Source organism: Salmo salar, chromosome 11 (assembly GCF_965601325.2).
Source record: "Salmo salar chromosome 11, fSalSal1, whole genome shotgun sequence".
Classification (NCBI taxonomy): domain Eukaryota; kingdom Metazoa; phylum Chordata; class Actinopteri; order Salmoniformes; family Salmonidae; genus Salmo; species Salmo salar.
The window spans coordinates 110,014,737-110,158,915 of NC_138301.1; the positions used below are offsets into that span (position 1 = coordinate 110,014,737).

Here is a 144,179-nt window from a genome sequence, read left to right on the forward strand (position 1 = left end):
TGCAAGCTGCCCCATATCTCCTTTAGCTTGGGGACAGTTGAGGTCCAGTCAGGCTTGCTCTCCCTACAGATTGACTCAGCCTTACTGTCTGTTCTCCTCCCGTTGGCTCCAGCTGCAGGCGGAGTGGACGTGGCTGGGAGGATCAGGCAGTACATCAGCAGCGTCTCTGTCACACACCAGTTGCCTATCGCTGAGGCCATGCTCACCTGCGAGTACAAGAGGTGGGTGGACTGTCCTGCGTATTTATATGGCCTTAATGTTAACCAGGAATAACATATTTTATTGGCCATTGTTTTCACCCTACCAGATATGACGAAGACTCTTACCAGAAGTTTGTTCCCTTCGTTGGGGTAAGTAAATCAGTACTGATGGGTTTTCATCGATACTGATGTTGTGAGACAGTCTATTTGGCAAATAATGCCTGTAGTCAGATTTTTTTTTTTAAGCAATGTAAAGCAACACATAATGGATATCCAAACTATTCCCAAGTCATCCCTGGAGTGTTAGGCTGATACTAACTAACTGGTCCCTGTGTGTGAGACAGGTGGTGAAAGTAGGGTTGATTGAACCGACTCTGGCGTATTCAGGTGGGTTCATATTTCTGGACTACCTATTTAAGTAAAAAGGCTTGAGGGCCAATATACCACGGCTAAGAGCTGTTCTTACACACAACACAATGCGTCGTCCCTGGATACAGTCCTTAGCCGTGGTATATTGGCCATATACCACAAACCCCCGAGGTGCCTTATTGCTATTATAAACTGGTTACCAATGTAAAAATACATGTTTTGTCATACCCGTGGTATACAGTCTGATATACCACAGCTGTCAGCCAATCAGCACTCAGGGCTCGAACCACCCAGTTTATAATGTCTGTTAATGTTTAACTTTCTCTCCCCAGACTGTCCCTGGGCAGTTTTAAGGACCGTGTTGATTTGGGCCTACAGGTGGAGACACTGAGGAGGCTGTTAGTGTTAGCTTGGCTGTTCCCTCCACCTCCCCACAATCTCATGGATCTCCCACAGGGATGACCAGAGAGGCTGTCACCCCACCCCCATCTCCCTCCCTGAGCAGCGGACTGGTGTAAGACAACCACAGCGTACAACAGTCAGACATGAACAGTTCATTACCATCCCTGCAGTAAAACCCACGTTTTTAGTACATTGTTGAACGAGTTGTTTCTTACACTCTTCCCCACTCTCTGCCTCTCGCTCTCTCTCAACCAGGAGCCCTAATATGTCCCATGGGGTGGACACCATTGGGCTGACGGTGGATTATTGGGTAGCAACATGCTCAGAGCGGAAGAAGGATGGGGAGCGGTGTGACAAGGGCTCCAAGAACACGCTGAAGAGTGCCTTCTGCTCCCTACAGGTCAGCAGGCTGCCAGGTGGGGGCTCCACTGAGAACCCGCCCCAGGCCAACACCATGGCCATGACCATGGTCACCAAGGAGAAGAACAAGAAAGGTGAGGAGAACGGCTGGACTAGGAGTAGGGAAATAGCAGTTTGTCCAGCACCTTATGTAGTGTAGAAAATGTAATAACTAACTACAATGTGAACCTTGCAATTGATACATGCTGTTAAATGTTTTGGTTTGACCCCCCCCCCCCCCCCCCCCCCCCACTGTGTGTTAATCGCTTCCATATCCACAGTCTCCACCATATTCCTGGGCAAGAAGCCCAAAGAGAGGGATGTAGACTGTAAAAGCCAGGTGGTTGAGGGCATCACCAGACTCATCTGTTCTACCAAGCAGCAGCAGACCAGCCTAAAAGGTACGCTGAACCCGTCTAGGGTCAGCTTCAACATGATTGGTTGTTTTTAGGTGCTTGTAGATGGGAGTCGTGGAACTATTGGTTATTTTTCAGTGTCTGTTGACGGTGTGGAGTGGACTGATGTCAAGTTCTTCCAGCTGGCTGCCCAGTGGCCCACCCATGTGAAGTACCTACCAGTGGGGCTGTTTGGCTACAACAAGACATCCAACTAGAGGCCAACCCAGACAAGACCTCTACCTGGAGGCCAACCCAGACAAGACCTCTACCTGGAGGCCAACCCAGACAAGACCTCTACCTGGAGGCCAACCCAGACAAGACCTCTACCTGGAGGCCAACCCAGACAAGACCTCTACCTGGAGGCCAACCCAGACAAGACCTCTACCTGGAGGCCAACCCAGACAAGACCTCTACCTGGAGGCCAACCCAGACAAGACCTCTACCTGGAGGCCAACCCAGACAAGACCTCTACCTGGAGGCCAACCCAGACAAGACCTCTACCTGGAGGCCAACCCAGACAAGACCTCTACCTGGAGGCCAACCCAGACAAGACCTCTACCTGGAGGCCAACCCAGACAAGACCTCTACCTGGAGGCCAACCCAGACAAGACCTCTACCTGGAGGCCAACCCAGACAAGACCTCTACCTGGAGGCCAGACACTTATTCTTCCTGGGCATCATATTATCAGCTGTCTAAACTGGAGGGCGCTGGACAGAAAGCCATTGACTAAGGAGAGTTGTTACATGACTACTGAGAGTTGTTACATGACTACTGAGAGTTGTTACATGACTACTGAGAGTTGTTACATGACTACTGAGAGTTGTTACATGACTAAGGAAAGTTGTTACATGACTACATGGATTGACGCCACTAAGAAGAAGCCATAATCTTTGTTATTTATTTGATGCTGGAGGGATGAGGAGTTTCTCTTCTTCCTCTTGCCATGATCCTAATAGTTGGACCTGTTTTCAGAAAGCCTTACTTTCTACATTGATTCATCATTTTTCTGTGAGATACTGATACTTTTGTGTGTTTGTGTGTGTGGCACAAGCGTGTGTGTGAGAACCCCAAACTCTTGTGAATTTGTGTGCATATAGGCATGGGTTGTCATAGAAGTAAACACTTAAAACACTACAGAAATCTAAAATATTTGCAGAATTGTCTACATCAAAGCTTGTGGTGGGCAAACACGTATTTTTTATAATGGTACATGTACTATAGTGTGAGCACTGCAGATGTCCTTTTGTTACTGATATGCTTGAAATGGAGCTTTGGTGTCGTCCATCATTTTGAGGTAATCTTTAAAAAAATAATTGTCCTTTTGACCAGAATAAATAAATGATCACGACTTATACACTTGTTTTCCTATTGTTTCTTGGACTAATGGATTATTGTTTAACGATGACTCATTGTTAGAGATGGAAGACTGTCTAGTCATTTAAAGCGTACAAGACGGAAACTTGCAAGAAGTTCAAGACAAGACAATAAATGAAATGCATCCTTGTATCTACTAGTCGAAAACGTGTCTGGTGACAAGTGGGTCTTACACTGTGGGTCGAGGACACGGATGGGGTCGGATGATGTCTTCAGAGCCAAACACTTCATGCTCTTGTTGAAGCCTTGCACCAGAGGCAATCCCATGACCTTTCCTTCCCACGTTATCTTCAGAAGACTAAGGGGGTGGGCTCGTTTTTTCATTTATTTTAAAAACAGGTAACCTGTTGTACCAAAGATTCAAACTACCACCAAGGATCAATGTCAAGTATCTGTTAAAGAGGAATGAGTACTGCAAAAGAGGTAGAGAAGTGTGTACGATGCATGGGTTGGGAAAATGGAAGCTATTGTATAGGTGGGAGATTATGGGCAAGCATAGCATGACCGCAACTAACAATAAGGACATCAACTCAGAACCAGGAGAACATGAGGACAGTTGAGATGCCTGTCTAGTATCCATCTGTACATTTCTCCAACTTCCTGCTCCTCACAACCAGAGCATATATTCCACATGCTACTTGGCATGCATATGACACTAACGTGATGGATTGAGCTTTTTCTCATTGTCGCTCTATATCCCATATGTCCTAATAAGGTAATGTTCTACTGGATGCTGAACCTCTCCTACAGCCTACTCTATTCTTCTCCACAGTTGGACTTGACCAGGAAGAACAATATCTAATGTAGAACTTCATCCTTTATTCTCCTCTAGCCTCAGTTCCCCCCCACGCTGTCTTGACCAGAACACACTAATACATTCATTTATCCTCCTCTAGCCTCAGTTCCCCCCACGCTGTCTTGACCAGAACACACTAATACATTCATTTATTCTCCTCTAGCCTCAGTTCCCCCCCACTGTCAAAATAATTTTCAATCTCAATTATGATAACTAACAATTTTTTTAAGCTTTGACCAATCCCCGAGGTTTGTAAGACCCTGGGTTTAATAATAATTAGGCAAAGACTGAGCTTCTGCAGAAGGTCCGTAAAGTTTATTCAGAGAACGTTCTAAAGTAAAAAAAATCTAAGATATGACATTTTATAACTCCTATTTCCCCCACCTCCTTACACACAAACAGTAGGTGGGCTGTGTCTTTCCCCACAGTCCGCAGGTCTATCCTCCCGAGATTACAGGGACCTTGACACGACTCCCTTTCCTGTCGTGAGTTCTAACCAGGTCAGGTCATGAATAGTTTAATTGCCCTCTGTATTTTCTTAGTCTCGACCAAACCTTATTGGACCTAAGTTTATCACTCTAATAATTACGTTTGAGTGGAATTCTTTAGTCATTACCTTAAACATATAAATTCCCTTATCAATCCACCCCATGACTAAATATTACACACTGATACTTCAACCGTCATATGGAATCATAAATGTTACACAAAAGCAAACAAAACCAATGCATGTATTTACATCAGATACTCATCAATGACTGTTCTAGGCCTATATCCAATTATAACTCTTCTTTTTAGGATTTTCATTATATGAACAGTCTGTCTAAACATTGAAGATAGTCTCATCCAAGATGGGCTCCTCGTGGTTGAAAGAAATGGAACCATCTACAAGGCCTGGAGGCATGAAGTTATCATCCCACTGGTCGGAGCTTGGAACCGGTCCATACCTCATCATTTGTTGCGTAATTGATGTCTCTAGAGTCCTGGTGGTTAAAACAGCATCCACACAACACCAGAACTCTCATACAGGTGAAAGCAGCTCATTACACGGTAATCATGACATTTTTCCATTTTCCAAACATACTATCGAACCACCCAGTCAGGGAGGTATCCACCCCAGAGTTCTCTGCTAACTCATGAGCTAATGTGGTTAAACCAGCCAGGGCCTTGGTCACTGATCCATATGGCGCTGTGTTATTAGGAATAAACGTACAACAATGAACCCCTATCATTCTACATACCCCGTCCTTTTCTGCCAATAACATATCGAGAGCCAGCCTATTTTGCCAGGTCATGAGGGAGGTGGCGGATAATTGGTCAGAGAACCCCTTTACTGCATCCCCGGTTTCATTCATGAATCTCTGTTGATTATAATAAATGTAATTAATCCAATCCACATTTTTTTTTATTGTCAACCACCAAAAGAACGTAGTGGTAAAGCCTTCACCTATTTGATTCATAGCTTTGTATTCATCTGGAACTTCCCTGCCAATAGCATCCATCTAGACAAAGCTACTCCCATCCTGGTCAAAACACCTCCTGTGCCTACTTTAGCCTCCTATAACTGGCCTCTGATGACTAACTCGAGCTGGTTGGACCAATAACACCGGCATGCAATTTCCTAACCCCCCTTTTGGGAGTGTATCGTATGCGTCCTTTGCTGGTACAAGCCTACCATACATCAGTTATAGGTGCTGTGAGGTTAAGAATTGAACGATTGCCTTACAGCCATTAAAATCACCTAAGTTCTCGGTGCCCTTCTTGTATCTATAACACTCAGGATTTGAGGTGGGTTGGCCAAGTACTCCAATCTGGCCAACCCAATCCCTGTAAAGTTATTTGCTTTCCGAGGGAATTGTTTCATGTTTACCTTAAATCCTACATCTTGACCTTCTTTGACTCCTATTCTGTAAGTCACTCATCCTTGATGGTCAGTATTTTATATTGTTTGTCTTTTACTTCTTATCAATCATAACGGCATCATATAATTAGTACCGGTGGATCTGGATGTATCAGAAAGATTACCAAGACTATGATGCAGCTCAGAGTCCCTAATATTCCCCAAAACCGCCAACCCTCTCTTGCCCTTAGTTGGTCTGCTAGGTACCACCCCATACTCACACTTCTAGGAGCACCCACAGTGAGGAAGGGTCGGGATAGGGAATCTTCGTTAACTTTTGAAGGTATAGGGGGCAGTATTTTCATTTTCGGATGAAAAGCGTGCCCAGAGTCAAATATTTGGATAGAAAACACTGAAGTTTCTAAAACTGTTTGAATGATGTCTGTGAGTATAACAGAACTCATATGGCAGGCAAAAACCTGAGAAAAAATCCAACCAGGAAGTGACTTGTAGTTTTTCTATCTAATCCCTGTTCAAACTACAGTGTCTGTGGGGTCATTTTGCACTTCCTAATGCTTCCATTGGCTGTCAACAGCCTTTAGAAACTTGTTTCATCCGTCTACTGTTACTGGGCAGAGAATAGGAGCTCAGTCAATCAGTGGACTGCCTGGGAGCAGTGAGTTGTTTACTGCGCGGGCACGCTTGGCGTGCCGCTCCTTTTTCTTCTGTAATGAATACGCTATTGTCCGGTTGGAATATTATCGACGTTTTATGTTAAAAAGACCCTAAGAATTGATTGTAAACATCATTTGACATGTTTCTACGAACGGTAATGGAACTATTTGACTTTTTGTCTCTGGTTTTACGCTCACGCGTTATGCCTTTGGATAGTGATCTGAACGTGCGAACAAAACGGAGGTATTTGGACATAAATATGGAGTATTTCGAACAAAAATAACATTTCTTGTGGGAGTCCTGGGAGTTCATTCCGACGAAGATCAGCAAAGGTAAGGGAAGATTTATAATACTAATTCTGAGTTTAGTTGACTGCAGAACTTGGCAGGTAACTGTATAGCTTGCTTTGATGGCTGAGCTCTGTACTCAGAATATTGAAAAATGTGCTTTCGCCGTAAAGCTATTTTAAAATCTGACACAGCGGTTGCATTAAACTTCCTGCTCAAATTCACCAAGCAACAATCATCAGAAACTTAACTTTTCCTTCCAAGACTTTAAAAATAACATGTAAATCGCCAAATTTATAAAATGCATCAGTCAACTCTTTTAGAATAAAAAATATTTTTCGGTGGGCACAACTCAATCGCAATTACCTATCCGCTTATTATTAGAATTCATTAGATTTAGGTAACTGTCTCTTCTTTGATTCAGTTATTTAAATCCGACTCCATATGTTATTTCAGCAGACCATTTAGGCAACAGACAACGTATTACATCGAAATCGCCTCGCTATTATTTTGAATGAATTAGTCTTTCAATTTAAACTAAACAAGCTATTAAAACGTTCAGTTTATATCTTAAACACTAACGACTGTATCTTTCCAGGCAAAACATACCAATAGTTGAATTACAATCAGAAACCCAGATTTTAGTCCATTGGTGCATAGGCCGGGATACGAACCCGATCCTCCCATGTGGCAGGCAAGAATTCTACCACTGAACCACCAAAGCTATTTAAATAATGAAGACTCCCCGCAAATAACCCTTTTTATAGTTGTCTGTAGTCGTAAAATCAGGCACGTACAACCGAGACAATTCCCAGAAATAGCCCAAGCGTTACTCCAGCGATGATTCTCATTACTCTCGCTCTCGTTGTCTCTGTCATTAATTCTAGTTTTTCTATATTTAAACGTCCATCAAATTCGTACTTCTTTCTCCATTTCGGGCCAAAATAAATGTTTATTTTATCCTTGCCCTCCATATATCTCTCATCTCCGGTTAATTCCGGAATCCCCTTAGAGGATTTACTACCCATGTTTATTCTATTATTATTGTTGTTATTATGCTTTTTCTCACAATCTATGTGTGTGTCTCTATAATCTGTTATTCTCCTTAATGTGTGTGTACTTTTATTTTCTATGATTATAAATACCTCCCGTTAATTTCTTCTAGGATCTTCAGAATAATTATTGGTATGACTTTTGATATATTATTTAGTTCTCACACGTATACAACAATAAGTTCCTACTTTTGTTTGTTTTTCCTTATTACTTTTGACTGATCAATATATCTATCTCACACCCAAATAATTATCTTAATTTAAAACTTTCTATGTGTGTGCTTTTTAAAATCTGATTCAATTATTTCTCACAATCTATGTGTCTCTCCGTCCTGTGTGTGTGCTTTTCCTTTCTTGAAACTTTATCTATAGAGGTGTCTTTCGATCGGACATTAGGTCTCACATGTATACAACTATAAGCTATTTCCCAGGGGTTGTAAGGTCCTAGTTAACCTCTCTGGGAAATGTGGGACGCTAGCGTCACCAACAGCCAGTGAAATAGCAGAGCGCCAAATTCAAAACAACAAAAATTTCATAATTCAAATTTCTCACACATACAAGTATTATACACCATTTTAAAGATAGACTTCTCGTTAATCCAACCACAGTGTCTGATTTCAAAAAGGCTTTACGGCGAAAGCATAGCATTAGATTATGTTAGGACAGCACCTAGACAAGAAAAACCACACAGCCATTTTCCAAGCAAGGAGAGGCGCCACAAAAACCAGAAATATAGCTAAAATGAATCACTAACCTTTGATGTCCTTCATCAGATGGCACTCATGACTTCATGTTACACAATACATGTATGTTTTGCTCGATAAAGTTCATATTTATATCCAAAAAAACCATTTTACATTGGCGTGTAATGTTCAGAAATATTTTGCCTCCAAAACTTCCGGTGAATGAGCACATCAATTTACAGAAATACTCATCATAAACTTTGATAAAAGATACAAGTGTTATGCAGAGAATTATAGATAAACTTCTCCTTAATGCAACCGCTGTGTCAGATTTCAAAAAAGCTTTACGGCGAAAGCACACTTTGCTGAGTACAGCGCACAATCTGAGTACAGCGCTCAGACACCAAAACAAGCCATAAAGATACCCGCAATGTTGTGGAGTCAACAAAAGTCAGAAATAGCATTATAAATATTCACTTACCTTTGATGATCTTCATCGGAATGCACTCCCAGGAATCCCAGTTCCACAATAAATGTTTGTTTTGTTCGATAAAGTTCATCTTTATGTCCAAATACCTCCATTTTGTTTGCGCGTTTAGTCCAGCATTCCAAATTCACTAAGCGCGCGAGTTTAGTCTAGACGAAAAGTCAAAATAGTTACATTACAGTTCGTAGATACATGTCAAACGATGTATAGAATCAATCTTTAGGATGTTTTTATCATAAATATTCGATAATATTCCAACCGGACAATTCCTTTGTCTTTAGAATTGAAAGGAAAGGCAGCTCGCTCTCACGGCTGCGCGCATGATTGAGCTCATGCCAATTTTCCAGACACCTGATACAATCAGCTCTTATTCTCTCCCCATTCACAGTAGAAGCCTTAGGAAGTGCAATATGACCCCACAGACACTGTATATTGGAGAGGCAATCACTTGAAAAACTACAAACCTCAGATTTCCCACTTCCTGGTTGGATTTTTTCTCAGGTTTTTGCCTGCCATATGAGTTCTGTTATACTCAGACATCATTCAAACAGTTTTAGAAACGTCAGAGTGTTTTCTATCCAAATCTACTAATTATATGCATATTCTAGCTTTTTGGCCTGAGTAGCAGGCATTTTACTTTGGTCACGCTTTTCATCCAAGCTACTCAATACTGCCCCCATTTCCCAAAGTAGTTAACAGCCCATTTTTCCGTTGTTCCTTGTGACTCGATTAATATCTCGTATCTCACACCGCTATATTAGGTTTCCCTTCTTCACTGGATAATCAGACCTAGATGTGCACCTCCGAAAGATCTGACTATCCCCATCCAAGCGTATTTAGACAGGCGACCTATATTAATATAATCATGTCTCTGACCTCCTCTCTTATAATTCTATTATTATTTTTCTGCCTACATCTTTTGACCCTATTATATGCTTTAGGTCTCACCATTAGCTATTTTAAATCAGCAGTGGCCACAGATGCCTAGGGTCATTTCGGACCCTACTTCATTGTTGAATTTACACCTAATTCCTATCTTCCATTTGCACAGAATACTTGGTTCCCTTTAAAACATTTTTCTCCACACAAAATTCTAAAGACAGGTCACCAGATATAAACTCCGTCGGATATTCCAGTGTCTAACACCCAGAGTACATTAAAATCCATTAATCATTTAATGCAATCATACAGATATTATCCCGTGAATAAAGAGCACTGACCTTATTTTTTGCAGCTGAGGTTTCAATGTTGGTTGGATCTCGTCACCGTTTCTGTCGTATACCAGTTTGCCACCGGCCTGTAAAGAACCCTCCAACTGGGGCCAGGTCTTTGATCTACGGATATTTAATCCGCCCTTGCACGGTTTCGGTGTCTCCATGGACCGACAGAAGCAGATATTGAGATCCGGCTCGAAGGACCAAGCTGTCACAAATTTTCAAACCCAATGATGATAACTAACAATTATTTAAGCTTTGACCAATCCCTGAGGTTTGTAAGACCCTGGGTTTAATAATAATTAGGCAAAGACTCAGCTTCTGCAAAAGGTCCGTAAAGTTTATTCAGAGAACGTTCAAAAGTCAAAAAATGCAAAGACATGACATTTTATAACTCCCATTTCCCCCACCTCCTTACACGCACATACAGACAGTAGGTGGGCTGTATCTTTCCCCACAGTCCGCATTCCTCGTCTATCACTACCAAACTGGCAGTTCTATCCTCCCGAGATTAGAGGGACCTTGACAGGACTCCCTTTCCTGTCGTAAGTTTCTTAGAGTTCTAACCAGGTCAGGTCATGAATAGTTTAATTGTCCTCTGCATTTTCTTAGTCACACACACACACACACATTTCTCTCCCTTACTAGTCTCGACCAAACCTTATTGGACTTAAGTTTCTCACTCTAATTATACATGTTACGTTTGTCTAATTATTCATAATACATGTTACATAATCTAATAATTACGTTTCAGAGTGGAATTCTTTAGTCATTACCTTAAACATATAAATTCCCTTATCACCCACTCTGTCTTGGCCAGAACACACTAATACATTAATTTATTCTCCTCTAGCCTCAGTTCCCCCCCACGCTGTCTTGGCCAGAACACACTAATACATTCATTTATCCTCCTCTAGCCTCAGTTCCCCCCCACGCTGTCTTGACCAGAACACACTAATACATTCATTTATCCTCCTCTAGCCTCAGTTCCCCCCCACGCTGTCTTGACCAGAACACACTAATACATTCATTTATCCTCCTCTAGCCTCAGTTCCCCCCACGCTGTCTTGACCAGAACACACTAATACATTCATTTATCCTCCTCTAGCCTCAGTTCCCCCCCACTCTGTCTTGGCCAGAACACACTAATATATTCTCCTCTAGCCTCAGTTCCCCCCCACGCTGTCTTGGCCAGAACACACTAATATATTCTCCTCTAGCCTCAGTTCCCCCCCACGCTGTCTTGACCAGAACACACTAATATATTCTCCTCTAGCCTCAGTTCCCCCCCACGCTGTCTTGGCCAGAACACACTAATATATTCTCCTCTAGCCTCAGTTCCCCCCCACGCTGTCTTGACCAGAACACACTAATACATTCATTTATTCTCCTCTAGCCTCAGTTCCCCCCACGCTGTCTTGGCCAGAACACACTAATACATTCATTTATCCTCCTCTAGCCTCAGTTCCCCCCCACGCTGTCTTGGCCAGAACACACTAATACATTCATTTATCCTCCTCTAGCCTCAGTTCCCCCCACGCTGTCTTGGCCAGAACACACTAATACATTCATTTATCCTCCTCTAGCCTCAGTTCCCCCCCACGCTGTCTTGGCCAGAACACACTAATACATTCATTTATCCTCCTCTAGCCTCAGTTCCCCCCCACGCTGTCTTGGCCAGAACACACTAATACATTCATTTATCCTCCTCTAGCCTCAGTTCCCCCCACGCTGTCTTGGCCAGAACACACTAATACATTCATTTATCCGCCTCTAGCCTCAGTTCCCCCCCACGCTGTCTTGGCCAGAACACACTAATACATTCCGGACGATACCCCCAAGATACTTTACATCTGCAAGTAGTGAAATTGGATGTAGTAACTTGACCCCAAAACCTGACATTGACAGCGATGATCACACAGCTCGGGAGACAAGAGAGTTGGGTGGAATTAGTGACATAAAATAGATGGCATCTGCCACATTCACAATCAGCAACATCTGACACCAAATCCTACTTTATTTTCTTTTTCCAAAACAAAAGTTGCCTGAGTGGGTATGAGAGGTAGGCTTTGCTCCTTGTGCCCTAGTCAATGAGAATAAAAAGCACTTTTTAAAAGTCCTGATACGAGTGCTTTAGTTGAACTACTCTCAGTGTAGTGGAACTAGTGACCTTGTTTGACCTTATTGGGTCAAACATTGCAAAAAAATAAACGTCCCTTTTTCAGGACCCTGTCTTTCAAAGATAATTCGTAAAAATCCAAATAACTTCACAGATCTTCATTGTAAAGGGTTTAAACAATTAATGAATATGCACCTGTGGAAAGGTCGTTAAGACACTAACAGCTTACAGACGTAGGCAATTAAGGTCACAGAAAACTTAGGACACTAAAGAGGTCTTTCTACTGACTCTGAAAAACACCAACAGAAAGATGCCCAGGGTTCCTGCTCATCTGCGTGTACATGCCTTAGGCATGCTGCAAGGAGGCATGAGGACTGCAGATGTGGCAAAGGCAATAAATTGCTATGTCCGTACTGTGAGACACCTAAGACAGTGCTACAGGGAGAAAGGACGGACAGCTGATCGTCCTCGCAGTGGCAGACCACGTGTAACAACACCTGCACAGGATCGGTACATCCGAACATCACACCTGTGGGACAGGTAGAGGATGGCAACAACAACTGCCTGAGTTCCATCAAGAACGCACAATCCCTCCATCAATGCTCAGACTGTCTGCAATAGGCTGAGAGAGGCTGGACTGAGGACTTGTAGGCCTGTTGTAAGGCAGGTCCTCACCAGACATCACCGGCAACAACGTCGCCTATGGGCACAAACCCACCGTTGCTGGATCAGACAGGACTGGCAAAAAGTGCTCTTCACTGACGAGTTGCGGTTTTGTCTCACCAGGGGTGATGGTTGTATTCGCGTTTATCATCAAAGGAATGAGCGTTACACCGAGGCCTGTACTCTGGAGCGGGATCGATTTGGAGGGTCCATCATGGTCTGGGGCGGTGTGTCAGAGCATCATCGGACTGAGCTTGTTGTCATTGCAGGCAATCTTAACGCTGTGCGTTACAGGGAAGACATCCTCCTCCCTCATGTGTTACCCTTCCTGCAGGCTCATCCTGATATGACCCTCCAGCATGACAATGCCAACAGCCATACTGCTCGTTCTGTGTGTGATTTCCTGCAAGACAGGAATGTCAGTGTTCTGCCATGGCCAGCGACGAGCCCGGATCTCAATCCCATTGAGCACGTCTGGGACCTGTTGGATCGGAGGGTGAGGGTTAGGGCCATTCCCCCCAGAAATGTCCGGGAACTTGTAGGTGCCCTGGTGGAAGAGTGGGGTAACATCTCACAGCAAGAACTGGCAAATCTGTTGCAGTCCATGAGGAGGAGATGCACTGCAGTACTTAATACAGCTGGTGGCCACACCAGACACTGACTGTTACTTTGATTTTGACCCCCCCTTTGTTCAGGGACACATTATTCAATTTCTGTTAGTCACATGTCTGTGGAACTTGTTCAGTTTATGTCTCAGTTGTTGAATCTTATGTTCATACAAATATTTACACATGTTAAGTTCGCTGAAAATAAACGCAGTTGACAGTGAGAGGACATTTCTTTTTTTGCTGAGTTTCAGAATCCTTACAATTGTGAGAGATCTTGGTTGACATGACCAGACACAGTCACTAATGATGTCCAGGGGATCAGAGAAAAACCTCCCAGTGAGTTGTGCTGGAGTTGGGTGGGGATTTTGGGGGAGACGTGTGTGTACTGTATGTAGGTATTGACAGGAGAGGGTCTGAGTTGTGTTTATAAGTCGCTCATGCCGTACAGGGCACTGGAGAAGGAGATGTAGTCCAGGGCGCCTGGGGGCGCGTCACTGCCAATGTACCTGGTCATGAGGCTGACACAGTCGTCGGCCTGCTCTGGGGGCAGCTCCCTGCGCAGTTCTTCCACAGTAATGTATGTCTGGGAGGGGAGGACACAGGTCAACAAAGGTCATCAGGGGATATCAAAGGCACAGACACCACAAAATAACCTAAACCAATGGCTCAAATGAGCTGTTACTTCATGTGACCGACGGAGTTTACAGAAGAATAAGTGCAATAATGGTTCCGCTAAACTCACCTTGTCGGAGGCCAGGATCTTGAAGGAGGCCATGACCTGGTCGGCGGTGTCTGTCTCGGCTGTCTCACGGGTCATGAAGTCGATGAAGGCCTGGAAGGTGACCACGCCTGTGTTGTTGGAATCCACCAGGGTCATGATGTGGGCAAACTCCACCTCACCCTGAGGGTCACACACAGACAGACATAGGCCGAGAGAGGAAGGAAGACAGGGTTATTTGAGTACAACAAATAATGACTCACACAGAAACCAACATATGTCCATTGCCCCAAATGACTGGGTCCTAAAGCAGTCCCACTCACCAGATCAAAGCCCATGGAGATGAGACAGGCTCGGAAGTCGTCTGGATCCATCATGCCATTTCTCTTCTACAAAGGAAAAACAAAGATCACTAAACCACATGGACTGGAAAGATGACTGACAGGTGAGCTCAAGCTCCGTCTTACCCTGTCAAAGTGGTTGAAGGAGGCTCTGAACTCGTTGAGCTGCTCCTGGCTGGTGCCGTTAGCGTCACAGGTCAGGATCTGGTTCTCCACCTCGTTGATGGTGCGGACGATGGTGGTCAGGAGCTGCTCCCAGCCCACACGCACATGCTGAGATGAGGAGAATACAGGATTAGAATCTGAAGACTTTACAGACAGAGAGAGACAGACCGAGAGAGAAACAGAGAGACCGAGAAAGAGAGGGGAACCCTGTGGCAGTACCTCCATGGTAAAGTTGGTGTGCTTGTTGTCGAAGAGGAGTCTTCCTGGCTGAGCTGGTGGTCTCCCTCCAGTTTGTCGATGTTACACTTGTAGTTGATGATGTTCTGCTCGTACTGCTTCAGGTTGCTCATCTGTTCCTCCAGGGAGCCGGCGATGTCCACCATCACATAGCTGATCTCCGACAGGAGGAGACAGGGGCTGTGTTAGTGGGACATGTACAGAGTACAATGACACTTCATCAATAATATCATGTTAATAGATGCCATTTAGCAGACACTTTTATCCAAAGCAACAGTCATGCATGCATACATTTTACGTATGAGTGGTCCCCGGAATCAAACCCACTATCCTTGCATTGCAAATGCCATGCTCAACCAACGAAGCTACAGAGGAACACCATTCATTCATTTAATTGTATTTATTTAGCCAGGATGATCCACTCATTAAGCATTGCCACTGTTTTCCAGGGAGCCCTGGGTTCCATAAAATCAATAAAAACATTTATGCACATCACATAAAAGTTGTGTTAATACCAGGATTCATTGACTGTCTTGAGAGGATATGCTTGAACAGTTATAAACAACTCTGGAATAATCTAATGAAGAGTGAGTTTGAGTGGGAGCTGTTGAGCGTTACTGTACCTCCATCTTGGTCTGAATCCAGGGTCCAATGATGTTGGCCTGGGCAGCAAACTGGCGCCTCAGCCTCTCGTTGGACTGCTGCCTGGCCACCTCCTCCTGCAGCATCAGGGCTCTGAGGGGCACCAAGTGTTTCACCTGCACACCACAGATAAAGGACGGGCAAAGCTGATCAAATCTCCACAAAGTTTAACAAAGGAGGTACAAAGTTGGACCTGGAGCTTGATGTATCCTAATGGTTCAGTGTTACAGACTGAATGATAACCAAAGCACTGTTGCATTGAGTTGTTCAATGTTCGTCCTTAGAATGAGAAGGGTCATCTCACTCCGTGAGTAGACAATATCTAAGAGATGGACATGTACTCACAGCATCCCACTTGTTGGTGATGTCCTGGGGGGAGAGGACGGTGTAGGGGTTGACTGACAGCTTGATACCGTAGGTCTGAGCGATCTTCACAATCTCACTCTGGATGCCCATGGTGGCCATGTGCTCCTTATCAGCCTCTGGTAGGGTGGCCTTGAACTGGTAATCAGACTCTGAGGAAGAGGAGGAGGAGAACAAGAGAGGAAGAATAGGATCAGCCAATAATAAATGAATGAAATGAGGATATGACAAACTAGCTACCCTCCTATCATGTCTCCTACCTGGATCTCCTCAATGCTGTGCACAATGAACATATCCTGTAAGTCCTCCATGGCTCCATCCATCCAGTTGTTGAAGGGAGCTGCTCTCTTGGCGAACTCCAGGTATAGCTGATCAATGGTTTCCCACAGCTTCTCCACACGCTGAAAAAACATGCATTTAATGTTATCAACTGGAAACTAAAGACTTGTATGGAAGCTGAATAAAAGGACATAACATCTGAAGCCTATTTGTGTAAGTAGGGTAAGTTATGTAGAGGTCAGGAAGTCATGGTGTTATGTGGAGGTTTGAAATAGGGTCATGTCTGTCTGTCTCCAGGGTACCTCAAGTGAGTCTCTCCTCTTTTGGTTGTCCCACTGGTCACAGATGCAGTGGGCGTTGATGGTGACAGTGTCATGATAGTCCAGCTCACTAGGACATGAAGAATATGAGATTGGAGGTAGCATTCCCTCAGAGAGTGATTTTAGACCATTAGAAAGAAGGGTGATTATTTTCTATTTCTCACTCTCTCTTTCATTCTATCTATCTTTATCATTCCATCAATCTCTCTTTCATTATCATTCCATCAGTCTTTCTTTCATTCTATCTATATCATTCCACCAGTCCTTCTTTCAGTCTCTGTCACTCTCCATCTAATTTCTTTCTCTGGCTCTCTCTTTCTTTCGCACTCTCTCCATCTCTCTCCTTACTTGAGCTCCTGGGCGATGGCAGCGATCTGTTCCACTGTGTCCTGGTGGGCGGCCAGGTCAGACTCAAACGCCTCGTGTTTCCTCATCAGACCCTGATCTCCATCAGAGAGGCCGACTCATAGTCCTTCATGGACAGCAGCTCCACCTTACCTGAAGACCACAGGGACACACACTGACATAAAGTAGAAATACCTTAGATCTATTATTACACAAACTAAGTTTAAAGGAGGGTTTTTACAACCTTCTTAACACAAACCCTCCACTTGATTTGAGATAATTGAGAGTCTCCGTCCTCATCTCCCACACCTGAGGTCCAGGACTCATGCAGGACTCATGCAGGACTCATGCAGGGAACACTTCAATTTAACCTTGCGCAATACCCTAGATGCAGTTGCACCCCTAAAAACTAAAAACATCTGTCATAAGAAACTAGCTCCCTGGTATACAGAAAATACACGAGCTCTGAAGCAAGCTTCCAGAAAATTGGAACGGAAATGGCGCCACACCAAACTGGAAGTCTTCCGACTAGCTTGGAAAGACAGTACCGTGCAGTATCGAAGAGCCCTCACTGCTGCTCGATCATCCTATTTTTCCAACTTGAGGAAAATAAGAACAATCCGAAATTTCTTTTTGATACTGTTGCAAAGCTAACTAAAAAGCAGCCTTCGCAAATGGAGGATGGCTTTCACTTCAGCAGTAATAATTTTATGAACTTCTTTGAGGAAAAGATCATGATCATTAGAAAGCAAATTACAGACTCCTCTTTAAATCTGGGTATTCCTCCAAAGCTCCATTGTCCTGAGTCTACACAACTCTGCCAGGACCTAGGATCAAGGGAGATACTAAAGTGTTTTAGTACTATATCTCTTGACGCAATGATGAAAATAATCATGGCCTCCAAACCCTCAAGCTGCATACTGGACCCTATTCCAACTAAACTACTGAAAGAGCTGCTTCCTGTGCTTGGCCCTCCTATGTTGAACATAATAAACGGCTCTCTATCCACCGGATGTGTACCAAGCTCACTAAAAGTGGCAGTAATAAAGCCTCTCTTGAAAAAGCCGAATCTTGATCCAGAAATTATAAAAAACTATCGGCCTATATCGAATCTTCCATTCCACTCAAAAATTTTAGAAAAAGCTGTTGCACAGCAACTCACTGCCTTCCTGAAGACAAACAATGTATACGAAACGCTTCAGTCTGGTTTTAGACCCCATCATAGCACTGAGACTGCACTTGTGAAGGTGGTAAATGACCTTTTAATGACGTCAGACCGAGGCTCTGCATCTGTCCTCGTGCTCCTAGATCTTAGTGCCGCTTTTGATACCATCGATCACCACATTCTTTTGGAGAGATTGGAAACCCAAATTGGTCTACATGGACAAGTTCTGGCCTGGTTTAGATCTTATCTGTCGGAAAGATATCAGTTTGTCTCTGTGAATGGTTTGTCCTCTGACAAATCAATTGTAAATTTCGGTGTTCCTCAAGGTTCTGTTTTAGGACCACTATTGTTTTCACTATATATTTTACCTCTTGGGGATGTTATTCGAAAACATAATGTTACATTTCACTGCTACGCGGACGACACACAGCTGTACATTTCAATGAAACATGGTGAAGCCCCAAAATTGCCCTCGCTAGAAGCCTGTGTTTCAGACATAAAGAAGTGGATGGCTGCAAACTTTCTACTTTTAAACTCGGACAAAACAGAGATGCTTGTTCTAGGTCCCAAGAAACAAAGAGATCTTCTGTTGAATCTGACAATTAATCTGGATGGTTGTACAGTCGTCTCAAATAAAACTGTGAAGGACCTCGGCGTTACTCTGGACCCTGATCTCTCTTTTGAAGAACATATCAAGACTGTTTCAAGGACAGCTTTTTTCCATCTACGTAACATTGCAAAAATCTGAAATTTTCTGTCCAAAAATGACGCAGAAAAATTAATCCATGCTTTTGTTACTTCTAGGCTGGACTACTGCAATGCTCTACTTTCCGGCTACCCGGATAAAGCACTAAATAAACTTCAGTTAGTGCTAAATACGGCTGCTAGAATCCTGACTAGAACCAAAAAATTTGATCATATTACTCCAGTGCTAGCCTCCCTACACTGGCTTCCTGTTAAGGCAAGGGCTGATTTCAAGGTTTTACTGCTAACCTACAAAGCATTACATGGGCTTGCTCCTACCTATCTTTCCGATTTGGTCCTGCCGTACATACCTACACGTACGCTACGGTCACAAGACGCAGGCCTCCTAATTGTCCCTAGAATTTCTAAGCAAACGGCTGGAGGTAGGGCTTTCTCCTATAGAGCTCCATTTTTATGGAATGGTCTGCCTACCAATGTGAGAGACGCAGACTCAGTCTCAACCTTTAAGTATTTACTGAAGACTTATCTCTTCAGTAGGTCCTATGATTAAGTATAGTCTGGCCCAGGAGTGTGAAGGTGAACGGAAAGGCTGGAGCAACGAACCGCCCTTGCTGTCTCTGCCTTGCCGGTTCCCCTCTTTCCACTGGGATTCTCTGCCTCTAACCCATTTACAGGGGCTGAGTCACTGGCCTACTGGTGTTCTTCCATGCCGTCCATGGGAGGGGTGCGTCACTTGAGTGGGTTGAGTCACTGATGTGGTCTTCCTGTCTGGGTTGGCGCCCCCCCCCTTGGGTTGTGCCATGGCGGAGATCGTTGTGGGCTATACTCGGCCTTGTCTTAGGACGGTAAGTTGGTGGTTGGAGACATCCCTCTAGTGGTGTGGGGGCTGTGCTTTGGCAAAGTGGGTGGGCTTATATCCTGCCTGTTTGGCCCTGTCCGGGGGTATCATCGGATGGGGCCACAGTGTCTTCTGATCCCTCCTGTCTCAGCCTCCAGTATTTATGCTGCAGTAGTTTATGTGTCGGGGGGCTAGGGTCAGTCTGTTACATCTGGAGTATTTCTCTTGTCTTATCCGGTGTCCTGTGTGTATTTAAATATGCTCTCTCTAATTCTCTCTTTCTCTCTTTCTGTCTTTCTCTCGGAGGACCTGAGCCCTAGGACCATGCCTCAGGACTACCTGGTATGATGACTCCTTGCTGTCCCCAGTCCACCTGGCCGTGCTGCTGCTCCAGTTTCAACTGTTCTGCCTGCGGCTATGGAACCCTGACCTGTTCACCGGACGTGCTTGTTGCACCCTCGACAACTACTATGATTATTATTATTTGACCATGCTGGTCATTTATGAACATTTTAACATTTTAACATCTTGACCATGTTCTGTTATAATATCCACCCTGCACAGCCAGAAGAGGACTGGCCACCCCTCATAGCCTGGTTCCTCTCTAGGTTTCTTCCTAGGTTTTTGGCCTTTCTAGGGAGTTTTTCCTAGGGAGTTTTTCCTAGCCACCGTGCTTCTTTCACATGCTTTGCTTGCTGTTTGGGGTTTTAGGCTGGGTTTCTGTACAGCACTTTGAGAATATCAGCTGATGTACGAAGGGCTATATAAAAATAAATTTGATTTGATTTGATTTGAAATTTGATTCTGCTTGAACTTCTCAGCAAGGTGGTCCAGTCTCTCCAGGCGTCTGATCTCAGTGAGCAGCCATTCCTCATAGCCCTTCTCTACCTGCTCCAGACCCTTCCAGGCATTGGCAATGTCCTGAGAAGAGACAGATATCCAAGAGAAACCAGGGACTCAGTCAATAGAGAACATAACAGACTTGACCAGATTATGGTAATGAGAGTGAAAGTCAGAATCACTGGGGTGGCTGTGGGGAACATACCGAGACCATCTTTTCCTCAGAAGGCATGAAGGCGGGCCTGTTGCTCAGCCTCAGCTTGGTCTGCAGGGTGTTGAAGTTGATCTCCAAGTCATTGGGAGGCTTGTGGACGCAACGGTAGTCACGGAAGTCCTCCAGCTTCTTCTGCATGGCGCGCATGGTCTGCTCCGCCACGCGGTTCTCCAGCCAGGGGATGGTGTGACGGATCCATTCCAGCAGCTAGGTGGAGGGGGAGTACAGATATGTTACGCACTGAAGCCATCGTAACACAGAGACATTATTTTGAATGGATCCAGAACAGGGCAAACTAAAGGGTGCCCACCTCACTGGCCAGCGTCTCATACTCCTCCATCAGCTTCTCGTTCTCTTGGTTCACAGCCAGCACCTTGCAGATCCTATTGGCAGCTGTCTCGGCCTAGGACACAAGAACATTGATCAGAGGGGAAAGGCTACGTAGAATGGTGGTCAGTGGGGAAGCCTCACCTGCTCTGCTCCAGCAAAGGCGTGATAGAAGCAGGACACATAGGTCATGATGGCTTTCTCATCGGGCTTTGGCGTGTTCACAATATCTAAAATGTAGAGAAAAAGTTAAAAAGATTGCCAAAGATATGCAGAGAAATATTTACTCTTATTTGGTTCAGACAATAAAACAACTTCATAGTTAAGAATACTATAACAATATGGAAGAAAATGAAACATTCTACAAGAACCAATATCACTCCCTAAAAACAATAACCTTATGGAACAATCCTTGGATAGCTGTTCAGAATTCATCGATAAATTGGTCCACATGGAAACCTGAAGGCATAGAACCCGTAAATGACTTGGTTACAGAAAATACATTCATTTCCAATAAATCATTAAAAAGTAATTTTGGACTGATCAATGTAGATAGTTTCAAATACATGCAACTTAAAACCTCTTACATCTAGATGTTCCGCTAGCGGAACACCGCTCCAATATCCAATGAAAGGGCGTGGCGCGAATTACAAACTCCTCAAAAATCCCCAAACTTCCATTTTTCAAACATATGACTATTTTACACCATTTTAAAGACAAGACTCTTCTTTACCACATTGTCCGATTTCAAAAAGGCTTTACAACTAAAGCAAAACATTAGATTATGTAATGGTTAAATAAAAAAAATACAAGTATAGACCATATATTGTGTTCCCTGTGGTTATAAAAAAAGAGCAGAAGCTCTGAATTATCATTTCAGACCACAGTCTTACCTACCTACAGGTAGGTAAGACTGTTCCTCATGGAAAAAGCCTCCACTTATATGTCAAAGATAATAAAACAAAAACACTACAGTAGATATTACAGTATACTACAGTCTGCAAAAACACTACATTATTTACTATAGTATATACTACCAGTTCTTTTAATACAGTATTTACACTATAGTAAACTGTAAATACTACAGTAAAGTCAGCAAAAACACTACAGTGAATACTATAGTATTTATACCACAATATACTACAGTATTTTTTATTATGTGGGTATCTTTAATTGTTGTAGTGCTGTAAGATAGGTTGTTCACCTTCTGCATCCAACATCTTGGGGATGTCCAGGTACTTCTCTTCCACCTCGAAGGCAATGTAGAGGTTTCCCATGGGGTCATCCTAGAGACATACAAGACATGTCTCAGTGAATAAGAGACTAGTACCTGTAGGAGCAGACAGGATACGCTCATAGCCATGCTGAACTGTAGAGGCAGCTTTCTTTATATTCACCACTAAATGAATACTGATTTAAAGATGTTGCTTCAGAATAACTGTTCACTTTACAATAGAACTAAGATACTGAATTAGATTAGTTATCATCATACTCCATCACATTGTAATCACAATTATTGCTATTTCTGAAATTCTATCCTGAAGAAGATGATGCTGGAACAGCTACTGTATGTTTTGTACAGGCCTAAGGTTCCATTCAATTCAAAACGAAACATCATTGTTTTTAAGAATAGAAAACTGAACCAACTCGAACAGGTGTGAGATTGTTATTTCAAACCAGTGTCTTAACGGAAATGGACTGTCAGTAATGTTAGCCACAGCACAGTTCAGTTCTCTATGCCAGTTCCTCCATCCTCACCACTGTTCATTTACAAAACAAAGAAGAATCATAAATACCATGAAATACATCACAGAATAGACATAGAGTGGCAGGTAGCTTAATGGTTAAGAGCGTTAGGCTATTAACCAAAAGGTTGTGGGTTGAATCCCTGAACCGACTACGTAAAAATATGACGATGTGCCCTTGAGCAAGGCACTTAACCCTAATTGCTCCTGTAAGTCGCTCTGGATAAGAGCATCTGCTAAATGACGTCACTATGGGCGAGACGCTGATGTGGGCTGTTTGAGTGATGTTTGTGTGGGCCAATGGAGAGACTGGCTGAGTGTAGATCAGGGAAATGAGGACCAATCATGCAGGGATGTGGTAGGGTGGGGCCAGAGACAGCACCTTGCGCAGTTTGGAGTAATCAATGAGGTCAGGTCTGTGTCTGTAGATGAAAGCACACAGTGCCAGGCCATCCTTCCAACTGAGACACAGACCCTGGAATAGGGGGAGAAGGATGGAGAGAATGATATACAAATCAATCAAAGATGAAAAGGAGGAACAAAAGAGATTGATATGGAAAAAGAGGTAAACAATGAGATGAGGAAAATATCCTGTAACAATTGAGCAGATTGAGATGATTCAGAATTAAAACCATGATTTAAAGCCATATCAGTGAGCCAGCGTGGTGACCAGAAGAGGGTAGTGGCTGCTCACCTGATGTGGAAGTTCTGCACATTGACATTCCTGTAGGGGTCTGTCTTTTTCTGGCACCAGAGCAACAGACCCTCCTTAGCAGAGGTCTCTGAACCCACACAATGATGTAAGGATGATCATTTGTTTAAAAGAAGCCCTTGGTAGCATAGAAATAACCCTAACCATTAGACATGCCTATTCAATTTGTTGCATAGTTGAATGAGGCCTTAACTGTACTGTTAGAGACTTTTGCTGTGTGTCTTTGAAGAGTTCTCACCCTCTACAGAGATGTCCTGGATGGCGAAACGCAGGATGATGGTCCAGATCATCCCCAGGGTCATCTTTACATTACCATCCACAATCTCTGCAAAGGTCAAGGGTCAGTTAGATAGGAGGATAGAGACAATAAGATGTGAAAATACATTTACAGGAAACTCCATACATCAAGTAGATGAATGCTATGAGAATATAAGCCGGAGAAGGGTTTGGAAGGGTATAGAAGGGTTTGGAAGTATTTGAACGTATTTGGAAGGGTATAGAAGGGTTTGGAAGGATTTAGAAGGGTATAGAAGGGTTTAGAAGGGTATAGAAGGATTTGGAAGGGTATAGAAAGATTTGGATGGGTATAGAAGGACTTGGAAGGATTTGGAAGGCTATAGAAGGGTTTGGAAGGGTTTAGGGTTTGGAAGGGTTTTGGGGTGCGAGGCCCACCCTCAGCACCAATGGACACCAGCTTGACTCCCTTGCTGCAGATGAAATCCAGTGCCTTGTTCACATTGGCGATCTTGTGGAAACGCATTTTACCTTTGTCTGGCTTGGGAAGCCTTTCACCTGCACATCCAAACAAACACGACATGGACCCATTAGTTAGCATTAGGGAATGGCAATAGTGAACTGTACTTAGAATTTGACCATGCAGAAAAGAGAAAAGGGTGTCCAACTACCTGAGATGACTTCAAGCAGCAACATGAGTTTGAGTCCATTCCTGAAGTCCTCCTCAATGTTCTCAATCTCTGTACCCGCTTTACGCAAGTGAGAGTTGCACCAGGCAGTGAAGGTCTGAGAGAGAAAGAGCGTATTACAATAATGCATAAAAATGATCCTAAAATGCGTGATGCGTCACTTATGAAACACCTTTAACACCTTGATCTAGCTCCATATGTTTTTCAGGGATTATGGGTCAATATATCTACGTTACCACTGATCCTGCTTTGGTTAATACAAATTCTAGAAAACAATCAACTTGAAAGCTGCAGTGCACAATGATCTCATGTCATCTGCCACATCCACTGTATAACAGCTTGTGGAAAAACACCTTTCAGTATCATCATGTATGCAGCATTAGGTTTTCAAGCTACAACTAACCGTCTGAATAGTTAGTTCAGTATCAAGACATAGGTAAATACCATACTCAAAAATGTACATTTACCCTATTTTCAAATACTGAGAAATAGCAGTAGCAATACAAAGCAGAGAGAGAGGAGAGTCTGAGGGAAGGACTGAACCTAGACAGACGAGAGTCTGAGGGAAGGACTGAACCTAGAGAGAGGAGAGTCTGAGGGAAGGACTGAACCTAGAGAGACGAGAGTCTGAGGGAAGGACTGAACCTAGAGAGAGGAGAGTCTGAGGGAAGGACTGAACCTAGAGAGAGGAGAGTCTGAGGGAAGGACTGAACCTAGAGAGAGGAGAGTCTGAGGGAAGGACTGAACCTAGAGAGACGAGAGTCTGAGGGAAGGACTGAACCTAGAGAGAGGAGAGTCTGAGGGAAGGACTGAACCTAGAGAGAGGAGAGTCTGAGGGAAGGACTGAACCTAGACAGACGAGAGTCTGAGGGAAGGACTGAACCTAGAGAGACGAGAGTCTGAGGGAAGGACTGAACCTAGAGAGAGGAGAGTCTGAGGGAAGGACTGAACCTAGAGAGACGAGAGTGAGGGAAGGAATGGACCTAGAGAGAGGAGAGTCTGAGGGAAGGAGAGATAGTGAAAGGGAAAGAGGGCAAAATGGAGAGAGAGAGAGAGAGAGATTGAAGAATGTTCAGGTCCAATGTCATTTAATGTAAGTAAGGCTAGAAGAGGAGACTCTTCCGCAGCAGGTGCCTAACCCTCAAATCAACCCCTACTGCCATAGATGCCCAAATTTAGACTGGGTGGGGGGGGGGGGGGGGGGGGGGCTAAGGAGGAGAAAGGAGGAGGTGGGGGTTGAAGGAGGCTATATCGGGTAGCCATAGGACACCAGGGGACAGCCGACAGCAGAGTATTCCTGCAGCAGACACTCTCAACCAACAGTGTGTGAAAAGGGAATGCTGGGAAAAGGAGAGGGGGCGTGTTTTTTTTTTTACCACTCTAGATGTTAGCTTTACAGTAATACCTTTACCCTGCCTACTGGTGATTTGGGATGGGATAATATCATACAATCAATCACCTTTTATCCTTCTTACTAAGAGAAAGGCAGTGACCACACAGTGAATTAATAAAAATGAAATAACTTCATGTGTTAAACTGAGACTTGAGAATGATAGATCAACTCATATGATCGATCATAATGATCGTCATAATGTTTTATTTACTTTGTAAATTGAATAACATAAAACTGGTGCTACAAAATGCCCAAGAACTCTGGAAAGAATGTTAATATGGAATGTATGTCTTGTGCATGACAGAGGTGAAAAGCATAACAGCAATAATTCTTCGAGAAATTAACAAGAAACAGATTTAGACCAAAGAGGCATTCATACTGGTACAGCAATGCCCTACCCCTACCTAACACCAACTTTATTGTTGAGAAAACTCAAGGCAAAAGCATAACAAATGGTGAACTACTATTTTTCTGAGTAACTCATTTCCAGATATCTCTTGCACTTAAAGCCACAATAACAAACAAGGCCTCGCCACAAAACTCATGTCTCAATGAACATTGTCTGAAGGTCAAACACTAACATTACATTAACTCACATAAGACAATGTTCCACGGCAGCACACAACACCATTCAGTAACTGAGCAACTCTTTCTCTAGATGAGAGTTACTGTATTAAACGATGATCATATAACTATCAGAACTAAGGTGTTAATACAACTTCCAGGCTAAAACATAATTTACAAAAAGGCTAAACTCCACCTGAAACTACGTCTGTTGCTGTCACTGAGGACTATATAGCTTCTCCAATGTATTAGCTCAAACCAGAGTGAACTATGAGACAAATACAGTGGCTATTATTATGGAGCCCTGTTGGCTTCAGGTTGTATAGCAGGTCTGAAGCTAAAGTTGTCCCATGTCATCCTTCCAAGTCTCATTTATCACTTGAACGTAAGGAAGCCTGGGAAACAGAGCTACATTTGGGGGTTAAGGTCAGTGAGAGACTGTGGCCCAGAGCCTGGCACTCCCAGTTGGCTGTAGGAGACAGTGGCCTGGGCCTGGGACTTCCAGGAGACTGTGGGCTGGGCATGGGACTTCCAGGGGACTGTAGGAGACTGTGGCCTGGGCCTTCCAGGGGACTATAGGACAGTGGCCTGGACCTGGGACTTCAAGGGGACTGTAGGAGACAGTGGGCTGGGCCTGGGACTTCCAGGGGACTGTAGGAGACAGTGGCCTGGACCCGGGACTTCCAGGGGACTGTAGGAGACAGTGGCCTGGACCTGGGACTTCAAGGGGACTGTAGGAGACTGTGGGCTGGGCATGGGACTTCAAGGGGACTGTGGGCTGTGCATGGGACTTCGATGGGACTGTAGGAGACTGTGGGCTGGGCATGGGACTTCAAGGGGACTGTGGGCTGGGCATGGGACTTCAAGGGGACTGTGGGCTGGGCATGGGACTTCCATGGGACTGTAGGAGACTGTGGGCTGGGCATGGGACTTCCAGGGGACCGTAGGAGACAGTGGCCTGGGACTTCCAGGGGACTGTAGGAGACTGTGGCCTGGGCCTTCCAGGGGACTGTAGGAGACTGCGGCATGGGACTTCCAGGGGACTGTAGGAGACTGTGGCATAGGAATTCCAGGGGACTGTAGGAGACTGTGGGCTGGGTCTGGCACTCCTTAGTAGTGCTTCCCTTCCTCCTCTTTCTACTAGTTTTCTTTCATTATTTGTTGTTTTTATGCATGAATACAATTGCTCACTGTTCGTTGTTGGCTTTTCCTGCCTAAGTTTGCCCACTTTGCCTGGGTCTGGGACTCCCAGAGAGTTGTGGGAGACTGTGGCCTGGGCTGGCACTCCCAGGAGGTTGTGGGAGACTTTGGCCCTGGGCTGGCACTCCTATGGGGGCTGTGCTGGCGCTGGGATTAGCACCCTCCACAGACACGCAGGACTGAGTCACTGGAACATCAGGCAGGAGCCCACCAGCTCTCTACTAACCATTGATGTTAGTTGGCAAGAATGTGGGGCCTGCTCCCTTAACATAGTGGTATGGAACACGCAAGCCCAAGGGCTCAGACAGAAGAAATAGACAGGCATCTGCACGTGGACGCACACACACAAGAAAATTGTGATTTATGCTTACATTTCAACCAAAACACTTTAACAATGTTTTATATCTTATAAAGAGCAACACAATATACTTTTGTGTCTGGCATTAAGCCAAAAAACACAGATGTCACCACATACATAAAATGCATAGCTCCCATCATGCAACAAATGTACTGCGACCATTTCCATGACTACCAGTTACCTTTGAGTTGGCAGCATAGACTTCTATAGCAAACAGTTGGTTGCCAGTCCCTTTCTGCTTGAATTGAATACCAAATACAATGCTCTTAGTTTTAGAGATGTTCAGGACCAGTTTATTACTAGCCACCCATTCCAAAACAGACTGCAACTTAGAGGTTTCAATGACTTCATTAGCTGTGGTTGATGATGCATATATGGTTGAATCATCAGCATACATGGACAGACATGCTTTGTTTAATGCCAGTGGCAGGTCATTGGTAAAAATAGAAAATAGTAGCAGGCCTAGAGAGCTGCCCTGCGGTACACCACACTTTACATGTTTGACATTAGAGAAGCTTTCATTAAAGCTTGTATTATTTCTTTGTACTCCCTGACGAAGGCCATGCAGCCAAAACGCGTCGGATTTTTTTAAAACCTTGTTTCTATTGAACATGCCATTCAAATAAAGGCATTTTAATTAATTATATCAAGGGTGTCTTGGTCCTCCTTTCTTTTTGATGACCAATTCACCCCTTTTACCAAAGAGCACCTTCTGTCTACCAAAATGTACTATTGTGTACCTCAGTAGCACTTCCCTTCCTCCTCTTTCTACTAGTTTTCTTTCATTATTTTTTTTTTTTTATGCATGAATACAATTGCTCACTGTTCGTTGTTGGCTTTTCCTGCCTAAGTTTGCCCACTTTGCCAATTAAGTAATCATTAAAATAATTGGCAACATCAAATGGTTTTGTGATGAAAAAGCCATCTGATTCAATGAAAGATGGAGTTAAATTTGTCTTTCTGCCCATCATTTAAACTACTCAAGTTTTTTTCCATCATTCTTTATATCATTGATCTTGGCTTCATAATACAGTTTCTTCTTCTTTTTGTCGAGGTGGAAGAGAAGTACCTGGACATCCCCAAGATGTTGGATGCAGAAGGTGAACAACCTATCTTACAGCACTACAACAATTAAAGATACCCACATAATAAAAAATACTGTAGTATATTGTGGTATAAATACTATAGTATTCACTGTAGTGTTTTTGCTGACTTTACTGTAGTATTTACAGTTTACTATAGTGTAAATACTGTATTAAAAGAACTGGTAGTATATACTATAGTAAATAATGTAGTGTTTTTGCAGACTGTAGTATACTGTAATATCTACTGTAGTGTTTTTGTTTTATTATCTTTGACATATAAGTGGAGGCTTTTTCCATGAGGAACAGTCTTACCTACCTGTAGGTAGGTAAGACTGTGGTCTGAAATGATAATTCAGAGCTTCTGCTCTTTTTTATAACCACAGGGAACACAATATATGGTCTATACTTGTATTTTTTTTATTTAACCATTACATAATCTAATGTTTTGCTTTAGTTGTAAAGCCTTTTTCGAATCGGACAATGTGGTAAAGAAGAGTCTTGTCTTTAAAATGGTGTAAAATAGTCATATGTTTGAAAAATGGAAGTTTGGGGATTTTTGAGGAGTTTGTAATTCGCGCCACGCCCTTTCATTGGATATTGGAGCGGTGTTCCGCTAGCTCACTTGAGTGGGTTGAGTCACTGACGTGGTCTTCCTGTCTGGGTTGGCGCCCCCCCCCTTGGGTTGTGCCGTGGCGGAGATCTTTGTGGGCTATACTCGGCCTTGTCTCGGGATGGTATGTTGGTGGTTGGAGATTTCCCTCCAGTGGTGTGGGGGCTGTGCATTGGCAAAGTGGGTGGGGTTATATCCTACCTGTTTGGCCCTGTCCGGGGATTTCATCGGATGGGGCCACAGTGTCTCCTGACCCTTCCTGTCTCAGCCTCCAGTATTTATGCTGCAGTAGTTTATGTGTCGGGGGGCTAGGGTCAGTCTGTCACATCTGGAGTATTTCTCTTGTCTTTTCCGGTGTCCTGTGTGAATTTAAATATGCTCTCTCTAATTCTCTCTTTTTCTCTTTCTTTCTTTCTCTCTCTCGGAGGACCTGAGCCCTAGGACCATGCCTCAGGACTACCTGGCTTGATGACTCCTTGCTGTCCCCAGTTCACCTGGCCGTGCTGCTGCTCCAGTTCCAACTGTTCTGCCTGCGGCTATGGAACCCTGACCTGTTCACCGGACGTGCTACCTGTCCCAGACCTGCTGTCCCAGACCTGCTGGAACCCTGACCTGTTCACCGGACGTGCTACCTGTCCCAGACCTGCTGTTTTCAACTCTCTAGAGACAGCAGGAGCGGTAGAGATACTCTCAAAGATTGGCTATGAAAAAGCCAACTGACACTTACTCTTGTGTTACTGACTTGTTGCACCCTCGACAACTACTATAATTAATATTATTTGACCATGCTGGTCATTTATGAACATTTGAACATCTTGGCCATGTTCTGTTATAATCTCCACCCGGCACAGCCAGAAGAGGACTGGCCACCCCTCATAGCCTGGTTCCTCTCTAGGTTTCTTCCTAGGTTTTGGCCTTTCTAGGGAGTTTTTCCTAGCCACCGTGCTTCTACACCTGCATTGCTTGCTGTTTGGGGTTTTAGGCTGGGTTTCTGTACAGCACTTTGAGATATCAGCTGATGTAAGAAGGGCTATATAAATACATTTGATTTGATTTGATATATCCTTGTATTGCTACTGCTGTATCATCAAATTAGTTATCTAAGTGAGTCTCAGAAATGGCTAATATATGAATGTTATCTGATAATAGCAAGTTACTGATTTCATGAACCTTATTTCTAAGGCTACATATATTCATATGGGCTATTTTCAGGCCTTTCCTGGGTAGCCTATTAGAGATAGACATAATACTGAAAAGAGCAAACAAAGCAAGAGAAAAAAATATACATTCAGCAGTCCATTAATCAATTGGTGTGTGTGTGTGTGTGTGTGTGTGTGTGTGCTGCGGGGTTGAAGCTACGAACCTTGTCCACCCTCCCTGCTTCTGGGAGGGAGGGTGGACAATGAGTCTGTCATAGCGGATGTAAGCAATGTCCCCATGTGCTCTGGCAGCTTTCATGGCTGGGATAAGTTCTTTCCTCTTCTGGCGCACAGCTTCAGGATAGTCCTCGTTGAGGAAGATATACGTTCCTCTCAAGTTCTTGGGTCTCTCCAGAACAGCTATCTTGTCCTTGAACCTCAGGAACTTGACCACTATTGGCCAGGGCCTATCACCTGGGCCGGTGGTGGGTTTTCCAGTCCTGTGGGCGCACTCCACCTCAATCTTCCTGTGGTCCATCTTCAATTTCTGAGAGATCATTTTCCTCTCTTTGTCCTCAGACTCCGTCCAGGTCTCATGTGGAGATTCTGAAATTTCGTCCACAACCATGTTGTTTGCCTTGATTATCCCTTGAGTCTGATTTATCCGTCATTGTTATCATGGATTCACACAAAGAACTGAAGCCCTCTCTCAATGACTTGCATATTGCTGTCATCTTGCCGTTCTCCTGTTTCAACTCATCGAGCTGACCCTGGTAGAATAGCACACTGTTCTTCAGGTCCTGGACCTCTCTGGACAGGTCATCCATTCTTTTAGTTGAATCCATCAGTATTTGTACAAAACACTTGAAGCTATTTTTTTGTTGTTGTAACAACTGCTTGTAGAACTATTTTTGTTCATTTAAAAGATCCTTCACGTGTGATAGAGAGACACCACTGCCCTCAACGGTACTCCCACTGGCTTTGGTCTTTGTCATGGTAGCTAGCAACGTAGGTTACGCTGTTACTCCTCGCAGTTCCAGACAGGGCAGATCACAGGGAACATTGAAAACAACAAACAGCAGGGATCTAGACAGCCACAAACCCAGGACAATCCACGGTCCCAGCCACAATGCCTAACCGAGTCGCAGACTGAGATCAAGCCTTCAAGAAAACCCTGCTAGTTTGATATGCAGCTAGCTAGCAGCTAGGCTTGCTGCAACGCCAAATAGCTCCTCAGACCCGTCCTTTGTTGGCAGGATCACTGGACAGAGACTAGCCGTCCCAGCAACTGACGCCAACTGCATCGCAGGATCCAAACTAAGCTAGCTACTAAGAACTTTTCAATACACTTTCAAAACAACAAACTTTTCAAAACAACAAAATCAATCTGTTCCACATTCAACAGGAAGTGACGGGTTACAACATGGCCAAGGAGCAGCTATGGATGTCCACACAGACCCAACTGCACAGCCCAGATCAGTTTTAATTATTGTTTAGGTTATTTTTACAATAAGAATGATTCTTCAGTGCCTCTCGAGTGGCACAGTGGTTTAAGGCACTGCATTGCAGTGCTAGTTGTGCCACTAGAGATCCTGGTTCAATTCCAGGCTCTGTTGCAGCCGTACGCATGGGGCAGCGCACAGTTGTCCGGGTTAGGGGAGGGTTTGGACGGCAGGGATGTTCTTGTTCCATCGTGCACTAGTGACTCCTGTGGTGGGCCGGGCACAATGCATATAACATTTGGAGTGTCTAGTTTGAGAAACAGACGCCACACAAGTCCTCAACTGGCAGCTTCATTAAACAGTACCTGCAAAACACCAGTCTCAACGTCAACAGTGAAGAGGCGACTCCGGGATGCTGGCCGTCTAGACAGAGTTCCTCTGTCCAGTGACTGTGTTCTTTTGCCCATCTTAATCTTTTATTTTTATTGGCCAGTCTGAGATATGGCTTTTTCTTTGCAACTCTGCCTAGAAGGTCAGCATTCCGGAGTCGCCTCTTCACTGTTGACATTGAGACTGGTGTTTTGCGGGTACTATTTAATGAAGATGCCAGTTGAGGACTTGTGAGGCATCCGCTTCTCAAACTAGACACTCTAATGTACTTGTTCTCTTGCTCAGTTGTGCACCGGGGCCTCCCACCCCTCTTTTTATTCTGGTTAGAGACAGTTTGCACTGTTCTGTGAAGGAAGTAGTACACAGCGTTGTAAAAGATCTTCAGTTTCTTGGCAATTTCTCTCATGGAATAGCTTTCATTTCTCAGAACAAGAATAGACTGACGAGTTTCAGAAGAAAGTTATTTGTTTCTGGCCATTTTGAGTCTGTAATCAAACCCACAAATGCTGATGCTCCAGATACTCAATTAGTCTAAAGAAGGCCAGTTTTATTGCTTCTTTAATCAGAACTACAGTTTTCAGCTGTGCTAACATAATTGCAAAAGGGTTTTCTAATGATCAATTAGCATTTTAAAATGATAAACTTGGATTGGCTAATTAAGTGATGGTTGCTGATAATGGGCCTCTGTACGCCTATGTAGATATTCCATAAAAAAAATATACCGTTTCCAGCTACAATAGTCATTTACAATATTAACAATGTCTACACTGTACTTCTGATCAATTTGATGTTATTTTAATGGACCAAAAATGTGCTTTTCTTTCAAAAACAAGGACATTTCTAGGTGACACCAAACTTTTGAACAGTAGTGTATGCTGAGCACTTGTTGGCTGCTTTTCCTTCACTCTTCGGTCCAACTCATCCAAAACTATCTCAATTGGGTTGTCGGGTGATTGTGGCCGGGTCATCTGATGCAGCACTCCATCACTCTTCTTGGTCAAAGAGCCCTTACATTGTCCTGTTAAAAAACAAATGATAGTCCCACTAAGCCCAAACCAGATGGGATGGCGTATCGCTGCAGAATGCTGTGGTAGCCATGCTGGTTAAGTGTGCCTTGAATTCTAAATAAATCAGACAGTGTCACCAGCAAATCACCCCCACACCATCACACCTCCTCCTCCATGCTTTACATTGGGAACCACACATGCAGAGATCATCCATCCACCAACTCTGCGTCTCACAAAGACACGGCGGTTGGAACCAAAAATCTAAAGTTTGGACTCATCAGACCAAAGGACAGATTTCCATCGGTCTAATGTCCATTGCTCATGTTTCTTGGCCCAAGCAAGTCTCTTCTTCTTATTGGTGTCCTTTAGTAGTGGTTTCTTTGCAGAAATTCGACCATGAAGGCCTGATTCACGCAGTCTCCTCTGAACAGTTGATGTTGAGATGTGTTTGTTACTTAAACTCTTTTTTGGGGGGCTGCAATCTGAGGTGCAGTTAACTCTAATGAACTTATCCTCTGCAGCAGAGGTAACTCTGGGACTTCCTTTCCTGTGGCGGTTCTAATGAGAGCCAGTTTCATCATAGCACTTGATGGTTTTTGCGACTGCACTTATTGAAATGTTCAGTATTGACTGACCTTCATGTCTTAAAGTAATGATGGACTGTTGTTTTTCTTTGCTTATTTGAGCTATTCTTGCCATAATATGGACTTGGATTTTTACCAAATAGGGCTATCTTCTGTATACCTTGTCACAAAACAACTGATTCGCTCAAACGCATTAAGAAGGAAAGAAGTTCCACTAATTAACTTTTAACAAGACACACCTGTTAATTGAAATGCATTCCAGGTGACTACCTCATGAAGCTGGTTGAGAGAATGGCAAGTGTGTGCAAAGCTGTCATCAAGACAAAGGGTGACTACTTTGAAGAATCTAAAATACATTTAGATTTGTTTAACAGTTTTTTGGTTACTACATGATTCCATGTGTTATTTCATAGTTTTGATTTCTTCACTATTATTGCACAATGTAGAAAATAGTAACAATAAAGAAAAACCCTGGAATGAGTAGGTTTCCAAACGTTTGACTGGTGCTGTATGTCTGCCAGCATTTGGGAGGGCTGCAGAAACCCCAATGACTATTTATAACTGCTAAAGGGCTAACATCATCAGCATAATTATTAGCCTTCTGGTGTCCAAAGTACAGTGAGTCTTCTAAGACTGTACAGACAGACTGAGGCTTCCATCCAGTGATGGATGACGCTTCATGGTGTCTACTGAAAGGTACACAAGGATTTATAAATGCTGCTGACAATGTCATCCATTTCGTATAGAATTTTTTGTTTATTATTATAATAATTTTCTTGCAATTCGTATGATATGTTACAAATTCCAATTCACACAATATGTTACAAATTGGTATGTGCTTCTTAAGATCCTGTTCAATCTCTTTACGTCACCTAGACACTTGCCCAACATAAAGTAAGGCCTTTGCCATGTACAGTCTGCTGTTGAAAGGCTGAACCTTACTGGAGAGGAGAAATTGACATAAATGTGGTCAATGACATTATTTGCAGGGATTAACTGCATCGGTCTCCATGACCTAAACAACCCTTACCCTCCAATCTCTCTCTCTTGAGATTCAGCTCCAATGCTCCACTTAGACGGATCCTGAATTTAGCTGATCAGAAATACCTGCATGACCTTGAGTCCTGACACCGATAACCCCCCACACCAGGCAGTTGATAGAAGCTGCCGTACAAGGACACATCTTCTGGAATAGCAACTGCCATTTGATCATACTGATGGCTTTCTCAGCCCCCTCCCTCCATCTACAGCCTGTAAAAGGCTCCCCAGCTTGCTCTCTCTCCCGACCTATTCAGCCGCCATAATTCCCTGATTTCCAAAACCTACGATTTGTACCTTAATTTAAGATTGCTAATCTTTCAGCGTGTAGGTGCAGATGGAAACCCCTTAAAAAACTGCTTGTATTAAAGTATTGAATGACTTCAGTCGCATAGTTTTAGTTAACATTAGGAGAAAATGGATGGATAGGAAAGGTCAAACAGGTGATGCAAAATACACCTGCTGTTTTTAATAAGTTAATACATAATGTTTACCATAGGAAGTTGTATTTGGAGTGTGTGGCTGTAATTCATTGCTAACCAGGCTTTAGTTCATTGCTAGTGGTGGTGCAACTGGTTCAGGACCGCCTGCATTTAGCCATACTGTATTAGGGTGTTAACGTTTTCAATGACTATGCAGTGGAGGCATGGATGGCCAATGGATAACTACGCAATAAGACATTGAGATGTTTTACAGGCTGGTATTTTAGCACAGCAATTAGTGGACTAGAATACACACACCACACTGGTTCATGTGCTGGAAAAGTATCAAAGCGATAGAAACATGACAAGAACATTTAAGCTGTTGTGGTTTCATCACTCACTTAGTCTGACAAACATCCATACAGCAAAATGTGTCCAGAGATGCTTAATTGGGAACAATACATAACAATCCACCAATCCCTCTGTGAAATTGAGCATGTCACCTGTGAGCCGGATGCATGTGGACTGGTGTAAAACTGGTTCCTTTCCTGGACAGCTGCATCCAACAATCTAACTAGCAACTAATGGAGGCCAACAGAGAGCTAACAGGTGGTAGACAAACACAGACAGTCCTGCAGCTGTCAGGATCCAGAGACCACAGGCAGGATCAGACAGTGCTCCATAAACATTGACTAGGCCTAATCCCTAGACTACACCACTGAGCCAGGGGAACACCCAACTACGTGTTACATCATCAAACATAAGTCTAAAATAGATAAACGTCTACAGAACATACATAGTGGAGTGGGCTCCAACAGGTAAAAAAATAATGCCCAGAATTATTTTTACAGGTAAATAGCACGCACATACCATTGCAAAAGGTTACCATACTCAACGCAATGAATTCTCAAAAGCCACAAAATAGGGGGCCCTAAGTGTTTACTAAGTGCAGTGTAACAGTCTCTGACGATCACAGTCTCTGACGATCATAGCTGATTTGGTTCTGGGTGCTGAGATTAATGCATTTCTATCCGAGCATCCTGACTATACAACTGGCAGCAACAACAAACAAGGATATTATAAGGCCCTCTGTGACAAGAATTTCCCTCGGCTTATGTGGAGTAAGTTAGTAAGCACATTTGTTCTTGAGCGTTTGGCAAACACCGTCGCTTAGTACTTGAAGAGGAACTTCTAGTCTTTCTGGTCAGATGCCTGCACTCCAAAATCAGGATTTCAGGCAGCTGTTCTAGAGTACTAAAGCCGTATTTGTTGTCATACCGACAAATGAAAAATAAATAAAAATAAAACTAAGAACGGTAAGAATCTAGAGGTTATTACCTCAGAAGATTTAGGTCCCTTATTGGATAAGACTAGTCTACCATGGTGTACTCTCATAAAACCCCAGAGAACAATGAAGAGGCAAAACACTTGCAGTAGCAATGGGATTGATGGGCTGTAGGAATATGATATAGGGGGTGTGGTGGGCGGGTTAAGCATGTATATTTCATTAGTCTATTTGGGGGTCTGAAATACAGTAAGCTCTCTTGCCACTCTACGTCTCCCTGTCTTGGTGTTGTCATCTGCTGCAGTTTCTGCAATATAGGAATTGAGCGACTTGCATTTGGCTCAACTACCCTCACACTGATGGGAAACCAATGTAGGCTAGCCTACCCCTGTCAATGACCACTATAAGACAAACAGTTGAAAATAGGTTGAAGTTCATATAAACTGGTATGTGCAATGAATCTTTACAAATCAAGCAGGTGAATGGCCAGTATTCAATTAGATCAGCCGACTTTAAATGTGATTCAGGCATCCTCCTCCCTACCTGTAGCTGGTCTAATGACCATTATACCCATCCCCAAAATGGTATTGTACAAGCAATTATTTAATCAATAAGTTCACTGGCAACTCATTCAAATTGTTATCAGGGACCTTAAGCGGTACAACAGATATACACAGTGTACAAAACAACAGAAACACCTTGACTGATTGACCAGGTGAACCCAGGTGAAAGCTATGATCCCTTATGTCACTTGTTAAATCCACTTCAATCAGTGTAGATAACATGAGGTTAAGGATTTTTAAGCCTTGAGACAATTGAGACATGGATTGTGTGTGTGCCATTCAGAGGGGGAAAGGGCAAGACAAAATATTTAAGTGCCTTTGAATGGGGTATGGTAATAGGTGCCAGGCGCACTGGTTTGTGTGTCAAGAATTGCAAAAACTGCAACTCTGCTGGGGTTTTCAGGCTCAACAGTTTCCCCTGTGTATCAAGAATGGTCCACCACCCAAAGGACATCCAGCCAACTTGACACAGCTGTGGAAAGCGTTGAAGTCCACATGGGTCAGAATCCCGGAGGACGGCTTTCAACACCTTGTAGAGTCCATATCCCGTAGTTCAGTTGGTAGATTACGGCGCTTCCAATGCCAAACTAGTGGATTCGATTCCCGGTAACACTTAAAATGCATACATTACTAAGTTGCTTTGGATAAAAGTGTCTGGTAAATGGCATATAATGTATATATTATTAAAGCAATATGGCACATCGGGGGTTTGTGGTATATGGCCAATATCCCAGGCTCAGGGCTGTTCTTATACACGACGCAACGTGGCGTGCCAAGATACAGCCCTTCGTCTTGCTATATTGGCCATATACCACAACCCCCCGAGGTGCCTTATTGCTATTATAAACTAGTTACAAACGTAATTAGAGCAGTAAAAATAAGTTGTCACATCCTTGGTATATGGTCTGATATGCCACGGCTTTCAGCCAATCAGCATTCAGGGCTCGAACCCGTTTATAATATAATATTAGGAAAGTGTTTCTAATGTTTTGTCCACTCAGTGTATATCCAGAGGGTACATATCCTGCACGCTACATAGGTACCAATCATTCATTTTGTAAATAGTAACGCCATGCAAAATTTGTAGGCCATATACTTGTGGGCCAAATCACCTTGCGCTGCTGTTTTTCCCAGGCGGGGTCCAATAGAAGGTCCCTGTCCCAATCATCCTCTTGGTTCATGTAGACGTGCTCCGAGTCCGAAGTCATCATGTAGGAACCACATTGCACCTGCGTTTCAATTGCTGTCATTTCGATGTCTCCTTTGGGAGATGCTTATCCCCTCGACCTACTCAATTTCATTTGCACTTTTCAATTAAACATACACGCGCTGAGCCGTCAACTCTTAAGCCCGCAAAATTGTAGGAACACTTTCTGTGGCAGAGACAACTGCACCCGATTACAGATTCCTTCCTATAGGTTAGAGCTAGATGGTGCTCCCACCGCACGAAGTAGACTGAGCTCAAACCCCTGGTCAGTGGACACACGTAACAGCATCCCGTTACATATGACTGGCTTGACCTGGTACTATAAGTGACACTAAAAAGACTAGGCAGAACTAGTGGATTTGCATGTATGCCTCTTGCAGATGCATCGATCTAGAATGCAAGAGTTCTCATCGACAGATCAATATGGGTCACAAAAAAACATGTGTAAGAAATACATTCCAATCAAGTCCTCGATATGTCGCCAATTGTGACAGGTCTTGGTGGGCACTGCCACTAACCAGAGGTCGCAGGTTCAGGATATGTGAGAAATGATCAAAACCAATGTGAAAGGCTTTATGCCACATTCACATAATGCAGAGCATTGTGTCATACTTCTTAGTTCAGTAAACATGTCCCTTCATGCCCATAAAAAAGTAGGCTATCCAAAACAAATGAGTTGTTTCAATGTCATTTATTGAGACTTACAAAGAACAACGTGTCTTAATTGAAATGAATTTAACAGCTACAAATTAAAACAAAGTCTCAATTAAGCATCAGGTGATTCATTTATATATCTTTCAATAAATGGTTCTGCAATCAGCAACCTGTCTTTCATTTTCTGTAATGGACAAATAACAGTAATCTACAGATGTACAGTATTTTCCCTGATTTCTCATAAAGCTTGGTTTTAAATATACTTTTCAGTCCTAATCCACATGCGGTCAAACAAGTCTCTGTAAAAATGTTGTCAGGAATTCCAATGGACGAAAGATTGGGAAACTGGAGGAAAAACTGTTTAGTAGTGATATTAGTGCCAATTTGAAACTATAACGTGACAGATAGGTAAGGGAACTTTGATTGAAACCGTGCACGGTGTATCGTAGGCCGATAGTCCAGCTCTCATTCACTGAGGGAGGCCACTGAAGTCCTCAATAAACACAGCAATACAAACTTAACAAAAAAAAAAAATATGGTGGAATTTTGGTGTTTGGCTGCATTTACACAGGCAGCCCAATTTTGATCTTCTGCCCAATTATTGGCAAAAGATCTAATCTGATTGGTCAAAAGCCCAATTACTGGCAAAAGATCCGAATTGGGCTGCCTGCGTAAAAACAGCCTAATATATCTTAAATCAACCAGATGATTACATTAAGGTTCCCAATCAATGTTTGCAAATTGTAATCAGACAATTTAACAGGGTGATTGGGATATGTAGAATTTACTTAACTAGACAGGGAACGTAGAATACTGAATGTTGTCCTCTTGACATCCATATCTAACGCAGCTGTGGAATGTTCTCTAGGTGACGGTGTTGTAAGCCTGTAGATATACTGGTTATGGGATCAGAGTGAGAGGGTTGGCGTTGTGCTGCAGATTGAAGGGGGGGGGGGGGGGGGGGTAGGTGAATTTGAGCGGGGCAGTGGTGCATTGGTTACTCACCCAGCATGCGTGGGACAGAGGTCGATAGCCCTACCTCCCTCCCTCCGTTCATCTGGCCTTTTGCGTACCACTGCGTCCTTAGCCGTTCAAAGCACAGCTGGAACGCCTCAGTTTTGAGCGTGAATGCACATCTTGTCTCACTGGAAATACCTCAGAAAAATATGCCACAACACAAGCATACGCAACAACTCCAGCATTCCCCAATCTGATCACCCTCAATTACAATAACATAAGTTTCTTAAATCTGTTTTGAGTACAGGTTTAAAACACATCTGTGATTAATTGAAGATTCATTTAATGACATTATACAGTGTGATTCATTTCAATTTGGCAAAATGATTCCTTTAAAAACATCAATAGAATCAAAGAAAATAAGAAAAATCCATGACTACTGTTGATGGGGGTCGTCTAATTTCGGAAAGGAAGATGGCATCAGATAGAGCCATGACTGGACTATTTTACAGCCACATCTAACGTCAACCCAGATCAGTTGGGTCTGCAAAAGGCTAAATAGTGTATGTGCCTTGTGGAGATTACCCTTATCAACCATACTAGTAGCAGTACTACAACTACAATGAGGGGAGTGTGGCCTCACTAACCCACTGGACATGCCCAGACATTCAGGCCCTGGGTTCTTGTGAACTGGTTGTCTTGTGATAGTTTGTTGGGCTTCCAGCATCAGACCTCAAATAAATAATAAAATGGGGTGCCTCGTTGTGAAGGAAGAGGAGTGGGGTCAATGAGGGAAGTGTATGGTCGAAGTGCAGGCGTGGTCGGGGGCAGAGGGCTTTACCTTTGTGGGGACTGCGTCCACGGCATTGCGCGACTAATTTTCTTCCCCCGTCACACACAACATGGCGTCCAGGGACCCAGGAGCCATTTTAGCTGTAATAATTAGCGAGAAGGGAAAACGTAGCTGGAAGAGCAATAACAGTAACAATGTCATGCACTACAGTTTTAAAACAACACAGAAAGCCATATCAAGGAATATACGTGCAATAAGCAGGTGCATGTTATCATGGTAACCAGAAAGAATGAGATAACAATTTAAAATGTTCCTATCAGAAATGAAAACCAATCCATAACCAACTGTAGTCTACAGCTCACTTCTACATCCAAAAACTGTGACGCAGCAAGGCTACAAACATTTTTCATTCTAATGATAGGATTGCCTTCAACTGTTCTTCTGACACCCACAGCGACAAACTCTAACAAACATTGCCATGAGGTTTGTCGCATGTTCTGAGGTAGGTGTAATGAAGACCTAGGCTGAGACCAAGTGGTAGAGCCCAATTGAGAACAGTTTGAAATGATCTTGTCATAGTTCATAGGAATGGGATAATCAAGAATGTTTAAAGTGTTTCCCTTCAGACGTGAAAGGTTGAAATAATTTGTAAATCCTTTGAAAAAAAACATGGAAACGATTTAATATCATGTTTAATCGCATGTCTAATAATTAACCCGATATGGAAAACATTTCCTATTTTAAATTATAAAAAAATACAGCCGCATGTTTTATTCTCAAACCAAATCACTCCTACTTTTATTACTTAAGCTTGAGGCTTAAGGTTTTAATAGGTTACATACTGAATAATAGAAACCAATATGTCTCCATCAAACCTGGACAGCCTAATGGCTCCCTTTAAGATAACTAATGAATTTGATGGTCCAATTGAAGTAAATACGCTCACAGAATATTATGATCAGGATCGCACAGGAAGTTCACTTAAACCAAAAGAAAACAAAGAAAAGGAAAATGTTTGTCCTGTACACGGTCAAACCACACAATGTACTGTGTGTGAAAAGCCCACTAGTTTTTGTCCTTTGGAGAAAAGGTGAGGCCCAAAATGGCAGTTGATTACCCTCAGATCCTGAAAGGCATGCTTAAAGGAAGCCCTCTGCATGCACTTGCCACCAGCAGGGCTTTCCACATTTCCATTTAAACCAAACAGAGGTGAAACCAGTTAAGTCACTAGGCTAGAATTCATGGTATAATAATAGAAAGCATTCATGCATCACTGTCTGCAAATAAAAAAACGAGTTCCCCAGAAAATGCGAGTTTAAAGCTAGCCTGTCTAATCTTAAAGTGGTTTGCTTAGTTGGATTTCTATTTGATGCATTTGATCAGTTCCAACGGGAGGTCATGTGAGACGTGGGGAGGGACTACATTCCCAGAGAAAAGTGAGTTTTGCTTATCACTCCAGCAGAGACGTGTAATGTTGTTGCAGCAAAGCGCTCGGGTCTCTCTCCCAAAGCCCCAGACATTATGGAGAGAAAGTTTGATGACTGAGGTGTGAATGTGTATTCCTGTGATTGTTATAAAAAGTGAAGGCATCATGCTTAAATTGATCCCCTAGAATGTTTACAAGTGTCCACACATACAGTCACACTGGTCCTCATGTCCAAATTAGCCTATATGTAAAGATACTTTGCCCCTTGCTTTCCATATTTAAAAAAAAAAAAGCTCTAAAACCTATAACCATTTTATTAACCAAAGATCTACATACGCTGGAACATATCGGAACAGTGACTTTTCATATCAAGGTCTTCAATGAAGGCAATATAAATTTAAAAAACGAAATCTGGCCAATGGAAAAATTAAGCTCGAAACTATATACACAACATGGCCAAAAGTATGTGGACACATGCTCGTCAAACATCTTATTCCAAAATCATGGGTATTAATATGGAGTTGGTCCCCCCTTTGCTGCTATAACAGCCTCCACTGTTCTGGGAAGGATTTCCACTAGATGTTGCTTCTATTCAGCCACAAGACATTAGTGAGGTCTAGCACTGATGTTGGGCGATTAGGCCAACATCCCAAAGGGATGGGTTAAGGTCAGGGCTCTGTGCAGGCCAAGTTCTTCCACACAGATCTCGACAAACCATTACTGTATGGACCTCGCTTTGTCATGCTGAAACAGGAAAGGGCCTTCCCCAAACTTTTGCCACAAAGTTGGAAGCACAGAATCGTCTACAATGTCATTGTATGCTGTAGCATTAAGATGTCACTGGAACTAAGGGACCTAGCCGTGAAAAACAGCCCCAGACTATTATTCCTCCTCCACCATTTGAGTAGGTAGCGTTCTCCTGGCATCCGCCAAACCCAGATACGTCCGTCAGACTGCCAGATGGTGAAGCCTGATTCATCACTCCAGACGTGTTTCCACTGCTCCAGAGTCCAATGGCGGTGAGCTTTACACCACTCAAGCCAACGCTTGGAATTGCGCATGGTGATCTTAGGCTTGTGTGCGGCTGCTCGGTCATGGAAACTCATTTCATGAAGCTCCCGACAAACAGTTCTTGTGCTGATGTTGCTTCCAGAGGCAGTTTGGAACTCGGTAGTGAGTGTTGCAACCGAGGACAGATGATTTTTACGCGCTTCAGCACTCGGCGGTCCTATTCTGTGAGCTTGCGTGGACTACCACTTCGCGGCTGAGCCATTGTGCGCGCAATTTTATACACCTGTCCACAACGGTGTGGCTAAAATAGCTGACTCCACTAATTTGAAGGGCTGTCCATATACTTTTGGCCATGTAGTGTATGTGAACTAATGGCTAATTTGGATGAGCTAAAGTCACCTTGAGGACAGAGGCAAGGCTCTGATTTAAAAAAATGCATGGATCGATTTGGGTGCTTCCTTCATTGCTCAAAAATATACACATTTATTTTACACAATATATTTCAACTAGGCTTTTAACAAGGCACTCCTCTGGTATGGATTAATATTCTCGCATATTTGACAGTTTCTGGGACGGGGATGTGTAAGGAAGAGCTGTCATTACAGAGCCCCAGTACGCATCACAACCATACACTTCCTTAAAACCATAACGACTTCACAATACAGATTACTGCATTATGGGGCAGCGTTCTTATCAAAGCAAAACCAGGCATACTATAAAGTGAAAAATCAACTAGTCAGAATTGTGTTTAGAAAAGAGATGCAAAACAGGGGAATTATAAATGGGCAAACTTGCAGTGATGCACATTTGGACCACAACTACATCACTCAAAACCCACACATTCACACACACACACACACACACACACACACACACATTCACACTGCAATGTAAAGGGTTATCGGTGCTCTGGCATGTGGGAGTAGTCAGGGCGGCGGAGGAGGGGCTCCTTGTGTGATGGAGGCGGTTCATACGCTCTAGCTGGGGCGTAGGTAGCAGGCGCTTCCAGGTTGTGGGCCTCCGTCGGGGGCGGGGCCTGCATGGGCATCTGGTAGTTGGGCATTGTGGGGGGCATCTGGGTCGGGGCTGGAGGAGGGTAGCCATATTGGTACTGCTGGTACTGTTGTTGGTACTGCTGGTACTGTTGGTACTGCTGGACCTGCTGATAGTACTCTGCATAGCATCTGAAGTTGAGAAAAGAGAAAGGCTGTTGAACATGTTTGATCTGCTTCAAAATAACAAAACTGCCCCAAACGTGCATCATGTACCTGGCAATGGGGTCTCTATCAGCAGCCGGGTCCTCTGGTCGGCCGGGTGGCGTTGGGAGGAGGGCGCGGCGTTTGGGGCGTGGCTGGGGGAAGGGCTGGGGCACAGGGTCAGGCAGCAGTGGGGTGGAGCGGCGTACTGGGCTGCGGTCCCTGTCCCCTGACTTAGTCCCCATCTGCTGCTCAGCTAGAACCTGCTGGCCCTGCTGGAAGAAGCGGGCCCGTGCTGCCTCAAAGATGGCCTGGGCAGTGGGTTCTGCACCCCCCATGGAGCCATAGGCTGAGCTGGCGTTGTAGAGGGCCGAGGCTCCACCGTAGGCCGGGTTGACAGCAGCCTGGGCTGACGGTGCCTCTCCAGCTGTGGGGTCGTACTGGTTACTGTAGCCTTCTGCGTCCGGTGTGGCTGAATTCTGATAGCTGGCGGCCTGGTTGGCTATAGAGTCGTATACCTGATCCGCTACAGAGCCGTACACCTGGCTGGCGAGGGCACCGTAGACCGCAGGGCTCACTGGAGTACCATCTGTGGCGCTGGCTGCCGTCATGCCCTTTAGTGCAGCGTATGTGGGATCAAAGCTCGTTGTGTTGTAGACAGAGTTGTGCAAGCTCTGCTGCACCTGAAGAGGCAGACCTGCAGCTGCAGCAACGGCAGCAGCCAGTACAGCAGCCTGACTCTGGTGGTGCTCCATATGAGGGTTGATGGAGGGGCTTTCAGTGGCATAGTGACTCATGACGGGGGCCTTGGCTGTAGTTGTGGTGGGATTACTGGGCTGCACATTGGAGAGCTCCACAGAGAGCGGTCGGCCTTTGAAGGTGGTCCCATGGAGAGCCTCAATAGCCTGCACTGCATCCTCCTTCCGCTCCATGTGTACAAAGGCATAGCCCGCAGAGGAGGAGAGCCTCGCTGTAACCAAGCACAGGATGACAAGACAGTCAGCTAATGAAAGTAACCACTAACCATGTTTACCATCCAACCATTCTGATGAGTAAAGTACCGGTCTGATAAAACTCACCATAGGCCTGATGGAAACGGCAAAATTGTCTTAACTTCCCTAAATGTTGACAAAACACATTCGACAGGATTGTATAAAAGCTATTTTATGGTGAAATATAATGTGACAAACTGTGGTGGATATGCTTTTTTTTGCATAGTTGTTGCTAGAATAACCATCATATGGAAGTAAACTTGCACTCATGCTATGTTGTGCGGTCTTCCTACTACGAGGCGAAAAAAATTCAGTTTATTAACAGACAAAATAAGTTATGATGAACCTGATGAGCTTGATGCTTATTTCCAATACATTTCAAAAGGTCTTAATTTGGATGCTGGTGACAAAGTGATCAGTGCTTGGCTGTCAATTACATTTAATTGACCAATAAATATTATCTTCCTCTTAGCCATATTCTCATGTACCCTGTGTGTTGTATCTGCGAGCAATAGGCTAGAGTGCACGTTCCAAGACCACCATGGACAAATGTACTGTTTATCCGAAGAGTTTGTGCCAAAACCATTGACAGAGTTAAGATACAGAACAAAGTGTTTATATGCATGACGTCATTACACACAGTTTTGTATCCTCAACAGACCAATTTGATAAAAACACCCGTATCAGTATAATTTGAATACCGGTATTTGCTTAAAAATCTTTTGACAAGTGGATGGGGGGGTAGAGACTCACCTTTGACCTTATCACACTCCAGAACTTTCCCAAAGGTCTGAAAGAGCTCTTGCAGGTCCTCAGCAGAACACATGGCACTGAGGTTCCCCACAAACACCTTGGTGGAATGCATGGGCCTTCCGCGGGACTCTTCAACCACCAGGTTGCGGCCACGGAACTCCCGTCCATTCAGTTCTCTTATGGCTAGATCAGCAGCACCATCTCCCTGGAGATGGATGAAGGCAAACTGCCTGAGTACACTGCAGGTGACCACCTGTCCATATGGCGCAAAGAGCTGTGTCAGGTCCTCCTGAGAGGTGTCCAAAGCCAGGTTCCCCACAAAGAGCTTTATAGCTTCGTTCTTATCCGTTGACTCCATGGTTGGGTACACCTGGGGAAGGAGCAGGGTGTCAGTGACCTAGCTAGCTAATTTAAGTTTATATTTTAGCTGATGAAATAACTGTAAAGGGACGTCTAAGAAAAACCGCATGCAACCACTATAGGCAAATCATGAATATAGTAGTTTAATAAAACGTGACATGTAACTAAGAATAGTTTAACGCATAAAGCTAAAACTAGTCCATGGTCAACATTAGAAAACCTAGCTAGCAAGCTAACGTTAGTTTCCCCCTCCCTTCTCGAGTCGAGGTGGCATCAATTCGGTGATGCTTGGCAACACCCGATCGGGAAACACGAGATGTTCATATAGTTACACGAAATTGCTGTACTATACAAACATTAGTTGGTCGTGGTGTGATCAGATTTATTCTGGCTCGCTAGCTGGCTGGCTGGCTGGCTAGCTAGCTAGCTAAATGATCAATTCGGCGCGGATTAGAGTTAGTTTACTGGCTAGCTAAACTAGCCATTTTGCAGTGTTGAAAAATAATGTTCAGAAGCAGTTTAACTAATTACATCTATTTGCAACTATTTAGAGCATTATGCAAATGTTTATATCACACTGTGCATTCATAAAAGTTGCCGAGTTAAACTAAAATTACTAAAGTTTACACAGACAAAAAATAAGCACACTGTGCATCCATCTTACCTAACGCGGTGCAATATTTCCTATGACCACCTCCGGTTCCGCGCTTTGAGAGAGTGACGTATGATATTTTCAACAAATCACCAGAGCAGAACTCTGGTTACATGTAAACGTTCATGGTAGGCGGATTACACAATGTTGGCTACAGTCTTTTTCTACAATGTAAATGACCATGTTGTTTGAGTGACGTGTACAAGGCTACCACTGAGTGTTACAACCATAGTGATCCTTGTACTCGAATTCCTAATGTTACGCTTTCAACCATTACTTCTTGTTGTTGCATTTGCCTGGCCAGTGATGTCAATCCTTGTCTCTATAGTATCAAATTAAACAGACATTTACATTTCAATAAATAGGCTGTTGTATGTCTGTAAAATATGTTAATAATTGCAACCTAATTTGGTTGCAATGGTGGTGACCACTCGGAAGTTTAAAAATAATTGATGCAGATTAATTGTCTAGCCCTCCTTCACAAAGTACAGAATACAGATAGATTGTAATTGTTTTCTAGAGGTGAATTTCCCTTTCACAATACTGTATTTAGGGAATACATTGTAATTGTGTTTAAGAGGCGAAATTCCCTTTGAAAATACTGTATCAATTGAATTTCCGCAACGTGGTGACGGGCGCACGCGTATTTAACCTTGGTTCAGGTTTGTTTCTCCCAAGTGTGAATAGAAAATATAAGGAAGACAGCAGAGGAGTGCCAGGAACTTCTGAAGCACAGCTTCACAGAGATCTCTGCCTGGAGAGTCCCAGACAGACAACATGGCATATCCAGAGATCTAGGACTATTACATGTCTCTATACTTTTGAAGTTTTAATGGCATTCTGAAATTCAGGGATCAAGTGGGATTTACAGTAGGCTATTCAGAATAATCTCTGTCACATTTAAGGACGACAGGGGATCGGGAGATGAAGGTAAATTATGTCATGTTGCCATTTATTTGAAAGTGTAAAACGAGAAACAGTTGTGAATATTTGTATGATTAGTGAAATCACGAGACCTGGCACTCATTAACTGAAGGTATGCAAGAAGACCGCAGATCAAGGAGGTGCCGCGCACAGAGTGGTACAGACCGAGAAGCACGCAAGGCAAAAGATAAGACGTGGAAACAAGTATGTTGGAAGTCCATACAATGTCCACAAATAGGATGCTGTAATGTTATTATTTATACAAATTAAATACAAAATACATTTGTTCAATTTACTGAATGAAGTACCCTTTGATATCATGGTCAGTTATTACAATATAGTAAACTGTTATTTATGGAAGAAAAGAAAATCACCACTGGTTCCACAACATAAGAGCAAAATAACGCCATTAATTAACTCATTTTAAACTACTTGTTTGGCACTACACCTCATGTTATTCTAGCATTTCGCTACACCCTCAATAACATTTGGTAAACACGTGTATGTGACTAATAAAATTCGATTTTGATTTGATATTGTTTATTCAGATCCTGGCAGGTCATTACACCTTCATGTTATTCTAGTGATACTGTATATTCAGATCCTGGCAGGTCATTACACCTTCATGTTATTCTAGTGATACTGTATATTCAGATCCTGGCAGGTCATTACACCTTCATGTTATTCTAGTGATACTGTATATTCAGATCCTGGCAGGTCATTACACCTTCATGTTATTCTAGTGATACTGTATATTCAGATCCTGGCAGGTCATTACACCTTCATGTTATTCTAGTGATACTGTATATTCAGATCCTGGCAGGTCATTACACCTTCATGTTATTCTAGTGATACTGTATATTCAGATCCTGGCAGGTCATTACACCTTCATGTTATTCTAGTGATACTGTATATTCAGATCCTGGCAGGTCATTACACCTTCATGTTATTCTAGTGATACTGTATATTCAGATCCTGGCAGGTCATTACACCTTCATGTTATTCTAGTGATACTGTATATTCAGATCCTGGCAGGTCATTACACCTTCATGTTATTCTAGTGATACTGTATATTCAGATCCTGGCAGGTCATTACACCTTCATGTTATTCTAGTGATACTGTATATTCAGATCCTGGCAGGTCATTACACCTTCATGTTATTCTAGTGATACTGTATATTCAGATCCTGGCAGGTCATTACACCTTCATGTTATTCTAGTGATACTGTATATTCAGATCCTGGCAGGTCATTACACCTTCATGTTATTCTAGTGATACTGTATATTCAGATCCTGGCAGGTCATTACACCTTCATGTTATTCTAGTGATACTGTATATTCAGATCCTGGCAGGTCATTACACCTTCATGTTATTCTAGTGATACTGTATATTCAGATCCTGGCAGGTCATTACACCTTCATGTTATTCTAGTGATACTGTATATTCAGATCCTGGCAGGTCATTACACCTTCATGTTATTCTAGTGATACTGTATATTCAGATCCTGGCAGGTCATTACACCTTCATGTTATTCTAGTGATACTGTATATTCAGATCCTGGCAGGTCATTACACCTTCATGTTATTCTAGTGATACTGTATATTCAGATCCTGGCAGGTCATTACACCTTCATGTTATTCTAGTGATACTGTATATTCAGATCCTGGCAGGTCATTACACCTTCATGTTATTCTAGTGATACTGTATATACAGATCCTGGCAGGTCATTACACCTTCATGTTATTCTAGTGATACTGTATATTCAGATCCTGGCAGGTCATTACACCTTCATGTTATTCTAGTGATACTGTATATTCAGATCCTAGCAGGTCATTACACCTTCATGTTATTCTAGTGATACTGTATATTCAGATCCTGGCAGGTCATTACACCTTCATGTTATTCTAGTGATACTGTATATTCAGATCCTGGCAGGTCATTACACCTTCATGTTATTCTAGTGATACTGTATATTCAGATCCTGGCAGGTCATTACACCTTCATGTTATTCTAGTGATACTGTATATTCAGATCCTGGCAGGTCATTACACCTTCATGTTATTCTAGTGATACTGTATATTCAGATCCTGGCAGGTCATTACACCTTCATGTTATTCTAGTGATACTGTATATTCAGATCCTGGCAGGTCATTACACCTTCATGTTATTCTAGTGATACTGTATATTCAGATCCTGGCAGGTCATTACACCTTCATGTTATTCTAGTGATACTGTATATTCAGATCCTGGCAGGTCATTACACCTTCATGTTATTCTAGTGATACTGTATATTCAGATCCTGGCAGGTCATTACACCTTCATGTTATTCTAGTGATACTGTATATTCAGATCCTGGCAGGTCATTACACCTTCATGTTATTCTAGTGATACTGTATATTCCAGTCCTGGCAGGTCATTACACCTTCATGTTATTCTAGTGATACTGTATATTCAGATCCTGGCAGGTCATTACACCTTCATGTTATTCTAGTGATACTGTATATACAGATCCTAGCAGGTCATTACACCTTCATGTTATTCTAGTGATACTGTATATTCAGATCCTGGCAGGTCATTACACCTTCATGTTATTCTAGTGATACTGTATATTCAGATCCTGGCAGGTCATTACACCTTCATGTTATTCTAGTGATACTGTATATTCAGATCCTAGCAGGTCATTACACCTTCATGTTATTCTAGTGATACTGTATATTCAGATCCTGGCAGGTCATTACACCTTCATGTTATTCTAGTGATACTGTATATTCAGATCCTGGCAGGTCATTACACCTTCATGTTATTCTAGTGATACTGTATATTCAGATCCTAGCAGGTCATTACACCTTCATGTTATTCTAGTGATACTGTATATTCAGATCCTAGCAGGTCATTACACCTTCATGTTATTCTAGTGATACTGTATATTCCAGTCCTGGCAGGTCATTACACCTTCATGTTATTCTAGTGATACTGTATATTCAGATCCTGGCAGGTCATTACACCTTCATGTTATTCTAGTGATACTGTATATTCAGATCCTGGCAGGTCATTACACCTTCATGTTATTCTAGTGATACTGTATATTCAGATCCTGGCAGGTCATTACACCTTCATGTTATTCTAGTGATACTGTATATTCAGATCCTGGCAGGTCATTACACCTTCATGTTATTCTAGTGATACTGTATATTCAGATCCTGGCAGGTCATTACACCTTCATGTTATTCTAGTGATACTGTATATTCAGATCCTGGCAGGTCATTACACCTTCATGTTATTCTAGTGATACTGTATATTCAGATCCTAGCAGGTCATTACACCTTCATGTTATTCTAGTGATACTGTATATTCAGATCCTGGCAGGTCATTACACCTTCATGTTATTCTAGTGATACTGTATATTCAGATCCTGGCAGGTCATTACACCTTCATGTTATTCTAGTGATACTGTATATTCAGATCCTGGCAGGTCATTACACCTTCATGTTATTCTAGTGATACTGTATATTCAGATCCTGGCAGGTCATTACACCTTCATGTTATTCTAGTGATACTGTATATTCAGATCCTGGCAGGTCATTACACCTTCATGTTATTCTAGTGATACTGTATATACAGATCCTGGCAGGTCATTACACCTTCATGTTATTCTAGTGATACTGTATATTCAGATCCTGGCAGGTCATTACACCTTCATGTTATTCTAGTGATACTGTATATTCAGATCCTGGCAGGTCATTACACCTTCATGTTATTCTAGTGATACTGTATATTCAGATCCTGGCAGGTCATTACACCTTCATGTTATTCTAGTGATACTGTATATTCCAGTCCTGGCAGGTCATTACACCTTCATGTTATTCTAGTGATACTGTATATTCAGATCCTGGCAGGTCATTACACCTTCATGTTATTCTAGTGATACTGTATATTCAGATCCTGGCAGGTCATTACACCTTCATGTTATTCTAGTGATACTGTATATTCAGATCCTGGCAGGTCATTACACCTTCATGTTATTCTAGTGATACTGTATATTCAGATCCTGGCAGGTCATTACACCTTCATGTTATTCTAGTGATACTGTATATACAGATCCTGGCAGGTCATTACACCTTCATGTTATTCTAGTGATACTGTATATTCAGATCCTGGCAGGTCATTACACCTTCATGTTATTCTAGTGATACTGTATATTCAGATCCTGGCAGGTCATTACACCTTCATGTTATTCTAGTGATACTGTATATTCAGATCCTGGCAGGTCATTACACCTTCATGTTATTCTAGTGATACTGTATATTCAGATCCTGGCAGGTCATTACACCTTCATGTTATTCTAGTGATACTGTATATACAGATCCTGGCAGGTCATTACACCTTCATGTTATTCTAGTGATACTGTATATTCAGATCCTGGCAGGTCATTACACCTTCATGTTATTCTAGTGATACTGTATATTCAGATCCTAGCAGGTCATTACACCTTCATGTTATTCTAGTGATACTGTATATTCAGATCCTGGCAGGTCATTACACCTTCATGTTATTCTAGTGATACTGTATATTCAGATCCTGGCAGGTCATTACACCTTCATGTTATTCTAGTGATACTGTATATTCAGATCCTGGCAGGTCATTACACCTTCATGTTATTCTAGTGATACTGTATATTCAGATCCTGGCAGGTCATTACACCTTCATGTTATTCTAGTGATACTGTATATTCAGATCCTGGCAGGTCATTACACCTTCATGTTATTCTAGTGATACTGTATATTCAGATCCTGGCAGGTCATTACACCTTCATGTTATTCTAGTGATACTGTATATTCAGATCCTGGCAGGTCATTACACCTTCATGTTATTCTAGTGATACTGTATATTCAGATCCTAGCAGGTCATTACACCTTCATGTTATTCTAGTGATACTGTATATTCAGATCCTGGCAGGTCATTACACCTTCATGTTATTCTAGTGATACTGTATATTCAGATCCTAGCAGGTCATTACACCTTCATGTTATTCTAGTGATACTGTATATTCAGATCCTGGCAGGTCATTACACCTTCATGTTATTCTAGTGATACTGTATATTCAGATCCTGGCAGGTCATTACACCTTCATGTTATTCTAGTGATACTGTATATACAGATCCTGGCAGGTCATTACACCTTCATGTTATTCTAGTGATACTGTATATTCCAGTCCTGGCAGGTCATTACACCTTCATGTTATTCTAGTGATACTGTATATTCAGATCCTGGCAGGTCATTACACCTTCATGTTATTCTAGTGATACTGTATATTCAGATCCTAGCAGGTCATTACACCTTCATGTTATTCTAGTGATACTGTATATTCAGATCCTGGCAGGTCATTACACCTTCATGTTATTCTAGTGATACTGTATATTCAGATCCTGGCAGGTCATTACACCTTCATGTTATTCTAGTGATACTGTATATTCAGATCCTGGCAGGTCACAGTTGTTTTTTTGTCAGTTATACAATAGTCTCATTGGGTCAGTCGTATGAGGTTCAATAGCAGGCTTCAGAATAGGCTATTCATTCTGGACATGTTTTATTGCATTAAAAATATGAATACACATTTAAGCTACTGGTTTAAATTTTAGACCTGTACCTCTCAATTGTTTGCTGGGTTAGATTAGCATTTTCACACACTTCTCTGTAGGTTTGGAGAGTGTTTTCACCAAGTCTCACCAAGTCTAAACTTGCCAGGCTTCTATGGTGTTTTAGGCTGAGGGGCATATATACAGCAGCAGCCAATCCCTGGAAGGAAGTTGGAGGTGATAACAGCCTGTGCACATAACTACCTCTGTCAAAATATAGCCACACCTTCTCATATTCAAAGGGTTTAAAAAGCTAAGACAAAATTATACTTCAAGTTCACTGTTTAGGGTAGGATCCTTAGGATATGTGCACACACTAGAGCCACACACACTAAACACCCTCCCGTGTGGTGAGTCGTACTCAGTTGATGACATACTCAGTGAGATTACTCAGTGAGAGGAAGGAATAGGGTTTGGGAGTTTCCCAAAAGGACAGAGAAGTAGTGGTCAGCACAGAACCGAGAACATATGACATGATGCATGCTGGTGTTACCAGAACGGAACAGGAAGGGTACTGATTATGAAGCATTAGTCTGAGGAAGAGCAGAACCACAAAGAATGTGTATTCTCTTGCTGGTGTTTTACCTTCAATGGGAAGCATCATTGTGGCAACATAAAGCATAACCACATGGTGTACAGATACCATATAGTACCCGTGCTATATACTGTATGTCTCTGTTCCCCAGATGCAGGAGGACCCAGTGTATGATTTCCCTGAGCCGGTAGGGAAGCCGGTAGGAGAGAGGCGAGCTTGTACTCAGCGTAGCTCCCTGAAGAGCATCAGTGTGCTGGACCGTCTGCTTCTCACACACCCTGTCTGGCTGCAGCTGTCCATCAACTCTGCTACCGCTCTGCACATCCTACAGAGGGAGCCACCTGGGGTGAGACCAGTGGAGGCTGCTGACGGGAGGATGGCTCATAGTAATGGCTGCAATGGAGCAAATGAAATGGCATAATTTTGTTTGATGTATTTGATACCATTCCACCTATTCCACTCCAGCCATTACCACGAGCCTGTCCTCCCCAATTAAGGTGCCACCAACCTCCTGTGAGAGGGACGCACACCGCACACAAACCACAACCTAAGTTTGCATATATCTGTCTCTCTGCAGACCTTTCTAGTGCGCAGGTCCAACACCTCGCAGAAGAAAGTGCTGTGTGTCAGGCTTGCAGATGACTACCTCCCCTCCTTTTTCAAACAATTTGTCATCCAGGAATTGGACTCCAGTGAGTGTTGAAAGAGAAAGCCAGAGATGTTCCATATCCAGCCCGTTGCAGTGAACGATGAGGGTCTTACTAATGATCTTATCCTTGCTTCCCCATCTCCCTTCCATTCACAGCTTTCTCCTTGGAGAGAGCTGCTATCAGTTTCCCTGACCTCTGCAGGCTCATCGCCTTCTACTGTGTTAGCCGGTATGTTCTACATCACAGTAGAATAGGTTCAGGACCTTTAGACCAATCAGACCTGTCTATAAAACCTACTGTATGTGCTGTCTATTTCAGGGATGTGTTGCCCTTCCCCCTGGAGCTCCCTGAGGCCATAGTCAAGGCTTCATCCCACAAACAGCTGGAGTCCATCTCCCACATGGGAGTGGGTAGGTACCACAGAGTGGCTCAGAGGTCTGATGATCCACCAAGGTCTTGCCCATTGTTGAAATGCTAGCTGCCATTGTGTGCTGTACACAACTTCTCGACAACTCATCTCTAAGTTTCTTCCTAGGTTTCTGCCTTCTATGGAGTTTTTCATAACCACTGTGCTTCTGCCTCCGCGTTCCTTGCTCTTTGGGGTTTTAGGCTGGGTATCTATCTGTGACAACTGCTGATGGAAAAAGGACATTCGATTGATTGATCAAGGATAGCCTTGAAGAATAATGCTGACATAGTTTTGCTTCGTTTTCATTCAGAGTTCTGGAGCTCCCAGCTGAACTTCAGAGGTCCACGCAATGGGCCCCCACCAGTGGAGGAGGCACCACTGCCCCCTAGCCCCACCCCTGAGGATTGTGCCACACCCGAGGAGAGCCCCACCCTGTTTCAAGAGTTCTGCTCCATCCAAACACGCAGCCCCCGGGAGCTGAACTGTGGGGCAGCAGGCCAAGGGGCTCTCTGTTTCATCAACCCACTCTTCCTGCAGTTCCAGACTACACTGCACAGACGCCGCCACCAGTTCAAACGCAGCCTCAAGGTGCGTGTCTCCACTGAGAACTCTAGCCCCTTGTCCCCACCATTTGCTCCTCCCCCTCCCCCACCTCTGCTGGCCAAGAAAAAGAGCAAGAAGGTCCATCAGGCCAGTGGAGCAGTGGAGGCCAGAGTGGAGGGTGAGGGAGGGACAGCACCTGTCCAGGAGGATTCAGACTACTTGCAGCCATGCTTGGTTCTTCCAGTTCTTCCGAAAAAGACCAGGGTCACACCCACACTGTCTCCCACTGCAGAGGAGGATGACTACCATGTGCCCATAGGTCTCCTGCAGGGACTGGGCCAGGAGAAAGGAGGTGAGGGGGTGGATCTCTTGCTGGAGCAGAGATATGCTCCCTCCCTGAGTGAGCTGGACAGCAGCAGTTCCCTCAGCAGCTTGGAGGAGGCAGAGGAGAACTCAGAGAGACCTCCCCTCACCAGGGGAACAAGTAACCCCTCACCCCCATGCACCTCTCCCGCTCGTCAGCACGTCTCAGCCCTGCGCAAGCTTAGTGCAGCCTTTGTGTCGTCCTTTGTGCCTGAGAAGCGCGTGGCGAGGCTGGTGGAGGACCTGTCCCGTGACAAGACGACTGTGTTTGGTGTCCTGGTGCAGGACTTCCTCAGGCAGCAGCGCGAGGTGATCAAGCCTCAGTGCCAGAGATCTGGCATAGAGCTACTGCAGGGCATCCGTCTCTTCCTCTCCCAGGCCAAGACCTTCCTGCTGGACTGTGGAGACCTACAGCCCCCCATTGAGACCATGGTGCATGATGATGAGAAAGGTACAGCAGACATTAGTCAAATAAACTGTCAAAATATGCTCAGTCACTTTAAATACAACCAGTACTAGCATGTTTCCCTAGTGATGATGACATGTGACATTTTATGAATGTGCTTGTTTGTGTGCAGACCTGGTGCTGGAGAAAGCCATGTTCCGCTGTGTGCTGAAACCTTTGAAAGGACAGATAGATGGGACACTGCAAACTTTGCATGAGCGAGACAGCTCCACCCAAAGCATGGCAGAGAGCCTGGCTAAGGCCAGGGGAAAGACCCCGTTGGAGTGTTTTGGAGTGCGGGTGAGAGTGCCGGATGCTGCTGATGTGGAGAAGGTGCGGCAGAAGGTTGCTCTCATGAGGCGGGCCTACTCTCCCATTGACAAGGTTGTGCTGCTCCTGCAGGTGTGCAAGCTCATCTATAAAGCCATGAAGGACAATTCAGGTGAGGGCTTTTCTTTGAGTGAATGTGATAGAGAAATAAACATTACAGAACCAACAGCTGCTATCCCTACCATCGTTGGTCTTGTAATGTCTTGTGTCAACATGGTTGCTTTGTCTTGTCTCCATGAGCAGGCCAGGAGTTCGGTGCAGATGACTTCCTGCTAGCCCTGTCCTATGTCTTAGTACAGTGTAACATGCCTGAGCTGTCTGTGGAGGTGGAGTACATGATGGAACTGCTGGAGTCATCATGGCTCAAAGGGGAGGGTAAGGCTTTAAATGTGAAGTATTTATACTTTAAATGTGAAAATATTTTGAATAGTATGTGATGCCAAATAGCCATTTTGTAATGCTTGTACCAGGTGGGTACTACCTGACCAGTGTGTATGCCAGCCTGTGCCTGATCCAGAGCAAGCCTGAAGTAGTACCCTCCAGTGGGCTGACCCGCGAGGCCAGAGACTCTTTGAAAGACTGGAGCCGGCGCCGGAGCCTCCAGGCGCAAAGCCAGAAAAACTTACGACAGCAACTGGTACGGCTCAATTCATTGATTTATTAGCCCCAATAGTGTATAGCAGGGGTAGGCAACTATACTGAACAAAAATATAAATGCAACAAGCAAACAAATTCAAAGATTTTACTGAGTTACAGTTCATATAAAGAAATCAGTCAATCTAAATACATTTATTAGGCCCTAAACTATGGATTGCACATGACTGGGAACACAGATATGCATCTGTTGGTCACAGATACCTTAAAAAAAAGGTAGATACATGGATCAGAAAACCAGTCAGTATCTGGTGTGACCACCATTTGCCTCATGCAGCGCAACACATCTATCTCCTTCACATAGAGTTGATCAGGCTGTTGATTGTGGCCTGTGGAATTTTGTCCCACTCCTCTTCAATGGCTGTGCAAAGTTGCTGGATATTGGCAGGAACTGGAACACGCTGTCGTACCGTTGATCCAGAGCATCCCAAACATGCTCAATGGGTAACATGTCTGGTAAGTATGCAGGCAAATGGAAGAACAGGGACATTTTCAGCTTGCAGGAACTGTGTACAGATCCTTGCGACATGGAGCCGTGCTGAAACATGAGGTGATGACAGCAGATGAATGGCATGACAATGGGCCTTAGGATCTCGTCACGGTATCTCTGTGCATTCAAATTTCCATCGATAAAATGCAATTATGTTCATTGTCCGTAGCTTATGCCAGCCCATACCATAACCCCACCCACCATGGGGCATTCTGTTCACAACGTTGACATCAGCAAACCGCTCGCCCACACGATGCTATACACATGGTCTGCAGTTGTGAGGTTGGGTCTACGTACTACAACATTTTCTAAAACAATGTTGGAGGCAGTTTATGGGACATTCCTGCAGTCAGCATTCCAACTGCACGCTCCCTCAAAACTTAAGTCATCCCTGGCGACAAAATTGCACATTTTAGAGTGGCCTTTCATTGTCCCAACCCAAGGTGCACCTGTGTAATGATCATTCTGTTTAATCAGCTTCTTGATATTCCACACCTGTCAGGTAGATGCATTATCTTGGCAAAGGAGAAATGCTCACTAAAACGGATGTAAACACGTTTGTGCACAACATTTTAGAGAAATAAGCTTTTTGTAAGTATGGAACATTTCTGGGATCTTTTATTTCAGCTATGAAACCAACACTTTACATGGTGCGTTTATATTTTTGTTCCGTGTAGAATCAGCCACGGGATGATTTTTGTCAGCGGAACAGTTATAATTTGTACACTGCAAATTGACCACAACTAAGCTCAAAAAGAGATTCATTTGGCATATTTTCAAATACAAACTCATTTTTAGCTTAATTCCTTTTGACTTTACTGTCCTTTTTTTAAACCAAAAAACTGAAATATCCCTTTACCCCCTTGCAGGCTAATTTCTGCCTGTTGCCGACCCCCACTGTATAGAATCCCACATTTAGCAGTAATACTGAACAGAAATTAACACACACTCGTCATAACTAATAGATGAGGAATAATATGCCACGGTAGAATATCTCTGTACCCCAAAGCAACAGTAAGGAATGCTTGATACTGTTCTCCTGGGTACATACCTTCTTTTCATTCTATTGCAGAGGTGTGTCAGGGTTCTGTTTCAAGATGGAGAGAACAGCTGGATGAAAACCCTGCAGTGGAGGGCAGGAGTTAGTGAGGGGGCCCTGACCCAGCTCTGTGCTGCTAAATTTGGGGTGGACAACCCAGAACTGTTCAAACTGTACTGGCGGAGTGAGGGGGAGATCAAAGCCCTCCCAGCACAGGCCCAGATCCAGGACCTACAGGGCCAAGGCAGCAGTGGGACACCCCTCATATACCAGCAAGCCAACCAGGATGAACTCAAGGCTCGCAAACTAAATAGAGAGGAGGCGGTGGACTTTATGGGATTACCTTGAGAGGTCCACTTTGGTATCCACACATTATTGACCGATTTTCTTAAACCACTCAACTGCAAGAAATAATTGCTTTGTACTTTATTACTAAAGTATTTAACTGAACATTTTTCTGAATGGAGATTGCAGACCAGCCACCCTGTCCAACTTTTCAGATTACCAGACTCGCGCGGCAAATTGGATTGATCTCGCAAATCTAGTGCGAAGGCATTTTAGGAGCATTGCCTCTATAGCTAATACTGGACACGCATTCATTCTTCATCGCGCAGTCTTCCAAACTCCCGACTCCATTTAATGCCAAGATGTTTATATTTATTTGTGATTATACTTTTTATGATGTGTATCATACTTAGTTAGTCTTTGGTTGCGTGAACCTCGTAATGTTATGTGGAAAATACAACTAATGGGACGCAGAATTAAATGTCGATCACACTCGCACAAATGCGACGTTATTTTTCATATTTGCATTTAATTTCTTTCACGAGCAAATGCGAGTGAACTGCTGGCACTTTAGAGCCCACTGAATATCCATTTTATGTTCGCTAACGTTAGCTTGAAACAAATAGTGTTTACCTTTCCACAACACACGGAGTCGAAAAGGGATTTGTCCATGTTTACGTACAACTGACAGTCAACAAACAGAAAGGGCAGACACCGGGTAGCTACGTCCAATAATGATTTATTCATCTCCATGTCCGTTGACACAAACTCCGTACATGTCTGTGTTGCAGCTCGAGAATCGGGATGTTAGATTTACTCTGTGGATTTATGTTTTCTTAAAATGTAACAAAAACCAGGCCCTATTCATTTCTACGTACTTTTAACTCGGATATTGTACATGGACAATGGTGTCGTTGGTACGCAAAATGCAAAGTAATGAGAAATAAATGCAAAGGTCTGTATAAATTATATTCCAATGTGTACCAGTTTAGTATGCAGCTGATTACGCAAGTTATCTGAGATATTTTTCATAACAAAAAACAGACATAGGTCTTGTTTTTTTAATCAAATTTATTTTTGTCTAGGTTGTTTCTCAACAACCTAACCAAGAGAGACTTACAGTACTGTGGACCCTTTGACAATGCCTTGCCTTTGACCATGTCACAGTGGTGGCTTCAAGTGCCCTGGACACAAGGGACGAAAAGCTTATCATATGATTCATATTATTTGGAAGGAGTTCTATAAAAAGAACATTGTCAAGACAAACAGCAATTGAAATGTGTCAACAAAAGTTTAATAAGACTGTTTGGGATTTGATTGACACAGTTGATGGTGAACCGTGTATAGTCACTTAGCTTTTTTTATACTCTGGCCTTGTTTCAAACTGACTTCAAGCTCCTACCACTAGGTCCTTTCAACACCAGATTGTTTACACTGTTCCTGTCCTTCCTGATATTGGAAGTGGGAAATAACTGCATAATGACAGGGGCTTAACGTAGTTTGAAACTGTGCCTCGGGGGTGAATGTCTCTCGTCTCCCAATCACAGCCATAACCACATGTGCATTCCACCCTTAACTGATTTAGGCATTTGACAGTGAAAGATCCTTTCTTATGGCAGGGCCACACAGACCAGGCATGTTTCAGTCAGAAGCAGGCATGGGCAGGGCAGTAGCATGTCTGGGTCTTAGCAGTGCTTTGACTGTGTATCTGCACTGTTCACTCAGCACCAGCAGGAGGCATCCCTCTTGTTGAGCTCTAGCAGGTGGGCCTCCACCTCCTCGGCGTCGTCTGCAAACCGTTCTGTGAAGGAGCGGATCAGTCCGGCTGCACTACCCTCGTATTCCACCAGCTCCACACTTTCACCTGCATCACACAATACATCAAGTCTTAGAACAACAATGGCGTATGTGCCAGTAGAATGGTTTAGGCCGGGTGATAAAAAAGTCTTACTATCAAGAAGGTTGACCACTTAGTAGGAAGTTATATGAAGGGCCATTTAAAATGTAGACGTGTCTTGGCATTAGGACAGGGGGAAAAAGACTGACCTTTGACCCTTGTGTTGGCCTGAACAAACATCTTGCGAGCCTCTTTGCGCAGGAGAACAGTCTCCCGCAGGTGCAGGAAGTTGTGAGAACCAGTGTCTGACACAGCTGAGTAGCCCTCATACAGAGCTCTGCCTCCCTCCACATCAGCTGTGGATTTAATGACCTTCAGGGACATGGATTATAATGGGTCAAATAGGAGACTTGATTAGATTTTTAAATTGAATATTGATGGCTGGTAATTTAGCCATGACCAAGACATTTTCTATGCTTCTACAGCTGTACCTGTAGTTTGCATAGGAACCTCTCGATGGCAGCTTTGCCCACAGTGTGGACCTTGCTGCGGTCCAGTGTTATGAGGGCGTCTGGGCGCCCATCCTTTCCGATGCTCTCCTTCAGGGTCACCAGCCCCTCGCCAGCCTCCAGGAGCACCCGTAGGATCACAAAGCGAGCCTGCATGTGGGCCTGAGACAGAGACAACAGGAGGTTCAGTCAAACAGACACAAGGGGTCACATATAGCCTCATACTACCAGACTGATTACCACTGCAGCGAACCATTCATGTAAGCACACGAGATCATGCTGGCTCGTGGGGCTAGCGCTCAGTCAGTGGGAAAGCAATTCAAAAGAGCTTTAGGGAAAGAAAGACAGCATGATAGGCTGTACTATACAAAGGACTGAACTTCAGCTGACCTGTCTCCAGCTCTTGCTCTCGGGGGTAAAGAACTCCAGGCCCAGCAGGCCAGCTCGCACCATGTTGAGCCAGTTGATGTACACCACCTCCTCTGCATCCTCGTCCTCATGGCCAAAGATACTGCAAACCCACAGGGACATCATCCTCGTTAGAGCATCCTGACCCACATAAGATCACTGTTTATATATTCATGTAGCTTCAGTGAGTAACAGAGTATGTGTGTGTGTGTGTGTGCGCGTGCGTAGAGGTACCTCAGCACGTGTTTGTTGAGGCAGAGGTAAAGCCCCACACACTCGGCCCTGCACTCTTCATAGGAGCAAGAAATTGTGGAAAATTTGCTGTCCCATGTTTCATTGCCTTTGTACCAGGTGGTGATCTGAAGCACATAAACCATACTTTAGAAAATACTTAAACCAGAAATGTCAAGACTTAAATCAAGATCATAGATACACTAGATATACAAAAGTATGTGGACACTCCTTCAAATGAGTGGATTCGGCTATTTGCTGGCAGGTGTATAAAATCGAGCACACAGCCATGCAATCTCCATAGACAAACATTGGCAGTAGAATGGCCTTACGGAAGAACTCAGTGACTTTCAACGTGGCACCGTGATAGGATGCCACATTTCCAACAAGTAAGTTTGTTAAATTTCTGCCCTGCTAGAGCTGCCCGGTCAACCGTAAGTGATGTTATTGTGAAGTGGAAACGTCTGCGAGCAACAACGGCTCAGCCACGAAGTGGTTTGCGACACAAGCTCACATAACGGGACCGCCGAGTGCTGAAGCGCATAAAAGCGTCGGTCCTCAGTTGCAACACTCAGTACTGAGTCCAAACCGCCCCTGGAAGAAGCATGGGGAGCTTCACCCAAACGTTGGGTGGAATGGTGTAAAGCTCGCCACCATTAGACTCTGGAGCAGTAGAAACGCGTTATCTGGAGTGATGAATCACGCTTCACCATCTGGCAATCCGATGAAGGCATCTGGGTTTGGCGGAGGCCAGGAAAATGCTACCTGCCCCAATGCATAGTGCCAACTGTAAAGTTTGGTGGAGGAGGGATAATGGTCTGGGGCTGTTTTTCATGGTTTGGGCTAGACCCCTTAGTTCCAGTGAAGGGAAATCTTAATGCTACAGCATTCAATGATATTCTAGACGATTCTATGCTTCCAACTTTGTGGCAACAGTTGAGGGAAGGCCCTTTCCTGTTTCAACAAGACAATGCCCCTGTGCATAAAGCGAGGTCCATACAGAAATGGTTAGTCACGATCGATGTGGAAGAACTTGACTGGCCTTCACAAAGCCCTGACCTCAACACCATCGAAAACCTTCGGGATGAATTGGAACGCCGACTGCGAGCCAGGCCTAATCGCCCAAGGTGCCCGACCTCACTAATGCTCTTGTGGCTGAATGGAAGCAAGTCCCTGTAGCAATGTTCCAACATCTAGTGGAAACCTTCCCAAAAGAGTGGAGGCTGTTGTAGTAGGGGGGGGCGCAACTCCATATTAATGCACATGATACTGGAATGAGATGTTTGACGAGCAGGTGTCCACATTTTTCTGGTCATGTACTTTACCCCGACAATAAATTATGCTCTCTCAGAATCAGTCCAAAGCAAAGAATTAAGAAAACTTATGATACAAACAACTGCTGTATAGACTCACCTGTTCTCCAGTCTCAGGATTGCGAACATTATCCTGCTCGAAGTTGAAAGTCCCCTTCTCATCCTGTACACGTGACAGCACATAATGATACACTTAATCATTCACAATGGCTGTAACTGAAAACCAGACATTTAGATATTAAAGGAGCAATCTGCAGTTCAATCAACAGCAAAGCGGTCACCTGGCCACTTATGGTAAACAGCCTGGGGGGGTTGAGCTGGAGAAATGAAAACACTCAAATGCATAGACTAGGCTATGGATGCAAAGACTGACCATGCATGACATTGTCGCTCACCTGGACAAAGAGCTTCCCACTGCCATGGCCCAGCAGCTCATGGAGGCCAACCTGCACCTCGAAAGAGGGTCCCTTCCACTTAATGTACATATCCTGAAAGACAGAGAGCGACCATAGGAAGGAACTAAAAAAGATCCGACTGAGACATAAATTGTATCTTTGATAGGGCCCTGTGTTTTGTGCAATAATGCCACATGACCTGGATTTTAACATTTATTTAATGCTTTTCGATAAATTTATCCCGCTTTTTTTCATGTCAGATAGTCCAGAACCATTCTACGACAATTGCTTTCAGTTTCGGTCTAAATCTAATTTCTGGATAAGGCAAAAAAATGCAGGATAAAACCTTGCTATGACACATGATTGCCCAAATCACAGGGCCCTACACATGGTACTGAGGAGATCATAGTGAGCTTGTTGTTTACCCAGCCTTCCTCATCCAGGAAGGTGAGCTTGTCATTACCTTGTCTTCCTCATCCAGGAAGGTGAGCTTGTCCTTCTGGGTAGCGTAGGCCACAGCCAGCACATTGCCCAGGGAGACATTCTTAAAGCCCTCCGACTGTCTGATGTCATCATCTGGACACAGATCAGACACACAGAGTTAACGTCTAGCTGAAGTCATTAAGAGATCCTTCCAAGACCATAAGAAACTGTGGATCAGTCCTGTCAATATTAAAGAGATAAAGAGTCCGTTGGAAGTGGCACTCACAGTTGGGAATGTTAATGCCAGCTGGGATGCCACTGCCAGCGAACGTCAGTACGTCCAGGGAGGTGAAGTCTGGCAGGAGGAAACGGTCCTTCTCAAAGTCTTTTGGCCATGGCAGCTCTGGCAGCAGCACCTCGGCTGAGCTCACCAGCTTAGCAAAGCGTTCACTCATGGCCTTGTTCACCACAGCCACAAAGCCTGAGGGAAGCAAAGACAAACCCCAATAAGATCACCAAGGAGTCTTCCAAAACATGTTGTGATAATAGGGGTGATATTGATAACACATGCTTTGCCTCTTCATTTGTACCTTCAAACTCTCCCCTGGAACCAAAGGGATCCCTGTAACTCTCGATAAAGCCAATATAACTAGGAGAGAAATGGGAAAAGGAAGAACAGAAAATGAAGGGATTGCAACTTCTATTTCATCCTGAGTGGAAGGCCAAACGTGGAGGGCAGTGCTCTCTCACCTCTCAACGATGGGTCCCTTGTCTTTGATCCAGAAACGAGAGCCCTCCTTGTGCGCCTCTATGGACCCAAAGGTGAAACTATGTGCATATTCCTCCAGCATTCGCTTCTGGTTCTCATTGGCAGCATGGTCCTGTCATCAAGGAGAAGATGTTGACATGAGACCTAAGATGCACTAGTAGTTATGAAACACTTTTTAATTGATGAAGGGACAAAAAACAGTGCATTCGGAAAGTATTCAGACCCTTTGACTTTGTCCACATTTTGTTACATTACAACCTTATTCTAAAATATATATATTTTTTATTGATTCTTTTCATCAATCTACACACAATACCCATAATAACAAAGCGAGAATAGGTTTTTAGAAAATTTTGCAAATGTATTAAAAATAAAAACAGAATTACCTTATTTACATAAGTATTCAGACCCCTTGTTATGAGACTTCGAAATTGATCTCAGGTGCATCCTGTTTCCATTGATCATCCTTGAGATGCTTCTACAAATTGATTGGAGTCCACCTGTGGTAAATGTTATTGATTGGACATGATTTGGAAAGGCACACACCCGTCTATATAAAAAGGTCCCACAGTTGACAGTGCATGTCAGAGCAAAAACCAAGCCATGAGCTTGAAGGAATTGTCCGTAGAGCTCTGAGACAGGACTGTGTCGAGGCACAGATCTGAGGAAGGGTAACAAAAAAATGTCTGCAGCATTGAAGGTCCCCAAGAACAGCGGTCTCCATCATTCTTAAAATGGAAGAAATTTGGAACCACCAAGACTTTTCCTAGAGCTGGCCACCCGTCCAAACTGAGCAGTCGAGGGAGAAGGGCCTTGGTCAGGGAGGTGACCAAGAACCCGATGGTCACTTTGACAGAGCTATAGAGTTCATCTGTAGAGATGGGAGAACATTCCAGAAGGACAACCATCTCTGCAGCACTCCATTAATCAGGGCTTTATGGTAGAGTGGCCAGACAGAAACCACTCCTCAGTAAAAGGCACATGACAGCCCGCTTGGAGTTTGCCAAAAGGCACCTAAAGGACTCTCAGACCATGAGAAACAAGAATCTCTGGTCTGATGAAACCAAGATTGAACTCTTTGGCCTGAATGCCAAGCATCACGTCTGGAGGAAACCTGGCACCATCCCTACGGTGAAGCATGGTGGTTGCAGCATCATGCTGTGGGGATGTTTTTCAGGGACTGGGAGGCTAGTCAGGATCGAGGGACAGATGAACAGAGCAAAGTACAGAGAGATCCTTGATGAAAATCTGTTCCAGATCGCTCAGGACCTCAGACTGGGATGAAGGTTCACCTTCCACTAGGACAACGACACTAAGCACACAGCAAAGACAACGCAGGAGTGGCTTCGGGACAAGTCTCAATGTCCTTGAGTGGCCCAGCCAGAGCCTGGAGAGACCTAAAAATAGCTGTGCAGCGACACTCCACATCCAACCTGACAGAGCTTGAGAGGATCTGCAGAGAAGAATGGGAGAAACTCCCCAAATACAGGTGTGCCAAGCTTGTAGCGTCATATCCAAGAAGACTCGAGGCTGTAATCGCTGCTAAAGGTGCTTCAACAAAGTACTGAGTAAAGGGTCTGAATGCTTATATACATTTATTTGTATTTTTTTGCAAGAATGTCTAAAAACCTGTTTTTGCTTTGTCATTATGGGGTAGTATGTAGATTGAGGGGGGGAAAAACAATATGATCCATTTTAGAATAAGGCTGTAACGTAACAAAATGTGGAAAAAGTCAATGGGTCTGAATACTTTCCGAATGAACTGTACATTTGAATTAGAATATTGTCTTTGAACTCACCTTTGCTTTCTCCAGATTTTCACTCACTTTCTTCATAAGGTAAGCATAGTCTCCCCTGGACACCGTGAAGACACAGTCCTCAAAGTCATATCTGCCACACCTGGTCTCCCCCTCCCCCTCCACTGCACAGTCTACAGCAATGACAGATACAGGGGATTTAATAAAGACAATGCATTACTGACATTAACAGAAAAATAACCAGTGTTTCCTCAATTAGCATAGCTTTTTAAAAAGGACATGGCACTCTCACCCTTCTGCACAGCTGACGCCAGGCGCACCTCATAGCTGGCCTTCCCTTCTGATTTGTTCTTGAACAGTCGTGTGTTGTAGGCACTCAGGTTCTGTAAGGGAGACACTTATATAAATGTACATTTTAGTCATTTAGCAGACGCTCTCATCCAGAGTGACTTACAGGAGCATTCAGGGTGAAGTGCCTTGGTCAAGGGCCCATCTACAGATTATTCAGCTAGTCGGATTGGGGATTCGAACCAGAGACCTTTCTGTTACTAGCCCAACGTTCTAAACCGCTAGGCTACCTGCCGCCTAAATCCTACAATACTAATAACACAGACATAAGACAAACTTGAATACACACCTTTGAATCCAGGAATTTCTGGGCCAACTCTGCATCCTCCAAGCAACAGTTCCCTGAGAAGTATGTGGTGACTCCCTGAGAACAAGAAATAAAGCAACATCATTATCAACACCTAGGCTACAGTATATAGGATTTATTCAGACAACTAAGGCTGGCAATAAGGGAACCCGTCACCACATAAGGTGAGGTGAGATGAGAGCTTGGCATCATGGAGTCTCTCACCTTGTCCCCCAAGCCCAGCTGTTTCTGTTGGTCCTCCAGGGAGAAGAGGAGGGTGGAGCAGCTGTCCCACAGGGCCTCCATCTCACTGGGGCTGTCCTGGAATGCCTGGCTCTGCCACACAAGGGCCTTCAGCTTCTCCTATACCGCAATGAGTGGTTATTAAAGGCCACCGCCGTGATTATGTCAAGGTTTTTTTTATAATACATTCAGTTATAAAAGTGAGGATGATCTACCTGGGGGAGGTTGGGAATGAACTTGGTGTCTCCAAATGACTTGTAGTTTCCCATGTTGGCATAGAGACCAGCAGCATAAACAAGAAAGGCCTGTAAATACAGAAGAAAAATAGCTATTATTATCTAGTCAGGCCGAGTTACAGAAGACATGTTTATTACAACAGGCTGAGTGGCTGGGAGTCTGAGCAGGTGGAGTGTATGTGTGACATATTCAACACACGGTGTACTTTGTACTCTGAAGCCTATATTCTGATAGAACTCTAAGCCTCTACCATCACTTTGTGTGTGTGTGTGTGTATACACAAATTCGAATTCTATGGTGTATACATTGTTTGACTCAGTTTTTCTCTCAAGGCTCTGTAGGCAGGTGCATTACTTGACCTGGTACTCTTCAGGACTAAGTCCAGCTGCAGTGGCCATGCTCTCCAGCTGTGCTGCTGGCTGCTTGCGGAACAGCCTCTGTAAGAGAACGAAGATGGAGGCAGACTCAGGCGAGGTCTGCAGCAGCACAGCCAGTCCTCCGTACCAGGCAGACCGGGAGAGGTAGTGCGCATAGAGCTTTTCTCTAGGGGACAGCAGGCGAAAGGCTTCAGTACAGTCCAGCGCAGAGATCCCAATGTCATTGGGGAGGAAGTACTGAGAGTCCACCATGGTGAACAACAATCTGGACGCTTGCAGCTGCCTCTTCAACACAATACTCACTGTTGAGAATCTGTAGATGTAAACAAAATGCATATTATTATCTCCAAGAAATGTTTCTAGATGTATGGTTACATTTCCACACTAACATTATGTCTCAAGTCATCAGGTGAGTTCTGAGAACCCTTCCTAGCTGTAACTTTAACTAAATACATTGCATGATAAAGCAATCAAAACTAGCTAGACAGCTACATCACGTTTAACAACGAAGGAGCGGATTGGCTGACATTGCCATTCCATGGCTGCTGTGGCTTCTGCTACCTAGCATGAGGACGAAAAGGACAGTTTTACGGAAAGACTAGCAGTTGTTCAATCTTCTCGGTGTAACAGTTGGGAAAATGGGACAATTAGGAGGTACGTTTTCCGAACCATATCTCGCACCGGCTCCGCGGTATCTAAGGCCATGTCTACACTTGACAGTTCATGCAGCTTTTGATTCTAATCATGTGAGTTGTGATCATGAAATTCCGAACACGTCATGCGTCAGCTACATTTAAATGTCCACATTGTGTCCAGATTCCCTTTTCCAATGCCTGTATGCATTCTGCAAATGGTGGAACATGCTAAATCTGATAACACAACTTGATGGCAACTACTTTATCCAGCTAACAGGTTAGCATAACACTAGCCAAACAATATATATATATATTTTCGAAATAATTTCATTTATGAAGCAAACACGTTCCTCACACACTAGGAACGTATTTCATCCAACATTTAATGAAAAGGTGCCTCTTGCTCCCAAAACCACGTTTTATGGAGACTTGTGTGCAGATCGCTGCTGACGTCGCCCACTGTATGTGCTTTCGGTAGCCTGAGTGTGTCCAGACTGAGGAGAAAGCTGGACACAATGTGTCCCTGACCACTACCTGAAGTTGTCAACCAGATCTGAAACATTTTTTTTTTTTTTTTACATTTAACTAGGGAAGTCAGTTAAGAACAAATTCTTATTTACAATGATACATACATACACACACACTCAGTAAAAAAAGAAACGTCCCCTTTTCAGGACCCTGTCTTTCAAAGATAATTCGTAAAAATCCATATAACTTCACAGATCTTCATTGTAAAGGGTTTAAACCCCGTTTCCCATGCTTGTTCAATGAACCATAAACAATTAATGAACATGCACCTGTGGAATGGTCATTAAGACACTAACAGACGGTAGGCAATTAAGGTCACAGTTATGAAAACTTAGGACACTAAAAGAAGCCTTTCTACTGACTCTGAAAAACACCAAAAGAAAGATACCCAGGGTCCCTGCTCATCTGCGTGAACGTGCCTTAGGCAGGCTGCAAGGAGGCATGAGGACTGCAGATGTGACCAGGGCAATAAATTGCAATGTCCGTACTGTGAGACACCTAAGACCGCGCTACAGGGAGACAGGACGGACAGCTGATCGTCCTCGCAGTGGCAGACCACGTGTAACAACACCTGCACAGGATCGGTACATCCGAACATCACACCTGTGGGACAGGTAGAGGATGGCAACAACAACTGCCCGAGTTACACCAGGAACGCACAATCCCTCCATCAATGCTCAGACTGTCCGCAATAGGCTCAGTGAGGCTGGACTGAGGACTTGTAGGCCTGTTGTAAGGCAGGTCCTCACCAGATATCAACTGCAACAAACGTCGCCTATGGGTACAAACCCACCGTCGCTGGACCAGACAGGACTGGCAAAAAGTGCTCTTCACTGACGAGTCGCGGTTTTGTCTCACCAGGGGTGATGGTCGGATTCGCGTTTATTGTCGAAGGAATGAGCATTACACCGAGGCCTGTACTCTGGAGCGGGATCGATTTGGAGGTGGAGGGTCCGTCATGTCTGGGGCGGTGTGTCACAGCATCATCGGACTGAGCTTGTTGTCATTGCAGGCAATCTCAATGCTGTGCGTTACAGGGAAGACATCCTCCTCCCTCATGTGGTACCCTTCCTGCAGGCTCATCCTGACATGACCCTCCAGCATGACAATGCCACCAGCCATACTGCTCGTTCTACGCATGATTTCCTGCAAGACAGGAATGTCAGTGTTCTGCCATGGCCAGCGAAGAGCCCGGATCTCAATCCCATTGAGCACGTCTGGGACATGTTGGATCGGAGGGTGAGGGCTAGGGCCATTCCTCCCAGAAATGTCCGGGAACTTGCAGGTGCCTTGGTGGAAGAGTGGTGTAACATCTCACAGCAAGAACTGGCAAATCTGGTGCAGTCCATGAGGAGGAGATGCACTGCAGTACTTAATGCAGCTGGTGGCCACACCAGATACTGACTGTTACTTTTGACTTTGACCGCCCCTTTGTTCAGGGACACATTATTCCATTTCTGTTAGTCACATGTCTGTGGCACTTGCTCAGTTTATGTCTCAGTTGTTGAATCTTGTTATGTTCATACAAATATTTACACGTTAAATTTGCTGAAAATAAACGCAGTTGACAGTGAGAGGACGTTTCTTTTTTTTGCTGAGTTTATATACACTGAACAAAAATATAAACATGACATTTTTGGTCCCATGTTTCATGAGCTGAAATATCCCAGAAATTGTCTATACAAACAAAAAGCTTATTTCTCTCAAATGTTGTGCACATCCCTGTTAGTGAGCATTTCTCCTTTGCCAAGATAATCCATCCACCTGATAGGTGTGGCATATCAAGAAGCTGATTAAACAGCATGATCATTACACAGGTGCACCTTGTGCTGGGGACAATAAAACACTAAAACAACACAATGCCACAGATGACTCAAGTTCAGGGAGCGTGCAATTGGCATGCTGACCGCAGGAATGTCCACCAGAGCTGTTGCTAGAGAATTGAATGTTCATTTGTCTACCATAAGCCACCTCCAACATCATTTTCGAAAATTTGGCAGTATGTCCAACTGGCCTCACAACCGCAGACCACATGTATGGCGTTGTGTGGGAGAGCGGTTTGCTGATGTCAACGTTTTGAACAGAGTGCCCCATGGTGCCAGTGGGGTTATGGAATGGGCTGGCATAAGCTACGGACAACGAACACAATTGCATTTTATCGATGGCAATTTGAATGCACAGAGATACTGTGACGAGATCCCGAGTCCCATCGTCATGCCATTCATCCGCCGCTATCACCTCATGTTTCAGCATGATAATGCACAGCCCCATGCCGCAAGGATCTGTACACAATTCCTGGAAGCTGAAAATGTCCCAGTTCTTCCATGGCCTCCATACTAACCAGAAGTCACCCTTCCAGCAAGTACTCACAGTCATTGAAGAGGAGTGGGACAACATCCCACAGGCCACAATCAACACCCTGATCAACTCTATGTGAAGGAGATGTGTCACGCTGCATCAGGCAAATGGTGATCACACCAGATACTGACTGGTTTTCTGATACTTTTTAAAAACCTTTTTTTTTTAAAGGTATCTGTGATCAACATATCCATATCTGTATTCCCAGTCATGTGAAAACCATAGGTTAGGGCCTAATAAATGTATTTAAATTGACTGATTTCTTTATGAACTGTAACTCAGTAAAATCTTTGAAATTGTTGCATGTTACATTTATAGTTTTTGTTCAGTATATATACTTTTTTTTATTTTGGCCTACAAAAGGTCCACGGGTCACAAAATGTAATCATAATATATCCACAAACTGTTTCGGATGGGGAGCCTGCTGTGGCCTTCAACCTAAATAGAAAGTCTGTCTGACCCTAGTGCAACTGTAATAAAGCGGGTCGGATCTGCTGGCTACTAGCCATTTAGCTAGGTTAGCCAGTGGGAGCGAATGGGTTGGTTCAATAAAATATTAAGATACAAGCTAGCTAGGATAAATTCCAGATTTTGCTATATAGATTGCCGCGAATAGAAAATTCGTAACGCTATGGTTCATTCGAAACCATACTTTTAACTTATATAACGTCATATTAATAGTAGAACATGGTAGCAGCCGGTAGCTAGTTATCCAACTACCTCTATGCACTGGGGTGTAATCATTATGCCGATTCTGTTGCAAACGTTTCGTCTATTAACAAAACGCTTTGTGAATGCAAACGAGAGTTTAGGTCCCTCTCCGTTTCGTTCCATTTTCTGTTTGGTTCTTAAACAGTAAACGGTTTCCGTAATGAATACACCCCTGGCTAACAGCTAACTAGTAAGCCGGCTAGCTAACGTTGAGTGAGTAAATCCTCTGTCGCTTGCTACTGTAAATTTACAATACGCAAGCCTTTAATCAGGTTACAACGAATCATCCAGCAGTGATTATGGTGTATTTATGTTGCCGTTAAATCAAGTTTGTATTAGGCTACACTACCTGATTATTTGTGGACACGTCTGAACGTCAAATTGCAATCTCACTCTGAAATTCACTTCCTATGTTCGTTCAATGCCAAGCCCGCCTGTCACCAAAGTTATGGTGCATTACCGCCACCTACTGTACTGGAGTGTCGGACTAGAGACATGGATAAAGTATTTTTTATTTAACTAGGCAAGTCAGTTAAGAACAAATTCTTATTTACAATGACATGCTACCCTGGCCAGACAACACTGGGCCAATTGTGCACAGCCCTATGGGACTCCCGATCATGGCCGGTTGTGATACAGCCCGGGATTGAAGCCAGGTCAGTAGTGACGCCTCTAGCACTGTGATACAGTGTCTTAAATCGCTGATACTGCCCACACTGTAGCAATACATGCTTCACAGTCTCTATTTCCTGACATTAATCACACTTTCCTGTTGGATGCTTTCCTATCACATTTAAAGTCTTATTCAACCAGCTTGTCCCACCTTCTTGTAAAAATAGCCTCCTCTCTTCTGTCCCTTCCTGCCGTCCTCCCCAACTTTCCTCTGTACTTGAAATAAATGCCTGCTCTTAGTATCTCTATTCCACTGCTCCTGCCATCTCTGCACCATCACTGTCCATATCAGGCTTCTTGCCTCTGCATTGCTCATTGAAACTACAACAACATCTCCACTACTAAGTGCTTGTTTAAAAAGTACATCAACTGCCTCGTTCCCGTCTAACCCACATGGGCCGGGACCCATCTGTCTAATACTGCCATGGATTTGTAGCACCTCAAAGCAGGTTGTGTCTGCTATGTGAGCTAAAAGACTGGAGACTCATCAACACTGTACATGAATCAGAGCAAATAACTACTCTGTCTGGCTTGACTTCCTCCACCCACTGCAAGGCCAACAGTATGGCCATCAGCTCCGCCGCATATACAGCCAGATGATCTGTAATACGTTTCCTGACTGCCACCGCACATTCCTGCACTACAAATAATGACCCAGTATGTCCTGTCCTTTGATATTTTGAACCATCTGTGTAATGGCCACAAAATCCTGATACACTGTATCCAGATGTCTCTTAAACCAATCAGATGGATCAACACCCTCCCTATCCTTCTGCAGTCTCTATAACACTTCTAGATCAAATACTGGAGGCGGGAGTAGCCATGGTGGATTTACAGGAGTAGTTACTGTTGGGACTGTATGGAAGGGAGTTTAATCCATCTCCTTTGCTTGGGTATTACCCACCCACCCAAAGCTTGTTTTCTGTCCTTACTTATCATCCCAACATGCCTGTAAAATCACTTTCGCAGGATGAGACACCCCATGTTCCTGTAGGTATACCCAATAATTAATTGCCAGCTGTTGTCTCCTAATCTGCAAAGGCATATCCCCCATCTCCACCTGTAGTGCAGCCACGAGGGACGTTCGAAACGCCCCACTACATATTCTGTCACACCCTGATCTGGTTCACCTGTCCTCGTGATTGTCTCCACCGCCTCCAGGTGTCGCTTATTATCCCCGGTGTATATATCCCTGTGTTTCCTGTCTCTCTGTGCCAGTGTATATGTCTCTGTGTTTCCTGTCTCTCTGTGCCAGTTTGTCTTGTTTTGCCAAGTCAACCAGTGGTTTTCCTTGTTCCTATTTTTCCCAGTCTCTGTTTGTTTCCAGTCCTCCTGGTGTCAACCCTTGCCTGTCCTGACTCCGAACCCACCTGCCTGACCACTCTGCCTGTTCTGACTACCAGCCTGCCTATCCCCTTGTACTGTTTTTGGACTCAGATTTGGTTTCTGACCCCTGCCTGGCCTGACCTCGAAACAACCTATCGTCTGGTACTGTTTGGACTCTGACCTGGTTTATGAACTCTCACCTGTCCCTGACCTACCTTTGCCTACTCCCTTTGTTATAATAGATATCGGCGCTCTACCTCCTGTGTCTGCATTTGAGTCTCGCCTTGTGCACTTATATATTCTGAGTCCTTGCCCCTGTATGACAATGAGGTCTGGGCTGCCAAACCATACGGTATACTGCCATAGTCTATTACAGATCAGATTCCCTGTAGCTCAGTTGGTAGAGCATGGTGTTTGCAACACCAGGGTTGTGGGTTCGATTCCCACGGGGGGCCAGCACAGGAAAAAAAAAAAAAAATGTATGAAATGTATGCATTCACTACTGTAAGTCGCTCTGGATAAGAGCGTCTGCTAAATGACTAAAAATGTAAAAAAAATAAAATAAAATAAAAATCTGATCAATGCAACATACATGGTCCTCAATGAGGAACGTCCAGCCCCACACTCCTTCCCCGTCAGATAGCGCATCACATTTAGCACCTTCTTACACTTTCCCACCACTCTCTCAATGTGTTCTGCCCAGGTCAGTTTAGTGTCAAAGTATACCCCAAGGAACCTGAAGCTCCCCATCCTCTCCAAGTTTCTCCCATATAACCTCAAGCATACCTCATCTCCCACCTTCCTTCTGGAAAAGAACACTGAGTTTTCTCTACAGAGAACCTGAATCCCCACTGCTCTACCTCATCAATTGCTTCCTGTACCTTCCTGACTATGTATGGCACATTTCTTCCCCTCTCCCATAAGGCCCCATCATCTGCAAATAACAACCTCCCAATATCCGTCCGTCCCTGAGAGTAAACATCATTGATCATGATTGAGAACAACAGAGGACTAATCACGCTCCCCTGTGGTGTACCGTTATCCACCAGGTAGCTGCCTGATAAAGACTTCCCCACCCTCACCTGGATAGACCTTCCAACAGGAAATCCTTTATCCAGTTGTACGTTCTTCCTCCTACCCCCATAATTTCAAGCTTGATTAACATATCATATGCCTTCTCCACATCAAAGACAGCTACAACAGTCTCCTTGTTCACCTGAGCCTTCCTGACCTTCCTGACCCCCTTCCTGAACCCACTCTGATGATACTAGCCCCCTGCTCTCCAGGAAGTAAGTTAGCCTCTCTGTAATCATAATGTACGTTCCATAATCTTACATACATGTGATGTTAAAGTTACTGTCCGATAGCTTGTTGGCCTAGTTGGATCCTTCCCTGGCTTCCGGATTGGTACCACTACTGCCTCCTTCCAGCTGTCTGGTAGTTTCTCCTCCTCCCACACTCTGTTGTACACCAATACCTTATCCAGTGCCTCATCACTAAGATGGTCCAGCATAACATAGCACACCTCATCTTTCCCACGTGAAGTTAACCCAGCCTTACCTATTGCCCTTTTCATCTCTGTCATTGTAAATGGTGCATTCAACGCATCATTTACATCCTCTCTCCTATCCAGCACTCCAGGGTGCTCCTCTCTCATTCACCCTCTCCCCCTCTGCCCCTCCTATGACCATTTTTCAGAGCTATGCATTTGGACAAATGCTTTGACCATCATCTCTGCCTTCTCCTTATCTGTTACTGCCACATCCTTCCCACTCGTCAACACTGGATAATCCCACTTCCTTGTGACCCCACTCATCCTCTTAATAATCCCCCATAAGTGTTGCCCTTCCAATGGTGTCACAGAACCTGATGCCAACATGACCTCATTGCCTGACGGATAGTTCTCCTCACCAGGGCCTGGGCCTGCTTATACTGAATCAGATGTTGGAAGTTATGTGTCCTTTTCAGTACTCTAAATGCCCTGTACCTACTCCTCCCCGCTGCCCCACACTCCTCCGTCCACCATGGGACTGCTTTCCTCCTCCTCCTTGAACTCTTAGGTATAGCATCAGTAGTTGCCCCCACTAACGCTGTTCTCACCCAGTTATTCATACTATCCACATCCCCTCTCATATCCACCCATCACCTGCTCACTCAGCTCCTGAAACTCATCCCACTTTGCCCTAACAAACAACCACCTGCCTACTCCATCCACTGACACCTCCTCCTCCCTCTGGCCTACTGTGCATACTATGGGGTAATAATCACTCCCTGCTGTCGACTCCTCCCTTACCTACCACTCAGATTCCTGCCATTGCACTAGATACCAGAGCGAGGTTCAAGGCAGACTCTTTCCCTGTGGCTACATCATTCCTGGTCCCTCGGCTGTCCTTCAGGCTCACCAGAGCTTTCATTTCTATCCGATTTTCCATCACTTTGCCATTTTCATCCATCTGTTGATATGTGACGTTTATTTTATATAATAGAAGTTTCGTAATGCTTAGGTTTTTACGAGTGTACTGATCTAAGTGTGATGCACGTGACATCCTGGCAACTTTGAGAAAAAACATTTTATACCGGAGTTGTCCCTGTTGATATTCAAGAGGGTCTAAATCAAATCGCATGCTATTTGTCACAATGTGCCGAATACAACAGGTATAGTAGACCTTACCGTGAAATGCTGACTTACGAGCCCTTTCCCAACAATGCAGAGTTACCCGTACTGAGTAAATGTGCAGGTGTACGAGGTAGTTGAAGTAATTGAGGAAATATGTAGATGTAGGTTAGGGGTAAAAGTGACTAGGTAATCATGATATATAATAAACAGAGTAGCAGCAGCGTATGCGAAGAGTGTGAAAGTCTGTCTATGTGTGAGTGTGTGTGTGGCATCAATATGCGTGTGTGTGTATGTGTGTGTATGTGTGAGTGGGTAGAGTCTAGTGAGTGTGCACAAAGCCAGTGTAAGAGAGTTCAAAATTAAAGGGGTCAATGCAAATAGTCTGGGTAGCCACTTGATTAACCTGTTAGGGCTAGGGGGCAGTATTTACACGGCCGGATAAAAAACGTACCCGATTTAATCTGGTTATTACTACTGCCCAGAAACTAGAATATGCATATAATTATTGGCTTTGGATAGAAAACACCCTAAAGTTTCTAAAACTGTTTGAATGGTGTCTGTGAGTATAACAGAACTCAAATGGCAGGCCAAAACCTGAGAAGATTCTGTACAGGAAGTACCCTGTCTGACCATTCCTTGGGCTTCTTGACTCTTTTTATTGAAAACTTAGGATCTTTGCTGTAACGTGACACTTCCTACGGCTCCCATAGGCTCTCAGAACCCGGGAAAAAGCTGAATGATGTCGAGGCAGCCCCTGGCTGAAAAACATTAGTGCCTTTGGTAAGTGGTCTATCAGAGGACAATTAGACTGAGGCGCGTGCACGAGGCGACCCCATGTTTTTATTTTCTCTCTCTTTGTACTAAAACACAGATTCCCGGTCAGAATATTATCGCTTTTTTACGAGAAAAATTGCATAAAAATTGATTTTAAACAGCGGTTGACATGCTTCGAAGTACGGTAATGGAATATTTAGAATTTTTTTGTCACGAAACACGTCGGGCGCATCACCCTTCTTTACACTTCGGATAGTGTCTTGAACGCACGAACAAAACAGAGGATATTTGAACATAACTATGGATTATTTGGAACCAAACCAACATTTGTTATTGAAGTAGAAGTCCTGGGAGTGCATTCTGACGAAGAACAGCAAAGGTAATAACATTTTTCTTATAGTAAATCTGATTTTGGTGAGGGCTAAACTTGGTGGGTGTCTAAATAGCTAGCCCTGTGATGCCGGGCTATCTACTTAGAATATTGCAAAATGTGCTTTCACCGAAAAGCTATTTTAAAATCGGACATAGTGAGTGCATAGAGGAGTTCTGTATCTATAATTCTTAAAATAATTGTTATGTTTTTTGTGAACGTTTATCGTGAGTAATTTAGTAAATTCACCGGAAGTTTGCGGGGGGTATGCTAGTTCTGAACGTCACATGCTAATGTAAAAAGCTGGTTTTTGATATAAATATGAACTTGATTGAACAAAACATGCATGTATTGTATAACATAATGTCCTAAGATTGTCATCTGATGAAGATCATCAAAGGTTAGTGCTGCATTTAGCTGTGGTTTGGGTTTATGTGACATTATATGCTAGCTTGAAAAATGGGTGTCTGATTATTTCTGGCTGGGTACTCTGCTGACATAATCTAATGTTTTGCTTTCGTTGTAAAGCCTTTTTGAAATCGGACAGTGTGGTTAGATTAACGAGAGTCATGTCTTTAAAATGGTGTAAAATAGTCATATGTTTGAGAAATTGAAGTAATAGCATTTCTAAGGTATTTGAATAACACGCCACAGGATTCCACTGGCTGTTACGTAGGTGGGACGACCGAGCCCAGAGAGGTTAACTGTTAAGCGGTCTCATGGCTTGGGGGTAGAAGCTGTGCAGGAGTCTTTTGGTCCCAGACTTGGCGCTCTGGTACCGCTCCGGTACCGCTATGACTTGGGTGGCTGGGCCTTCCTCTGACACCGCCTGGTATAGAGGTCCTGGATGGCAGGGAGCTCTGCACCAGTGATGTACTGGGCCATACGCAAAACGCTCTGTAGTGCCTTACGGGCAGATGCCAAGCAGTTGCCATACCAAGAGGTGATGCAGCCAGTCAAGATGCTCTCGTTGGTGCAGCTGTATAACTTTGAGGATCTGAGGCCCATGCCAAACCTTTTTTGGGCCTCCTGAGAGGGAAGACGTGTTCTCTTAACAACTGTGTTGGTGTATTTGGACCATGATAGGTCCTTAGTGATGTGGACACAGAGGAACTTGAAGCTGTCGATTCACTCCACTACAGCCCTGTCGGTGTAAATGGGTGCATGCTCAGCTCCTTTGTTTTCCTGACGTTGAGGGAGAGGTTGTTGTCGTAGCACCACACTGCCAGGTCTCTGTGTCACGCGGAATGACGCTGGAGAGACAAAGCAGGTACGGGGAGTAACATTTAATAAATGACGGACATATAACGAGACAGGCACAGCGTCAGCAAACTTAAACTAAGACAAGAAACAATCAATGCAGCAGCAGGGAACAGAGCAAGGGAACAGACAAATATAGGGGAGGAAATGAACATGTGATAAGTGAGTCCAGGTGAGTGCAATAACGCTGAAGCGAGTGACGAGGGAGGGCAGGTGTGAGTGATGATGGCAGGAGCGTTTGATGCAGGGTAATCTGGTGCCCTCAAGCGCCAGGGGAAGGGAAGAGCGGGAGCAGACGAGACAGTACCGGCGAGACATGGGTGCTGGGCAAACCGGTTGGGGCGTGAAAACAAGATGAACCGGCAGGAGTGTGAGAGCCTGGTGAGCCGGCCGAGGCAAGACACCTGTCGATCCCGCTGAGGAAGCCCGAAGATCCAGTGGAGCGTGACGTGGGATGGAAACCTGCCGAGCCAACCGAGGCAACGAAACCTCTCGAACCAGCTAGGGCGTGGAAGCCCGATGAGCTGGCTAGGCATCCCTGGTTCCATCGATGGCGACCCAGAGCCGCTGCCACCATTCCAACCGGAACGCCAGTACTCCCCGATGCTTCGTATATGTTGGCTGCTGCATTCTGTCACGCGGAATGATGCTGGAGAGACGAAGCAGGTACGGGGAGTAACATTTAATAAATGACAGACATATAACGAGACAGGCACAGCGTCAGCAAACAGAAACTAAGACAAGAAACAATCAATGCAGCAGCAGGGAACAGAGCAAGGGAACAGACAAATATAGGGGAGGAAATTAACATGTGATAAGTGAGTCCAATAACGCTGAAGCGAGTGACGAGGGAGGGCAGGTGTGAATGATGATGGCAGGAGCGTGTGATGCAGGGTAATCTGGCGCCCTCAAGCGCCAGGGGAAGGGAAGAGCGGGAGCAGACGTGACACTCTGACCCCCTCCCAATAGGCTGTCTCATCGTTGTGTCGTCGGCAAACTTAATGATGGTGTTGGAGTCGTTCACAGCCACGCAGTCAAGGGTGAACAAGGAGTACAGGAGAGGACTAAGCACTCACCCCTGAGGGGCCCCCATGTTGAAGGTAACCATGGCGGATGTGTTTTTGCCTACCCTCACCACCTGGGGGCGGCCCTTCAGGAAGTGGAAGAGGGGGGACCGCAAGAGCTTGACAGTCCGCCGTTCTGCTCTGTGGACAACAAATCCCATAGTTAGAGTGGAAACACAAGCGTCTCATCATTCCATTCAGTGACTCTGGTGATGGGTACGCCCAGAGTCTATATGACTCTGGGTCTGGGTATGCCCATTCTGGATTCAAACACCTCAAACTTTAGATTAACATTTTTCTACTGTAGTCTACTGGTATTTTTGTCTTTGTCAGAGCCCAGTCTAGTCTGACATTCTCACCCCTGGGGAGCCTCAGAGAGCTGGGATAATGGATAAAACTAACTAAATATCAAATAAATTACACAGTTTGAACTCAAACACAATTCACAGAGAAATGTATTGAAATGTAGGAGTAAAGTAACCAAACAAATTAAGCCCAGTGAAACTTATAATAGTTTGAAAAAGTATGAAAATGTATGCATTCGCTCTTGATCTGAGGTTGATAGCTGGTGTCAAACTCATTCCACAGAGGGCAAAGTGTCTGCAGGTTTTTGTTTTTTTCTTTCAATTAAGACCTTGACTATGGAGGTCCAAGATGGCCAAAATAGATTTATTTATGTATTTTTGATTTTGGCCATCTTGGTCCTCCATACAAGACACCAAACAGCAACATCACGCGCTCAGATCATGTTCGAGCCTAGGATTGGACAGTGAAACCCACTTACATATGCCATCATGGCTGAAGCCAGCCAAATAAATACAAATTGTGTCCAGGTTAAACGTGCAACGTCCCTCATTATAAAACAAACATTCGGTTAATGCAGAATTTTCTGATCTTTTAGAAATGATTAATAGACGAAACAACAATGTCATTGAACCAATTGACTGGCCAGAGATCAGGACATTCATCAGCAAAGACGCAGTGCAAGCTGGTCGTATTTGTGACAACCAAAGTGAAGTCAAAATGATTGATGAAATCGAAGTGTGTCAGCTGTATGGTGATTTGCGATTCATAACTTACATTTTACCGGTACTACCAGTAGAAGTAGACAAACCGATAACCCCAAAAAGGAATGCGTTTGAAGTGATGATGCCGGGCCGAGAACAGCTAGCATGTCCAGCAAAGTACATCGCCAGTTGCACGCACACACTTCGTGCAGATCAGCAGCTCCACAATGATGTTATCGACTGTCTCCAAGGTGGGAGCTTTTCGTGGCAGGCAGACGAGACAATCAAAGGAGGATGCGGTGAGCAAAGTTACTGGGCTCGAAATTAGTTAAGCTTGCTCTATTTGTGTTTGAGTTCTAATTGTGCATGTTAAAACAACATTTTAATTTTGATGATGATAGGCTATACTCTATAGCTTGATGTATGTCTTTTTTTATTTGGCTGACCTGAAAGATTGGCCCTCTTTCTTTGTCCTAGGTGCTTGTGCAGGTTCTAGGCCTAATGTACGCTTCAAGAGTTATTCCATGCGAAAGAATTCAGATGTTACAATGTTGTTATAACCATGAGAAATGAAACACAACGGGAAGAGAAGCTTGTGACGGTTTCTTTATTCCTGGAAAATAAAAGTGCAATCCAATCTCGTAATTTAATGTGATGTAGTGGGTAATGTCAATCAAGAATGCTTGACAATTGTAATCAAATTAAATATGTTTTTGTATAATTAATTCATTACCTGAATGCATCTCTATAGCCTATAGGCGTTAACAAAATGTTCATACAAATATGATTAGGCCTCTCAGACTATTACGCCTAGTAGGACAATGTGATAAAGTACTGTTATTTCTTATCCACCAGTTTATTTTATTTTTTGCTCGCTTGCCTCACTTTTCTGGGGGGAAAATCCATTAAACAGCGAATCAATTTTGTCTGGCCTAACAATTTATTAAGTAGCCCAGGAGTAGGCAACCCTGGTCCTGGATCATGTCTTTGATTTAACCGAGCTGGAAGATCAGGTATGTTGAATTTGGGCAATCATTGAACTAATCAATTAGCTCAGTTGGTCAGGCTTAGTGCCTAGTTGGAACAAAATCCTGCAGTACCTATGGCATTCCAGGAACAGGGTTGCCTACGCAGGGTTTCCCAAACTCGGTCCTGGGGCCCCCCCTGGCTGCACGTTTTGGTTTTTGTCCTTGAACTATACAGCTGGTTTAAATAATCAAAGGTCGATGATGAGTTGGCTGTTTGAATCAGCTGTGTAGTGCTAGGGCCAAAAAACAAAACATGCACCCAGGTGGGGCCCCAGGACCGAGTTTGGGAAATCCTGGCCTAAAGCAGTAGCCACTTGCTTGTAAACAAAAATGCAACAAGATACTATTACAAGCATGATAATATTCAAAGAGTCAGCTGTTCCACTCGATTCCACAAGATACAATAGCCTATAATTTAAACATTACAAGAGATTGTCGTTTTGGTCTGTTGGGATGGAGAGGTTACTCTCAGATTCACTGACACTGCCAGTTTGGGGAACCAGACTGTACTCACGAACAGGACAGGCAAGCTCAGTGAAGTTAGGCTGGAAGCAAACATCTTCGGAGATGTGAAGCCAGGCCTTCAAAGATAGAGGTTATGTAATAAGAGATTTGATTTACACTGTAGATAACAGTACCACTTATAAAATACAAAGATTATAATGAAGTGCAGTGAATGGTAAAGAGCAACCAGTGATAAATAGTACCTCTACAGTGTCCTTGTGAAGAAGGTCCTCCAGGTTCTTGCCTGGATTAGGCACAATGAGGATGAATCTCAGTCGTTCTCTACAAAGAGAGAGGTTCAGTTCAGAATCAGAGTATCACTTTTTTTCAGAGGAAGAATGGAGGAGACTTAGATTTTTTATAATGTAAACTATACCCCTTGATTTTAGTCTTTATTAGGGGCCTAAGTGTGGTGTTAACTTCTGTTGGCAAACCCACCTTTCCCTGTAGACCAGCATGCAGGCCAATATCAAGAGTGTCATGGTACCCACTAATGACAGCACTGGCTTCCACACAGACATTGAGCTGCCAGATATGTCTAGGCCAAAGAGAAAAGTTGACATGACAAAGTCCTGACAGAAGTCTGAGCACAACTTTATAACCATAAAGCAAAGCAGAGATTTTGTATGTATTTACCTGTGATGTTATTTCCATTCATGGAATCCCATTGAATGGGCTGACTCCATTCACTCCAGAAGTTGGACTCGCCACACATGTTGTTTACTCGTGCTCTCACTTGAAACTCATATCGACTGCTCTTTAAGGGGAAAGCCACAGCATACTTCTGTTCCTTGCTTGGAGTAGATGTCTGAAGAAAGGAACAAAGAGAGAGTGGAGGAGAGAGAGAGTTTTTTCAAACATTTGTCCAGTATTTTGTTGAAAAATGACCAGTAGGCTACAGTGTCCAAACAGTGGTCCAACTCCTGAGTCCTGACCCATGCCCACCTTCCACTTGTCGCTGTTTATTCTGTAGCGAACTTCACTCTCAATGCAGGCGGTGTTCTTGCTGTTGTTCCAGTACAGATTCAGCTCTGGGTCTTTGTTCATCTCAACTGACAGGTTGACAGGCGGGTAAAGCTTCACTAGAAAAAGCGTTAAGGAGGGTCAAATGTTAACGACACATCAAATGAAGATTGAAATAGGAAAAACACACGTTAAAAAGCCTAAAGTAAGACGACTATTGCTCTTCATGTTACATGCTGTTCTGTATGTAGGGTTCTGATTTGATTGAGAAAAAGAACATACCCATGCTTTTCAGGTTATGCTTCTGCACATAACTGTTGTTCTGATGGACCAGCTTGGTTGTCAGTGTTCTAAACCTGTCAGACTCGTCATAGGACAGTCTACATCCCACAGCATAACTCTTCTCCTGGAGATATGTTGTGCACTCCTCCATATTCCCTTTGATGAACCTAAACAAATACCATGTGAAAATGATGGATGAGAATTAGTACCAAAGATTTGACAGTCACTATCACATCTCTCTAGGTCTCGAAATCCCTTTCAAGGAGGAAACTCACTCACCTCAACCACAAGCAATGTGTAGCATCCATCACATTGATGCACGGCAAGCATTTTGTATGAAAGAGCTCAACACCCATCGCCCAACACATATGTTGAAAGTAAGACAAGGTACTGCCATTGCACTAACCTTTTGTGGAAGAAGGTGTAGTTGACCTCTGGACTCCCCTGTTCACTCCAGGTGCAGTTGACATAATCCAGGTTAATGAACAGGCAGTTTACATCTGCAAAAGCAACAGAAATGTGCTATTTTTCCATTAACACCTCCTAAGGTCGATTTCTGCACCCGCGAGCACATCTAATTAGCATAACACAAACATCCCCAATATAAATATCTCTCAATTTAAGCTAGAGATATCTGTTTTCTTTTCATTGGATACATTAAAATCCACCGCATCTGCCTATATAACACTTCCGCTGTCATGACTTCCGCCGGAGTCGGTCCCTCTCCTTGTTCGAGCGGCATTCGACGTCACCGGCCTTCTAACCATCACCGATCCACTTTTCATTTTCCATTTGTTTTGTCTTTGTTTTCTACACACCTGGTTTCAATTCCCTCATTACATGTTCATTATTTAACCCTCTGGTTTCCCCCATGTTTGTGTGCGTGTTTGTTTTATTGTGAAGGCTGTATCTGACGGCTGGTAACTTGTTGCCGGGTTTTGTGATTATGCCCGTTTATTTTCGTGGTACCGGTATTGTTCCAGCACCATAGTATTGTGTGTATACTGGTGTTATCTTAAATGAAATACCTTGTCCACACATCTCAGCTCTCCTGCGCCTGACTCCTTTCACCAGTTACCCACAGCCTTGACATCCGCGTCTTCGGTGAAAGGTGACAGAGCTAGAGCGGTGTTTGTCAGACCTTGAGACATCCTGAAAATCAGTCTTCTCACAAAATCGTCTGTAGCGTCCGAACGGAAAGATGACTCCCACAAGTGTCTTGGGACTCTTCTGAAGTCAGTACAGCCGATATGCCAACTTCTATTAATATGACCCCTATGTGTAAAGGTTAGACTCTCACGAACATGTACATGCTTCTAGGACGCCCACAGGTCTCACAAGACTTGTCTGAAGGTCCCCTTGTACCAGTCAAAACATTTATCGAAGTATACATATTGAGACTGTTATGTGCCAAAAATAAGAGGTTAAATACATGTAAAAAACAACATAAGAAATGTTTCCTGGTCTTTCTTATATCTCTCAGATATAGGACAGACACTTCAGAACAAATTTCCTTTCCATTTTTTTGTTGTTGAGGGACTGTTGTTCCATGTAGAAAATCTGTTATTCAATGTGTTTGTATGGGCTAATAGCAGTAAGGCCCCAAATAATTATCTGAGTTTTTTTGCCCCTGCCTACTGGAGTCCTTGCTAGCTAGCTGGAGCGACATGGGTAGAGAATGTCCTTCGCGCCCACCTGACCTCAGCGTCGTTAACAGAACTGCGGGAAAACAGTGCCCGACAGGCGGGGGTGAATAACACTGTCGACCGTTGTACGGCTAGCTAGCTACAGTTGTCGCCCTTGCCCCTTCTGTGGGATTTATCGGCGGCTGGCATCCAACATTACTGTGCATTAACGCCACCTACTGTACTGGAGCACCCCAACCTCCCGCCTGTCCTAACTTAAACATTGACCAATAGATTAATAAAGAGGGGTTCCTGCACCTGCAGGAATGCTCACATGCATGAACGCCCCGAATTACATGCCACAGTTGCACCCTTCTCTTAAAAAAAACTGGATGTAATGAGGTCACAAAATAAACGTTTTTTTTCTCTCGCAAAAACCAGCTTCAGTAACCATGTTTCCATCTAACCATTTCATGCGGAGGGGTTGATGGAAACAGGAAATGCGGGTACAATTTTAAAATGCCGACAGACAATTTGTCAGTTCGACATGGTAGAATCTTTGTGTGTCTGGAAAATGAATTATGTGAGAAACGGTTGTGGAGACGCGTTTATGCGCAAATATTGATATAATAACTATCATATCGAAGTAAAATTGAGAGTCACAAGATTATATGTTCTGTGATCCTCCTACTACGGCTCGGGAAAGCATGCAATTTATAAAGATACAGATTAATTAAATTATGATAAACTTCACAAGGTGGTGAATGTGCAAGGTGATGAGCTTGATACTCCTTTCCAATAAATATCTAGGGTCTTATTCTGGTGACATGATTGATGCTTGGCTGCCGTTTGACAAATATCGTTCTTATCCATAATAATCTCATGTATCTACGAGCTGTTGGCTAAAGCGCATGTGTCAAGACCAGAGTGGGCACATTTGCTAGGTAACGTGTGGCTCAGTTGGTAGAGCATGGTGTTTGCAACGCCAGGGTTGTGGGTTTGATTCCCACGGGGGACCAGTACGTAGAAAAAAAAAATGTATGCACTCTGCTAAATGACGAAAAAAATATAATGTAACGCAACTGTTTTTGTGACAAAACCATCAGAGTTGACAATGTGATGGATACCCATTTAACTTGTATTTTTCAATCGGGACATGTGAATATAAAGGCAAAAGTCATGTTTACGTGCACTACATCAGACTTTAATCTGCAAACATTCAGTTTGATGGAAACACATATCTGGTGTGAAAAGGCACATATTTTTTTATGCAGATTTTTGAATATTCACATGAAGACCTGTTGCAAATTGGAAACATAGCTCGTTTCGAATAAAATTGTAGTGGTTGAAGTGTTTCCATGACCCATTTAGTTAAATTGTGCGTTAATAAATTGGCGAAAGCCTATATTCCCTCCCACATCTGTTTCATGTCTCAGGTATATCCCATGTCTCAAAATTCACCCCTGTTGAACAGATAAAAATGTTGATCTTTAGATCGTTTCTCCTATATCTGCCATTTTTTATATTGCTTTAGTCAAATAAACCTGGGTAAATGGAAACCTGCCTATTGAAAACCAGTTTAATGATATTACTCTGAATCCTTTAAATGGGAGCTGTGGTATGATAAAGATGAGTTGCATAATTACATTGGATGTTACCAGATGATTTTTAAGAGGCAAATCAGATAGCATTAAGGGGTCTATACATTCATGTATATCATGACTAAACTCTTAGAAAAAAAAGGTGCTATCTAGAACCTAAAGGGGTTCTTCAGCTATCCCCATAGGAGAACACTTGGCTCCAGGTAGAACCCTTTACACAGAGGGTTCAACATGGAACCCAAATGTGTTCTACCTGGAACCAAAAAGGGTTCTCCTATGTGGACAGCCAAATAACCTTTTTCTAAGATTGCAGAGTACTTTTCCACCATCACATTGAGTTAAATGAATCATTTTATCAGTATGTGAATGTATACAGTGGGGCAAAAAAGTATTTAGTCAGCCACCAATTGTGCAAGTTCTCCCACTTAAAAAGATGAGAGGCCTGTAATTTTCATCATAGGTACACTTCAACTATGACAGACAAAATGAGAAAACAAAATCCAGAAAATCACATTGTAGGATTTTTTATGAATTTATTTGCAAATTATGGTGGAAAATAAGTATTTGGTCAATAACAAAAGTTTATCTCAATTCTTTGTTATATACCCTTTGTTGGCAATGACACAGGTCAAACGTTTTCTGTAAGTCTTCACACACTGTTGCTGGTATTTTGGCCCATTCTCCATGCAGATCTCCTCTAGAGCAGTGATGTTTTGGGGCTGTCGCTGGGCAACACGGACTTTCAACTCCTTCCAAAGATTTTCTATGGGGATGAGATCTGGAGACTGGCTTGGCCACTCCAGGACCTTGAAATGCTTCTTACGAAGCCACTCCTTCGTTGCCCGGGCGGTGTGTTTGGGATCATTGTCATGCTGAAAGACCCAGCCACGTTTCATCTTCAATGCCCTTGCTGATGGAAGGAGGTTTTCACTCAAAATCTCACGATACATGGCCCCATTCATTCTTTCCTTTACACGTATCAGTCGTCCTGGTCCCTTTGCAGAAAAACAGCCCCAAAGCATGATGTTTCCACCCCCATGCTTCACAGTAGGTATGGTGTTCTTTGGATGCAACTCAGCATTCTTTGTCCTCCAAACACGACGAGTTGCGTTTTTACCAAAAGTTCTATTTTGGTTTCATCTGACCATATGACATTCTCCCAATCCTCTTCTGGATCATCCAAATGCTCTCTAGCAAACTTCAGACGGGCCTGGACATGTACTGGCTTAAGCAGGGGGACACGTCTGGCACTGCAGGATTTGAGTCCCTGGCGGCGTAGTGTGTTACTGATGGTAGACTTTGTTACTTTGGTCCCAGCTCTCCGCAGGTCATTCACTAGATCCCCCCGTGTGGTTCTGGGATTTTTGCTCACCGTTCTTGTGATCATTTTGACCCCACGGGGTGAGATCTTGCGTGGAACCCCAGATCGAGGGAGATTATCAGTGGTCTTGTATGTCTTCCATTTCCTAATAATTGCTCCCACAGTTGATTTCTTCAAACCAAGCTGCTTACCTATTGCAGATTCAGTCTTCCCAGCCTGGTGCAGGTCTACAATTTTGTTTCTGGTGTCCTTTGACAGCTCTTTGGTCTTGGCCATAGTGGAGTTTGGAGTGTGACTGTTTGAGGTTGTGGACAGGTGTCTTTTATACTGATAACAAGTTCAAACAGGTGCCATTAATACAGGTAACGAGTGGAGGACAGAGGAGCCTCTTAAAGAAGTTACAGGTCTGTGAGAGCCAGAAATTTTGTTTGTAGGTGACCAAATACTTATTTTCCACCATAATTTGCAAATAAATTCATTAAAAATCCTACAAATGTGATTTTCTGGATTTTTTTTCTCATTTTGTCTGTCATAGTTGACATGTACCTATGATAAATTACAGGCCTCTCATCTTAAGTGGGAGAACTTGTACAATTTGTGGCTGACTAAATACTTTTTTGCCCCACTGTATGACAAGATGGATGGCCATGTTACAGGAAACAAAAGCAGTTGATGTCAATCTCAGACTAGCAGGGGACATTTGGTGTCACAGCAGCAATAGAAATGGCACATGACAGTCTTTAGTTCCCGTTTCTTAGTATTTTGTGTTTCCAAGAAGAGGCCATTGAAAAAAACACTTCCGTTTCCATATATAGGTTATGTAATAGTTTGATCACATTAATTGCTAGAGTACCTGGTATGAAATGGCATTGGCCTATAAAAGAGTAGGCCTATAATTACTAAACTTATGTTGCCATTTTACTATGTAATTCAGAAGTTAACAGCAGGTAAATAGTAATAAACTAAATAAATATAAAGTTGAACCAAAAACATGACAAAAAACTACAAATACAATAACAAATAATTGCGAACTGAGAGCATGAAACCACCAACTCACAATGAGAGTAGGTCTACACAAAATCAAGGGACAAACTAAAACTCATTCCCTGATTAACACAATAAATCCTCTTATGACAAGATCAAAAACAGTATCAAAAGTTGAGGGCACATTGGCCGGATGTGTTGCCGTAGCACAAGGTCTTAAACAAGTTGAATAAATTAACATTAAAATAAATGGCACAGGCATCATTATTCCAACAAGACAATCTTACTGGGGGTGGAGGGAGCCTCATATCCTTGGAGAAAGATGAGGAGAAACAACCAGCTTCCAACCATCTTCATGTCAAAATGTGTCTTCCTCTTCACTCCCCTTTACTTCCCCTCTTTTATACAGCTACGGTTGGCCTACATGTGTGCTACATTTCCTGTGGCAGTGGCCGCATCTACTATATAAAAAAATACATTTTTACATTGACATTTTAGTCATTTAGCAGACGCTCTTATCCAGAGCGACTTACAGTAGTGAATACATACATTTCATTTTGATTTCATGCATTTATTTTATTTTATTTTATTTTTTATACTGGCCCCCCGTGGGAATCGAACCCACAACCCTGGCGTTGCACACACCATGCTCTACCAACTGAGCCACAGGGAACAGTCTGAAAATCAAAAAAGCTAAATAACAAGCAAACAATGTTAACACATTAACTATCTACAAACGTATAATCTGATCCTTCAATTAAAGTGCTTTAAAGGGTTACCCATAATTGTTTGACAGTTTTAAAGAACGAGTGGAACACCTTGCATTCTGGACAGGGTATGCATTGATCCATAAAGCAATTTATGACATCAATTGTGGATATTGAGTGAGAAAGTATTTCACCTTTAGCTTCCCTATGTCACGGATGTCGTATGAAGGAGCGGACCAAAGTGCAGCGTGATTATCGTTCCACATTTTTATTGAACTGTGAAACTATGCAATACATACACAAAACTAAACGAACAAAAACAACAAACCGTGACGCAGAGTTGAAACATACACTACTCAAAAACAATCTCCCCCCTAAACCCAGGTGGAAAGAAACGAGGACCAGCTGCCTCTAATTGGAGATTATCCCAAACAAACCCAACATAGAAATACAAAACTAGAACATAACAACATAGAAAAACTAAACTACAAAACCCCCCTGTCACGCCCTGACCTACTCTACCATAGAAAATAACAGCTTTCCATGGTCAGGACGTGACACCCTATCAAATTAAAAAACAGAAAACAGAAAACCAAAGAAAATGAACAACAATTACAAATGGTTTGATGAAGAATGTAAAAACCTAAACAAACAACAACACGAAGAGTTATCTATCCAAAATGGAGATGTATGGTTAAATCACTTCTCCAATCTTTTTGACTCTATAACAAAGAACAAACAGCAAAAACATATACACGATCAAATGCAAATCTTAGAATCAACTATTAAAGACTACCAGAACCCACTGTATTCTCCAATTACCTTGAATGAATTACATGACAAAATAAAAACCCTCCAACCCAAAAAGGCCTGTGGTGTTGATGGTATCCTCAATGAAATTATAAAATATACAGATAACAAATTTCAATTGACTATACTTAAACTATTTAACATCATCCTCTACTGGCATCTTCCCCAATATTTGGAACCAAGGACTGATCACTCCAATCCGCAAAAGTGGAGACAAATTTGACCCCAATAACTACCATGGGATATGCGTCAACAGCAACCTTGGGAAAATCCACTGCATTATCATTAACAGCAGACTTGTACATTTCCTCAGTGAAAACAATGTACTGTGCAAATGTCAAATTGGCTTTTTAACAAAGTATCGTACGACAGACCACATATTCACCCTGCACACCCTAATTGACAAACAAACAAACCAAAACAAAGGCAAAGTCTTCTCATGCTTTGTTGATTTAAAAAACGACTTTGACTCAATTTGGCATGAGGATCTGCTATACCAATTGATGGAAAGTGGAGTTGGGGGGGAAAAACATACTACATTATAAAATTAATGTACACAAACAACAAGTCTGCGGTTAAAATTGGCAAGAAACACACATTTCTTACCACAGGGCCGGGGGGTGAGACAGGGAGGCAGCTTAAGCCCTACCCCCTTCAACATATATACATTTGATATCGGAAGTTTACATACACATAGGTTGAAGTCATTAAAACTCGCTTTTCAACCACTCCACAAATTTCTTGTTAACAAACTATAGTTTTGTCAAGTCGGTTAGGACACCTACTTTGTGCATGACACAAGTCATTTTTCCAACAATTGTTTACAGACAGATCATTTTACATATAACTCACTGTATCACAAATCCAGTGGGTCAGAAGTTTACATACACTCAGTTGAATGTGCCTTTAAACAGCTTGGAAAATTCCAGAAAATGATGTCATGGATTTAGAAGCTTCTGATAGGCTAATTGACATCATTTGAGTCAATTGGAGGTTTACCTTCGGATGTATTTCAAGGCCTACCTTCAAACTCAGTGCCTCTTTGCTTGACATCATGGAAAATCAAAAGAAATCAGCCAAAACCTCAGAAAAAATATTGTAGACCTCCACAACAATAGTACACAAGTATAAACACCATGGGACCACGCAGCCGTCATACCGCTCAGGAAGGAGACGCATTCTGTCTCCTAGAGATGAACGGACTTTTGTGTGAAAAGTGAAAATCAATCCCAGAACAACAGCAAAGGACCTTGTGAAGATGCTGGAGGAAGCAGGTACAAAAGTATCTATATCCACAGTAAAACGAGTCCTATATCGACATAACCTGAAAGGCCGCTCAGCAAGGAAGAAGCCACATCTCCAAAACCGGCATAAATAAAGCCAGACTACGGATTGCAACTGCACATGGGTACAAATATCGTAATTTTTGGAGAAATGTCCTCTGGTCTGATAGAACTGTTTGGCCATAATGACCATCGTTATGTTTGGATGAAAAAGGGGGATGCTGCAAGCCGAAGAACACCATCCCAACCGTAAAGCACAGGGGTAGCGGCATCATGTTGTGGGGGTGCTTTGCTGCAGGAGGGACGGGTGCACTTCACAAAATAGATGGCACCATCAGGAAGAAAATTATGTGGATATATTAAAGAAACAGCTCAAGACATCAGTCAGGAAGTTAAAGCTTGGTCGCAAATGGGTCTTCCAAATGGACAATGACCCCAAGAAAACTTCCAAAGTTGTGGCAAAATGGCTTAAGGACAGCAAAGTCAAGGTATTGGAGTGGCCATCACAAAGTCCTGACCTCAATCCTATAGAAGATTTGTGGGCAGAACTGAAAAAGCGTGTGCCTACAAGGAGGCCTGCAAATCTGACTCAGTTACACCAGCTCTGTCAGGAGGAATGGGCCAAAATTCACCCAACTTATTGTGGAAGAATGTGGAAGGCTACCTGAAACGTTTGACCCAAGTTAAACAATTTAAAGGCAATGCTACCAAATACTAATTGAGTGTATGCAAACTTCTGACCCACTGGGAATGTGATGAAAGAAATAAAAGCTGAAATAAATCATTCTCTCTACTATTATTCTGACATTTCACATTCTTAAAATAAAGTGGTGATCCTAACTGACCCAAGACAGGGAATTTTTATTAGGATTAAATGTCAGGAATTGTGAAAAACTGAGTTTAAATGTATTTGGCTAAGGTGTATGTAAACTTCCGACTTCAACTGTATCAACGAATTGACGAGGGCACTAGAACAGTCTGCAGCACCCAGCCTCTCCCTGCTAGAATCTGAAGTCAAATGTCTACTGTTTGCTAATGATCTGGTGCTTCTGTCACCAACCAAGGAGGGCCAACAGCAGCTCCTAGATCTTCTGCACAGATTCTGCCAGACCTGGGCCCTGACAGTAAATCTCAGTAAGACCAAAATAATGGTCTTCCAAAAAAGGGCCAGTCACCAGGAACACAAATACAAATTCCATCTAGACACTGTTGCCCTAGAGCACACAAAAAAACGATACATACCAATTAGGATCTGGCTAAAAATACTTGAATCAGTTATAGAACCCATTGCCCTTTATGGTTGTGAGGTCTGGGGTCCACTCACCAACCAAGAATTCACAAAATGGGAAAAACACAAAATTGAGACTCTGCATGCAGAATTCTGCAAAAATATCCTCCGTGTACAACGTAAAACACCAAATAATGAGAGCATAGCAGAATTAGGCTGATACCCACTAATTATTAAAATCCAGAAAAGAGATGTTAAATTCTACAACCACCTAAAAGTAAGCATCTCCCAAACCTTCCATAACAAACCCACCACCTACAGAGAGATGAACCTGGAGAAGAGTCCCCTAAGCAAGCTGGTCCTGGTGCTCTGTTCACAAACAGACACCACAGAGCTCCAAGACAGCAACACAATTAGAACCAACAAAATCATGAGAAAACAAAAAATAATTACTTGACACATTGGAAAGAATTCACAAAAAAACTGAGCAAACTAGAATGCTATTTAGCCCTAAACAGAGTACACAGTTGGCAGAATACCTGACAACTGTGACTGACCCAAATTTAAGGAAAGGTTTGACTATGTACAGACTCAGTGAGCATAGCCTTGCTATTGAGAAAGGCCGCCGTAGGCAGACCTGGCTCTCAAGACAAGACAGGCTATGTGCACACTGCATACAAAATGAGGTGGGAATTGAGCTGCACTTCCTAACCTCCTGCCAAATGTATGACCATATTAGAGACACATATTTCCCTCAGATTACACAGATCCACAAATAATTCAAAACAAACTCCCTTATCGACTGGGTGAAATACCACAGTGTGCCATCACAGCAGCAAGATTTGTGACCTGTTGCCACAAGGGCAACCAGTGAAGAACAAACACCATTGTAACTGCAACCCATATTTATGTTTATTTATTTTCCCTTTTGTACTTTAACCATTTGCACATCGTTACAACACTGTATACTGTATATATGTATACATATGACATTTGAAATGTATTTATTATTTTGGAACTTCTGTGAGTGCAATTTTTATAGTTTATTTCACTTTTGTTTATCTACTTCACTTGCTTTGGCAATGGCTTGCTAGGCTATTTTCATAGTCCTTTAAGTAATTTATTATTTTTAAATTGTTTTTATGACGAGCAAAACACATTTTTTTGTTCAATAATTAGATGGGCACATCATGGAACTTTTATTTAGAAGAATTCAAAGATGCTGCTATCAAGTTTGTTTTACTGGCAGAAAGACACGAACCTGCAAGCTAATAGCCAACTAGCGTTACCAAAGACAGTGGCCTTTTCTCAATTAACTTTGCTCAACTCCTGCATACTCTCTCGCCTCCTTTTGAAACATGTCAAAGGTTTCAAGAAGTTGTGAGAAGAAATGTGGACGAAAATGCGCTTTTATGAAACAAGGCTCCTCTCCACTCACGCATTATCAGGCAAATAAAGTTTACTGTGGAATCACAAAATACATTTGTAAAGTGACAAAACACATTTAGCTTGTGCAAGACATTTTATAGATAAAAGGATAATTAGTATATAATTTTAAATGTTTGCTTGTTTTTCCCCGTCGAGAAAACAACAACCACTTCAAAGGGGGTGTGGCAAATATATATATAAACTATTCTGCGAAGGACTCGGGCAGAAGGATAAACATGACTATCCTCGATGAAAGGTGACCATTGAGGGGAGGACTCCGGTTTACCGACTACAAATTGACACTCTCTTCGACCACTTATCTGGTCCTGGAGAAGGGACTTCTCGATTTTATCCAAATTACTGAGAAAAGGGCAGTGAAACCACTGGCCATGTTCAGAACATTCATGTATAATAAGAACGGTTCAAGAGCATCAAATACATGATGCATTGTGGGTAAATAGTGACTGATTTAAAAATAATACTAGTTATTTATGATGCAAGGTTTGATTTGTAGATCAGTCAGGCTGTGGCTTGCACTGTCAGCTCCAATGTCGAACAAGCCCTGCGGCATTACACTTCCGCCCAAATGCGCAATAGCCGAGAAGCCAGAGATACTAAGCCTGGGGACAAGATTACTGGTCTTTTAGTAGAAGGATATTATGCTGGCAGCACGATTGAGGATATTTATTCTTCAAAATAAGAGTCACCCTGCAAAGACATGCTACATTTTGGGAATATCGATTTGTTCTAGCACTCTAGTGCAGTACAACTTTTTTTCACAGCATTGCAACAACTTTATGTGACGTGTATAATACCCAGCAGCACTTTATATTCCACCTATTCCATTGGTCCCAATGTAATACACTGGAGGCCTATAAATCACATATTGGCTAATAGAGGGAAAAAAAATTGTGCCAAGGTTAAAAGTGGGGTTGGGATTACTCAGTAGGGTCTGTACTTAGACTGTCTTAATATCCAGCAGGATTTTCTACTCCAATAATTCAATAGGCCTACTGTGTAATGCATTGGGACGATTGGAATGGGTGGAGTAGAAAGTGCTGCTGGCTATTATATACCTCAAATTAGGTGGTTGCAATGCTGTGAAAAACGAATTCAAGGCACTCTTACAGCATTCTGCAGCGATACGCCATCCCATCTGGTTTGCGGTTAATGGGACTATCATTTGTTTTTCAACAGGACAATGACCCAACACACCTCCAGGCTGTGTAAGGGCTATTTGACCAAGAAGGAAAGTGATGGAGTGCTGCATCAGATGACCTGACCTCCACAATCACCTGATCTCAACCCAATTGAGATGGTTTGGGATGAGTTGGACCGCAGAGTGAAGGAAAATCAGCTAACAAGTGCTCAGCATATGTGGGAACTCCTTCAAGACTGTTGGAAAAGCATTGCAGGTGAAGCTGGTTGACAGAATGCCAAGAGTGTGCAAAGCTGTCATGTGTAACCTTTATTTAACTAGGCAAGTCAGAACAAATTCTTATTTACAATGACGGCCTACACCGGCCAAACCCAGATGACGCTGGGCCAACTGCATGCCGCCCTATGGGACTCCCAATCACGGTCAGTTGTGATACAGCCTGGATTCAAACCAGGGAGTCTGTAGTGACACTTCAAGCACTGAGATGCTGTGCCTTAGACCGCTGCGCTACTCAGGAGCCCCTGCCATCAATTATAAAATATATCTTGATTTGTTTAACACTTTTTTAGTTACTACATGATTCCATATGTATTATTTCATAGTTGTGATGTCTTTCTTCACTATTATTATACAATGTAGGAAATAGTCAAAATAAAGAAAGACCCTTGAATGAGTAGGTGCGTCCAAACATTTGACTGGTACTGTATATATTTCTAATTCTTTTCCTAAATTCCTTTTTGCATATGCTTATAGGCACCATAAAAATGGACATTGATTAAAATTGAATGAGTTGTTCACATTGCAATGTTTTGAAATGTGGGCATGTATTTTGAAGGTTTCCTTATTACCATACGAACGTGACGTCATATATATTTTTTCTGCTGTCCGAATACTAGTCCAGCTAGCTAGCTACCAACTCAGCTATCTGGTGTCTGATAGTCATCACTGTCTAATCATGGGACTGAAACCAAATTCTGCTCTAAAGGCGTCGAAGACATTGTTTGTTTTACTTTCTCTGTTTACATTTCTTTTAGTGGGTAGTCAAGGCGAGAATACTGCTATGGACAATGTTGCTACTGAGAGGAGGGCTGAGGAAAGCCATAGACAAGACAGTGCCAACCTTCTTATTTTCATAATGCTCTTAACTCTCACTATTTTAACCATTTGGCTGTTTAAACACCGTCGCTTCAGGTTTCTACACGAAACAGGACTGGCTATGATCTATGGTGAGGACCTTCGTGAACTCTGTAGCTAGCTAGCTAACGTTAGCTATATAATGCAGAATGACAACACTGAGTGAGCTACATCCTCCAGTTCATGTCACATCGTTGCAAGATGGAAATGAAATAGCATGCCTTGGCTTGCATGCATTATGCCCATATTAACTTGTACTTGCTATTTCTTGATAAGATGTATTTGACAACACTTTGTATCTGTATGTCTGCCTGACCTGTATCTGACTGGCCTCTCTGTCCACTCCTCAGGTCTGCTGGTGGGGGTGATCCTTCGTTTTGGGGTTCATGTGCCACGAAATATGAACAATGTGACTATGAACTGCAGTGTGAATGCCAGCCCAGCAACTCTTCTGGTCAACGTCAGCGGACGCTTTTATGAGTACACACTGAAGGGTGAAGTCAGCACCGTCAAGGGGCATGACGTGCAGGATGATGAGATGCTCAGGAAGGTACAGTACTCTTTCACTCACTGTCAATTTACACACACATTACCAGCAGACTGGATGGTCCTAGACCTGGATGGTAGTCTACTCTGAAATGGTCTCCTTTCACTGTCTCCCAATCATGACCACTGATGGCTGAAAATACTTCATAGTCATCATATTACTTTTTTCCAGATCAGTGGTGTAATGAACGAAGAGTAGGGAAGGGAGCTATTTAATACTTTTGTGACAAAGTCTACAATCATTAACACGGGCTGGATGTTGTCTGATAAGCTTTGAGCTGCCTGCAGAGGAGCGATTCGGCATAGATTGTGTATAGATTGTTACAGTATGGGTTGATTAGTTCTCTAACTTTTCATTATTTTCTGCAAGGTGACCTTTGACCCTGAAGTATTTTTCAACATTTTGCTGCCTCCAATCATCTTCCATGCTGGCTACAGCTTGAAGCGGGTAAGATACTTCATGGATTGAAGACTGTGTGCTGGCACCATAGAAAAGTCTTCTGTATACTAAACTGGAATACTATTTTGTTGTCTCCCCTACACCTCCATTGTGTTTCAGCGACACTTCTTCAGGAACCTGGGGTCCATCCTTGCCTATGCTTTCATGGGGACAGTCATATCATCTTTTGTCATTGGGTGAGCCCATTTCTTTAAAACGGTCAAAAAGGTGGTTCAGTGTTTTAACTAGGATTTTTTTTTTTTGCAGCGGTCGCAAAGTTGGCATGGGGGGGGCTTAGTAGTGGGCGTGGCCTATGACAGTCTTTGTTTTAGAGCTAATTTCCTGCTATTCTACACATTTTGCCATGGGGCAGAGGGAAAATGTTACTGTTTTAAAGCTAGTTTCCTGCAATTCTACACATTTTGCCATGGGACTGAGGGAAAATGTTACTGTTTTAAAGCTAATTTCCTACAATTCTACACATTTTGCCATGGGACTGAGGGAAAATGTTACTGTTTTAAAGCTAATTTCCTACAATTCTACACATTTTGCCATGGGGCTGAGGGAAAATGTTACTGTTTTAAAGCTAATTTCCTACAATTCTACACATTTTGCCATGGGGCTGAGGGACAATTAGCAATTTTAAAGCAAATTTCATGCAATTCCACACTTTATCTTTGGTTATGCTGTGTTCTTCTATCTGAGTGACTCAGACATTATAACAAAATCAATAGGGGCCCCATGCCATGACTATGCCATGTATACTGCAATTCAGCTTTTACAGTGCCTTTAGAAAGCATTCACACCCTTGATGTGGAATTATGTTTAGCACATTTTTACAAATTAGTTAAAAATAAAAAGCTGAAATGTCTTGTCAAGTATTCAACCCTTTTGTTATGACATGCCTAAATAAGTTCAGGTGTAGAAAGTCACAAAGTAAGTTGCATGTGCTCACTCTGTGTGCAATAATAGTGTTTTAACATGGTTTTTGAATGACTACCTCATCTCTGTACCCCACACATACAATTCTGTAAGGTCCCTCAGTTGAGCAGTGAATTTCAAACACGGGTTCAACCACAAAGACCAGGGATGTTTTCAATGCCTGGCAAAGAAGGGCACGTATTGGTAGATGGGTAAAAATAAAAAGCAGACGTTGAATATTCCTATGAGCACGGTGTAGTTATTAATTACACTTTGGATGGTGTATCAATACACCCAGTCACTACAAAGATACAGGTGTCCTTTCTAACTCCGTTGTCACTGCTAAATGAATATAGGGGAAAAACAGGTTATTTTGGAGTGGTTTCAGCTTTGTGTTATAGCACAGTGGTTCCCAACCTTTTTTGGTTACTGAACCACCAACTGAATTTTGCTCTGCCCGGAATACCCCTGAAGTACCCTCTCATGCATTTTGGGAACCTCTGTTGTAGCAGACGGAAGTAGACACACATTTGTGGGTGATTTCCCATCAACTAAAAGATTCAAACCTGTTGAAATGATGAACTAATAACGGTCTTGGGTGAAACATTATGGAGTCTTAAAGGAGGCCTGGGTAAAGTCAAAATGTCATAAATATGCCAACTTTGATAAATTATTTCTTAATTATGCTTTTAGATACACATTTCAAATATATGTCGACAATCCTTTCTACAATGGACCTTTCTATGGATTACATTTTGCGAAATTCCCCCTAATAGTGGTATTTTTTTGTTCTGTTTACGTGATTAATCACTATCTTTTCTCTTACAGGCTGGTTATGTATGGCTGTGTGACATTAATGAAGGCGGTTGGGCAGTTGGGAGGGGACTTTTTCTTTACTGACTGCCTCTTTTTTGGTGCCATTGTCTCAGCCACAGACCCAGGTAATCATCCTCACCCTGACTAGCATAGCCTATACCAGGGCTATTCAACTCTTACCCTACGAGGTCCGGAGCCTGATGGTTTTCTGTTCTACCTAATAAATAATTATGCCCACCTGGTGTCCCAGGTCTAAATCAGTGCCTGATTTTAAAGACATCCGCATGCTTCCCATCCAAATCAGTTCGGAACAGTTTGTGCGTATATTGTGACGACATTTTGTGAAGTTTTTGGTCTTCAGCAAGGGTTTTTCCAGCTGTTCATGCACACAACATTTTTTATCGAGGCAAGCCGAAGTTTGTAGCCAAAGTTGGTAGTCGAAGTCTACGCCCCTTCGTTTGTGATTGGTCAGCAGTAGGAATTATTCAAGTGTTTGTTGTCATTCAATGAGAGACGACTCATTTTCATGCACATTTTTTCACTTGTGAATTACTGCACCAGACATCTCAGTTATATGTAAAATTGCGCCACTAAGATCTCCTCGGCACAAACGTCAAAATTATTGACAGCTTTCTTGAGTTATTTTAGATTAATTCTGACTCTTGAGGAAGTGTATACTGGCTACGGCATCTCAAGATGGACAAACAGTACTATTGCCACTTTTTCAAATTTTTCAAGCGAAGGTCTTTTTAAGGGGGTATGCGAGCACATGTTCGCCTAGCCGAGTCGAAGCATGCTGAATCCTTTAGAGGGGAACAATGGAAAAAAATCAATGCAACTGGCTTCGAGGTCTAGAGTTGAGTTTGAGGGGCCTATTCTGTACACAGTGCTACAATATGCTTTAGCTGTAAACTCCATTGAACAGTTTTATTAACTACTTTAGCCTTTGTGTTAGCGATTTTAAGCATTCGGATTAGCCCACATTGCAATCATATGGAGTGTATGTATGTGACGTTCCTGCTGTTGCTCCCACAGTGACAGTACTTGCCATATTTAACGAGCTGAAGGTGGATGTGGACCTGTACGCCCTGATGTTTGGAGAGAGTGTACTCAACGACGCTGTGGCCATAGTCCTGTCTTCGTAAGTCTCCGTCCTTTTCAACATTTCAATGAGCACCGCACACACAGTAACATCACATTGAGCACCTCTCCTCATCTTCTTGTCTATGTTGTCCAATCCTGTCACTTTCATTGGTGTTTGGAGATGTGTTGACTTTGTGCAGACACTAACCCCACCCCCTCACATTTTACTGGCCACCTGTATACAGAGTTCTTCTGCATTACGAAAAGCAGAGCAGGCAGGCCCGGCATGGCCATGGAGAGACCACAGCATTGGTAGAGGAACAGGGGATCCCCCCTAGGTGGGCTATGGTTATAGTCTGCCTCACCCAGCTTTACTATACCACATCCCCCCCTGCTACTTTAGGTTACTGTAGGCTCAGCAAATTACCAGCTAATGAAAACAGGTCCTTGAGTAAGGCCTAAGTGGTTACAACAACGGACTGTTCTTATGTTGTGACCCCTACTGAAGACCTGCTCAGCACTGCAGATGGCGTTGTTTTTGGTACCTTGTGTACTTATTGATAGTAAATACCAGGCTTAAAAGTGGGCGTTGTGGAAAACATCATTCCTCTTCTAATGGAGTATGCGCTGGTGATTTGCTGTTCAGGTAGAACGGGTGTAGCTTTCGTGTTGGTTGATGACCTTTTTTCAGTGTGTGTAGTTCTCTGTTAAGTTTCTCCATATTGCTCTTGTTTGCTGTGCAGGTTATTCGCTGTTGTGGTCGTTAAGAGTGTGTGGAACCCAACTGTAGTCCTTGTAGGGTTTACAATCAGCGTCTTTCTTAATTCTAGATTAGAAATTGAATTAGCCTATGCCAAGTCAGACCTTTTAGTCAATCTGTTCTCACACCATTCAATGATCAAGAGACCTGTGTGGAGTGGAGTTGGGTTCCTATAGGTTGGGATTTATTTGACAAATGATAATTTCCCCCTCAGTTTTGGAAGGAGAGGCTCTTATAACTGTGTTGTAGGCATAGCTGCTAGCTATGTAGACATGGTAAGCACCTCCCAGACTTTTGTGCTGTAAATACAAAAGATGTGGGTCGTTCCACGAAATGAGTCCCTTTTGGGTAGTGTGACTTGGTTGAGAGAGAAAAAAACTATAATAAGTGCCAAATAAAGTAACAGGGTTGATGATTTCATCTTACATTGTCAATAAATCCACTTGTTACAGGGGAATGGAAGCTTGTTGTGTGCAACAGGAGAGGCAATGGAATGTAACCTTCACAAAAAACGTTACATTGCTAAGAAAATGTCTTGCCTGACTATCTATGGGTAACAAGGTTGACGTGTTATGCTTGACTCACTCAGTTTTTCACTACAAAACACCAGAAAATGGCCAAAAAGATTATAACCAGCTCACCTGCTTTTACACTATGATTTGACTATTATTTCAGTGTTTCACCACATCAAAATGAGAGTTCTATTTCATATAATCGCTGAGTCACCCCGTATGGGTAACGCATTCGTTGGGCGTGATCATTAAGGAACTCCTATCACACAACGTCTGTCATAGACAGACAGGAGCGACAGCCAATGGGGGGACTCCGCACCTTTAAGGCGCTGTCGCTCCCTCATCTCACTTCCGTTCTTCCTTATGAGGTCGTAATACTTCTTCATACTCTCCTTAGCATCGACTTTGGGCTACTGCTTTCCTGCTAAACTGTTCATAGGCGAACCCGTGAGGATTCACTGCCGAGCGTAGGAATTCAGCTACTTTTTTGGGGGATCATTCCCTTTCTTTGCTCTTTTCCAGAGGCTCTCTGCTTCTACAGGTCCTTTTGGACAAGGGAAAAGCTTTTTCCACTATACAGGTGTATTTGGCTGCCATCTCTGCCTGCCATATGAAGGGTGCACATCGCCTACGCCCAGTACCCAAACAGCTAGTCCCACCCTGGGAACTTTCTGTTGTACTTTAGGTACTTTTACAGCCACCGTTGGGGCCTCTGGAAAGCGAGGACATTTTCTTAGTCATTACATCCACAAAGCGGGTGAGTGAGCCGCACGCTCTGTCAGTTTCACCACTCATGCCTGTACCTTGCCCTGGGATTATCCAAGGTTACGTCAACCTAAACCCTTTTTTGTGCCTACCGCTGTTTTTCCCCATGAAGGAACAGTGTTTCCACTGCTTGTGTCCTGTGCTTGTTTTGCGCTTCTTCATGGACAGGAAGAGAGACCAGCTTTTTGTGTGTTTGGCGCCTCCCCACGTAGGGAGACCCATTTCTCGCCAAGTGTTTACCCTTTTGGATCAGTGTAGGCTATTATAGGGCATATAATAGCAAGGGTTGACCACCTCTGGAGGGCTTCAGAGCTCATTCTACCAGAGGTGTGGTTGCGTCATGGGCATAGTTTATGGAATCTCTGTTCAAACAGATTCATGCAACATTTAGAGGAACTCCCCCTTATTCCTCCATAGGTTTTACCGATCTTGCCGGCACAGGTGTGCAGGGAGTCGGGACCTCTGAGAGTTGAGTTGAGTCTGTCTAGACTTCCTGGCTTCGGAGAGTATGCGAGTGCTATGGGAGTTGGCAATGTCCCATACTGAGTGACTAAATGATTATTTGAAATAAAACGTAAGGTTACTTAACCCCAGTTCTATGATTAATATGAGTGAGGTCACACGGCGCGTTGCCCTTCACGCTCTGCGTAAGGAAGAATGTATACCTGTAAAAGTGAGGTGAGCGGGAGCAACAGCTCGACTGACATTGTATGATAGAAGTTCCTTATTGACGTCCACACCATTCTAACACAGAAAATATGCTGGGGAGCCAGGCCCAGCCAATCGGAATGAGTTTATCTCCACAAAAGGGCTTTTATTAGAGACAGAAATTGTCCTTTGTGTGTATGGAACATTTTGGGGATCTTGTATTTCAGCTCATGAAACATGGGACCAACACTTTAAATGTTGTGTTTATATTTTTGTTTAGTATCATTTTTTGGATTTTTTATTTTTTAAGGGAACTATTTCACTCATTGTCATTTAATTAAAGGTCATATTTCATGTAAATCTGGAAACACTGGACAGTTACTTTCAAATGAATCACTTATCAGATTAAATAAATAATTTTATGAAATGACTTTGTCAAAGCAACAAAATAACTAGGGCTTTACAATGATGGTGAAAACTTGGAGAAATGTTTGGGTTAAGTGGGCTAAAATCTTCCTAGAAGTCAGAGGATGCACAGAGAGATATGTCAAAATGCAGAATTTTGGCACTTTAGCAAGACTTTATTCAGATTTATTGGAAATTCCATATATTAAATGGCACTTCATTTAAAGGGACACAAAAGGGACTTATTTTGTGGAATGACCCATATACAGATGTTGCAGAGATACTGTATCTTACTGATGTCTTCACATTTTCCCTTTTGCATTGTAAACATGTGAGTTGTTAGTAGTAGAGCCTCCTAACGCTTACACCTGTCTTTGGCTCCATGTGTCTGCACTGGTTACAGCTCCATAGGTGCCTATCAGCCAGCCGGGGACAACAGCCACACATTCGACGCAACAGCCATGATCAAGTCTTTTGGTGTGTTCCTCGGGGTCTTCAGTGGATCCCTCGCCCTTGGTGTGGCCACCGGAGTCATGACTGCACTGATATCCTTTTGTCACCTTCGTGCCAGAGGATGGCATTCATTCAAAAGAAAAGCCTGTGAATTTTATAGATTAAAATAATTGAAAGTCTGCTAATCTGCTTTATCTAGGCAATTTGCCGTTTTTTAAAGGCATTACAGCTTCTATTCTCCAGGAGTAACGTGTTTGCTATGTTATTGTATTATCTCCTCCTTGAATGTTGGGATGTTTCTGTGATGGATTGAAGTTCTCGATCTGTTCCTTGACCTGTCGCTCGTCACGTCACCAAGTTCACTAAACTGCGTGATTTCCCCCTGCTGGAGACGGCCCTCTTCTTCCTCATGTCCTGGAGCACTTTCCTGCTGGCCGAGGCCTGTGAAATGACTGGTAACTAATGCAGTGTTTACACACACACGTACACACACACGGTTTCAAGCTTACATAGGTGAGTCCCATGTCACATGCTGATCTGTGTGGACTTTCTCGTGCAGGTGTGGTGGCCGTGTTGTTCTGTGGGATGACCCAGGCTCACTACACTTTCAACAACCTTTCTCCTGACTCCCAGGACAGGACCAAACAGGTACTGGAACACATACCGGTCTATTTGCCTTAAACCATGCTGTAGGTATTTGTTAGACAATGCCTGGCCCAACATTTGAATTTACATTTACGCTATTAAATTGTTTATTTTGGTTGATATTGTTTTTGTCTCTCGTCCCAAAGCTATTTGAGCTCCTGAACTTTCTGGCGGAGAATTTCATATTTTCCTATATGGGCCTGACACTGTTCTCCTTCCAGTCCCATGTGTTCAACCCCTTGTTCATCATTGGAGCATTTGTATCCTAAAAAACAGAGAGAGAGAGGCAAAATGTTTTTGTTGTTTTTTATACAGCCAATGTAATATCTTTAATTGTAACTGCATGTAGTTTCCCCATCCAGAAGCCACTTTCCTTAACTGCTGTCCCCTACCAGATTGCAGTATTCCTTGGCAGGGCAGCCAACATCTACCCCCTCTCTTTCTTGCTCAATTTGGGCCGTAAAAACAAAATTGGATCTAACTTCCAACATGTTATGATGTTTGCAGGTAGGAGGCTGTCTGTAGTTGTCCTGTACTAGAAGGAGTTGAATGATTGATGATGTCTGTAGATCATGTTTGCGGTGTAGTTTTCTCTCATTTCACTGTCCTCTGATATCTGTTGATCAGGCCTGCGGGGGGCTATGACCTTTGCCCTCTCCATCCGGGACACAGCCACGTACGCCCGGCAGATGATGTTCTCCACCACCCTCCTGATCGTCTTCTTCACTGTGTGGGTGTGTGGAGGCGGCACCACCCCAATGCTCTCCTTCATGAGTATACGGTGAGTCTCACCTAGATGTCACAACTTTCACCACTAGTTTGATCATTATGCCTCAATTAGATAGATGGATGTATACCTCTACTGTATGTATTCTTACACATTCTCATCCATGTGTTTGTGCTAGTGTGGGAGTGGACTCGGACCAAGACAGCTCAGTAAGTAACCAACCATCTGATTGTCCATGATTCTGAGATTTGCTTCTAAAGGACAGCAGAAGTCGGTTTACAGGGTAGCGTTGTGTGGACAAAAGAATAGGAATAGTGCATAATTGGAGATTGTGGTTGTACCGTTATGGTATTACAAAAGTCACATGCTAACTTTTATGTCTTTGAGCAGGTGATTGTTTCGGATGGAACGCAACATAGGAACACCAAACATGAGAGTGCCTGGCCTTTTAGAATATGGTACAATTTCGACAATACGTATCCTTTATCTGCAACATGTCACACCTAAAGCCTTTAGAATGTGGTTGTGAGTCATTAGATGAAGCCATAACAATCCAGTCTTCAACTTGGACCAACCATTGAGGAAACAGTGTTCGGTGGTGATTATCTGCGGTATATTGGCCATATACCACACCCCCTCGGGCCTTATTGCTTAATTATACACTAGAGGCCACTCTTTGAATTTCCTTTGAAAAGTGAAGGCAAGTCAGTTCATGTGATACACATTCCTCAATGAAAATATGACAAGGCACTAAATGCCTTTTAAAGAGGTTATTCCTTTATTAATGGTGATTGGGTTCAGATTACTATAATTAAGCAATAAGGCCTGAGGGGGTGTGGTATATGGCCAATATACCACGGCTAAGGGTTGTTCTTATGCACGACGCAACAGGGAGTGCCTTAATACAGCCCTTAGCCATGGTATATTGGCCATAATATCACAAACCCCTGAGGTGCCTTATTGCTTTTATAAACTAGTTACCAACGTAATTAGAACAGTAACAATAAATGTTTTGTCATACCTGTGGTATACGGTCTGATATACCATGTCTGTCAGCCAATCAGCATTCAGGGCTCAAACCACCCAGTTTGTAACAGCGTTTAGAGTCCCCTGAGGATTAGATACCTTGACTGCAGCCTTCTCCAGCTACCTGAAACCCCTGTTGACTCACAGCGGCCCACCCCTCACTGCCACCCTGCCTGCTTGCTGTGGCCCCTTGGCTCGCTGTCTCACCAGCACTCAGGCATATGAGGTGAGTACACGCACGCACGCACGCACGTACGTATGTAGTGGTTCATGATTCCTTCTCTCTCTAGAATGAAGGGCACCAGCACAATGATGACTCTGACGAACTGGTCCTGAATGACGGCAATGCAACCATGTATGGTGATGTCACAGTGAGCACCGATGCATCGGGCACCCGCACCACCAACCATAAACACCTGTCTGCCTCCACCATGGGCATAACCTCGGAGGAGGCCCTGGACCAGGAGCTGGCGTTTGGGGAGCATGAACTGGTCATCAGGGGAACACGTCTGGTCCTGCCCATGGACGACCCCCCTGAACCCACTGTGACCCTGCCCCCTCCACCCACCTCCCCCCCGCCTTTCTCAGATCCCTTCTCCGATCCCTTTTCAGATCCCTTCTCCGATCCCAGACGCAACAAACTCTAGAGGCCAAGGGCTCCCTTTTTCTGTCTAGCCATTCCTTGGTCTTGAACAACCCCTGCTTTGAAAAGCAAAATGGGTTGTGTTATGTGGTGGTCTTTACCCATGCCTGCCTCTTTCTCCTCTGCCCATTCATGTATTTGTATATTTTAAAAAGTACATCCTATATTTATTTATGTATTTATATACTCTATGTATTTATATGTCAAGGTTTTCATTGTTGCCCTTACCCCACAGAGTCGTTGGGGGTTTCAAGAGCCATGCTTCCTTTCTTTTTCAAAACATGGAAACATAAATCTGAATTTCAGTGGTGATTTGTATGTCATGGGAGTAGTTTAGGGTGTACTTTAGTTGCTAGTAAGTTGTGAATAATAAGTTTCACTCAGTTCTCCTACCTGACTGCTACTGGCTGATGTGAGGGTCATTATTTAAGTCAGAGGCATCTGTATTGGGGGCTCCAGGATGCTGAACTGTTTTAAACAAGTGCCTAATTATATATATTTTTTGCAATTTATGCAGATTTGTACATATTCATTAATAATTTACAGTAAATAATTTGGATTATAATAACTTGAAACCCAGCTCAGTGTTATACCAAGACCCTACGGAATACAATGCAATATTGTACTATGAACCTTTTTCCATAAATTGTAATATTCATTAGTTGTAATTGATTGATATACATTTGCAAATGAAGCCTGGTGGAAATGATTAAGATATGTCATTACCTTAAATGAAATATTGACATTTTCATAAGCAGATTTCTAAGTCTGGAGATTCCTGTCACCTCCACTCTTGCTCTGTGAACGACAAGGCCCTTAACTATAAGCAGATGCCTTGATACTGAATCTAACGACCTGAGCAGAAAGCTGTGGCGAAGGGTTTGGTACAATACTGTACAGAGCTGCTTTCTATGGACCCAGTCCAGGCTGAATGTGTGTATGGGCTCTAAGACACCTAGCTGGAACTGTCACTCTCTGAGCTCCTGCTATGCAGGATTAGTTTTTGTTTTCAAAGAATTATACCTGCCGAACCCTTTCTTTCTCAGTCAGGTGGGCAGCAACTATGAACAGAGTTTTGCGCTTTATTACATATCATTTGTTTGCATTGTGATCTTTATTTAGATTGAGCCACTTGAACTTATGTTGAAAGACCTGACTAGAATGCAACCCTACCACCGACAGTAGCTAGAGTAACCACATGTTATGAATGCAATGGTTCATATAGTCTAAACTCTAACTGGAACTAATCTAGTCTGTAAATGGGATTGTAGTTCAGCTCAGATATTTAGCATAGTAACTAAAAGCTCAGTTGTTAAAGTAGCAGCAAATTCAACCTGAAAAGGTGAGGCAGCCTTTACTTGTTCCAACAGTATTTGGGTGTATGATATTGATGTAGCTATATTTTGTGAATAGTTTGTTTTTGTTAATGAAATGTGAATTCTACAAAATATAGTTAATTTGGATGTGGGGAGAGACAAAGTTATGAAAAGTCTCAATGTACAGTAGCCTAAATACTAAATATGTGAATCTAATGTGAATGAAAATAAATGTTTCTATTAGGCTACAAATTAATTTGGGATGTTTTTTTTCTTCCTGTTTCAAGTACCAAATCGATGTAACTTTTGTATTTATTTACAAGTATGTTATCTGTAACGTGTTGTATTTCACAAACACTTCCTTTCAGTACTCAACGTATAAAGAGTAGTGGTAGCCACATTTAAATGGACTGATCAATCAATATTTCACCCCAATAAGTGGTTCATCGTTCATTCAACCTTTTCCTGAAGACTTGGCCAATAATATTCTGCATGGAAATACAATGCAGTTGGGTTGATTGGAAGGCAGTCGTATCCTGTCCTGATTTTCCCCCTGATATCCTGCCTCTGGATGAGTGGTTTGTGCTTTTGTAGGGTACATTTACTGTAATTGGCTATATCCTGCTCAGAAGAAAAGTGGCGCTTGTGCAGATCAGGGAGTGCGTGCGCATGTCCCACAACTTTTTTTGACCTTTGTAAGTTGCATGGACAGATCTGAATCTTGTCGGAGTTAATTAATACAAGGACATTAGATACCATTTGTATAGCTATTGGTGTGGTATGTTTTTCGAGTATCCTGAATTGTAAATGTAAAAGCTATGTAAACACGAATGTACAGTTAAGTCATTCGATATAATACAGTTGAAATCGGAAGTAAACATACACCTTAGCCAAATACATTTAAACTCAGTTTTTCACAATTCCTGACATTTTTTATCCTAGTAAAAGTTCCATGTTTTTGGTCAGTTAGGATCACCACTTTATTTTAAGAATGTGACATGTCAGAATAATAGTAAAGAGAATGATTTATTTCAGCTTTTATTTCTTTCATCACATTCCCAGTGGGTCAGAAGTTTGCATACACTCAATTAGTATTTGGTAAGCATTGCCTTTAGATTGTTTAACTTGGGTCAAATGTTTCGGGCAGCCTTCTACAAGCTTCCCACAATAAGTTGGGTGAATTTTGGCCCATTCCTCCTGACAGAGCTGGTGTAACTGAGTCAGGTTTGTAGGCCTCCTTGCTCGCACACGCTTTTTCAGTTCTGCTCACACATTTTCTATAGGATTGAGGTCAAGGCTTGACTTTGTTGTCCTTAAGCCATTTTGCCACAACTTTGGAAGTATGCTTGGGGTCATTGTCCATTTGGAAGACCCATTTGCGACCAAGCTTTAACTTCCTGACTGATGTCTTGAGATGTTGCTTCAATATATCCACATAATTTTTCTTCCTCGTGATGCGATCTATTTTGTGAAGTGCACCCGTCCCTCCTGCAGCAATGCACCCGCACAACATGATGCTGCCACCCCGTGCTTCATGGTTGGGATGGTGTTCTTTGGCTTGCAAGCCTCCCCCTTTTTCCTCCAAACATAACGATTGTCATTATGGCCAAACAGTTCTATTTTTGTTTTAATCAGACCAGAGGACATTTCTCCAAAAAGTATGATCTTTATCCCCATGTGCAGTTGCAAACTGTAGTCTGGGTTTTTTATGGCAGTTTTGAAGCAGTGGCTTCTTCCTTGCTGAGTGGCCTTTCAGGTTATGTCGATATAGGACTCGTTTTACTGTGGATATAGATACTTTTGTACCTGTTTCCTCCAGCATCTTCACAAGGTCCTTTGCTGTTGCTCTGGGATTGATTTGCACTTTTCGCACAAAAGTATGTTCATCTCTGAGCGGTATGACGGCTGCGTGGTCCCATGGTGTTTATACTTGTGTACTATTGTTTGTACAGATTAATGTGGTACCTTCAGGCGTTTGGAAATTGCTCCCAAGGATGAACCAGACTTGTGGAGGTCTACTATTTCTTTTCTGAGGGCTTGGCTGATTTCTTTTGATTTTCCCATGATGTCAAGCAAAGAGGCATTGAGTTTGAAGGTAGGCCTTGAAATACATCCACAGGTACATCTCCAATAGGCTAATTAACATCATTTGAGTCAATCAGAAGCTTCTAAAGCCGTGACATCATTTTCTGGAATTTTCCAAGCTGTTTAAAGGCACAGTCAACTTAGTGTATGTAAACTTCTGACCCACTGGAATTGTGATACAGTGAATTATTTTGTTGGAAAAATTACTTGTGTCATGCACAAAGTAGATGTCCTAACCGACTATCCAAAACTATAGTTTGTTAACAAGATATTTGTGGAGTAGTTGAAAAACAAGTTTTAATAACTCCAACCTAAGTGTATGTAAACTTCCCACTTGAACTGTACATGGCAATATTGACTGATATCAGGCTGTTGCTGATTTGCACCTTCGATTTCTGCATTTCGTGTCTGTTTTATTTTAGAATCAGCACCAGGCTACATACCCCCCATTTTGTCAAGCCAATTATTAATAGTTTACAGTTTGCCCATGAATTGGGTCCAGGATTCCATAGCCTACCTACTGTACTCTGGCGACTTCAGTTCACTCAGTACCAGCGTTTATAATAGGCATATGCCTACTTTAATAGATGTCATCTTTCTGTAAACACCTAATTATATTTCATTTGAAACAATTATAGACTTAAATAATTAGTGTAAGCCTATATACAATATTGTGTTGAGTTGACTGGGGCGTTGGCTGAAGTATCGAAGTTAATAAATTGAGTCTCACTAAGACACATTGCCTGTTTTGGCCTCTTGGGTACTTTCAACCTTTTTACAAGTATCTGTGAAAGTTACCATAACTCATGACACAGATACCATAACTCATGACACAGATGCCATACCGAGCCTGTTGTAAAAGTCCCATATTGGTTTGTCAGTCAGCTGCTGATAGATAAAAAATAAATCACTGATTATTGTATGGGACAAAATACAGATGTTTTTGAGAAAGATAATTAAAAAAATATAACTTTATTAAGTAAATATATTTATTGGTTCTCTTAATACGAACAATCCACATGTCATGAATTGAAGGTTATTTGTTGATGTATTTTTTCATTAGACTTTTGCGATAAAGAAAAATGTGGTTCCCCGCTGAAAAAGTTTCAATATCACTGGGTTAGGGTGAGGTAAAGCACCAAGCCTATTGTCATGGCCAGAAAGATAAAGGCTGCTCTAGCTCTGTTTACCATGGCTGTAGCCCTCCACATATACTGGCAGAGAAACAACACTGTGCCTCTCTATTACCCAATAACCCTTCTCCTTTTCATGGAGATCAGATACATTCAGATAACAAGGTTTGTTTTTCTCTGATATCATCGTCAGAGTCATGGTTAAGAGGATAGCATTGAGCCCAGAGCAGGATGGCTGGCCTATGAATGGCGACCATTGTTCGGCGAGTAGCTCAAATTACCTCTGAGGGCCAAACCTCAGAGATAAAAAAATTAAATACAAGTAATTTCAATGTTCTCTTTGGTTGCATAGATACCAGTTACCCTTTTAGGAAATGAAAGCAACATATGAGGAAGGGAAAATGCGACTAACAGAGGGTAAGAGAGCGAGAGAGCAGGAGAGGGAGAGAGATCGAGAGAGAGAGAAAGAGCGTGAGAGAGAGAGCATGCGAGAGAGAGAGGGGGGATGTGAGAGAGGGAGAGAGAGAGAGCGAGAGAGAGCATGCGAGAGAGAGAGGGGGGATGTGCGATGGTAGAATAGTAGAAAAACAGAAATGAAGTGAAGAGAAAAGACAGAGGGGGTGGGGGTGTGGCCTTAGATATAAACTCCGGAGGAGGTAAATGAGATTTTGGAAATGTTCTGTGGTCCCGCCCCCTAATGTTTTGTTTGCGCATGTACATAATGTTTGAGTCTTTCACAGGTTACTACAGGAGATAAGGAGATGGTGGGAAACATAGGTAGAAAGAACATGTAACATGAATGATCTCCAATTTGGTTTGTGCATTCAGACAGTAGTAAAATGTCTGAAAGTGTGTGTGTGTGTGTGTGTGTGTGTGTGTGTGTGTGTGTGTGTATGCTAGTGCAGTGAAAAGGGCCATGCTATTTTCATCTGTGGTCAGGTCTGAGGCAGTGGCAGACAATTCCTTGGTTCTGATGGCTTTATGCTGCACTTACAACAAACACCAAGGGTCCTCTATTGTAAGTGTTTGCATACAGTATATGGATTTTGTCATATTGAAAGTGTATATTTCTCTCATAGCAACAATGGAATAACCAAGGAATAACCATACACACTGTAATAGGTAATAGTCTAGCTGGTGTCTAGTGGATCCTCAGTACCTCTTTTACTTCACAGAGGAGGTCCAAAGGGAGGGAACACTCCGCTCACTGGGCCTGTCAAAGAGCTGGCAACAGTCCAGATCTCACCACACTTATAGCAGGCATTCCTTCATGTATACACCCCACTGCACAAACACACAGACTCCTCACACACCCACACCCTCACTAATAATCAATAACTTTGCTCTTTATTTAACCATGTTACATATAAAACCTTATTTGTTCATCGAAAATTGTGAATAACTCACCACAGGTTAATGGGAAGGGTGTGCTTGAAAGGGTGCATATAACTCTGCAATGTTGGGTTGTATTGGAGTCTCAGTCTTAAATAATTTTCCACACACAGTCTGTGCCTGTATTTAGTTTTCATGCTAGTGAGGGCCGAGAATCCACTCTCACATAGGTAAGTGGTTGCAAAGGGCATCAGTGTCTAAACAGCGCCATTTGCCAAGGCAGGATACTCCGAGTGCAACCCAATCCAGAAATCTGTCAGTGGCTTCTGATTAAATAACATTTTCACAGAACCGCTTGTTGCAATTTTGATGAGGCTCTCTTGTTCAGATATCGGTAAATGGACTGGAGACAGGGCATAAAAGGGATAACGAATCCAGTTGTTTGTGTCATCCGTTTTGGGAAAGTCCCTGCGTAATTGCGTACCCAACTCACTCAGGTGCTTCGCTATATCACATTTGACATTGTCCGTAAGTGTCACGACTTCCGCCGAAGTTGGTCCCTCTCCTTGTTCGGGCGGCGTTCGGCGGTCGACGTCACCGGTCTTCTAGCCATCGCCGATCCACCTTTCATTTTCCATTTGTTTTGTCTTGTTTTCCTACACACCTGGTTTCAATTCCCTCATTTTTTGACGTGTATATAACCCTTCGTTTCCCCCGTCTGTGTGTGGAATTGTTTGTTGTTTCGTGTATGTGCACGTTAGACAGGTTTGCGCTGGGTTATGTCAACCCGTATTGTGTTTAGTGTTCTTAGTACCGTGTGTTTTGTTCGCCGAAATAAAAGGCTCCATTTGCTACCCAAATTCTGCTCTCCTGGGCCTGACTCCCTTACAGCCAGTTACGCATACCTAACAGTAAGCTTGAGTTCATTTGCACACAAAAAAATCATACAATGATGGAAAGACCTGTGTGATGTCCTTGTTAATGCAAACAGAGAAGAGCTCCAACTTCTTAAAAAAATGTGTCAATACTTTGCCCCTTAATTACCAGGGCACCTATGTATGTTGTGAAAGTGTTACATGGTCGCTGCCCATATCATTGCATAGTGCAGTAAATACACAAGAGTTCAGGGGCCTTGCTTTAACAAAGTTAACCATTTTCACTGTAGTGTCCAAAACGTCTTTCAAACTGTCAGGCATTCCCTTGGCAGCAAGAGCCTCTCGGTGGATGCTGCAGAGGCTACTCAGGCGAGAAAAAAAACCTCACCCAAATGTATAGCCCTGTTAGAAAATATAAATGGAATGTTTGAAAATGTGAAGATAAAAAAAATGTAAAAAAAATAAGAAATTATGATCATTTATTTTTTAAATGTGAATCACATTTTTAACGGCATTGTGCATACCCCTGGTGGTACGCATACCCCAGTTTGGGAATACCTGATCTATGGTGTCGGGGAACATGGGGATTTGCTCCAGACTTTTTTATGTCCTCTCAAACCTCAGTCACAAACTATTCTGCATTTTACAACACCACTGCCTGTCATATCAGTTTACGATAAGCTCCATGAATGGAGGAACATGCCCAGTACACCTTTTGTTTGGCTGTGATTACACAACTAAGCAACCGTGCTCCATACCAGTCCAATTTTCTTCCTTGTTAACCCTCCTGCTGTGTTCCGGTCGAATTGGACAGATTTACAAGGTTTCTCTCTGAAAAATGTACTTCATTTAATCTGATTGTCATAAGGTTCCATGACTTTGTCCACACAGGGCATCTGAACACATAAAATACATTTAGATGATTTTCATACAATTTTGGGTGTTTTATTTAACTTTTGTACCCCTGTGGTGTTCCCGTTCAAAAAAGGCCGGTCATTAGAAATGAATGGGTGAGACTACAATTAGTGTATAAAATTGAGTTCAGACACATGCCCATTCATCAGATGGACACACTTCCTCTCCCAGACCCCCACATGCATGTGTGTTTGAGCCACACACACACCTCACTCTCCTTCTTGGCTTCCATGGCAACCCCCACGGGAACCTTTCCCCAATAGAATCTTTCCTTAGGAACACCTACTCTTTCCGTTACATAGACTGACCAGGTGAATCCAGGTGAAAGCTATGATCCCTTATTGATTTCACTTGTTAAATCCACTACAATCAGTGTAGATGAAGGGGAGGAGACAGGTTAAAGAAGGATTTTTAAGCCTTGAGACAACTGAGACATGGATTGTGTATGTGTGCCATTCAGAGGGGAATGGGCAAGACGAAAGATTTAAGTACCTTTGAATGGGGTATGGTAGTAGGTGCCAGGGGCACTGGTTTGAGTGTGTCAAGAATTGCAAGAACTGCAACTCTGCTGGGGTTTTCAGGCTCAACAGTTTCCCCTGTGTATCAAGAATGGTCCACCACCCAAATGACATCCAGCCAACTTGACACAACTGTGGAAAGCATTGGAGTCAACATGGGTCAGCATCCCTGTGGAACAGAAATTCGACACTTTGTAGAGTCCACTTTGTAGAATAAAGGCGCTAACATGGCAGCCGTTCTAAAACATGGCCAAACTCTGAATATACTGTATGTGGCTTTGGTTAGAACGTGATTTTTAATTTTTTTTATTTAACCTTTATTTAACTAGGCAAGTCAGTTAAGAACAAATTCTTATTTACAATGATGGCCTACCCCGGCAAAACCCGGACGACACTGGGCCAATTGTGAGCCGCCATATGGGACTCCCAATCACGGCCGGATGTGATGCAGCCTAGAACTACACTGCCCCTCTGTGGTAATGAGAAGTAATGCAAGTTCCCAAGTGTTCTGTAAACCCATACAGTACACCACCACATCCAATAGCTTTCAATTCTATTGTTGTACTCTGCAGGACATAAAGTTTAGACCTACACCATTATATTCAGACAATGGTTCCTGAAAAATACCACTTGTAATAAACAGAGCATCAGCTCAATATATCCTCTACACCTGTGTGTTTTTCAGGTGTTTGCTGCCCTGCTGCTGCTGTCATGACTGACAGTATGAACTGCAAATACTGCCGGGAAGACCTAAGTGGGAAGAATTTAAACAGGAGGAGAAGCCTGTCTGTGTCTGATGCCATGACTAGGTCTGTGCCAACACGAGACATTTATAAGTTATATTCTTCAAGAATCAATGGATATACATAATCAATTTAAAAGTCCCAAAATGGATGTACTAATTGCAGACTGCCCCTTTAAACCTTCCTTGAGACTAATGTGAATATTTTTCTTTACTAAAGGCTCTGAGAATGTGGAGTATGAAGGCGACGTGTGGCACGAGGTCTGCTTCACCTGTTTCCACTGTAAAAAACCCATCCGCTCTCAAAGCTTCCTGACCAAAGGCACATCTACTGTAACCGTTGCCATGAGAAGAAGTTTGCCAAGATCTGTGTCAGCTGTAAGCAGGTAACGTAAAGATTAGATTTTTTTCAATAGGATCAAAATCCTTTGACGTAATTGATGGATGTCCATTTTAAATAAGCCAACTGGACCAAAGTGGTTGGTTAGAAACCAGTTGTTCTGCCCTATAAATGACATCCTGTTTACGGTATGCAAGTGATGCGTTGTTTCTCAGAAAGTAGCCTTGTAGTTTTTGAACTTTTTTAGACTTTTTGAATATTATTCAATGGGCAAAAATGTAGCTCAATGGTCTTCAGCGCAGAAACTTCATAAAAGTAATCTGGCAGAAGTACATTCATCTACAAACACAAATATCATTTTATGTACACTACCGTTCAAAAGTTTGGGGTCCTTGTTTTTGAAAGATAAGCAATTTTTTCCCCCATTAAAATAACATCAAATTGATCAGAAATACATTGTAGACGTTGTTAATATTGTAAATGACTATTGTAGCTGGAAACGGCTGATTTTTAATTGAGTATCTACATAGGCGTACAGATGCCCATTATCAGCAACCATCACTCCTGTGTATCAATGGTACGTTGTGTTAACTAATCCAAGTTTATAATTTCAAAAGGCTAATTGATCATTAGAAAACCCTTTTGCAATTACAGTTGGAGTCGGAAGTTTACATACACTTAGGTTGGAGTCATTAAAACTTGTTTTTCAAACACTCCACAAATTTCTTGTTAACAAACTATAGTTTTGGCAAGTCGGTTAGGACATCTACTTTGTGCATGCACAAGTCATTTTTCCAACAATTGTTTACAGCAGATTATTTCACTTATAACTCATTGTATCACAATTCCAGTGGGTTAGAAGTTTACATACACTCAGCTGAATGTGCCTTTAAACAGCTTGGATGATTCCAGAAAATTATGTGATGGCTTTAGAAGCTTCTGACAGGCTAATTCACATCATTTGAGTCAATTGGAGGTGTACCTGTGGATGTATTTCAAGGCCTACCTTCAAACTCAGTGCCTCTTTGCTTGACATCATTGGAAAATCATAAGAAATCAGCCAAGACCTCAGAAAATAAATAGTAGACCTCCACAAGTCTGGTTCATCCTTGGGAGCAATTTCCAAATGCCTGAAGGTACCACATTAATCTGTACAAACAATAGTACACAAGTATAAACACAATGGGACCACGCAGCCGTCATACCGCTCAAGAAGGAGACGCGTTCTGTCTCCTAGAGATGAACGTACTTTGGTGCGAAAAGTGCAAATCAATCCCAGAACAACAGCAAAGGACCTTGTGAAGATGCTGGAGAAAACAGGTACAAAGTATCTATATCCACAGTAAAAATTAGTCCTATATCGACATAACCTGAAAGGCCACTCAGCAAGGAAGAAGCCACTGCTCCAAAACCTCCATAAAAAAGCCAGACTACAGTTTGCAACTGCACATGGGGACAAAGATGGTACTTTTTGGTCTGATGAAAATTATAAAACTGTTTGGTCATAATGACCATCTTATGGAAAAAGGGGGAGGCTTGCAAGCCGAAGAACACCATCCCAACTGTGAAGCACAGGGGTGGCAGCATCATGTTGTGGGGGTGCTTTGCTGCAGGAGGGACTGGTGCACTTCACAAAATAGATGGCATCATGAAAAAATTAAATTATGTGGATATATTGAAGCAACATCTCAAGACATCAGTCAGGAAGTTAAATCTTGGTCGCAAATGGGTCTTCCAAATGGACAATGACCCCAAGCATACTTCCAAAGTTGTGGCAAAATGGCTTAAGGACAACAAAGTCAAGGTATTGTAGTGGCCATCACAAAGCCCTGACCTCAATCCTATAGAAGATTTGTGGGCAGAACTGAAAATGCATGTGTGAGCAAGGAGGCCTACAAACCTAATTCAGTTACACCAGCTCTGTCAGGGGGAATGGGCCAAAATTCACCCAACTTATTGTGGGAAGCTTGTGGAAGGCTACCCAAAACGTTTGACCCAAGTTAAACAATTTAAAGGCAATGCTACCAAATACTAATTGAGTGTATGTAAACTTCTGACCCACTGGGAATGTGACGAAAGAAATAAAAGCTGAAATAAATCATTCTCTCTACTATTATTCTGACATTTCACATTCTTAAAATAAAGTGGTGATCCTACCTGACCTAAGACAGGGAATTTTAACTAGGATTGAATGTCAGGAATTGTGAAATACTGAGTTTAAATGCATTTGGCTAAGGTGTATGTAAACTGCCGACTTCAACTGTATGTTAGCACAACTGTTGTGCTGATTAAAGAAGCAATAAAACTGTCCTTTAGACTAGTTGAGTATCTGGAGCATCAGCATTTGTGGGTTTGATTACAGGCTCAAAATGGCCAGAAACAAAGAACTTTCTTCTGAAACTCGTCAGTCTTTTCTTGTTCTGAGAAATGAAGGGAGGCCCAGGTGCACAACTGAGCAAGAAGACAAGTACATTTGAGTGTCTAGTTTGAGAAACAGACCTCACAAGTCCTCAACTGGCAACTTCATTAAATGGTACACCAGTCTCAACGTCAACAGTGAAGAGGTGACTCCGGGATGCTGGCTTTATAGGCAGAGTTGCAAAGAAAAAGCCATATCTCAGACTGACTGTTACGCACGCCTCTAGAAAGAGGGAACGCAACACCCTGCTACAACTCAACTCTCCTTGTTGTGAATAAGGTAGGGAAGTGTAGGTGTGAACAAGTATGACGAATAGGCAGAGAATACCGTTAACAGGGAATTTATTCCTTCACGTGGTAAGGTTTGGGAAAAAGGGGCTGGACGGAACCAAAGCAAAGAAAGTAAATATCAAAGCCCCCTCTCCTACCTTACCTGACTACCCACTACTTACCTATCTAGCACCACCTGGTGCACTAACCAAAATACAGGGGATGGTCCGCCCAGGTCTTTCCTAGTGTGCATAGACAGCAAACTACTACGGGTATATGTATGCCCGCGGGCCTCTTGCCTAAACACTCCCTAGGTGCCTTCCCCTTCCCCCCTGGGAACAAATGAAACAGAATTACACAAATGTAAGTCAATAATCAAAACACTGCATCCTATTGACACACACAACCAATCAGCTCCCTCAGCAACAACGGACACAGTACATACCAAAATTCTTGGAAACAACCAACATGCTATAACCCTCAGCCATTAGCCTTGTCTCTCAGCAATCATCCCCCTCCTGAGCAACAGAACTGGGGCTTATATAGCTTCAGAAGAAGTTAGTAATTGGAGACAGCTGCGTCCTGATGGGGGGGCGGGGTCAGCTCTCCAAACAATCAATGTTGATTGACCAATCAGCTGCTCGTTGAGAACTTCAGGAATCCATCTCCTGAAATACATACATGATAATACACAAACCACAACAGAAACTGGGGAACGTAACACTGACCAATAAAAAGAAAAGATTAAGATGGGCAAAAGAACACAGACACTGGACAGAGGACCTCTGCCTAGAAGTCCAGCATCCCGGAGTCGCCTCTTCACTGTTGACGTTGAGACACCCCCCTATCAACATCGACGGGACAGTGGTGGAGAAGGTGGAAAGTTTTAAGTTCCTCGGCGTACACATCACGGACAAACTGAAATGGTCCACCCACACAGACAGCATGGTGAAAAAGGCGCAACAGTGCCTCTTCAACCTCAGGAGGCTGAAGAAATTTGGCTTGTCACCGAAATACTCACAAACTTTTACAGATGCACAATCGAGAGCATCCTGTCGGGCTGTATCACCGCTTGGTACGGCAACTGCTCCGCCCACAAACGTAAGGCTCTCCAGAGGGTAGTGAGGTCTGCACAACGCATCACCGGGGGCAAACTACCTGCCCTCCAGGACACCTACACCACCCGATGTCACAGGAAGGCCAAAAAAGATCATCAAGGACAACAACCACCCGAGCCACTGCCTGTTCACCCCGCTATCATCCAGAAGGCGAGGTCAGTACAGGTGCATCAAAGCTGGGACCGAGAGATTGAAAAACAGTTTCTATCTCAAGGCCATCAGACTGTTAAACAGCCATCACTAACATTGAGTGGCTGCTGCCAAAATACTGACTCAAATCTTTAGCCACTTCAATAATTAAAAATTGGATGTAATAAATGTATCACTAGTCACTTTAAACAATGCCACTTTATATAATGTTTACATACCCTACATTACTCATCTCATATGTATATACTGTACTCTATACCATCTACTGCATCTTGCCTATGCTGCATGGCCATTGCTCATCTATATATTTATATGTACATATTCTTATTCATTTCTTTACACTTGTGTGTATAAGGTAGCTGGGTGAAATTGTTAGATTACTTGTTAAATATTAATTTGTGGAGTGGTTGAAAAACAAGTTTTAATGACTCCAACCTAAGTTTATGTAAACTTCCAACTCCAACTGTAATTGCAAAAGGGTTTTCTAATGATCAATTAGCCTTTTGAAATGATAACTTCAATTAGCTAACACAATGTGCCATTGGAACACAGGAGTGATGGTTACTGATAATGGGCCTCTGTACACCTATGTAGATATTCCATTTAAAATCAGCCGTTTCCAGCTACAATAGTCATTTACAACATTAACTATGTCTACACTGTATTTCTGATTAATTTGATGTTATTTTAATGGCCAAAAAGTGTGCTTTTCTTTCAAAAAGGACATTTCTAAGTGATAGTGTATATATATTTTAAATGACCACATAATCATCTAGCCCATAATACGGAAGAAAAGCAGAAGAGGCGTTTACTTTCACAGGGTATTGTATGCCTTATCCAGAAAGGAGAATTAACCAAAAATGTAAGCAATTGTCTAAGGGTGGTGCTGGACCGTATTTTATTGTCCTCAGCACAAGGTGCACCTGTGTAATGATCATGCTGTTCAATCAGCTTCTTGATATCCCACACCTGTCAGGTAGGTGGATTATCTTTGCAAAGGCGAAATGCTCACTAACAGGGATGTAAACAAATTTGTGCACTATATTTGAGAGAAATAACCTTTTTGTGTGTATGGAACATTTCTGGGATTTTTTATTTCAGCTCATGAAACATGGGACCAACACTTTACATGTTGTGTTTATATTTTTGTTCAGTGTAAATAAAAGTTCAAATCCAGGCATGTCAAATGGTTGCGCAAAACACAGGGGCCTAATGAGGATTCCCCTCTAAATTGACTTGACTCTCTCCTGCCCCCTATCTAGGGCCTCACCACAGGGGGAGTGAACTACCAAGAGCAGCCATGGCACTCAGAGTGTTTTGTCTGCAGCTCCTGTCGAAAGCCACTGTCTGGGACCCGCTTTACCTCCCATGAGTAGAAGGCCTTCTGTGTGGACTGGTACAAGACTACCGTAGCCAAGATAATTATTTCCACAAATAATTATTTCCACAAAGCATTGCGAAGGACTCTGGTTTTCTTTTGTCATCATGATAGTTGTAATTACATTGCATTGTCATATATTGGGCTCAGTATATACTATTGTATTTTTATAAAACACAACATGAGATTCAGATGCTCATCTCAGCACCATGGACAGCTGCCTAATCAATCCAGTAACAGATATTGCACTTTACAGTTTGCATGACATCAAAACTAAGAGATTGAAAATGTAACAAACATGGATTCATTTCAAGGTTGGAAAGAGCAGTAATCTGGGAAGTAAAGATCTTACACACAGCCTAAAGGCGGATTCACTGGCACAGCATGTAAAACAAAGAGGTAAGAAGTGAGGGGGTGGAGCGACAGTCATAGAGGGGGTTTCAAAGTGTGTGTAGACGAATGCAGGTCTCACTGACACCAAAACACTACAAGTCTCACTGACACCAGAACACTACAAGTCTCACTGACACCAGAACACTACAAGTCTCACTGACACCAGAACACTACAGGTCTCACTGACACCAGAACACTACAGGTCTCATTGACACTAGAACACTACAGGTCTCACTGACACCAGAACACTACAGGTCTCACTGACACTAGAACACTACAGGTCTCACTGACACTAGAACACTACAGGTCTCACTGACACCAGAACACTACAGGTCCCACTGACACCAGAACACTACAGGTCTCATTGACACTAGAACACTACAAGTCTCACTGACACCAGAACACTACAGGTCTCATTGACACTAGAACACTACAGGTCTCACTGACACCAGAAAACTACAGGTCTCACTGACACTAGAACACTACAGGTCTCACGGACACCAGAAAACTACAGGTCTCACTGACACTAGAACACTACAGGTCTCACTGACACCAGAACACTACAGGTCTCACTGACACCAAAACACTACAGGTCTCACTGACACCAGAGCTCTACAGGTCTCACTAAAACCAGAACACTACAGGTCTCACTGACACCAGAGCACTACAGGTCTCACTGACACCAGAGCACTACAGGTCTCACTGACACCAGAACACTACAGGTCTCATTGACACCAGAACACTACAGGTCTCATTGACACTAGAACATTACAGGTCTCACTGACACAAAAACACTACAGGTCTCATTGACACTAGAACACTACAGGTCCCACTGACACCAGAGCACTACAGGTCTCATTGACACTAGAACACTACAGGTCTCACTGACACCAGAACACTACAGGTCTCACTGACACTAGAACACTACAGGTCTCACTGACACCAGAGCACTACAGGTCTCACTGATACTAGACCACTACAGGTCTCACTGACACTGGAACACTTCAGGTCTCACTGACACCAGAGCACTACAGGTCTCACTGACACCAGAGCACTACAGGTCTCACTGACACCAGAACACTACAGGTCTCACTGACGCTAGAACACTACAGGTCTCACTGACACTAGAACACTAAAGGTCTCATTGACACTAGACCACTACAGGTCTCATTGACACTAGAACACTACAGGTCTCACTGACACCAGAACACTACAGGTCTCACTGACACCAGAGCACTACAGGTCTCACTGACACCAGAGCACTACAGGTCTCACTGACACTAGACCACTACAGGTCTCACTGACACTAGAACACTACAGGTCTCACTGACACCAGAGCACTACAGGTCTCACTGACACCAGAGCACAACAGGTATCACTGACACCAGAGCACTACAGGTCTCACCTACACCAGAACAGTACAGGTCTCACTGGCGCTAGAACACTACAGGTCTCATTGACACTAGAGCACTACAGGTCTCACTGACACCCGAGCTCTACACGTCTCACTGACACCAGAGCACTACAGGTCTCACTGACACTAGAACACTACAGGTCTCACTGACACCAGACCACTACAGGTCTCACTGACACTAGAACACTTCAGGTCTCACTGACACTAGACCAATACAGGTCTCACTGACACTAGAACACTATAGGTCTCACTGACACTAGAACACTACAGGTCTCACTGACACCAGAACACTACAGGTCTCACTGACACCAGAACATTACAGGTCTCACTGACGCTAGAACACTACAGGTCTTACTGACACCAGAACACTACAGGTCTCACTGAAACCAGAGCACTACAGGTCTCACTGACACCAGAACACTACAGGTCTAACTGACACCAGAACACTACAGGTCTTATTGACACTAGAACACTACAGGTCTCACTGACACCAGAACACTACAGGATTGACTGACACCAGAACACTACAGGTCTCACTGACACCAGAACACTACAGGTCTCACTGACACAAGAACACTACAGGTCTCACTGACACCAGAACACTACAGGTCTCATTGACACTAGAACACTACAGGTCTCACTGACACCAGAACACTACAGGTCTCACTGACACCAGAGCAGTACAGGTCCCACTGACACCAGAACACTACAGGTCTCACTGACACTAGAACACTACAGGTCTCACTGACACTAGAACACTACAGGTCTCACTGACACCAGACCACTACAGGTCTCACTGACACCAGAGCACTACAGGTCTCACTGACACTAGAACACTTCAGGTCTCACTGACACTAGACCACTACAGGTCTCACTGACACTAGAACACTATAGGTCTCACTGACACTAGAACACTACAGGTCTCACTGACACCAGAACACTTCAGGTCTCACTGACACCAGAACACTACAGGTCTCACTGACACCAGAACACTACAGGTCTCACTGACACCAGAACATTACAGGTCTCACTGACGCTAGAACACTACAGGTCTTACTGACACCAGAACACTACAGGTCTCACTGAAACCAGAGCACTACAGGTCTCACTGACACCAGAACACTACAGGTCTAACTGACACCAGAACACTACAGGTCTTATTGACACTAGAACACACCAGGTCTCACTGACACCAGAACACTACAGGTCTGACTGACACCAGAACACTACAGGTCTCACTGACACCAGAACACTACAGGTCTCACTGACACCAGAACACTACAGGTCTCACTGACACCAGAACACTACAGGTCTCATTGACACTAGAACACTACAGGTCTCACTGACACCAGAACACTACAGGTCTCACTGACACCAGAGCAGTACAGGTCCCAGTGACACCAGAACACTACAGGTCTCACTGACGCTAGAACACTACAGGTCTCACTGACACTAGAACACTAAAGGTCTCATTGACACTAGACCACTACAGGTCTCATTGACACTAGAACACTACAGGTCTCACTGACACCAGAACACTACAGGTCTCACTGACACCAGAGCACTACAGGTCTCACTGACACCAGAGCACTACAGGTCTCACTGACACTAGACCACTACAGGTCTCACTGACACCAGAGCACAACAGGTATCACTGACACCAGAGCACTACAGGTCTCACCTACACCAGAACAGTACAGGTCTCACTGGTGCTAGAACACTACCGGTCTCATTGACACTAGAGCACTACAGGTCTCACTGACACCCGAGCTCTACACGTCTCACTGACACCAGAGCACTACAGGTTTCACTGACACTAGAACACTACAGGTCTCACTGACACCAGACCACTACAGGTCTCACTGACACTAGAACACTTCAGGTCTCACTGACACTAGACCACTACAGGTCTCACTGACACTAGAACACTATAGGTCTCACTGACACTAGAACACTACAGGTCTCACTGACACCAGAACACTACAGGTCTCACTGACACCAGAACATTACAGGTCTCACTGACGCTAGAACACTACAGGTCTTACTGACACCAGAACACTACAGGTCTCACTGAAACCAGAGCACTACAGGTCTCACTGACACCAGAACACTACAGGTCTAACTGACACCAGAACACTACAGGTCTTATTGACACTAGAACACTACAGGTCTCACTGACACCAGAACACTACAGGATTGACTGACACCAGAACACTACAGGTCTCACTGACACCAGAACACTACAGGTCTCACTGACACAAGAACACTACAGGTCTCACTGACACCAGAACACTACAGGTCTCATTGACACTAGAACACTACAGGTCTCACTGACACCAGAACACTACAGGTCTCACTGACACCAGAGCAGTACAGGTCCCACTGACACCAGAACACTACAGGTCTCACTGACACTAGAACACTACAGGTCTCACTGACACTAGAACACTACAGGTCTCACTGACACCAGACCACTACAGGTCTCACTGACACCAGAGCACTACAGGTCTCACTGACACTAGAACACTTCAGGTCTCACTGACACTAGACCACTACAGGTCTCACTGACACTAGAACACTATAGGTCTCACTGACACTAGAACACTACAGGTCTCACTGACACCAGAACACTTCAGGTCTCACTGACACCAGAACACTACAGGTCTCACTGACACCAGAACACTACAGGTCTCACTGACACCAGAACATTACAGGTCTCACTGACGCTAGAACACTACAGGTCTTACTGACACCAGAACACTACAGGTCTCACTGAAACCAGAGCACTACAGGTCTCACTGACACCAGAACACTACAGGTCTAACTGACACCAGAACACTACAGGTCTTATTGACACTAGAACACACCAGGTCTCACTGACACCAGAACACTACAGGTCTGACTGACACCAGAACACTACAGGTCTCACTGACACCAGAACACTACAGGTCTCACTGACACCAGAACACTACAGGTCTCACTGACACCAGAACACTACAGGTCTCATTGACACTAGAACACTACAGGTCTCACTGACACCAGAACACTACAGGTCTCACTGACACCAGAGCAGTACAGGTCCCAGTGACACCAGAACACTACAGGTCTCACTGACACTAGAACACTACAGGTCTCACTGACACTAGAACACTACAGGTCTCACTGACACCAGACCACTACAGGTCTCACTGACAACAGAGCACTACAGTTCTCACTGATACCAGAACTCTACAGGTCTCACTGACGCTAGAACACTACAGGTCTCATTGACACTAGAACACTACAGGTCTCACTGACACCAGAACACTACAGGTCTCACTGACACTAGAACACTACAGGTCTCATTGACACTAGAGCACTACAGGTCTCACTGACACCAGAACACTACAGGTCTCACTGACACCACAACACTACAGGTCTCACTGACACCAGAACATTACAGGTCTCACTGACGCTAGAACACTACAGGTCTTACTGACACCAGAACACTATAGGTCTCACTGAAACCAGAGCACTACAGGTCTCACTGACACCAGAACACTACAGGTCTCACTGACGCCAGAACACTACAGGTCTTATTGACACTAGAACACTACAGGTCTCACTGACACCAGAACACTACAGGTCTGACTGACACCAGAACACTACAGGTCTGACTGACACCAGAGCACTACAGGTCTCACTGACACCAGAACACTACAGGTCTTACTGACACCAGAACACTATAGGTCTCACTGAAACCAGAGCACTACAGGTCTCACTGACACCAGAACACTACAGGTCTCACTGACGCCAGAACACTACAGGTCTTATTGACACTAGAACACTACAGGTCTCACTGACACCAGAACACTACAGGTCTGACTGACACCAGAACACTACAGGTCTCACTGACACCAGAACACTACAGGTCTCACTGACACCAGAACACTACAGGTCTCACTGACACAGGAACACTACAGGTCTCATTGACACTAGAACACTACAGGTCTCACTGACACCAGAACACTACAGGTCTCACTGACACCAGAGCAGTACAGGTCCCACTGACACCAGAACACTACAGGTCCCACTGACACCAGACCACTACAGGTCTCACTGACACCAGAGCACTACAGGTCTCACTGATACCAGAACTATACAGGTCTCACTGACGCTATAACACTACAGGTCTCATTGACACTAGAACACTACAGGTCCTACTGACACCAGAACACTACAGGTCTCACTGACACTAGAACACTACAGTTCTCATTGACACTAGAGCACTACAGGTCTCACTGACACCAGAGCTCTATAGGTCTCACTGACACCAGAACACTACAGGTCCCACTGACACCAGAACACTACACGTCCCACTGACACCAGAACATTACAGGTCTCACTGACACTAGAACACTTCAGGTCTCACTGACACCAGAACACTACAGGTCTCACTGACGCCAGAACACTACAGGTCTCACTGACACTAGAACACTACAGGTCTCATTGACACTAGAGCATTACAGGTCTCACTGACACCAGAGCTCTACAGGTCTCACTGACACCAGACCACTACAGGTCTCACTGACACCAGAGCACTACAGGTCTCACTGACACTAGAACACTTCAGGTCTCACTGACACTAGAACACTACAGGTCTCACTGACACCAGAGCACTACAGGTCTCACTGACACTAGAACACTACAGGTCTCACTGACACTAGAACACTTCAGGTCTCACTGACACTAGAACACTACAGGTCTCACTGACACTAGAACACTACAGGTCTCACTGACACCAGAACACTACAGGTCTCACTGACACCAGAACACTACAGGTCTCACTGACACCAGAATACTACAGGTCTCACTGACACCAGAACATTACAGGTCTCACTGACGCTAGAACACTACAGGTCTTACTGACACCAGAACACTAAAGGTCTCACTGAAACCAGAGCACTACAGGTCTCACTGACACCAGAACACTACAGGTCTAACTGACACCAGAACACTACAGGTCTTATTGACACTAGAACACTACAGGTCTCACTGACACCAGAACACTACAGGTCTGACTGACACCAGAACACTACAGGTCTCACTGACACCAGAACACTACAGGTCCCACTGACACCAGAACACTACAGGTCTCACTGACACTAGAACACTACAGGTCTCACTGACACCAGAGCACTACAGGTCTCACTGACACCAGAGCACAACAGGTATCACTGACACCAGAGCACTACAGGTCTCACCTACACCAGAACAGTACAGGTCTCACTGGTGCTAGAACACTACAGGTCTCATTGACACTAGAGCACTACAGGTCTCACTGACACCCGAGCTCTACACGTCTCACTGACACCAGAGCACTACAGGTCTCACTGACACTAGAACACTACAGGTCTCACTGACACCAGACCACTACAGGTCTCACTGACACTAGAACACTTCAGGTCTCACTGACACTAGACCACTACAGGTCTCACTGACACTAGAACACTATAGGTCTCACTGACACTAGAACACTACAGGTCTCACTGACACCAGAACACTACAGGTCTCACTGACAACAGAACATTACAGGTCTCACTGACGCTAGAACACTACAGGTCTTACTGACACCAGAACACTACAGGTCTCACTGAAACCAGAGCACTACAGGTCTCACTGACACCAGAACACTACAGGTCTAACTGACACCAGAACACTACAGGTCTTATTGACACTAGAACACTACAGGTCTCACTGACACCAGAACACTACAGGATTGACTGACACCAGAACACTACAGGTCTCACTGACACCAGAACACTACAGGTCTCACTGACACAAGAACACTACAGGTCTCACTGACACCAGAACACTACAGGTCTCATTGACACTAGAACACTACAGGTCTCACTGACACCAGAACACTACAGGTCTCACTGACACCAGAGCAGTACAGGTCCCACTGACACCAGAACACTACAGGTCTCACTGACACTAGAACACTACAGGTCTCACTGACACTAGAACACTACAGGTCTCACTGACACCAGACCACTACAGGTCTCACTGACACCAGAGCACTACAGGTCTCACTGACACTAGAACACTTCAGGTCTCACTGACACTAGACCACTACAGGTCTCACTGACACTAGAACACTATAGGTCTCACTGACACTAGAACACTACAGGTCTCACTGACACCAGAACACTTCAGGTCTCACTGACACCAGAACACTACAGGTCTCACTGACACCAGAACACTACAGGTCTCACTGACACCAGAACATTACAGGTCTCACTGACGCTAGAACACTACAGGTCTTACTGACACCAGAACACTACAGGTCTCACTGAAACCAGAGCACTACAGGTCTCACTGACACCAGAACACTACAGGTCTAACTGACACCAGAACACTACAGGTCTTATTGACACTAGAACACACCAGGTCTCACTGACACCAGAACACTACAGGTCTGACTGACACCAGAACACTACAGGTCTCACTGACACCAGAACACTACAGGTCTCACTGACACCAGAACACTACAGGTCTCACTGACACCAGAACACTACAGGTCTCATTGACACTAGAACACTACAGGTCTCACTGACACCAGAACACTACAGGTCTCACTGACACCAGAGCAGTACAGGTCCCAGTGACACCAGAACACTACAGGTCTCACTGACACTAGAACACTACAGGTCTCACTGACACTAGAACACTACAGGTCTCACTGACACCAGACCACTACAGGTCTCACTGACAACAGAGCACTACAGTTCTCACTGATACCAGAACTCTACAGGTCTCACTGACGCTAGAACACTACAGGTCTCATTGACACTAGAACACTACAGGTCTCACTGACACCAGAACACTACAGGTCTCACTGACACTAGAACACTACAGGTCTCATTGACACTAGAGCACTACAGGTCTCACTGACACCAGAACACTACAGGTCTCACTGACACCACAACACTACAGGTCTCACTGACACCAGAACATTACAGGTCTCACTGACGCTAGAACACTACAGGTCTTACTGACACCAGAACACTATAGGTCTCACTGAAACCAGAGCACTACAGGTCTCACTGACACCAGAACACTACAGGTCTCACTGACGCCAGAACACTACAGGTCTTATTGACACTAGAACACTACAGGTCTCACTGACACCAGAACACTACAGGTCTGACTGACACCAGAACACTACAGGTCTGACTGACACCAGAGCACTACAGGTCTCACTGACACCAGAACACTACAGGTCTTACTGACACCAGAACACTATAGGTCTCACTGAAACCAGAGCACTACAGGTCTCACTGACACCAGAACACTACAGGTCTCACTGACGCCAGAACACTACAGGTCTTATTGACACTAGAACACTACAGGTCTCACTGACACCAGAACACTACAGGTCTGACTGACACCAGAACACTACAGGTCTCACTGACACCAGAACACTACAGGTCTCACTGACACCAGAACACTACAGGTCTCACTGACACAGGAACACTACAGGTCTCATTGACACTAGAACACTACAGGTCTCACTGACACCAGAACACTACAGGTCTCACTGACACCAGAGCAGTACAGGTCCCACTGACACCAGAACACTACAGGTCCCACTGACACCAGACCACTACAGGTCTCACTGACACCAGAGCACTACAGGTCTCACTGATACCAGAACTATACAGGTCTCACTGACGCTAGAACACTACAGGTCTCATTGACACTAGAACACTACAGGTCCTACTGACACCAGAACACTACAGGTCTCACTGACACTAGAACACTACAGTTCTCATTGACACTAGAGCACTACAGGTCTCACTGACACCAGAGCTCTATAGGTCTCACTGACACCAGAACACTACAGGTCCCACTGACACCAGAACACTACACGTCCCACTGACACCAGAACATTACAGGTCTCACTGACACTAGAACACTTCAGGTCTCACTGACACCAGAACACTACAGGTCTCACTGACGCCAGAACACTACAGGTCTCACTGACACTAGAACACTACAGGTCTCATTGACACTAGAGCATTACAGGTCTCACTGACACCAGAGCTCTACAGGTCTCACTGACACCAGACCACTACAGGTCTCACTGACACCAGAGCACTACAGGTCTCACTGACACTAGAACACTTCAGGTCTCACTGACACTAGAACACTACAGGTCTCACTGACACCAGAGCACTACAGGTCTCACTGACACTAGAACACTACAGGTCTCACTGACACTAGAACACTTCAGGTCTCACTGACACTAGAACACTACAGGTCTCACTGACACTAGAACACTACAGGTCTCACTGACACCAGAACACTACAGGTCTCACTGACACCAGAACACTACAGGTCTCACTGACACCAGAATACTACAGGTCTCACTGACACCAGAACATTACAGGTCTCACTGACGCTAGAACACTACAGGTCTTACTGACACCAGAACACTAAAGGTCTCACTGAAACCAGAGCACTACAGGTCTCACTGACACCAGAACACTACAGGTCTAACTGACACCAGAACACTACAGGTCTTATTGACACTAGAACACTACAGGTCTCACTGACACCAGAACACTACAGGTCTGACTGACACCAGAACACTACAGGTCTCACTGACACCAGAACACTACAGGTCCCACTGACACCAGAACACTACAGGTCTCACTGACACCAGAACACTACAGGTCTCATTGACACTAGAACACTACAGGTCTCACTGACACCAGAACACTACAGGTCTCACTGACACCAGAGCAGTACAGGTCCCACTGACACCAGAACACTACAGGTCTCACTGACACCAGAACACTACAGGTCTGACTGACACCAGAACACTACAGGTCTCACTGACACCAGAACACTACAGGTCTCACTGACACCAGAACACTACAGGTCTCACTGACACCAGAACACTACAGGTCTCACTGACACCAGAACACTACAGGTCTCATTGACACTAGAACACTACAGGTCTCACTGACACCAGAACACTACAGGTCTCACTGACACCAGAGCAGTACAGGTCTCACTGACACCAGAACACTACAGGTCTCACTGACGCCAGAACACTACAGGTCTTATTGACAGTAGAACACTACAGGTCTCACTGACACCAGAACACTACAGGTCTGACTGACACCAGAACACTTCAGGTCTCACTGACACCAGAACACTACAGGTCTCACTGACACCAGAACACTACAGGTCTCACTCACACCAGAACACTACAGGTCTCATTGACACTAGAACACTACAGGTCTCACTGACACCAGAACACTACAGGTCTCACTGACACCAGAGCAGTACAGGTCCCACTGACACCAGAACACTACAGGTCTCACTGACACCAGACCACTACAGGTCTCACTGACACCAGAGCACTACAGGTCTCACTGATACTAGAACTCTACAGGTCTCACTGACGCTAGAAAACTACAGGTCTCATTGACACTAGAACACTACAGGTCCTACTGACACCAGAACACTACAGGTCTCACTGACACTAGAACACTTCAGGTCTCACTGACACCAGAACACTACAGGTCTCACTGACGCCAGAACACTACAGGTCTCACTGACACTAGAACACTACTGGTCTCATTGACACTAGAGCATTACAGGTCTCACTGACACCAGAGCTCTACAGGTCTCACTGACACCAGAGCACTACAGGTCTCACTGACACTAGAACACTACAGGTCTCACTGACACTAGAACACTACAGGTCTCACTGACACCAGAACACTACAGGTCTCACTGACACCAGAACACTACAGGTCTCACTGACACCAGAATACTACAGGTCTCACTGACACCAGAACATTACAGGTCTCACTGACGCTAGAACACTACAGGTCTTACTGACACCAGAACACTAAAGGTCTCACTGAAACCAGAGCACTACAGGTCTCACTGACACCAGAACACTACAGGTCTAACTGACACCAGAACACTACAGGTCTTATTGACACTAGAACACTACAGGTCTCACTGACACCAGAACACTACAGGTCTGACTGACACCAGAACACTACAGGTCTCACTGACACCAGAACACTACAGGTCCCACTGACACCAGAACACTACAGGTCTCACTGACACCAGAACACTACAGGTCTCATTGACACTAGAACACTACAGGTCTCACTGACACCAGAACACTACAGGTCTCACTGACACCAGAGCAGTACAGGTCCCACTGACACCAGAACACTACAGGTCTCACTGACACCAGAACACTACAGGTCTGACTGACACCAGAACACTACAGGTCTCACTGACACCAGAACACTACAGGTCTCACTGACACCAGAACACTACAGGTCTCACTGACACCAGAACACTACAGGTCTCACTGACACCAGAACACTACAGGTCTCATTGACACTAGAACACTACAGGTCTCACTGACACCAGAACACTACAGGTCTCACTGACACCAGAGCAGTACAGGTCTCACTGACACCAGAACACTACAGGTCTCACTGACGCCAGAACACTACAGGTCTTATTGACACTAGAACACTACAGGTCTCACTGACACCAGAACACTACAGGTCTGACTGACACCAGAACACTACAGGTCTCACTGACACCAGAACACTACAGGTCTCACTGACACCAGAACACTACAGGTCTCACTCACACCAGAACACTACAGGTCTCATTGACACTAGAACACTACAGGTCTCACTGACACCAGAACACTACAGGTCTCACTGACACCAGAGCAGTACAGGTCCCACTGACACCAGAACACTACAGGTCTCACTGACACCAGACCACTACAGGTCTCACTGACACCAGAGCACTACAGGTCTCACTGATACTAGAACTCTACAGGTCTCACTGACGCTAGAAAACTACAGGTCTCATTGACACTAGAACACTACAGGTCCTACTGACACCAGAACACTACAGGTCTCACTGACACTAGAACACTTCAGGTCTCACTGACACCAGAACACTACAGGTCTCACTGACGCCAGAACACTACAGGTCTCACTGACACTAGAACACTACTGGTCTCATTGACACTAGAGCATTACAGGTCTCACTGACACCAGAGCTCTACAGGTCTCACTGACACCAGAGCACTACAGGTCTCACTGACACTAGAACACTACAGGTCTCACTGACACTAGAACACTACAGGTCTCACTGACACCAGAGCAGTACAGGTCCCACTGACACCAGAACACTACAGGTCTCACTGACACTAGAACACTACAGGTCTCACTGACACTAGAACACTACAGGTCTCACTGACACCAGACCACTACAGGTCTCACTGACACCAGAGCACTACAGGTCTCACTGACACTAGAACACTTCAGGTCTCACTGACACTAGACCACTACAGGTCTTACTGACACTAGAACACTATAGGTCTCACTGACACTAGAACACTACAGGTCTCACTGACACCAGAACACTACAGGTCTCACTGACACCAGAACACTACAGGTCTCACTGACACCAGAACACTACAGGTCTCACTGACACCAGAACATTACAGGTCTCACTGACGCTAGAACACTACAGGTCTTACTGACACCAGAACACTACAGGTCTCACTGAAACCAGAGCACTACAGGTCTCACTGACACCAGAACACTACAGGTCTAACTGACACCAGAACACTACAGGTCTTATTGACACTAGAACACTACAGGTCTCACTGACACCAGAACACTACAGGTCTGACTGACACCAGAACACTACAGGTCTCACTGACACCAGAACACTACAGGTCTCACTGACACCAGAACACTACAGGTCTCACTGACACCAGAACACTACAGGTCTCATTGACACTAGAACACTACAGGTCTCACTGACACCAGAGCACTACAGGTCTCACTGACACCAGAGCACAACAGGTATCACTGACACCAGAGCACTACAGGTCTCACCTACACCAGAACAGTACAGGTCTCACTGGCGCTAGAACACTACAGGTCTCATTGACACTAGAGCACTACAGGTCTCACTGACACCCGAGCTCTACACGTCTCACTGACACCAGAGCACTACAGGTCTCACTGACACTAGAACACTACAGGTCTCACTGACACCAGACCACTACAGGTCTCACTGACACTAGAACACTTCAGGTCTCACTGACACTAGACCAATACAGGTCTCACTGACACTAGAACACTATAGGTCTCACTGACACTAGAACACTACAGGTCTCACTGACACCAGAACACTACAGGTCTCACTGACACCAGAACATTACAGGTCTCACTGACGCTAGAACACTACAGGTCTTACTGACACCAGAACACTACAGGTCTCACTGAAACCAGAGCACTACAGGTCTCACTGACACCAGAACACTACAGGTCTAACTGACACCAGAACACTACAGGTCTTATTGACACTAGAACACTACAGGTCTCACTGACACCAGAACACTACAGGATTGACTGACACCAGAACACTACAGGTCTCACTGACACCAGAACACTACAGGTCTCACTGACACAAGAACACTACAGGTCTCACTGACACCAGAACACTACAGGTCTCATTGACACTAGAACACTACAGGTCTCACTGACACCAGAACACTACAGGTCTCACTGACACCAGAGCAGTACAGGTCCCACTGACACCAGAACACTACAGGTCTCACTGACACTAGAACACTACAGGTCTCACTGACACTAGAACACTACAGGTCTCACTGACACCAGACCACTACAGGTCTCACTGACACCAGAGCACTACAGGTCTCACTGACACTAGAACACTTCAGGTCTCACTGACACTAGACCACTACAGGTCTCACTGACACTAGAACACTATAGGTCTCACTGACACTAGAACACTACAGGTCTCACTGACACCAGAACACTTCAGGTCTCACTGACACCAGAACACTACAGGTCTCACTGACACCAGAACACTACAGGTCTCACTGACACCAGAACATTACAGGTCTCACTGACGCTAGAACACTACAGGTCTTACTGACACCAGAACACTACAGGTCTCACTGAAACCAGAGCACTACAGGTCTCACTGACACCAGAACACTACAGGTCTAACTGACACCAGAACACTACAGGTCTTATTGACACTAGAACACACCAGGTCTCACTGACACCAGAACACTACAGGTCTGACTGACACCAGAACACTACAGGTCTCACTGACACCAGAACACTACAGGTCTCACTGACACCAGAACACTACAGGTCTCACTGACACCAGAACACTACAGGTCTCATTGACACTAGAACACTACAGGTCTCACTGACACCAGAACACTACAGGTCTCACTGACACCAGAGCAGTACAGGTCCCAGTGACACCAGAACACTACAGGTCTCACTGACGCTAGAACACTACAGGTCTCACTGACACTAGAACACTAAAGGTCTCATTGACACTAGACCACTACAGGTCTCATTGACACTAGAACACTACAGGTCTCACTGACACCAGAACACTACAGGTCTCACTGACACCAGAGCACTACAGGTCTCACTGACACCAGAGCACTACAGGTCTCACTGACACTAGACCACTACAGGTCTCACTGACACTAGAACACTACAGGTCTCACTGACACCAGAGCACTACAGGTCTCACTGACACCAGAGCACAACAGGTATCACTGACACCAGAGCACTACAGGTCTCACCTACACCAGAACAGTACAGGTCTCACTGGTGCTAGAACACTACAGGTCTCATTGACACTAGAGCACTACAGGTCTCACTGACACCCGAGCTCTACACGTCTCACTGACACCAGAGCACTACAGGTCTCACTGACACTAGAACACTACAGGTCTCACTGACACCAGACCACTACAGGTCTCACTGACACTAGAACACTTCAGGTCTCACTGACACTAGACCACTACAGGTCTCACTGACACTAGAACACTATAGGTCTCACTGACACTAGAACACTACAGGTCTCACTGACACCAGAACACTACAGGTCTCACTGACACCAGAACATTACAGGTCTCACTGACGCTAGAACACTACAGGTCTTACTGACACCAGAACACTACAGGTCTCACTGAAACCAGAGCACTACAGGTCTCACTGACACCAGAACACTACAGGTCTAACTGACACCAGAACACTACAGGTCTTATTGACACTAGAACACTACAGGTCTCACTGACACCAGAACACTACAGGATTGACTGACACCAGAACACTACAGGTCTCACTGACACCAGAACACTACAGGTCTCACTGACACAAGAACACTACAGGTCTCACTGACACCAGAACACTACAGGTCTCATTGACACTAGAACACTACAGGTCTCACTGACACCAGAACACTACAGGTCTCACTGACACCAGAGCAGTACAGGTCCCACTGACACCAGAACACTACAGGTCTCACTGACACTAGAACACTACAGGTCTCACTGACACTAGAACACTACAGGTCTCACTGACACCAGACCACTACAGGTCTCACTGACACCAGAGCACTACAGGTCTCACTGACACTAGAACACTTCAGGTCTCACTGACACTAGACCACTACAGGTCTCACTGACACTAGAACACTATAGGTCTCACTGACACTAGAACACTACAGGTCTCACTGACACCAGAACACTTCAGGTCTCACTGACACCAGAACACTACAGGTCTCACTGACACCAGAACACTACAGGTCTCACTGACACCAGAACATTACAGGTCTCACTGACGCTAGAACACTACAGGTCTTACTGACACCAGAACACTACAGGTCTCACTGAAACCAGAGCACTACAGGTCTCACTGACACCAGAACACTACAGGTCTAACTGACACCAGAACACTACAGGTCTTATTGACACTAGAACACACCAGGTCTCACTGACACCAGAACACTACAGGTCTGACTGACACCAGAACACTACAGGTCTCACTGACACCAGAACACTACAGGTCTCACTGACACCAGAACACTACAGGTCTCACTGACACCAGAACACTACAGGTCTCATTGACACTAGAACACTACAGGTCTCACTGACACCAGAACACTACAGGTCTCACTGACACCAGAGCAGTACAGGTCCCAGTGACACCAGAACACTACAGGTCTCACTGACACTAGAACACTACAGGTCTCACTGACACTAGAACACTACAGGTCTCACTGACACCAGACCACTACAGGTCTCACTGACAACAGAGCACTACAGTTCTCACTGATACCAGAACTCTACAGGTCTCACTGACGCTAGAACACTACAGGTCTCATTGACACTAGAACACTACAGGTCTCACTGACACCAGAACACTACAGGTCTCACTGACACTAGAACACTACAGGTCTCATTGACACTAGAGCACTACAGGTCTCACTGACACCAGAACACTACAGGTCTCACTGACACCACAACACTACAGGTCTCACTGACACCAGAACATTACAGGTCTCACTGACGCTAGAACACTACAGGTCTTACTGACACCAGAACACTATAGGTCTCACTGAAACCAGAGCACTACAGGTCTCACTGACACCAGAACACTACAGGTCTCACTGACGCCAGAACACTACAGGTCTTATTGACACTAGAACACTACAGGTCTCACTGACACCAGAACACTACAGGTCTGACTGACACCAGAACACTACAGGTCTGACTGACACCAGAGCACTACAGGTCTCACTGACACCAGAACACTACAGGTCTTACTGACACCAGAACACTATAGGTCTCACTGAAACCAGAGCACTACAGGTCTCACTGACACCAGAACACTACAGGTCTCACTGACGCCAGAACACTACAGGTCTTATTGACACTAGAACACTACAGGTCTCACTGACACCAGAACACTACAGGTCTGACTGACACCAGAACACTACAGGTCTCACTGACACCAGAACACTACAGGTCTCACTGACACCAGAACACTACAGGTCTCACTGACACAGGAACACTACAGGTCTCATTGACACTAGAACACTACAGGTCTCACTGACACCAGAACACTACAGGTCTCACTGACACCAGAGCAGTACAGGTCCCACTGACACCAGAACACTACAGGTCCCACTGACACCAGACCACTACAGGTCTCACTGACACCAGAGCACTACAGGTCTCACTGATACCAGAACTATACAGGTCTCACTGACGCTAGAACACTACAGGTCTCATTGACACTAGAACACTACAGGTCCTACTGACACCAGAACACTACAGGTCTCACTGACACTAGAACACTACAGTTCTCATTGACACTAGAGCACTACAGGTCTCACTGACACCAGAGCTCTATAGGTCTCACTGACACCAGAACACTACAGGTCCCACTGACACCAGAACACTACACGTCCCACTGACACCAGAACATTACAGGTCTCACTGACACTAGAACACTTCAGGTCTCACTGACACCAGAACACTACAGGTCTCACTGACGCCAGAACACTACAGGTCTCACTGACACTAGAACACTACAGGTCTCATTGACACTAGAGCATTACAGGTCTCACTGACACCAGAGCTCTACAGGTCTCACTGACACCAGACCACTACAGGTCTCACTGACACCAGAGCACTACAGGTCTCACTGACACTAGAACACTTCAGGTCTCACTGACACTAGAACACTACAGGTCTCACTGACACCAGAGCACTACAGGTCTCACTGACACTAGAACACTACAGGTCTCACTGACACTAGAACACTTCAGGTCTCACTGACACTAGAACACTACAGGTCTCACTGACACTAGAACACTACAGGTCTCACTGACACCAGAACACTACAGGTCTCACTGACACCAGAACACTACAGGTCTCACTGACACCAGAATACTACAGGTCTCACTGACACCAGAACATTACAGGTCTCACTGACGCTAGAACACTACAGGTCTTACTGACACCAGAACACTAAAGGTCTCACTGAAACCAGAGCACTACAGGTCTCACTGACACCAGAACACTACAGGTCTAACTGACACCAGAACACTACAGGTCTTATTGACACTAGAACACTACAGGTCTCACTGACACCAGAACACTACAGGTCTGACTGACACCAGAACACTACAGGTCTCACTGACACCAGAACACTACAGGTCCCACTGACACCAGAACACTACAGGTCTCACTGACACCAGAACACTACAGGTCTCATTGACACTAGAACACTACAGGTCTCACTGACACCAGAACACTACAGGTCTCACTGACACCAGAGCAGTACAGGTCCCACTGACACCAGAACACTACAGGTCTCACTGACACCAGAACACTACAGGTCTGACTGACACCAGAACACTACAGGTCTCACTGACACCAGAACACTACAGGTCTCACTGACACCAGAACACTACAGGTCTCACTGACACCAGAACACTACAGGTCTCACTGACACCAGAACACTACAGGTCTCATTGACACTAGAACACTACAGGTCTCACTGACACCAGAACACTACAGGTCTCACTGACACCAGAGCAGTACAGGTCTCACTGACACCAGAACACTACAGGTCTCACTGACGCCAGAACACTACAGGTCTTATTGACACTAGAACACTACAGGTCTCACTGACACCAGAACACTACAGGTCTGACTGACACCAGAACACTACAGGTCTCACTGACACCAGAACACTACAGGTCTCACTGACACCAGAACACTACAGGTCTCACTCACACCAGAACACTACAGGTCTCATTGACACTAGAACACTACAGGTCTCACTGACACCAGAACACTACAGGTCTCACTGACACCAGAGCAGTACAGGTCCCACTGACACCAGAACACTACAGGTCTCACTGACACCAGACCACTACAGGTCTCACTGACACCAGAGCACTACAGGTCTCACTGATACTAGAACTCTACAGGTCTCACTGACGCTAGAAAACTACAGGTCTCATTGACACTAGAACACTACAGGTCCTACTGACACCAGAACACTACAGGTCTCACTGACACTAGAACACTTCTGGTCTCACTGACACCAGAACACTACAGGTCTCACTGACGCCAGAACACTACAGGTCTCACTGACACTAGAACACTACTGGTCTCATTGACACTAGAGCATTACAGGTCTCACTGACACCAGAGCTCTACAGGTCTCACTGACACCAGAGCACTACAGGTCTCACTGACACTAGAACACTACAGGTCTCACTGACACTAGAACACTACAGGTCTCACTGACACCAGAGCAGTACAGGTCCCACTGACACCAGAACACTACAGGTCTCACTGACACTAGAACACTACAGGTCTCACTGACACTAGAACACTACAGGTCTCACTGACACCAGACCACTACAGGTCTCACTGACACCAGAGCACTACAGGTCTCACTGACACTAGAACACTTCAGGTCTCACTGACACTAGACCACTACAGGTCTTACTGACACTAGAACACTATAGGTCTCACTGACACTAGAACACTACAGGTCTCACTGACACCAGAACACTACAGGTCTCACTGACACCAGAACACTACAGGTCTCACTGACACCAGAACACTACAGGTCTCACTGACACCAGAACATTACAGGTCTCACTGACGCTAGAACACTACAGGTCTTACTGACACCAGAACACTACAGGTCTCACTGAAACCAGAGCACTACAGGTCTCACTGACACCAGAACACTACAGGTCTAACTGACACCAGAACACTACAGGTCTTATTGACACTAGAACACTACAGGTCTCACTGACACCAGAACACTACAGGTCTGACTGACACCAGAACACTACAGGTCTCACTGACACCAGAACACTACAGGTCTCACTGACACCAGAACACTACAGGTCTCACTGACACCAGAACACTACAGGTCTCATTGACACTAGAACACTACAGGTCTCACTGACACCAGAACACTACAGGTCTCACTGACACCAGAGCAGTACAGGTCCCACTGACACCAGAACACTACAGGTCTCACTGACACTAGAACACTACAGGTCTCACTGACGCTAGAACACTACAGGTCTCACTGACACCAGACCACTACAGGTCTCACT

General features: G+C 43.9%; 6 protein-coding genes and 1 pseudogene across 7 annotated transcripts in view; 3 read left to right on the top strand and 4 right to left on the bottom strand.

The window, feature by feature from the left end:
* The window catches only part of pacs1a (phosphofurin acidic cluster sorting protein 1a), a 15,485-nt gene extending 12,364 nt beyond the window's left edge, over positions 1-3,121 (top strand). The window contains exons 17-23 of the mRNA XM_014129515.3: positions 113-221; positions 308-350; positions 545-587; positions 948-1,083; positions 1,227-1,465; positions 1,652-1,771; positions 1,865-3,121. Of these exons, the coding sequence (XP_013984990.1) occupies positions 113-221; positions 308-350; positions 545-587; positions 948-1,083; positions 1,227-1,465; positions 1,652-1,771; positions 1,865-1,983 (809 nt within the window). The 3' untranslated portion in view covers positions 1,984-3,121. The remainder of the gene's footprint in view (positions 1-112; positions 222-307; positions 351-544; positions 588-947; positions 1,084-1,226; positions 1,466-1,651; positions 1,772-1,864) is intronic.
* A 10,501-nt stretch (positions 3,122-13,622) lies between these two features.
* LOC106563641 (alpha-actinin-3-like) lies at positions 13,623-38,734 on the bottom strand (annotated as a pseudogene).
* A 675-nt stretch (positions 38,735-39,409) lies between these two features.
* Positions 39,410-47,624, bottom strand: rbm14a (RNA binding motif protein 14a). Its single transcript, XM_014129516.3, has 4 exons — positions 47,540-47,624; positions 46,516-46,885; positions 44,843-45,740; positions 39,410-44,758 (listed from the first exon to the last, which is right to left on the bottom strand). The coding sequence occupies exons 2-4, from the start codon at positions 46,871-46,873 to the stop codon at positions 44,473-44,475; spliced, it is 1,542 nt and encodes a 513-aa protein (XP_013984991.1). The 5' UTR covers positions 46,874-46,885; positions 47,540-47,624; the 3' UTR covers positions 39,410-44,472.
* Positions 47,625-48,174: 550 nt separating this feature from the next.
* LOC106563703 (ras and Rab interactor 1) lies at positions 48,175-60,802 on the top strand. Of its 2 annotated transcripts, XM_014129517.3 has the most exons (11): positions 48,184-48,457; positions 48,564-48,655; positions 54,775-54,969; positions 55,201-55,315; positions 55,429-55,501; positions 55,592-55,683; positions 55,993-57,039; positions 57,167-57,475; positions 57,607-57,738; positions 57,834-58,000; positions 59,580-60,802. In XM_014129517.3, exons 2-11 carry the CDS (start codon positions 48,566-48,568, stop codon positions 59,892-59,894), a joined length of 2,535 nt encoding a protein of 844 aa, XP_013984992.1. In that variant the 5' UTR covers positions 48,184-48,457; positions 48,564-48,565; the 3' UTR covers positions 59,895-60,802. The 2 variants fall into 2 exon arrangements, with proteins under 2 accessions (XP_013984993.1, XP_013984992.1); XM_014129518.3 differs by lacking the exon at positions 48,564-48,655 and having other exon boundaries at positions 48,175-48,457.
* An 85-nt stretch (positions 60,803-60,887) lies between these two features.
* On the bottom strand, positions 60,888-73,577 carry dpp3 (dipeptidyl-peptidase 3). Its single transcript, NM_001140404.1, is given in 18 exon segments — positions 60,888-61,695; positions 61,878-62,040; positions 62,160-62,339; positions 62,568-62,688; positions 62,820-62,944; positions 64,230-64,292; positions 64,525-64,617; positions 64,988-65,100; positions 65,234-65,428; positions 65,538-65,596; positions 65,698-65,828; positions 67,516-67,646; positions 67,766-67,856; positions 68,111-68,185; positions 68,333-68,470; positions 68,566-68,655; positions 68,947-69,277; positions 73,546-73,577. Coding segments are annotated over 17 exon segments (2,181 nt in total). The 5' UTR covers positions 69,217-69,277; positions 73,546-73,577; the 3' UTR covers positions 60,888-61,552.
* A 9,898-nt stretch (positions 73,578-83,475) lies between these two features.
* LOC106563704 (cytokine receptor common subunit gamma) lies at positions 83,476-91,009 on the bottom strand. Its single transcript, XM_014129519.3, is given in 9 exon segments — positions 83,476-83,876; positions 83,878-83,895; positions 84,022-84,100; positions 84,257-84,356; positions 84,455-84,626; positions 84,764-84,900; positions 85,064-85,230; positions 85,470-85,563; positions 90,882-91,009. Coding segments are annotated over 9 exon segments (984 nt in total). The 5' UTR covers positions 90,952-91,009; the 3' UTR covers positions 83,476-83,729.
* Positions 91,010-98,075: 7,066 nt separating this feature from the next.
* Positions 98,076-110,304, top strand: LOC106563705 (sodium/hydrogen exchanger 6). The gene is made up of 16 exons (XM_014129520.3): positions 98,076-98,435; positions 98,694-98,893; positions 99,260-99,337; positions 99,449-99,525; positions 101,078-101,190; positions 102,101-102,206; positions 105,642-105,783; positions 106,041-106,146; positions 106,251-106,339; positions 106,483-106,596; positions 106,732-106,843; positions 106,964-107,117; positions 107,242-107,272; positions 107,454-107,539; positions 108,210-108,315; positions 108,380-110,304. The coding sequence occupies exons 1-16, from the start codon at positions 98,165-98,167 to the stop codon at positions 108,734-108,736; spliced, it is 2,142 nt and encodes a 713-aa protein (XP_013984995.1). The 5' UTR covers positions 98,076-98,164; the 3' UTR covers positions 108,737-110,304.
* The last annotated feature ends 33,875 nt before the right edge of the window (positions 110,305-144,179 follow it).

Excerpts from the sequence above, each read along its gene's own strand:
- rbm14a (XM_014129516.3), bottom strand. The coding sequence starts at position 46,873 with ATGGAGTCAACGGATAAGAACGAAGCTATAAAGCTCTTTGTGGGGAAC. Across the intron at positions 45,741-46,515 it reads GGAGTGTGATAAGGTCAAAG|CGAGGCTCTCCTCCTCTGCG; the intron begins GTGAGTCTCTAC and ends GCTTGGTTACAG. Across the intron at positions 44,759-44,842 it reads GATAGAGACCCCATTGCCAG|ATGCTATGCAGAGTACTATC; the intron begins GTACATGATGCA and ends TCTCAACTTCAG.
- LOC106563703 (XM_014129517.3), top strand. The coding sequence starts at position 48,566 with ATGCAAGAAGACCGCAGATCAAGGAGGTGCCGCGCACAGAGTGGTACA. Across the intron at positions 48,656-54,774 it reads AAGATAAGACGTGGAAACAA|ATGCAGGAGGACCCAGTGTA; the intron begins GTATGTTGGAAG and ends TCTGTTCCCCAG. Across the intron at positions 57,476-57,606 it reads AGCCATGAAGGACAATTCAG|GCCAGGAGTTCGGTGCAGAT; the intron begins GTGAGGGCTTTT and ends CTCCATGAGCAG.
- LOC106563705 (XM_014129520.3), top strand. The coding sequence starts at position 98,165 with ATGGGACTGAAACCAAATTCTGCTCTAAAGGCGTCGAAGACATTGTTT. Across the intron at positions 99,526-101,077 it reads ATATCATCTTTTGTCATTGG|GCTGGTTATGTATGGCTGTG; the intron begins GTGAGCCCATTT and ends TTTCTCTTACAG. Across the intron at positions 106,340-106,482 it reads CCCAGGACAGGACCAAACAG|CTATTTGAGCTCCTGAACTT; the intron begins GTACTGGAACAC and ends CTCGTCCCAAAG.